The 144179-nt window shown below is 37.7% G+C and overlaps 7 protein-coding genes, 1 long non-coding RNA gene and 1 other non-coding gene across 17 annotated transcripts; 4 read left to right on the top strand and 5 right to left on the bottom strand.

Moving 5' to 3' along the window:
* The first annotated feature begins 32577 nt into the window (after positions 1 to 32577).
* LOC141622594 (3-ketoacyl-CoA thiolase 2, peroxisomal) lies at positions 32578 to 78098 on the top strand. 2 transcript variants are annotated; one of them, XM_074438619.1, is made up of 14 exons: positions 32578 to 32858; positions 73968 to 74044; positions 74136 to 74220; positions 74347 to 74473; positions 75042 to 75140; positions 75300 to 75367; positions 75496 to 75603; positions 75697 to 75774; positions 76109 to 76241; positions 76332 to 76428; positions 76894 to 77017; positions 77117 to 77225; positions 77431 to 77514; positions 77744 to 78098. In XM_074438619.1, exons 1-14 carry the CDS (start codon positions 32769 to 32771, stop codon positions 77851 to 77853), a joined length of 1389 nt encoding a protein of 462 aa, XP_074294720.1. In that variant the 5' UTR covers positions 32578 to 32768; the 3' UTR covers positions 77854 to 78098. The 2 variants fall into 2 exon arrangements, with proteins under 2 accessions (XP_074294720.1, XP_074294719.1); XM_074438618.1 differs by lacking the exon at positions 32578 to 32858 and adding an exon at positions 72472 to 72746.
* An 831-nt stretch (positions 78099 to 78929) lies between these two features.
* LOC141622592 (uncharacterized) lies at positions 78930 to 91655 on the top strand. Of its 6 annotated transcripts, none has more exons than XR_012533023.1 (11): positions 78930 to 79065; positions 79647 to 80802; positions 80921 to 81320; positions 81399 to 81473; positions 82240 to 82416; positions 83075 to 83166; positions 83852 to 83951; positions 84037 to 84132; positions 84240 to 84358; positions 91138 to 91183; positions 91315 to 91333. XR_012533023.1 is itself a non-coding variant. In XM_074438617.1 (11 exons), the coding sequence occupies exons 1-11, from the start codon at positions 79020 to 79022 to the stop codon at positions 91368 to 91370; spliced, it is 2163 nt and encodes a 720-aa protein (XP_074294718.1). In that variant the 5' UTR covers positions 78930 to 79019; the 3' UTR covers positions 91371 to 91655. The 6 variants fall into 6 exon arrangements, 3 of the variants coding, with proteins under 3 accessions (XP_074294718.1, XP_074294716.1, XP_074294717.1); XM_074438617.1 differs by lacking the exon at positions 84240 to 84358 and having other exon boundaries at positions 80921 to 80949; positions 81031 to 81320; positions 91315 to 91655; XR_012533022.1 differs by lacking the exon at positions 91315 to 91333 and having other exon boundaries at positions 91138 to 91221.
* A 1043-nt stretch (positions 91656 to 92698) lies between these two features.
* Positions 92699 to 95439, bottom strand: LOC141622591 (UPF0481 protein At3g47200-like). The gene is made up of 2 exons (XM_074438614.1): positions 95332 to 95439; positions 92699 to 94096 (listed from the first exon to the last, which is right to left on the bottom strand). The coding sequence occupies exon 2, from the start codon at positions 94081 to 94083 to the stop codon at positions 92839 to 92841; it is 1245 nt and encodes a 414-aa protein (XP_074294715.1). The 5' UTR covers positions 94084 to 94096; positions 95332 to 95439; the 3' UTR covers positions 92699 to 92838.
* Positions 95440 to 97657: 2218 nt separating this feature from the next.
* LOC141622583 (uncharacterized) lies at positions 97658 to 98724 on the top strand. Its single transcript, XR_012533018.1, has 2 exons — positions 97658 to 97931; positions 98026 to 98724. It is a non-coding gene; the product is annotated as an uncharacterized LOC141622583 (long non-coding RNA).
* Positions 98725 to 98765: 41 nt separating this feature from the next.
* Positions 98766 to 102084, bottom strand: LOC141622582 (nucleoside diphosphate kinase 2, chloroplastic-like). Its single transcript, XM_074438609.1, has 7 exons — positions 101616 to 102084; positions 101209 to 101265; positions 101008 to 101094; positions 99695 to 99775; positions 99495 to 99607; positions 99341 to 99390; positions 98766 to 99078 (listed from the first exon to the last, which is right to left on the bottom strand). The coding sequence occupies exons 1-7, from the start codon at positions 101835 to 101837 to the stop codon at positions 99011 to 99013; spliced, it is 678 nt and encodes a 225-aa protein (XP_074294710.1). The 5' UTR covers positions 101838 to 102084; the 3' UTR covers positions 98766 to 99010.
* A 576-nt stretch (positions 102085 to 102660) lies between these two features.
* On the top strand, positions 102661 to 108849 carry LOC141622589 (ruBisCO large subunit-binding protein subunit beta, chloroplastic-like). The gene is made up of 14 exons (XM_074438612.1): positions 102661 to 102941; positions 103033 to 103158; positions 103899 to 104036; positions 104170 to 104265; positions 104423 to 104665; positions 104765 to 104999; positions 105656 to 105825; positions 106029 to 106106; positions 106190 to 106261; positions 106513 to 106617; positions 107303 to 107395; positions 107488 to 107580; positions 107972 to 108104; positions 108379 to 108849. Exons 1-14 carry the CDS (start codon positions 102753 to 102755, stop codon positions 108402 to 108404), a joined length of 1797 nt encoding a protein of 598 aa, XP_074294713.1. The 5' UTR covers positions 102661 to 102752; the 3' UTR covers positions 108405 to 108849.
* On the bottom strand, positions 108847 to 112867 carry LOC141622590 (26S proteasome non-ATPase regulatory subunit 6 homolog). The gene is made up of 8 exons (XM_074438613.1): positions 112639 to 112867; positions 112213 to 112327; positions 110930 to 111020; positions 110689 to 110834; positions 110360 to 110579; positions 109997 to 110105; positions 109717 to 109885; positions 108847 to 109246 (listed from the first exon to the last, which is right to left on the bottom strand). The coding sequence occupies exons 1-8, from the start codon at positions 112772 to 112774 to the stop codon at positions 109072 to 109074; spliced, it is 1161 nt and encodes a 386-aa protein (XP_074294714.1). The 5' UTR covers positions 112775 to 112867; the 3' UTR covers positions 108847 to 109071.
* Positions 112868 to 120327: 7460 nt separating this feature from the next.
* On the bottom strand, positions 120328 to 125445 carry LOC141622568 (uncharacterized). 3 transcript variants are annotated; one of them, XM_074438598.1, is made up of 8 exons: positions 125404 to 125438; positions 125260 to 125320; positions 123797 to 123921; positions 122126 to 123338; positions 121927 to 122004; positions 121684 to 121812; positions 121316 to 121500; positions 120328 to 120811 (listed from the first exon to the last, which is right to left on the bottom strand). In XM_074438598.1, exons 3-8 carry the CDS (start codon positions 123917 to 123919, stop codon positions 120527 to 120529), a joined length of 2013 nt encoding a protein of 670 aa, XP_074294699.1. In that variant the 5' UTR covers positions 123920 to 123921; positions 125260 to 125320; positions 125404 to 125438; the 3' UTR covers positions 120328 to 120526. The 3 variants fall into 3 exon arrangements, with proteins under 3 accessions (XP_074294699.1, XP_074294698.1, XP_074294697.1); XM_074438597.1 differs by having other exon boundaries at positions 123797 to 123926; positions 125260 to 125445; XM_074438596.1 differs by having other exon boundaries at positions 125260 to 125445.
* A 15832-nt stretch (positions 125446 to 141277) lies between these two features.
* LOC141624996 (small nucleolar RNA R71) lies at positions 141278 to 141384 on the bottom strand. Its single transcript, XR_012534796.1, has one exon. It is a non-coding gene; the product is annotated as a small nucleolar RNA R71 (small nucleolar RNA).
* Positions 141385 to 144179: the final 2795 nt, after the last annotated feature.

Raw genomic sequence — 144179 nt, 5'->3', positions numbered from 1 at the left:
GGCTATATTTGTCCAACAGATTCACCCAACCCTGTGCATACATGGCCTCTTTGAAATATTTAAAAGCAGGAGAGGTGTCATACCAAGATTTCTTATAACGACGTCCACTGTGGAAGCAACAAAGCAGCATACCGTGGCATATCTTGAAGATCTCCTCCGGGAGATCAAGAGAATTGAGATGGTTGAGGATATCATTCTTGAATGATTCGGCATAAGGAGCAATAACAAGGTTCATGCATGTGTTGAGAGGCACCTTCTCCTCAATGATCTCATCCTCATTTATGCTCGGTAAATCCCGTTGATAACGAGCCCTTTTGGGTGCTTTTGATTTTGATCCGGATCCCCTTTTTCTTTGGGTAACCTTGGGTTTTGGAGGGGATGCCTCCGGGGTCACATCCTCGTCATCATCACCAAATATTTCAAGCATCTTTCTCTTGGACCGGGTTCGTGATGCGGGTTTTGAGAATAATGGGTCAAACCCATCATCAAACACCACTGTGGCATCATCACGATCTTCCACATCAACAACTTCATAATCGATTTTTTCAGTATTGGAACCGATTTCCCTTTCAACAGTGGAGGCCTCCGTTGCATCAATCTCACTCCTCTTATCCTTCTCTAAAGTGTCACTCACCAAATCCTTTAAGAGCACATCATCATCATTCTTTTCAACTACAACATCACTATCCTCCTTCCTTTCCTTTTCGTTTGACTCATCTAATTTTTCTTTACTTTCTTTTTCTTTGTTCCCTTCTAATTTTTCTTTGCTTTCTTTTGATTGCTCTCCATCTCTCTCTGATTCTTCCTCACTTTCTTTTGATTTCTCTGATTTTTTCTCAATTTCTTTTTCTTTGTTTCCCTCTGATTTTTCTTTACTTTCTTTTCCCTCTTTTGATTTCTCTCCTTCAAGTTACCCCTCTTTCATCTCACTTGAGTGATCTCCCTTTTCACTTGTTTCGACAACATCACTTGATTTTTGAATATCTTTATTCTTTGTGGTTCCCTTAGAACCGGAGTCTTCTTCATCGGTGTCAATGTCCACCTCAGCATCTAATTGAAGAGAAATAGGAGGATTCCTACTTCTTCCTCCTCTGCCACGACCACCGCCCCTTTTGGCGGTTGTCTTCTTTCGTGCAACGGTTGGTTTGGTAGTGGCAGAGATGTTTTCATTTGGTTTGGCAGCGGTATTGGGAGCCATCTTTTTGGCAATGTATTTTGGGTTAAATGTATCTCTGAGTTGAAGAACTTCTTTTGAAAACTTTGGAGGCATTTTTGAAGAGAGTGGAAGGGAAGAGGTTTTTGACGGTTTTGGGAATCCGAAAAAGGTGAGGGTTGGTTGTTTATTTAGTGGGTAATAGGAAGCATTAGAGGGAACATGGATATAAATGATGGGTTGGTATATTTAATCTAGGTGAAGGGACGGTTGAGTGTTGATAGAGTGAGGCTAGGGTGTAGGTTTTTAGGAGTGATGGGACATAAAGTAATTTTGGAAGCTCAATGCAAAAACAACTCAAGTGCACTCATACGGTTGTCAGTTATATTTGTTCGACATTTGCATGCATTCTACCATATTAACTAACATTTAATTACATGTAAATCCACCCTCTAATCAATCATTGGAAGACGCAATTTAATTTAGCGGTATGTCACCTAATAAACCAATTTCCGACCGAAGTCTTTCGAATTGTTCTCTTTCTAACGGTTTTGTAAGAATGTCCGCAATTTGATTTTCCGTTTTACAAAAGCTTAGACAAATATGACCTTTCTCAACTTGATCACGTAGAAAATGATGTCGTATGTCGATGTGTTTAGTTCGTGAGTGTTGTATAGGATTCTTTGATATGTTAATTGCACTAGTGTTGTCACAAAAAATAGGGGTAGTCTCGAAAGTAAGGCCATAATCATGCAATTGTTGACGTACCCAAAGAATTTGTGCACAACATAGAGCGGCACTCACATATTCGCTTTCGGTCGTGGACAATGCAACGGTGTTTTGCTTCTTCGAAGCCCATGAAATGAGACACGGTCCTAGGAAGGTAGCAATGCCCGAAGTGCTTTTCCTATCCAATGTGTCACCGGCATAGTCCGCATCCGAAAAACCTACAAGATCAAGTTCGTAGTGAGTTGGGTACCAAAGATATAGCCCTTGTGTTCCAATCAAATACCTAAAAATCCGTTTGACGGCTTTGAAATGAGATTCTTTAGGATTTGCTTGGAAACGGGCACAAGCACACACACTAAATTGTATGTCGGGTCGACTAGCGGTTAAGTAAAGTAAGGAACCGATCATACCTCGATATACCTTTTCACTAATGCTCTTACCATTTTCGTCTTTGTCAAGCTTGACCTTAGACACCATTGGTGTAGGCATAGGATTAGAATTAGTCAACCCAAACTTACTTAGCATTTCCTTTAAGTACTTTTGTTGGTGAATCATCGTTCCATTCTCACATTGTTTGATTTGAAGACCAAGAAAGAATCCAAGTTCTCCCATCATACTCATTTCAAATTCCGAAGTCATCAAATCAGAAAAGTACTTATAAAGAACATTGTTAGTTGCACCAAAAATAATGTCATCGACATATACTTGCACAAGCAACAGTTCATCTTCTTGTGACTTGATAAACAACGTTTTATCCACGGACCCACGTATGAAACCATTTTCCAATAGAAATTTTGAAAGCCTATCATACCAAGCCCTAGGAGCCTGTTTTAAACCATAGAGTGTTTTATCTAGTTTAAAAACGTGGTTGGGAAACTCGTTGTTTATAAAGCCCGGAGGTTGTTCAACGAACACTTCTTCATCAAGGTATCCATTTAAAAATGCGGTTTTGACATCCATTTGAAAAAGCTTTATACCTTGAAAAGACGCAAAAGCTACAAGCATTCGTATGGCTTCAAGCCTAGCTACCGGTGCAAAGGTTTCATCGTAATCAATTCCTTCTTGTTGGTTGAAACCTTGCACCACTAGTCTAGCTTTATTCCTTGCGATTTCTCCAACATCATCTAGCTTATTGCGAAAAACCCACCGTGTACCAATTACAGTACGTTGGGAGGGCCTATGGACAAGATGCCATACCTTGTTCCTTTCGAATTGCTCCAATTCCTCTTGCATTGCAATCATCCAAAGATTCATCGATCAAGGCTCTTTGTGACATGGTCCGTTCGATTTTTGAGATGAAGGCATTGTGTGCACAGAAATTTTGAAGCGATGATCTGGTTTTTATTCCAGAGGTTAGGTCACTGGTTAAGTTTGATAAAGGATGTGAGCTTTGGTGTTTCCATTTCTTGGGGATAAGTGAGTTAGAAGATTCGGTTTGTTAAATGCAACAGTGATGAGGGGACCACATACATGAGGATTGTTTGAAGGAGGTGATTGTGGTTCATTTATGATTAGGTTGGGTTGTTCTTCACAATCCTTGTTCCCCCTGGATGAGGTAGCATCGTCTTGTGTAGGAGGACGATTAGTTCCCCCTAAATTTTGCGCATCCTCCTCATGCAACAAGTGGCTCCAATCAAGGCTCGGCCTTCTTCTACCACTTGATCCATTTCATGTCGTATCATACCAATCTCAAAATCATCATCATATTCATCATCCTCATCATCAACCTGTGTGTTTGACACAAAAAGACTAGATTCGTCAAATATTACATGAACGCTTTCTTCCATTTTCATAGTCCTTTTGTTATACACTTTATAGGCTTTACTATGATCGGAATAACCAACAAAAACTCCTTCATCACTACGAGCATCAAATTTGCCAAGGTTATCTTTTCCATTGTTGTGCACAAAGCATTTACTACCAAAGCATTTTAAGTGTGAAAGATTAGGTTTTCTTCCTCGTAGTAGTTCATAGGGAGTTTTCTCAATGATTTTTCTGATCATGACACGGTTGTAAATATAACAAGATGTGTTTACGGCTTCGGCCCAAAAATTCTTAGGAACCTTAGAGCTAATGAGCATGGTCCTAGCCATATTTTCAAGGGTTCGATTCATTCGTTCCACAACCCCATTTTGTTGTGGGGTTCTTGCGGCCGAAAAGTTATGACTAACACCGTACTCATTACAATAAGACTCAAATGACGAGTTCTCAAATTCGGTTCCATGGTCGGATCTTAATGAGACAAGTTTATATCCAAATTTGTTTTGAACCTTTTTGACCCAAATCAAGAACTCATCAAATGTTTGATCCTTAGAACTTAAGAAGAGAAGCCAAACAAATCTTGTGAAGTCATCTACAATGACACAAATAAAGCGACTTCCACCTCTACTCACAACTCGCATGAGACCACACAAATCAATATGAAGGAGTTCAAGAGGTAAGGAAGTGCTAACAACCTTTTTGGATTTAAAAGAGCACTTAACTTGTTTTCCTTTAACACAATCATCGCAAAGTGATTTAAATTCAAATTTAATGTTAGGAATGCCGTCAACTAGATCAAGTTTCTTAAGAGTGTTAAGTGTCTTAGCATTTACATGACCAAGTCGTTTGTGCCAAAGCCAAGGGTCGTTCTTTTGAACACTCATGCATGATAGTGATTGACCCGACAATGCATACAAATTAGTCATGTAGACATCTTTGACACGTTTACCTTCAAGTATGAGTTCTCTAGTTTTTCCATTGATGATCCTACATTCACTAGCAAGAAATTCAACAATATTACCTCGATCACAAAGTTGTGAAATACTCAAGAGATTGTGTTTCAAACCTTTGACAAACAACACTTTGTCCACGCATAATGACTTTGACTTACCAACTTTTCCAATACCAATGATTTCACCTTTCTTGTTGTCGCCAAAAGTCACCATGCCACCATCGTAGGCTTCTAGCGAAAGGAATTGGTTTTCATCTCCCGTCATGTGACGAGAGCATCCACTGTCTAAGTACCAATTGCTGCTGCCCCTCACTAATGCCTATAAGAAATCAAACATTTAGTTTAGGAACCCAAACAAGTTTGGGCTCCTTCTTGACAACGACCTTTTTGACTTCCTCTTTCTTTATCCACACTTGTTTAGCATTCTTAGTGTTTCTTTCTAAGTCACGGACTCTTTTGTCACAACCATTAAACTCATGACTGTTTTTTTGCCACAATAGTTACAAATGATGTACTCGGAAGACCAAAGATACTTTCTTCTTCGAAGTCGGTTTGACTTGGATCCTGGTTTCGAGTGCAACAAAGTGTGCTGCTCTTTTGCATTTGAAACCAAGTCCAAAGATTCTTTGCAAATTTTTCATATTCTTGTGATTGTTTTAAGAGAAACTCCAAAACATTCTGACTTCCTTCCCATTTTAAGTAGAACATCTTAGCCTCATCTAGCTCTTTAGTTAATGTTTCGATTTTAGCAAGATGATTAAGATTCAATTTACCTAAATTGTCGAAAGCTTGTTTTGCAAGTCTTGCTTCATCACTAAGTAACATTCCAATTTGTTCCAATTGTTTATTATCCCTTTGACATAATTTGAGGTCAACTAGAAGAGTTTCACGTTCCTTAGTTAAAGAAGACACTAATTTCGAGAGTATCTACTTCCCTTTTTGAATCGGATGCCACAAGAGAGACCTCTGTGGCATGAGTCCTGTTCAGACTCTTTTTAACATCTCAATTTGAGCAAGAAGGTCATCATTTAATTTTTGAGCTCGTTCTAAGGAACTTTTGACATGACTAGACTCATCATTTAACATCTCAAAGAATCTTAACAAGATCATCTTTTTCGTTGTGACAAGTAGCTAAGTCAATCAAAAGTTGGTCACGTTCTTGTGTTAGTGATGACACATTTCCTTTAGAATGGATGCAACAAAGATGGGATCTGCATTGCCGGTTTCATCAACTTTGTTGACTAAAAACAAATTTTGTTTTCGAAGCTTTTTGATTTCTTTTTCAAGACCCAACATGGAACTAGGTTGATCATTTTCATTTAGACTTTCTTTAAGGACTACATTTTCCTCGGCTATGTCCTCAATTTCGATTTGCATAGCTTCCAACTTATTAGTTTGGACACGACATTTATCTATGAATTGATCTAGGAGGAGACAAACTTTGTCTTTAGAGAAAGATCGAACCTTTTTCTTGAGCTTAATTACCTCGTGGTCTGAATCGAGTCGAATCATGAGTGAGCCATAAGACACTTGATGTCTTCTTTCTTTGATGATTTGGAAGCATTTTTTGAAGAACTAGACGAGATGCTAAGTTTGGCGTCTAATTCATCCTCAAGGACATCGTCCTCTTGAGAATCAGACATGCCCCAAATAGCAGTCATTACTTTGTTTTTGTAATCACGTTTTGCAAAGTCACGTTTTCCTTAGATTTGATATCGTTCCACTTTGGGCATTCTTTGATTTGGTGACCTTTGTCACCACATTTAAAGCAACCAACAGTGGAGTTAGATCTTCTCTTAGGAAAACGGCGTTTACTAGAGTTGTTGCTATACCTTTGAGAGTTTCGACCATTGATCATGCCAACAATGTTTTTAGTGAACATTACAAACTCATCATCTTCATCCTCCTCATCACTTGAGAGAGCATTAAGAGCGAGTCCTTTCCCTTTAGAGCTTTCACTAGAGCGCTTCATGAGAGTTAACTCATGAGCCATAAGTGAGCCCATAAGTTCATCAAGGGTGAGCAATGAAAGGTCCTTAGCTTCCTCAATAGCCGTGACCTTCGGTTGCCACTTTTCAGTTAGGCTACGAAGGATTTTACGGACTAAATCCTCGGATTGAAAACTCCTTCCTAAACTCTTAAGGTCATTGACAATACTAGAAAAACGTGAAGACAAACTATTAATTGACTCATCTCGTTCCATATTGAACATCTCATATTGTTGCATGAGAAGATCAATACGATATTTTTTAACTTGTGACGTTCCCTCATAGGCAAGGTTTAGGGTGTCCCAAATCTCTTTGGCCGAAGCACATCCAGATATACGATTAATCTCTTGGTCACCGATCCCATATTGAAGAATGGACATGGCCTTAGAGTTTTTTTCGATTTTCTTATAGTCGGCCTCAACATACTTATCCTCACTTTTTAAGGAGCTAGTGCCATCAGCATTAGTCACTTCGATTTTGAGGGGACCCTTTTGAATGATTAACCAACATTCATAGTCCGCACTTTTGACATAGTGCTCCATGCGATGTTTCCACCAGGCATAGTTTTCTCCCTTGAAAATGGGATACTTAGTGTGTTTTGAATCGTCCATAACTATAGGATCAACTCTTTGGATTTAACCAATATCAAGAGCACAAGGCTCTGATACCAATTGAAGAGTTAAGAACGATTAACACCTAAGAGGGGGAGGGGGTGAATTAGGTGTACCTTTTAAAAATTTTATTCTTAACTTAGTTAATTAACTACTTTAAGCTAAGAATAAAGAAGTACAAGACTTGAGAAACTTAATTGAAGGTAAGTTCACAAGAAGATGCAAAGATTCTATGTCACGGTATAGGTGACTGTGACACAGAACTTGATTAGGTACATGCGAGAAATAGCAAAGTGGAAGAACGTAAAAGTAAATGAACAAACAAACGACATTTTAAAAATTGGTTCAGCCTCTACTCCGAGGCCTACGTCCAACCGTTATTTTATTGCTTGTTTAGAAATTTACTCAAACTTACTAAACCCCTTACAATGAAAATAACTCGCCAACCTACTCCGGTTGCACTCAAACTTAAAGCTACTCCGCTTCAAGAGTTTATGGGTTCTATCTCAAGGTGTTACAGAATCTTGAATCTCAAGAGTTCACTTAAATGAACATGGAGATTACAATGAAGATCTAACACGAGAATCATGGAACAAACTCATCATGTCACAAGATCTGTCTGAACGATACTTGGAGGTTTTACTGACTTTTTCGAAAACAATTTTGAAGACTTAAAATCGGAAAAACGTTTTGCAAATACTTGAAGAACAAAGCTTTCAATGCACAAATGATTTGCAAGGTTTTTACAATAAATGCTTTGGAAGTCTTAAGAAATAAATGTGACTAAGACACTCTATTTATAGTGGATTTAGTCTTAGGTAAGTACACTTTGAAGAATTAAATCCAATATATAAATAATAGCTTTGAGTGATGGTAAGTGTTAGACTTATAGGCTTGGGGCTTAAGAAATCAGAAAACTTAAGCTTCTACACTCAACATGTGACAATTTACCGAAATGGCAAAAAGCCTTTCTTACTTTAGAAGTTTGACAAGTCTTTTTTGCCATTTTGGTAAAAGGTGTTTGCACAAATCTAGAGGCTTAGTCAAGTGGGCTTGTGACTCCAAAATTTCAGATTGTTTTTAAGTTTCTGAAAATTCAAATGTTTAAGGTTTAAAGTTTGCAAAGTTTTGACACTTAAAAACATTTGGACGAAAACTCCTCCGTATGATAGTACCAGAAACCACGGTACAGCGTACCGTTGCATGGTTTTGCCATTACTTGACTTAAATGAGAATGTTACACTTACTCTTACATATATCGACTAAGGCTTTGGAAAGTATCATTGTCTTGACTTCCTTGAATGACTTGATCATCTTGAATCATTGTTGAAAGTCCATTTGATTGTTTCATTCACTAATTATTTCAACTAAGAACAAACAACCAAATAACAAGGGGACTTGGCATCATCAATCTAATGTGTTCTAACAGCATGGCTCCCCTAGCCCTTAGACTAAGAGATCTAGCTACTCATGTTAAGATGTAAATTGTAAACTATAAATAGAGAAATGATAAACATGATTGAGTGATTTATATGAACTAAATGTTTTAACATGTAAAAGAAATTAAACTAAACTGGTCTAAGCAAATTACTTTATTACAACTTACAAGCTATGTATAAACTGAAATAAGAATGTAGAAATGTAAACTATAAAGAGAAATACCTTAAAAGTAGAGAACTTGTATGAAAGAACAATATATAACCAAAAGCTTGAAATATAACAAGGACTTAAAAGTCTGAAGAACTACAAGTTTAACTAAATTGTAAACTAAAGAGAAAACTATTGAGAGAGATTATATTGCTTAAGGCTATGAAGAATAAAAGTGAGACGTAAAAGATTGGATCCTAAAGCCTTGGAATACCTCTCCTATTTATAGGAGAGAGGAGTGAAACGGAAATCACCAAGGGGCATGCAACCCCGATCGGGGCCACCAATCCCGATCGGGGTCGTGTGTTTCTCGGTTAATTCCCTTAATTCTCCTCTTAATTGCAAGGGGTATCCAATGTTGGTGATTAATTATGCGATTAATCACCCGGTTAATGCTAGCATTAGGCATCTTAGGAACTTTAGAATCCCATGCTTTCCCATTGACTTGGACTTTGAAGTTGGGCTTGATTTTGGTTGTTGACAACATTTGAATTATACATATTGATCCACCAATTTCTTCATGCAAAATCCATTCCAATGCTCCATGCTTAGTCCAACAATTAGTCTTGTTTAGCTTAGTGAACTTAGTGTATAAAATGATAGGAAAAAGCCTCTAAATGCTTAGATTCCTACAAAAACATGTTAAGACAAGCAAATACACTAGAACAACAAATATTAGCCTATGACACTATGATAAGTGCTAAATAACAAATAAAATGGAGCTAATATAGGTGATGAAAGTATATAAAATATGCACTTATCAAGTGGTATCAGAGCTTCGACTCTTGATTTCCTCAAATCTAGACCGCAACTTTCGTATCATAAGTGGTATCAGAGCTTCGGCTCTTGATTTCCTCAAATCTAGACGGTCCTAGGCGTGTCAAAACCAAGTTGTTAGTTGAATTTCTGATTGCGATTGGAGATCAAGGGTTAAACTCGTACAAGTAGTTCGAGGGTTAATCGATTTTGCATCTCAGGAACAAGTTTCTAGTAACTTGTTATTCAAGGCATGACGGTTACCAAAAAAAAAAATGGAAAAAAAGGGGCAAAAAAAAGAAGACATGTCGGGAGTATTCTCAAGTCAAAGCACCTACGAGGATAATGTTAAGTTTGATCCGACATCACCTCTTCTCTTTGATGAATATGATCATGAGGAGGCGTGGTACTTTATTGCGATTAAGGACTTGTTGAATTTTAGTATGGTTTATTTTCAAATAGAGGAGCATGATAGAAGTGTTGAGAAGTTGTTCTTTCAAGTTGAATTTGTTATCAAAACGATTCATAACAATCAGGCTGATAGAGAATTTTCAAGACTTGTGCATGGAGGGAGGAGGGGTGGTAGGAACATGCAGTTATGGCACAAGAGGATGCTGAAATTAAGAGGAATGAACCAGATGAGGCTTGGCATCGAAGGTTTGTTCGTTTTTTATCCTAGCGGTTTTAAGTTACATGAATTGAGGAAAATTCATTTCGAAGAGGGAGGGGATGATCCAAAAATTGAAGTGTTTAAAAAATCATTAGTTTATTTCCTAGTTTAGTTATCTCCGTATCTCAGTTTCTAGGAAAGTTACCAAGTTTCTGATTCTGGTTTAGTTAATTATTATATTATTGTTATTTCTTTAGTTAATTACCTAAAGTCATAAGGATTACAATAAGGCAATAGAGCCATTAGGAAAGTCGAACTATAGAGGAATTGTGTTTCCTTATTTCTACCTAAGGAGTTGTTTTAGTTAGTATAAATAGAAGTCATTGTATTCTTATTTTGAGCAAGATATATTGATTAATAAAAATTGAAGCAGAAGCTTTTTCGTGTTTGCAAGTTCTGTAAACATAGGATCGACGCGTTTTCGTTCCGAACTGTTATTGTTTGACGCGTTTCAAACTCTAACCCGATTGATAGCAATAGGTCGTGCGATTCAATCACCATTGTTCGATCTATAGGTCTAGATCGCGCAAATATTTCATTGTTTCAAGATCTTACCAGATTTTGAAGCAAATATCCTTATTTCATTATTGTTCCTTATTCTATTAAACCGCTTCCGCGCAATTTTCGTATCAGAGGCAACAAAGGATATTTGATAATTTTAATATGCGATAAATCGGCCTTATGCGAAAATCGAATAATAGTGAAAAATGCATTAATACTAGTTATTTGAGGCTGAAATCAAATAGGTGAACGAAGTCCTGTAGAGACTCTAGACACTTTATTGAAAAACCGGAAGAAAAAGAAACGTGAGCTAGTACGACCTCCCGAACGGCTCAAATTGAAATATATATAATACACGTTTTTCGGGATTCCGGAGTCACAAAATAAAAATGGACAAAAATTGCACGGAGCCTTTCTCGGGTCAGATAAAACAGCTACACAAATTATGAGCAGCAACAAAAGACATTTGATGGTTTCGGTATACGATAAACGAGCCTTAGGAGAAAATCGGATAATAGTGAAAAAAGCATTAATACTAGTTATTTGCGGGTGAAATCACATAGGGAATATGAAGGATTATAAAAAACAAATAGGAGTAATTGAATTGAAAATGGTAGACAAAAAGCAACCAGATAATTCAATATCTCTTTCTTTTCAATCCTACTTATTAAAGTAACAACCACAGTGTTGAGGTGTTAGCCTGTGTTGAAAGTCAATGAGTCAAAAAATTTTAGACTTTCCTAAATAATAAGACCCACGTTTAAGCAAAAGAATTTAATTAGATTAGTGATTGTTCACTTTCAATTATAAAAATAAACACACATATGATTGGATGTACCAGGCCAAATTTACTGCTCCGTATATTTGTATGTATGGTTGAATCCATTTAGATAAATACTAAATTACCATGTACAGTTTTCCTTTATGAATCTGTCGAAAACAATGGAAAAAATGTAAATATTAAACTAATGTAAATAAAAAATAATTATTTATATGAAAAATCAAAAATATATGAGCAAAGAAATGTGGTAAAATAAATATATTCATATAATATAAATTCTAAAAAATACATGGACAAAACATCAAATAAGCCCAAAGTAACTAAAAAGAAGTGCAATTTAAAAACGAAAAAAAATACAAGGGAAAAAAATTAAGAGTTAAACTTATGGAAAAATAATCGCTACAAAATGAAATCCGATTTATAAGTAAAAGAGTTGAAAATATTACGATTACACAAAAAAATTAAATTTATGAAATGCATACAATAAATCTAATGACTCGTTCGTATAAATTTTTTTAAAAAAGAAAACAGAATTGAAGATTTTCTATGCTGATTTACAAAATGGTATAAAGAAATCAAAAATTGACACAATAAATTTGATAGTATCGTCAAACCTTAAACTTCCCACATAAAAAATTTTTGTATGAAGGATAGACTGGAATAATCATTTAAGTTGAACTTAAATTGGGCTAAAGGAGTAGGGGAAAAGGTTGGGTTGTAAAATGTCAAGGGGTAGATGGACAGAAGGAGAATCAACGGAAGACTGAGGGTCGAAGAATGAGGTTGAGACGTTGAGTGCTAAACAAATGAGGAAATGTGAATATAGTAGAGTTTTTAAGTTAGGTCATGTATCTAACCTAAATGGGTTAATGAGAATAATGATTCATATTCAATCCAATTTTAATGTGATCTCTGGTATATGTGTCTAACAAATTCTAATAGACATGTCTTATTTGTTATTTTTATAACTAGTTTAATTACCCGTGAAATTAACGGGGCGTGTTGGTGGTGTTATATAAACCCGGATTTGCGATCGCAGTGGGCATCAAGGGAAAAAGGGTTCGTAAATAAAAAACAATTTTTTAATCAATACGTATACTGTCATAATATATCATCAAAGTATATATTTTTTGTTATATATATGACCACAATTTACTAAACTTTTGTCACGGTTTATTAGTATTTTGTCACGAATATTGCTATATATGTTAGTATTTTGCAACGATTATTGGTATTATTGTTTCATATTAGAATGTGTGATTTTTTCCTTTATCTTATTCTAACGATAAACGTAGAAATTTAAAATTTAGTATGTATCTTAATTTTTGATTGTTGTTTAATTTATTTTAAAAGTAAATAAGTCAAAGTTTAATATTTATTATGCTATTTATTTGTATTCAATGTTTACAAATTCATTTTTCTTTTCATTTTTCTTTTTAAAATAAGAAATGATGATGTGGCTTGATAAATTGCTCTTAAATAGTTGAATGGTGAAAAATGATGCTTTGGATTCTCTTTTTATTATATTTATAAATTTAGATCTTTATTGCATAAATTAAAATTTTAAAGTATACTCTATCTCTATATAATTTTTTTTTATTAATTTACTATTTTTTTAGATAACAGTGGACCCGCAACCGCTATATTCGGTGCGCACTGGGTGAACCCCGAGTATATGTGGCAGCCTGCAAACCACGTATATCAGGTATGCCACGCGAGATGACGTGCTCGAAGTCTAAAAGGCATAGACTCAGATCATAAATACTTCACAAAATCAATCGTGCACGGGTCCAATAGTTTAATTATAACATGATGTACTTATTTTAATCACCTTACCCCATAACAATACCCCACAATACTTTATCTTATTTTAATCACCTAACCCCACAACAATACTTATTTTAATTATCTTACCCCACAATAATACCTTCCCTCTCTCCACTTACCTTACACCACCACAATACTTTACAATACAATAATCCTCTCCTTAATTTGCGTGCCCTTTTGAAAGGGAGAGTTAAAATGAATAAGAGAGAGTATTTATTATAGCGATAAACGTGTATGTAATGGACCAAATAAGGTAAACACAAAGAAATTTCCCAAATATTGTAGAACAATGTGCTAATATTTTATTTTATTTTATTTTTGGTTTGGAGGAACATAATTTGGATGCAAAATGTGTAGTTAAAATCACAATATCTTTATTATGCCTATAATGTACAATCTCTTTATTGCTACAATAATTAATTTACAATTCAAAGTTAAAATCGTAAATATAATTTGACAAAATTATACTCCCTCCCATTCACAATAAACCTCCCATTTCATTTTGGCACAAATATTAAGGAAACACACTACCCCACCATATAATTAAATTTCAACCACACAAATACACTACCCCACCATACAATTAAATTTGGACCACACAAACACTTACCAAAAAAGGAAATAGGGAGGTTATTGTGAATAGACGGAAAAGCAAAATAGGGAAGTTTATTTTGACTGGGAGGGAATATAATATTTTAACCATTTTTTGTATACTATTTGTCAATAACAACATTCAAAATAGCATTCCTGTGCAATTTGCACGGGTTTAAGATTAGTTTCTGCTAAACCGCTACCCTACTCTTCCCGACCTCATGTGAATCTGACACGCTCAATTGCTGTTTTCTTAAGCTACACCGGTGGAGACTCTGTTATGGAGTATGCCAAGGCTTATGGTTATATGCTAATTATCTTCATTATTATTTATTTCCCCAGATGACGATGATGATACCTTCGGATCTTTAGGTAGCATTTCGGCTGTCGTTGTGCCAAACAACTATGGTGGTTTACTCCAAGACGTTTTAAATGTTGTATTCCCGGAATGGTCTTTGCTTTGAATTCGCATCCTTCTATGATATTCCAAGGTTGTATGAAGAGTGGCAAGCTTTTATCTTGCACTTTAACTTGGACCGCTTTTTACACATTGGCTTGGATACCCCAGACAACCTTCCTCCTTTTCTTCAGCAAGCCCATTACCAGTCCACGGTCATGATAGACAACTTCTGGTCCCGAGCGATTACCACTTTTGGCAGCATACAACGCCGCCCCGGGGATCTTGCTCCAACCTTTTATCCATTCAATCATTCTCACCATGATTTTGCAAGTGTTCGAGAAATGATAAATGCAATAGTTGTACTATGTTTCTATTAGTCGACTGGTTGACCTACTATTAGCGTTCATCTCATGGTGCTACATGTAGTATTATTTTTTTTGTAGAGGTTATAACCTGTAAATGACTCGAGGAGATGAGCAGTTTATATTAAGCCCAAAAGTACTTTGATTACTTCCCAACTTGTCCATTCTCTTCCCAAATAATGAAATGAATATGAACAATACAAAACACACAATAAATTTGAATCACACAAAATCAACAATAAAAAATAAAATAAAATAAAAGTAAAAGAAGTGTCGTACTTGACGCCATGCTAGAATCGAGAGACATGTTTCAGAGCGAAGTGTAGCAGACTGCACAGCCGAGCGATGCCGATAGATTATTTTAGGGTTTCACTTATCGATTTAAACTAGTTTTCTTTTTTGTTAAATAAATATAAACTAGTTTTCAACCCGTGCAAAATTGCACGGATATATTTATAATAACATTGTCGTAAATATTTAATATTTAAAATATATTAACCAAAATAGATGAATATTTTATACTCTATTTCTCTTATAATGATAATAGATTAAAACACTGCAAAAATGTAGTGTTAAAACATGGTATGAAGTATATTAAATGCAATGTATATAAAACAATATGCATATCATACAGAAAAATTATATATGACTGAATATATTTATGAGATAATAGGTTCTCTTTTTATTTGTTAAAAAGAAATTTCTAGTATGTTGTTTCTTTAATTTCTTACTCTATTTACGGTTAATTTAAATTTAAATTTAGTATTTAGTATTTTTGTAACAATATTAATTGTTATCAGTTGATGTATTATTGTAATTTATCATTGTAGTAAAAATTTGGACTTAATTTTTAACGATTGGTGTAACTTATTAGTAAAACTTTAGGCTGGATTATTTACGTTTTAAATTATTTATTTTACTTTATTATTCACTAATACTTACGTGTAGAAAATATAAACGTAAACATTACGTCTAAATCTTAAACACAATAGTTTTTCAGCAATTAATTCAAGATATTTTTCTGTGGGTCCCACATTTACTTACAAAAATAAAAATAAAAATATGTATGTGATGATGTGGCTTAAAGAGAATGCTTGAAACGTTTTTGGTTTTATATAGATAAGATTCTTTTAATACGGAGTGGAGTAATATTGGTTAAATGAATATTCAACGGTATATCTATTTCCCTTAGACAAGTTTACCAAAATTACCAAAACAAAAAAGATCAACTAGTGTAAGACCCGCGAAAATTCACGCGGTTCTTTTATTTTTATTTTTAAATTGATTTATTTGCTAAATTTGTTAATAAATGTATCAATTTATAACGTATGGTATATAATTATAACACAAAAGTTTTAGAGAAACGATCTCTCAGTAAGTTATTGAGAGACCGCTTTTGTCGTATCTCTTTGTCTATTTTTTCCGTACCCCTTTTATTTTTACATGTGAGTTGTGAGTCCTCTAACTCAAAATGTGTCTTTTATTCTGTACATGTTCTCACAATAATAATCGTATCTATTTTATTATATATTGTAACCATTTTTATTTGTTCCTCATTTTATACTATATTTTGTACCATTTTTCCATCAGTCTGTAATTCATTTTTCAATAAGTTTATTTGAGAGATTATCGCTCAGAACACCTTATAATTATAATGATTAGATACTACTAGTCTACTACTACTTTCACTACTCCTACAATCTTATCTATATAAATACCAAAATATTTCCTGCAATTCTGTGAAGCCACGTCACCAAATCCAATTTTTATTTTTATTTTCCAATTAATAATCGTGGGCCCCATCCATTACTTTACATCTGAATTAATTTTTTTTGTGGTTTATGTTGTTTATTTTTTTTGCTTAGCTCAGCTTTTATAAACAAAAGATTATACGTAAATAATATGATTATGAAATTATGCAATACAAAATAATAAACAGTAAGAAGTCTAATTAAAATAATTGACAAAAGTAAATATAACTACAACAAATTAGTAAATAATATTACAACAATTGATGAAAATCACATTTTTTAATAAACATTATTAAATATGAAATACAAATATAACTATCAATTTACTAATAAATAAAAGTATTAAAGATAAACAATTCAGTTCAACAAAAATATATCAAAATTGTACGTATCACTAATTATTTAATTCTAAAAATAGGGGCAAGAAATTTTTGCACGGGTTTAAAATTACTATCATTATATTATAAAATAAATAGCGTATAAAGTATTCATGTGTATTATCAATATTTCTTTTCATATTAACATTATATCGATGTTCCTAAAAACATACTCGTGCAATTTTGCACGGGTTAAAACTAGTTATTATGATTTCACTATCATCATTGGTAGTAATCTTGCTTTTACTACTTATTATTATGAGTACTAATATTGATTTCGTTCCCTTTAAAAAAAATAATTTTACTACTTGAGTTGTTTACACGGTTACCTTTGCTATGTTGGATGATATTATTATTACTTTTTTTAATTGCATTGCTGATTATTAGCTACATGCCTACGTAGAACTTGGGAGAGACGGTATCCACTTCTTCATTGCTTTGTATTTTGTTTTAACTAATTTAATTTGTCTTCCATCAATTTGATAAAGATTAAGCATTTCAGAAGAATTTTATAATGAAGAAATACACACCGACATTTGCCCTCCTCCATCGATCTGGCCGACCGGTGACGTCGTCGTTCATGTCGGTCGTTAATGTTGTCGGTGTTGCCGTGGGGTCGAGGGTTCAGTTGTTGAGGAGGTTATGTGTGGTGGTAAATGCGGTGTTGGTGGTGCCGGTATGCGATCAACAAGCCTAGGCGAAAAATCAAATAATAGTGAAAAATGTATTAATACTTGTTATTTGTGGCTGAAATCGAATCGGTGAAGTCCTGCGGCGGCTTTGGGCCCTTGGTTGAAAAACGGAAGAAAAAGAAACGCGAGCTCGTACGACCTCCTGAACGGCTCAAATTGAAATGTATAATACACGAATTTCAGGATTCAAGGGTCCCGAAGCGAAAATGGCCAGAAATGGGACGGAGCCTTTATTGGGTCGGATAAAGCAGTTACACAAATTTTGAGGAGCAACAAATGACATTTGATGGTTCCGGTATGCGTATGCGATAAAGAATCCTTAGAATTAGTTATTTGAGTCTGAAATCGAATAGTGCAAGTACTGAAGTAACTCTAGACACTTGGTTGAAAACCAAAAGAAAAAAACGTGACTAGGTACGACCTCCCGAGCGGCTCAAATTAAAGTGTATAATATACGGTTTTCGAGATTCCGTGGTCCCGAAGCCAAAATGGCCAGAAATGGCACCGAAGCTTTCTGGGTCAGATAAAGCAGCTACACAAATTTTAAAGACCAACAAAGGACATTTGATGGTACCGGTATGCAATAGACAAGCCTTAAGCAAAAATCGAATAATAGTGAAAAATGCATTAATACTAGATATTTGGGCTGAAATCGAATGGGCGAAGTCTTGTAACGACTCTGAACACTTAGTTGAAAAACCGGAAGAAAAAGAAACGTTAACCGGTACGACCTTCCGAACGGCTCAAATTGAAGCAAAAATAGCCAGAAATTGCACGGAGGCTTTCTTCGATTAGATAATGAGATAAAGCATCTAACCCTAGTCAATAATGGATGTTTATTATTATTGGATTCATTTCCTCCTTGAATTCCCAAATTAAGCCTTTTAAACTCAGAATTCATACCAGAAACACCCCTACCACGACCTTCATCATTATTAGGGCTTCCATTCCTCTTAGCATCGACCATACCAATAACGCCAACACAACAACTTCTCTTCATCTATTAAATTCTATTTCTATTTTTATTTATTTGTGATAGGATCCTACAATTTGTGCCTTTTAGACACTTTTCGGTCTCAGCCGGTTTAATCGTCTTGATTTTTAAAAAGTCCGTTCCAATTAAATGCAACTTTAAAATAAATAGGAACTAATTTCAGTCTCACAAAAATTTTCTAGTGTAGTTAACAACAACAAATAAATAAATAAATAAATAAATAAATAAACAAAAAAATAATAATAACTGAAAAAAAAATAAAAAAGGGGGGGGGGGGGGGGGGGTGGGTAAAGGAAAGAAAAAAATAGTCCTAGGCATCCGAAGTTGAAGAAGTGATGATGAAGATCGCTAAATTTGTCAAACCTAGATTTGGGATTAGGATCATCAATAATCATAACGCTCCATCCAACCCTAGTCAATAATGGATGTTTATTATTATAGGATTCACTTCCTCCTTCAATTACCAAATTAAGCCTTTTAAGCTCGGAATTCATACCAGAAACACCACCACCACAACCATCATCATTACTAGGGCTTCCCTTCCTCTTAGCATCGACCATACCAATAACGCCAACACAACAACTTCTCTTCATCTATCAATTTATATTTCTATTTTTATTTTTATTTATTTGTTACGATCCTACAATTTGGCCTTTTGGACCCTCTTTCGGTCTCAGACCGTTTAATCATCTTGATTTTTAAAAAGTTCATTCCAATTAAATGCAACTTTAGAATAAATAGGAACTAATTTCCGTTTCACAAAAAAATTCTACTGTAGTTAACAACAATAAATCAATAAATAAATAAATAAATAAACAAAAGAATAATACTCCCTCCCAGTCACTATATTGTTCCCATTTGATATGGGCACAATACTTAAGGAAATGTATTAAAATAGGAGTAAAAGAGTTGTGTGGGGTTGGTGATAGGAGAGAGAGATGAATTATTAGGAGTTAAATAAAGAATTGTGGGGCCAAAACATAAAGGAAAGTAATAAAATAGGAGTAAAAGAGTTGTGTGGGTTTGATGATAGGAGAGATAAATGAATAAAATAAGAGTAAAAATTTCTAAAAATAGAAAGGGGAACATTAGTTGAATAATCCTTTTTGGGAAAGAGTGAACATTATAGTGACCGGGAAGGAGTAATAATTAAGAAACAAATTAAAAAAGGGTAAAAGAAAGAAAGAAATAGATCTAGGCATCCGAAGTTAAGGAAGAGATGATGAAGATCATTGAATTTGTCAAACTTAGATTTGGGATTAGGATCATCAATAATCATAACGCTCCATCCAACCCTAGTCAATAATGAATGTTTATTATTATTGGATTCACTTTCTCCTTTAATTCCCAAATTAAGCCTTATAAACTCAGAATTCATATCAGAAACACCCCCGCCACGACCTTCATCATTACTAGGGCTTCCATTTCTCTTAGCATCGACCATACCAATAACGGCAACACAACAACTTCTCTTCATCTATCAATTTCTATTTCTATTTTTATTTTTATTTATTTGTGATAAGATCCTACAATTTGCTCCTTTTGGACCCTCTTTCGGTCTCAGGCCAAATTAAGCCTTATAAACTCAGAATTCATATCATAAACACCCCCACCACGACCTTCATCATTAATGGGGCTTCCATTCCTCTTAGCATTGACCATACCAATAACGCCAACATAACAACTTCTCTTCATCTATCTATTTCTATTTCTATTTTTATTTATTTGTGATACGATCCTACAATTTGGTCCTTTTGGACCCTCTTTCGGTCTTAGGCCGTTTAATCGTCATAATTTTTAAAAAGTCCGTTCCAATTAAATGCAACTTTAGAATAAATAGGAACTAACTTCCGTCTCACAAAAAATTTCTACTGTAGGTAACAACAACAAATAAATAAATAAACAAAGAATAATAATAATTGAAAAAAAACTTAAAAAAAAAGGGGTAAAAGAAAGAAATAAATAGTCCTAGGCATACGAAGTTGAGGAAGTGATGATGAAGATCGTTGAGTTTGTCAAACCTATACCACTCCGGATCCTATAGAAGAGAACTCTGACAACTTCAGGACGGGGAAGAAAGAACTGAACATCCGCGAGGAAAGGCAGGATATTAAAAAAGTCGAAGACGAGGCAGCAGTTAATACGCGCACGAACATCAACGAAACTATGGTGGGTGTAGACGAGGCAACAATTAATAAGCTTGCAAGAAGAGTGGAGAACAAGACGCTTGCACAAAGCGCTAGAGTAAAGGCAAGTCTATCATCCATTTCTTTCATATAAGTTTAACGCTTTTTATTCGTTTAGCTTGGCTGGAGCCTCTCTATGCATGTCTTGCAGGATGAAGAACCAATTGCCGAGGGTGTAGATGATGAGGAAGAACGGGAAGCAATAAGAGCACGACTTGCTAAAATGAGATCATAAAATTGCTGTCATGCACATTATCCTGTACTTCTAATCGACTTTGAATCAATTACAGAGATTTGGAGGCTGATTTTGTATCGCGTGATCTGAATCATGTAACGCTATTTAAAATTGGTTGTACTCAAATCGTCTCTACTTGCTAACATAGTGACGCATATTGTCTCATATGTACTTCAGATTAGCGCTCATTTATTAGTGTTGCCGGGTTATGTTGTATATAGTAAATAACCAGAATCTGGATATGAACCAAGTTTCGCGTCTTTTTTCTGCAAAAATCTCAACTCCTTTTGCTCTTTCTCGACCAGCGGTAATTTTTATGCAGAAGATTTTGGTTTTTGTTTCACGGGTGTGAAATTCAATTGTAAGAAGTTTTATTTTTACATTATAGTTTTATCTCATCTCTTGAGTTTTGACTGCATATTTGCTCTCATGAACTCAAAATCAAGACCCAAATTATCGCGTGATTGATAGTTAATATAACATTCCAAGAAATGAGTGCGGATTCTTGGTTCTTGTTTCATGTTAATGTTCCACTATCTCTTCTTTTGACACATCACCCTTAAAATCATAAAAAAATAGAGCAAGATTACATAGAGTGGATGATATGTCAAAAGGTAAAGTAATGGGGCATAAGACGGAACACAAAAATAGGATAGAAGATCCGAACTCTCAAGAAATGTCAAACTGAAATAGAAGTACAAGTATTGATAATCGATTAGCATGCTAAATTGCTAAGGGCTGCTATTTGATGAAGTAAAAAGACCAAAATTCAGTAGAATACTGATACTGAGTAAAACATTTCTATTTCTATAAAATAGAGGAGAATGGCAAAAGCTGATAATGCAAGTTACATTTTTATAAACTAATGCCAAAACCCTAGTACAATACAATTATAAATAAAAAATACATATATAAAAAAACAACGAAAAGAAGCTCATTATTAAAGCTTTATTGTCTATAAAATGATCTAAAGACACAGTGATCCTCGAACTAAAAGCCGAGGATCGATTTTATGAAAAGAACGGCTACTATAAGAGTACATAAGTACTCAGTAGCAACAACAAGGTCAGTAGCAAGCTTTATTGTCTAAAAAATGATGATCTAAAGAGACAGTGATCCTCAGACTAAATGCTGAGGATCGATTTATGAGGAGCAGTAACTATAAGTATATATCAGTACTCAGTAGCAACAGCAAGGTTAGCAGCCTTCAAAGTTCTGATTTTGAAATGGGACTTCCCTTAGTATAAGGGACAGTGTCCCAAGAGATCAGTAGATGTGACCTGTCACAAAGAAACACAGGGTTATTCAGAGAACTAAACTTTCTTTTCCTGATTGGTAATCTTATTCAGGCCATAAGCCGAAAGGCTGTTGAAACGACTCCTCGTGTGAAGGAAATAAATATGGACGGAAATTTTGCCATGGAAAGATATGTTGTAACCAAGATACAGATACACCTGCATTACAGGAAGATAATCTACAGTTGCTAAGGAGATAATTACGTACTTCAATAATGCTCAAGTTCGAATTATGTGGTTAAATTATTTATTTTAAAATTATACACCATTGATCATGGATGAGATATGCATTAGTGAACAATTAGGTGACCGGTGGTTACCTCTATCCTATTATGAGAATGTTTTTAACACTAACAAACATTTAAGGACTATTTTTGTGCCGCAAAAGTGCATCAATTAACTGAGTACACCTACTAGTATAATATGGACTATGGAGTTATTAATTTCGACCACCTCTACAAAATTACTACTTTAGGACGCATTCAGATGATTTTCAATTGCTTCTGACATAGTGCCTTGAGAAGAAGTCTCTAACGTGTATTGTAACCTTCACCTTTGGTCATCGGAGACCATCTAGAGCGATTTAATTGGAATGAGCTCAGGTTGCCAGCACAAACTCATTGACATTCCAAGACTACTTTCGTGCCACATGGTTGTTCGAGTTAGCTTTTAGCAGTATATCGCTACACCTTGCCCCTAGGGATGACAATGGATCCCGGATCCTGTCCAGATCCTGAGATCTGGATCCAAAGGGTTGGATCTGGATCTCAATATTTTGGATCCAGTGGATATGAATATGGATCGGATCCATATGCATAAAAACGGATCTGGATATGAATCCATATGGTTGAGATCCAGATCCTACCCTGGATCCATTTTTATTCAATTTTAAAATGAAATTTAACAAAAGAGTTAAAGAAATAGTAAAATTATATATTCATTTCTTAAAGTTTTTTCATATAATAAGTTATGATTTCTTTCTCTTTAACATTTTTCAATTGCAAAAATTATTTGTTATCGCTACTGTATTTTATATTTATGAAACCTTATTTCGGTATCTTTCACTTTATTTTTAGCTTTTGTACTCTAATATAAAAAAAGTAGTATGTTAAGTTGTAGTATAACCTAAAAAAATAACACTTTTAATATTTAAAAAATAACTTTTTTACCATAAAATGGATATGGGATAGATCCAGATCCAGTCCATATCCTAAGGATCTGGATATGGATCTGAGAATTGCAGACCCTGTGGATATGGATCCACCATATGACATAAGGATATGGATCTGGATCTTATATATAGGATCCTATCCAGATCCTATCCATTGTCATCCCTACTTTTCCCAATACAGAAGCTCACTTAGATGACGCAACACATACCAATAATGTTTGATATTACATCAATTGTATTTTTAGTTTTGCAAATTAGGATCTTCACCGACTGGGTTAAGACTAATATAGGCTGCGATAATTGAATAGACTAACGTAATGGTGTGACCACATGTTATGGATAGATATAAAGGGCATATTAGAATCGACTGGTCATATGACCTTAAATAGCAAAATTTGATGTGTTAATTAGTTAAATCATACCCCTCGGATAATTATTACCCAGTGAACTTGATTCCTAAACTCGTTTAATATTATTGATTACATCCTTTATTTACATTACAATTAGTTCATAGAAATCAAAGAACATTTGATGATGCCTTAGGCGAAAATCGGATAATAGTGAAAAATGCATTTACTATTTTTTGTCTTTGAAATCGAATAGGGCAAGTCCTGAAGCGACTCTGGACACTTTGTTGAAAAACCAGAAGAAAAAGAAACGTGAGTCGGTACGACCTTTCGAACGACTCAAATTGAAATGTATAATAAACGGTTGTTTGGATTCCAGGGTCCCAAAACAAAAATGACCAGAAATGGCACGGAAGCTTTCTCGGGTCAGATAAAGCAGCTATAAATATTTTGAGGAGCAACAAAAGACATTTGATGGTGCCGATATGCGATAAACAAGCCTTAGGTGTAAATCAGATAATAGTGAAAAATGCATTAATACTAGTTATTTTGGGCTGAAATAGAATAGAGCAAGTCCTGAAGCGACTCTAGACATTTGGTTGAAAAACCGGAATAAAAAGAAACGTGACTCATTACGACCTCCCGAGCGGCTCAATTTAAAGTGTATAATACACGCTTTTCGGGATTTCGGGATCCCGAATAAAAAATGGCCAGAAAATTGCACGGAAGCTTTTTTGGTTCAGATAAAGCAGCTACACAAATTTTGAGGAACAACAAAGGATATTTGATAATTTTAATATGCGATAAATCGGCCTTATGCGAAAATCGAATAATAGTGAAAAATGCATTACTACTAGTTATTTGTGGCTGAAATCAAATAGGTGATCGAAGTCCTGTAGAGACTCTAGACACTTTATTGAAAAACCGGAAGAAAAAGAAACGTGAGCTAGTACGACCTCCCGAACGGCTCAAATTGAAGTATATAATACACGTTTTTCGGGATTCCGGAGTCACAAAATAAAAATGGACAAAAATTGCACGAAGCCTTTCTCGGGTCAGATAAAGCAGCTACACAAATTATGAGCAGCAACATAGGACATTTGATGATTTTGGTATACGATAAACGAGCCTTAGGAGAAAATCGGATAATAGTGAAAAAAAGCATTAATACTAGTTATTTGCGGGTGAAATCGCATAGGGTATGTCCTGTAGTGACTTTGGACACTTGGTTGAAAAACTAGATGGAAAAGAAACACGAGCCGGAAAGACCTCCCGACTGGCTCAAATTGAATCAATGCACGTTTTTTGGGATTTCGGGACCCCGTAACAATAATGGATAGAAATTGCACAGAGTCTTTCTCGGCTTAGATAAAGCAGGTACACAAATATCGAGGAGAAATAAAGGACATTTGATGGTTTCTATGCGATAAACCAGCCTAATGCGAAAATCGAGTAATAAAAACGCATTAATTTGTGTCTAGAGCCGGCGCAGCCATGGCACCGACACATTATCTCCGACGACTTCAGCGACGTCGGCCGAGACTCCGGCGACCACATCTCTGACCTTAAGTTTATTTAGAGTGAAACTAATTCTCCTTAAGAAAATATTTAGACTACATCTCTGACCTTATGTTATTTTTTTTTGTTATTTTTTTAAATTGGGGTTGATAGGGTGAGGGGTAAGTTAGGAATGTCATTACAAAATGTCGATTATATTTAGTAATTTGTCGACGATGTCTAGTAGATTGGATAATTTACTGACAAGCGGGTCCGATTTAATCCAAAGTTGCATTTAATTGGAACGGACTTTATAAAGGTCAAGACGATTAAACGGCCCGAGACAGAAAAAGGGTCCAAAAGGCCCAAATTGTAGGATGGTATCACAAATATATGAAAAAAAAAGGGTTATTCTACGTAGTAACCCTGTGTTTTTCTGAATTCTAGCTGGTAACCCTTCGTTTTTCAACTACCCACATGGTAACCCTGAACTTATGAAAAAAGGTTCTCCATGACCTTCAACTTTTATTCCGTTAAAAAACTGCGTTAGTTTGAATGTTTATCCAGACTTGGGCTTGTCTTTTACACTTCAAATGCTTAAATGACCAAGTAACTATGGTTTTCTCAACTCAATTAAAATAGATAAACCACGAATTTTGCTAACAAATAATTATATTATAGGTGTGTTAAGAGTATAATTCATAACATTTTTATTATCATTCTTATTATTATCATCATTTTTATTGCTTAACAAAGAATATTAAAGTAGTAAATATATTGAAACACATCTTACTTTTGTTTTTGTTATAAATTATATTAGATTATAATTGATATTATATTATTATTATTTTTATAAAAAAAAAACAAAGGTCAGATGTGGATCGGTATTTTTACTACTTTAATATTCTTTGTTAAACAATAAAAATGATGATAATAATAATAATGATAATAAAAAGATTATGAATTATACGCTTAAGTCTTACCACACCTAGAATATAATTATTTGTTAGGAAAATTTGGGGTATATTTATTTAATTGAGTTGAGAAGACCATAGTTAGTTGGCCATTTAAGCATTTGAACTCTAAAAAACAAGCCCAAGTCCCAATAAACATGCAAATTAACTAGTTTTTAACTAAATAAAAGTTGGGGTCACGGAGAACTTTTTTGATAAGTTCGTGGTTACCATGTGGGTGGTTGAAAAATGAAGGGTTACCACTAGAATTCAAAAACACAGGGGTTACCAGCGTAGAATAACCCAAAAAAAAATAGAAATTGATAGATAGATGATTCTGGAACGGTAGTTGCGAAGAGAGCGAGAGAGAGAGAGAGAGAGAGAGAGAGAGAGAGAGAGAGAGAGAGAGAGAGAGGTGGGTCGTTCGAGAAGCGGATGCGAGAGAAGTTGTGTTGGCGTTACTGGTATGGATCCTAAGAGGAAGGGAAGCCCTAGTAATGATGATGGTGATAGTGTTTCTGGTATGAATGCTGAGGTTAGAAGGCTTAATTTGGGAAATGAAGCCAATAATAATAATAAACATCCATTATTGACTAGGGTTGGATGGAGCGTTTTTATTATTGATGATCCTAATCCCAAATTCGAGGATCTTCGTCATCTCTTCCTCAAATCCGGATGCCTAGGTCTATTTCTTTCTTTCTTTTACCCCTTTTTTTTTATTTGTTTCTCAATTATTATTATTATTATTCTTTTGTTTATTTATTTATTTTTTTGTTGTTGTTAACTACAGTAGAAATTTTCATCATCCTATTATTCGTTTGATTAGTTTTGGGGAATTGTTGATTTTTCTGTGTCATTTTGAATTCCTTGAGCGTCTGTTGATTTGACAAAGTTTTAACTTTTAATGTTCTATATAACTTCTCGTACCTGTAGCCGTTGTCGCGACTTTGGATGATTTTGTTAAATGATAATTCGTTCCAAGGAATCAAGTCCATGGATTAGTACTACACTGTGATTTTCCCTTTCGAAACATGAATATGACCCTGTCCATAAATTTAGGTTCAATTTTCTAATAAATCCTAACAAAATCCAAGTATTTATTCTCTACGGGTTTATTGCATTGCAATTTGTTTGTTTTAAGTTATACGTATATGATATTTGATTTATTTAAACTAAGAATGTTTGCTACCGGGTATTTCATTTAATAATAATACTTGACTACTTACCAATGTCATTATGAAATCATCGAAATTTCTTCCTCGCATTTTTTTTAGGATCGGTCATATTGGTCTCCTTGTTTGATTATGACTTGATAATTTGCTTCACTTTTACCTTATTATTCACTTGTATGCTTTGTTGCTAATTTTGTCTACTACTTACTTATTTGTGGTTTTATTATTGTAGTACACTCATGTAGTGTACCCAGTGCGGCCTTGAGCTTGCTGAAACAAGAAAACAAGTATATCGATTTTGTCATTTGCAACATACACATGAAGGCCATGGATAAAGCTACGCTGTTTCAACTTGTCGGACTCAAGGATGTGCTTGTTATTAGTAAGCTCTCAAAACTGTTGATTCTTCTTGTCAGTTGGTATCTACTTGATTTTGGAGGATGAATACTAGAGGAGTATGTATGTAGCTACTTACTTGATTTTGTTTTGTTTATTTTTGGTGCAGTGATGTCGAGCTATATGGATATGAGGCTAGTGACACATGGGGATGGATCTTGGAGCGTCTTCGTTTATACTTAGACCTCAAACTTTTGACGATATAGATAATATTTCGTCCTTTGTTCTTAAGAGGAAAAAATATACTTCTAGGTTTCCATGGAAATTGTATCCCCTGTCTGATCAAGTCGTCTCTCAGCTCGGGGGTCTTGATGGTATGTATCTATCTATGTATGTATTCTATGTATGTTTTCCACTTTGGATGGATTCTGCTATATAACTTAATATTTACTTGCAGAGGCGGTACCCGAGAAGATACTGGAATTGATGAATGCTGAAAACATAATACCTATAGAATTAATTCAACATCATCTTAAGGCAATGATTCTTTATTCTTTCGCGCTCCTGGAATTTGTCATAAGTATGTTGTTAATTGCAGTTTTGCTTAATTGACGACAGACGACTCAATATTGTTCTGTTTGGGTTTTCAGCAAGGCGTGACGGTTACCAAAAACAAAAACAAAAAGAAGTTACTATTCACGCGTGGTACTGTTCATCCTCGAAAAAAAAAACTGAAAAAAAAAGGGGTAAAAAAAAGAAGACATGTCGGGAGTATTCTCAAGTCAAAGCACCTACGAGGAGAATGTTAAGTTTGATCCGACATCACCTCCTCTCTTTGATGAATGATCATGAGGAGGCATGGTACTTTATTGAGATTAAGGACTTGGTTAATTTTAGTATGGCTGATTTTCAAATAGAGGAGCATGATAGAAGTGTTGAGAAGTTGTTCTTTCAAGTTGAATCTGTTATCAAAACGATTCATAACAATCAGGCTGATAGAGAATTTTCAAGACTTGTGCATGGAGGGAGGAGGGGTGGTAGGCACATGCAGTTATGGCACAAGAGGATGCTGAAATTAAGAGGAATGAACGAGATGAGGCTTGGCATCAAAGGTGTGTTCATTTTTTATCCTGGCGGTTTTAAGTTACATGAATTGAGGACAATTCCTTTCAAAGGGGGAGGGGATGATCCGAAAATGGTTAGCTCGATTTAGGAGAAATACTAAAATTTTTATTGCTGATATTTTAATTAGGAGTTTAATAAAGGTTTCATAAAAACCATAGAACTAGTTTATTTCCTAATTAGATTATTACTAGTTTATTTATTTCCTAGTTTCAGAATAATAGAATACGGTAATTGTATAAGTCGAGTTTTAGGAAAATATTAACTTGTGAAGCAAGGCAGCACTAGGTCGTTTATTTTCTAGTATAAATAGCTAGAGGTCGTTGTATGTTATTTTCATATCAATTGAGTTATTGGATAAAAACAGTGAGTTTTTCGTTTATGGTTGTAAACATCGGTTCGACGCGTTCGTTCCAAAATTTTTATTGTTTGACGCGTTTTCAAACTTTAACCCGAGTTATAATCAATAGGTCTTGATTATAGTTCACCATTGTTCGAATTATAGGTCTAATTCGAGCAAATATCCCATTGTTTCGATTTCTTGGCAGATTTCGAAGCAAATATCCCTTTTTCATTATTGTTCATTATTCTATTAAACCGCTTCTGCGCAACTTTCGTATCATGTTTGAAGAAGATTATGCTGTCAATTGAAGTAAGCACAACAAGCGTTTATGTTTAGTTCCTTCACTATGTTTGGTCTCGAGTGTTTACTTTCCTTTTCCTAATACAATTTCGACCTCCATTAAAACCCGGTTCTTTTGGGCTTAATTTCAGAGTTAATAAGTTCAGTTCAGTTCAGTTCAGTTCAACTCTCCATTAAGTATAGTTTAGTTTAGTTCAGTTTAGTTCAGGTCCATTAAGTTCAATTCAATTCAGTTCAGTTTAAATTAGTTTATTTCAACATTAATATTACTATTCTTATTTTATATTCTTATTATTATCAATTATCATTACTATTATATAAATTTATTTACTATTATTATTATTATTATATTATTATTTTATATTTATTATATTACTATTATATTTATTATTAATTAATTCGTATTGTTTATATTATTATATTTATATTTAATATACTTACTTATTATCACATCATTATGATTAATGAGAATATTAGTAGTATAGATACTTCCTCCATTCAACTCCACTCTACCGCTTTCTTTTATCACGTTTGTCAACGCGTATTTTACGCGGTAAATATCGTAAGCTACGTATAAAAGTTAGATATTTTTAATGTACTCGTAAAGACGAATTAAACTAGATCCCACATAAATATATTTTCACTTATGTATTGAGAGAAAATGGAAATTAAAGTTGATTTGTGAATAGTGTAGAAAATTGAAAGTGGTAGGGTGGAGTTGAATGGAGGTAGTATTTATTATTATTATTATTATTATTATTATTATTATTATTATTATTATTATTATTATTATTATTATTATTATTATTATTATTATTATTATTATTATTATTATTATTATTATTATTATTATTATTATTATTATTATTATTATTATTATTATTATATTTATTATTAAATTACTGTTTTATTTTTTATATATCTTATTAGATTATTATTATATTATATTAATATATTAATATTATTATTATTATTATTATTATTATTATTAATGAATAATATTATTATAATATTTATTATTATTATTGGTATTATTGTTATTATAATATTTATTATTATTATTATTATTATTATTATTATTATTACTAATACCACTATATTTATTATATTATATTACTATTTTATTTTTTATATATCTTATTAGATTATTATTATTATTATTATTATTATTATTATTATTATTATTATTATTATTATTAATTATATTATTATAATATTTATTCTTATTATTATTATTATTATTGTTATTATACTATTTATTATTATTACTATTATTATTATTATTATTATTATTATTCAGTTCAGTTCAGATAAGTTCAGATAAGTTCAGTTCAACTTCAGTTTAGTTCAGACAATTTTCGGTAAAAATACTCGTGGTCTACACCCAAACTAAATACGGAGTATTAATTTCAACTCTTTCAATTTTCAAATTTTTTCCTAAAAAAAGTTGTACGATAACTTATGATTCGTATTAGCTTAATTTGATGATTTTTATTTATTTATGGAGTATATGACATCGTTTTCATGAAATGAGGTGTATATATAGAGAGAGAGAGAATATGTTGTAGTTTTTTTGGTTGATGCAGAATTATTGTAGAATATAGGTCTCGCGTTTGAATCGCCTTTTTTAATCGGATTGCTCTATATATGTTTTCCCATTTGACACCAAAGCATTAAGGGCTCGTTTGGTTGCCCTTTGTAAATCATGAAAGTTAAAAAATCTCATGAATTACAAAATAAGGACATTTTTGACTCCCCATTTTTTTGGCAAAGTGTAAGAATTCAATATTTCAAGGAGTTTTACCTAACCCCCTAGGTAATTGTAAACTTATGCGGAGTTGAATTCCTATATAGGCAACCAAACGGATTTGCTAAAATCCCATGAATTTCATGTGAGAACATAATTCCCATGAATTTGATATTCTTGTGGAGTTGTAATCCAACGGGCAACCAAACGAGCCCTAATATTAGAAGTGTCTAAATTATTAAGTAAAAACTTAATTTTATCTATTACAAACAATATTACCTCTCAAGTCCAGCATATTTCTTACGGATTATATTCAACGAAGTTGAGGTATTTGATTTTTAAATTAAGTAGATATTGGTCAAATGAGTATTTTCGTATGTTTTTTCTAGCATTTTGTTTGTTTTATCAAGCTAACGTTTGCTTTGCTAGTATGGTCAGTGGCGGAGTGTGGATTTTAAGTTAGAGGAGACGGAAATTTTCAGTGGAGACGAAAGGATAATATTATAAGGGAACCTCAAAAAATTCGAAATTTTCAAATACCAGAGGGGGCAAGCGCTACTGCTACGTGCTACACCCCCCTTCTCGCTCCACCACTAAGTGTGGTGATAGTCGAGTGGCGGTTAGGGAAAGGAGTAACGCAAGTTCGGTTGCCATCTCACACTAGCGTGGTGCGTGTGGTCTCCGTGGGATATGGTTTTGTGGTAATTTTGGAAAACGCTCTTATATGTAATTCTCAACCCAAATTTTTTTAGCAGTTGCAAATTTAAAATATATTTCTTCCCATCCAAATCAAGATAACATTTATTTTTTGGCACTACTCATGGTTGTATGAAATCTTTGATATTATTCTTAATTTATAAGAGAAAATATAGTCACGTGAGATCTTGTTTGATTTGGCGTCATGAATGCTTTAAGAATATCAAATTTTTATAATTTTTAATAATGTATAACTAAAGATATTTACGTTACAAAACGTGCATGGTCAAATATAATAAAACAACAGTTACCTTTGATTTAAATGAGTGAGAGTATCATTTCAATTTAAATTACAAATTGAATCAAATCCACAATAATTCTCAACCTAGAAAAAGGATTATGCATTTAGGTAGTACCTCAGACTTTCTAGTTTTTGAACATATGCGCATTTTTTCCGAGCATATTACCATTTATAAATATAGTTTTTGAGCAATATTATAATTTTTAAGTGTAATGTTATAGTAAATGTGTTCAAAAAACTTTATACTAAAGCAGAACTCCAATTTTTTAAAATAAAACTAAAAAAAAAAAAAAAAAATGTCGTGTATATCTGTATCAGTGTAATCGATAGGTCAGTTGACTAGTTGTACATTATTGTTACGTTCATATTACGTATCCGTCTTTTACATCGAAATGCTACATACATACTCACTATAAAAATCCCATATACCATCGTATCATCTCATCCTCATCCATTAATTTTCCTCACCTCTATAATCAAATTATTAATTTATTTGAGCAAATTCTTAAGCAATTTCAGAAATTATGGAAAGAGCAATTAACAGGCAAAAAGTTTTGTTAGATCATCTTCGTCCACCATCTTCATCTGATCACAGTTACGAAGTTTTCCTCTCTGTATGTCAATCTTCAAACCTTTTAAAATTTATGAATTATTTATTATTTTTATTATTATGTGTGTTAAAGTTGTGATCTTTATTGATTTTGATTGTTGGGTGTGTTCTATTTTGGTTAAATCATTGGATTATGATGGAAAGATTGGATTTTTATGTGTTTTTAGTAGTATGTTGAAGGAATTGAGATTTGAGGTTTTGGGTTTTCTTTGATTTGAATTGTTTGCATTTTGGGAGTTTGGATTTGGATTCTTGTTAATCTAATCGAAATTTCGTAGTTTTAGGTGATTGATTGTACTCCCTCTATCCTGGTCAATTTTTGTCCTTTGATTGATTGCATTTTGTAATGATCCATATTCAATCCAATTTTAATGTGATCTCTGGTATATGTGTCTAACAAATTCTAATAGACATGTCTTATTTGTTATTTTTATAACTAGTTTAATTACCCGTGAAATTAACGGGGCGTGTTGGTGGTGTTATATAAACCCGGATTTGCGATCGCAGTGGGCATCAAGGGAAAAAGGGTTCGTAAATAAAAAACAATTTTTTAATCAATACGTATACTGTCATAATATATCCTCAAAGTATATATTTTTTGTTATATATATGACCACAATTTACTAAACTTTTGTCACGGTTTATTAGTATTTTGTCACGAATATTGCTATATATGTTAGTATTTTACAACGATTATTAGTATTATTGTTTCATATTAGAATGTGTGATTTTTTTCCTTTATCTTATTCTAACGATAAACGTACAAATTTAAAATTTAGTATGTATCTTAATTTTTGATTGTTGTTTAATTTATTTTAAAAGTAAATAAGTCAAAGTTTAATATTTATTATGCTATTTATTTGTATTCAATGTTTACAAATTTATTTTTCTTTTCATTTTTCTTTTTAAAATAAGAAATGATGATGTGGCTTGATAAATTGCTCTTAAATAGTTGAATGGTGAAAAATGATGCTTTGGATTCTCTTTTTATTATATTTATAAATTTAGATCTTTATTGCATAAATTAAAATTTTAAAAGTATACTCTATCTCTATATAATTTTTTTTTTATTATTTCACTATTTTTTAGATAACAGTGGACCCGCAACCGCTATATTCGGTGCACACTGGGTGAACCCCGAGTATATGTGGCAGCCTGCAAACCACGTATATCAGGTATGCCACGCGAGATGACGTGCTCGAAGTCTAAAAGGCATAGACTCAGATCATAAATACTTCACAAAATCAATCGTGCACGGGTCCAATAGTTTAATTATAACATGATGTACTTATTTTAATCACCTTACCCCATAACAATACCCCACAATACTTTATCTTATTTTAATCACCTAACCCCATAACAATACTTATTTTAATTATCTTACCCCACAATAATACCTTCCCTCTCTTCACTTACCTTACACCATCACAATACTTTACAATAAAATAATCCTCTCCTTAATTTGCGTGCCCTTTTGAAAGGGAGAGTTAAAATGAATAAGAGGGAGTATTTATTATAGTGATAAACGTGTATGTAATGGACCAAATAAGGTAAACACAAAGAAATTTCCCAAATATTGTAGAACAATGTGCTAATATTTTATTTTATTTTATTTTTGGTTTGGAGGAACATAATTTGGATGCGAAATGTGTAGTTAAAATCACAATATCTTTATTATGCCTATAATGTACAATCTCTTTATTGCTACAATAATTAATTTACAATTCAAAGTTAAAATCGTAAATATGATTTGACAAAATTATATAATATTTTAACCATTTTTTGTATACTATTTGTCAATAACAACATTCAAAATAGCATTCCTGTGCAATTTGCACGGGTTTAAGATTAGTTTCTGCTAAACCGCTACCCTACTCTTCCCGACCTCATGTGAATCTGACACACTCAATTGCTGTTTTCTTAAGCTACACCGGTGGAGACTCTGTTATGGAGTATGCCAAGGCTTATGGTTATATGCTAATTATCTTCATTATTATTTATTTCCCCAGATGACGATGATGATACCTTCGGATCTTTAGGTAGCATTCCGGCTGTCGTTGTGCCAAACAACTATGGTGGTTTACTCCAAGACGTTTTAAATGTTGTATTCTCGGAATGGTCTTTGCTTTGAATTCGCATCCTTCTATGATATTCCAAGGTTGTATGAAGAGTGGCAAGCTTTTATCTTGCACTTTAACTTGGACCGCTTTTTACACATTGGCTTGGATACCCCAGACAACCTTCCTTCTTTTCTTCAGCAAGCCCGTTACCAGTCCACGGTCATGATAGACAACTTCTGGTCCCGAGCGATTACCACTTTTGGCGGCATACTGAGCGCCGCCCTGGGATCTTGCTCCAACCTTTTATCCATTCAATCATTCTCACCATGATTTTGCAAGTGTTCGAGAAATGATAAATGCAATAGTTGTACTATGTTTCTATTAGTCGACCGGTTGACCTACTATTAGCGTTCATCTCATGGTGCTTGCATGTAGTATTATTTTTTTGTAGAGGTTATAACCCGTAAATGACTCGAGGAGATGAGCAGTTTATATTAAGCCCAAAAGTACTTTGATTACTTCCCAACTTGTCCATTCTCTTCCCAAATAATGAAATGAATATGGACAATACAAAACACACAATAAATTTGAATCACACAAAATCAACAATAAAAAATAAAATAAAATAAAAGTAAAAGAAGTGTCGTACTTGACGCCATGCTAGAATCGAGAGACATGTTTCAGAGCGAAGTGTAGCAGACTGCACAGCCGAGCGATGCCGATAGATTATTTTAGGGTTTCACTTATCTATTTAAACTAGTTTTCTTTTTTGTTAAATAAATATAAACTAGTTTTCAACCCGTGCAAAATTGCACGGATATATTTATAATAACATTGTCGTAAATATTTAATATTTAAAATATATTAACCAAAATAGATGAATATTTTATACTCTATTTCTCTTATAATGATAATAGATTAAAACACTGCAAAAATGTAGTGTTAAAACATGGTATGAAGTATATTAAATGCAATGTATATAAAACAATATGCATATCATACAGAAAAATTATATATGACTGAATATATTTATGAGATAATAGGTTCTCTTTTTATTTGTTAAAAAGAAATTTCTAGTATGTTGTTTCTTTAATTTCTTACTCTATTTACGGTTAATTTAAATTTAAATTTAGTATTTAGTATTTTTGTAACAATATTAATTGTTATCAGTTGATGTATTATTGTAATTTATCATTGTAGTAAAAATTTGGACTTAATTTTTAACAGTTGGTGTAACTTATTAGTAAAACTTTAGGCTGGATTATTTACGTTTTAAATTATTTATTTTACTTTATTATTCACTAATACTTACGTGTAGAAAATATAAACGTAAACATTACGTCTAAATCTTAAACACAATAGTTTTTCAGCAATTAATTCAAGATATTTTTCTGTGGGTCCCACATTTACTTACAAAAATAAAAATAAAAATATGTATGTGATGATGTGGCTTAAAGAGAATGCTTGAAACGTTTTTGGTTTTATATAGATAAGATTCTTTTAATACGGAGTGGAGTAATATTGGTTAAATGAATATTCAACGGTATATCTATTTCCCTTAGACAAGTTTACCAAAATTACCAAAACAAAAAAGATCAACTAGTGTAAGACCCGCGAAAATTCACGCGGTTCTTTTATTTTTATTTTTAAATTGATTTATTTGCTAAATTTGTTAATAAATGTATCAATTTATAACGTATGGTATATAATTATAACACAAAAGTTTTAGAGAAACGATCTCTCAGTAAGTTATTGAGAGACCGCTTTTGTCGTATCTCTTTGTCTATTTTTTCCGTACCCCTTTTATTTTTACATGTGAGTTGTGAGTCCTCTAACTCAAAATGTGTCTTTTATTCTGTACATGTTCTCACAATAATAATCGTATCTATTTTATTATATATTGTAACCATTTTTATTTGTTCCTCATTTTATACTATATTTTGTACCATTTTTCCATCAGTCTGTAATTCATTTTTCAATAAGTTTATTTGAGAGATTATCGCTCAGAACACCTTATAATTATAATGATTAGATACTACTAGTCTACTACTACTTTCACTACTCCTACAATCTTATCTATATAAATACAAAAATATTTCCTGCAATTCTGTGAAGCCACGTCACCAAATCCAATTTTTATTTTTATTTTACAATTAATAATCGTGGGCCCCATCCATTACTTTACATCTGAATTAATTTTTTTTGTGGTTTATGTTGTTTATTTTTTTGCTTAGCTCAGCTTTTATAAACAAAATATTATACGTAAATAATATGATTATGAAATTATGCAATACAAAATAATATACAGTAAGAAGTCTAATTAAAATAATTGACAAAAGTAAATATAATTACAACAAATTAGTAAATAATATTACAACAATTGATGAAAATCACATTTTTTAATAAACATTATTAAATATGAAATACAAATATAACTATCAATTTACTAATAAATAAAAGTATTAAAGATAAATAATTCAGTTCAACAAAAATATATCAAAATTGTACGTATCACTAATTATTTAATTCTAAAAATAGAGGCAAGAAATTTTTGCACGGGTTTAAAATTACTATCATTATATTATAAAATAAATAGCGTATAAAGTATTCATGTGTATTATCAATATTTCTTTTCATATTAACATTATATCGATGTTCCTAAAAACATACTCGTGCAATTTTGCACGGGTTAAAACTAGTTATTATGATTTCACTACCATCATTGGTAGTAATCTTGCTTTTACTACTTATTATTATGAGTACTAATATTGATTTCGTTCCCTTTAAAAAAATAATTTTACTACTTGAGTTGTTTACACGGTTACCTTTGCTATGTTGGATGATATTATTATTACTTTTTTTAATTGCATTGCTGATTATTAGCTACATGCCTACGTAGAACTTGGGAGAGACGGTATCCACTTCTTCATTGCTTTGTATTTTGTTTGAACTAATTTAATTTGTCTTCCATCAATTTGATAAAGATTAAGCATTTCAGAAGAATTTTATAATGAAGAAATACACACCGACATTTGCCCTCCTCCATCGATCTGGCCGACCGGTGACGTCGTCGTTCATGTCGGTCGTTAATGTTGTCGGTGTTGCGGTGGGGTCGAGGGTTCAGTTGTTGAGGAGGTTATGTGTGGTGGTAAATGCGGTGTTGGTGGTGCCGGTATGCGATCAACAAGCTTAGGCGAAAAATCAAATAATAGTGAAAAATGTATTAATACTTGTTATTTGTGGCTGAAATCGAATCGGTGAAGTCCTGCGGCGGCTTTGGGCCCTTGGTTGAAAAACGGAAGAAAAAGAAACGCGAGCTCGTACGACCTCCTGAATGGCTCAAATTGAAATGTATAATACACGGATTTCAGGATTCAAGGGTCCCGAAGCGAAAATGGCCAGAAATGGGACGGAGCCTTTCTTGGGTTGGATAAAGCAGTTACACAAATTTTGAGGAGCAACAAATGACATTTGATGGTGCCGGTATGCGTATGCGATAAAGAATCCTTAGAATTAGTTATTTGAGTTTGAAATCGAATAGAGCAAGTACTGAAGTAACTCTAGACACTTGGTTGAAAACCAAAAGAAAAAAACGTGACTAGGTACGACCTCCCGAGCGGCTCAAATTAAAGTGTATAATACACGGTTTTCGAGATTCCGTGGTCCCGAAGCCAAAATGGCCAGAAATGGCACCGAAGCTTTCTGGGTCAGATAAAGCAGCTACACAAATTTTAAAGACCAACAAAGGACATTTGATGGTACCGGTATGCGATAGACAAGCCTTAAGCAAAAATCGAATAATAGTGAAAAATGCATTAATCCTAGATATTTGGGCTGAAATCGAATGGGCGAAGTCTTGTAACGACTCTGAACACTTAGTTGAAAAACCGGAAGAAAAAGAAACGTTAACCGGTACGACCTTCCGAACGGCTCAAATTGAAGCAAAAATAGCCAGAAATTGCACGGAGGCTTTCTTCGATTAGATAATGAGATAAAGCATCTAACCCTAGTCAATAATGGATGTTTATTATTATTGGATTCATTTCCTCCTTGAATTCCCAAATTAAGCCTTTAAAACTCAGAATTCATACCAGAAACACCCCTACCACGACCTTCATCATTATTAGGGCTTCCATTCCTCTTAGCATCGACCATACCAATAACGCCAACACAACAACTTCTCTTCATCTATTAAATTCTATTTCTATTTTTATTTATTTGTGATACGATCCTACAATTTGTGCCTTTTAGACACTTTTCGGTCTCAGCCGGTTTAATCGTCTTGATTTTTAAAAAGTCCGTTCCAATTAAATGCAACTTTAGAATAAATAGGAACTAATTCCGTCACAGAAAAATTTTCTAGTGTAGTTAACAACAACAAATAAATAAATAAATAAACAAAAAAATAATAATAACTGAAAATAAAATAAAAAAGGGGGGGGTAAAGGAAAGAAAGAAATAGTCCTAGGCATCCGAAGTTGAAGAAGTGATGATGAAGATCGCTAAATTTGTCAAACCTAGATTTGGGATTAGGATCATCAATAATCATAACGCTCCATCCAACCCTAGTCAATAATGGATGTTTATTATTATAGGATTCACTTCCTCCTTCAATTACCAAATTAAGCCTTTTAAGCTCGGAATTCATACCAGAAACACCACCACCACAACCATCATCATTACTAGGGCTTCCCTTCCTCTTAGCATCGACCATACTAATAACGCCAACACAACAACTTCTCTTCATCTATCAATTTATATTTCTATTTTTATTTTTATTTATTTGTTACGATCCTACAATTTGGCCTTTTGGACCCTCTTTCGGTCTCAGACCGTTTAATCATCTTGATTTTTAAAAAGTTCATTCCAATTAAATGCAACTTTATAATAAATAGGAACTAATTTCCGTTTCACAAAAATTTTCTACTGTAGTTAACAACAATAAATAAATAAATAAATAAATAAACAAAAGAATAATACTCCCTCCCAGTCACTATATTGTTCCCATTTGATATGGGCACAATACTTAAGGAAAAGTATTAAAATAGGAGTAAAAGAGTTGTGTGGGGTTGGTGATAGGAGAGAGAGATGAATTATTAGGAGTTAAATAAAGAATTGTGGAGCCAAAACATAAAGGAAAGTAATAAAATAGGAGTAAAAGAGTTGTGTGGGGTTTGGTGATAGGAGAGATAAATGAATAAAATAAGAGTAAAAATTTCTAAAAATAGAAAGGGGAACATTAGTTGAATAATCCTTTTTGGGAAAGAGTGAACATTATAGTGACTGGAAAGGAGTAATAATTAAGAAACAAATTAAAAAAAGGGTAAAAGAAAGAAAGAAATAGACCTAGGCATCCGAAGTTAAGGAAGAGATGATGAAGATCATTGAATTTGTCAAACTTAGATTTGGGATTAGGATCATCAATAATCATAACGCTCCATCCAACCCTAGTCAATAATGAATGTTTATTATTATTGGATTCACTTTCTCCTTTAATTCCCAAATTAAGCCTTATAAACTCAGAATTCATATCAGAAACACCCCCGCCACGACCTTCACCATTACTAGGGCTTACATTTCTCTTAGCATCGACCATACCAATAACGGCAACACAACAACTTCTTTTCATCTATCAATTTCTATTTCTATTTTTATTTTTATTTATTTGTGATAAGATCCTACAATTTGCTCCTTTTGGACCCTCTTTCGGTCTCAGGCCAAATTAAGCCTTATAAACTCAGAATTCATATCATAAACACCCCCACCACGACCTTCATCATTACTAGGGCTTCCATTCCTCTTAGCATTGACCATACCAATAACGCCAACATAACAACTTCTCTTCATCTATCTATTTCTATTTCTATTTCTATTTTTATTTATTTGTGATACGATCCTACAATTTGGTCCTTTTGGACCCTCTTTCGGTCTTAGGCCGTTTAATCGTCATAATTTTTAAAAAGTCCGTTCCAATTAAATGCAACTTTAGAATAAATAGGAACTAACTTCCGTCTCACAAAAAATTTCTACTGTAGGTAACAACAACAAATAAATAAATAAACAAAGAATAATAATAATTGAGAAAAAACTTTAAAAAAAAGGGGTAAAAGAAAGAAATAAATAGTCCTAGGCATACGAAATTGAGGAAGTGATGATGAAGATCGTTGAATTTGTCAAACCTATACCACTCCGAATCCTATAGAAGAGAACTCTGACAATTTCAGGACGGGGAAGAAAGAACTGAACATCCGCGAGGAAAGGCAGGATATTAAAAAAGTCGAAGACGAGGCAGCAGTTAATACGCGCACGAACATCAACGAAACTATGGTGGGTGTAGACGAGGCAACAATTAATAAGCTTGCAAGAAGAGTGAAGAACAAGGCGCTTGCACAAAGCGCTAGTGTAAAGGCAAGTCTATCATCCATTTCTTTCATATAAGTTTAACGCTTTTTATTCGTTTAGCTTGGCTGGAGCCTCTCTATGCATGTCTTGCAGGATGAAGAACCAATTGCCGAGGGTGTAGATGATGAGGAAGAACGGGAAGCAATAAGAGCACGACTTGCTAAAATGAGATTATAAAATTGCTGTCATGCACATTATCCTGTACTTCTAATCGACTTTGAATCAATTACAGAGATTTGGAGGCTGATTTTGTATCGCGTGATCTGAATCATGTAACGCTATTTAAAATTGGTTGTACTCAAATCGTCTCTACTTGCTAACATAGTGACGCATATTGTCTCATATGTACTTCAGATTAGCGCTCATTTATTAGTGTTGACGGGTTATGTTGTATATAGTAAATAACCAGAATCTGGATATGAACCAAGTTTCGCGTCTTTTTTCTGCAAAAATCTCAACTCCTTTTGCTCTTTCTCGACCAGCGGTAATTTTTATGCAGAAGATTTTGGTTTTTGTTTCACGGGTGTGAAATTCAATTGTAAGAAGTTTTATTTTTACATTATAGTTTTATCTCATCTCTTGAGTTTTGACTGCATATTTGCTCTCATGAACTCAAAATCAAGACCCAAATTATCGCGTGATTGATAGTTAATATAACATTCCAAGAAATGAGTGCGGATTCTTGGTTCTTGTTTCATGTTAATGTTCCACTATCTCTTCTTTTGACACATCACCCTTAAAATCATAAAAAAATAGAGCAAGATTACATAGAGTGGATGATATGTCAAAAGGTAAAGTAATGGGGCATAAGATGGAACACAAAAATAGGATAGAAGATCCGAACTCTCAAGAAATGTCAAACTGAAATAGAAGTACAAGTATTGATAATCGATTAGCATGCTAAATTGCTAAGGGCTGCTATTTGATGAAGTAAAAAGACCAAAATTCAGTAGAATACTGATACTGAGTAAAACATTTCTATTTCTATAAAATAGAGGAGAATGGCAAAAGCTGTAGACACCTCGTTTCTGCACCTCCCGCAAACCACCCGGTGATGATTGGGCCGCATGTTTGATTCGCGGAACGATTTGTGACAGTTTGTAAGATTATCGTCAAGTGTTTGCTCAAATATTAATGTCAACCTCTTAGTTGTCATCTACGTCCGGATACGGTCGTTTTGGCAGTAATTAGAGTACATTCGGAGTCCGGGTCAAAAACCGTCTCCATTTTCTGATAACTGTTAAATCCCGAGTCGAAATGTTCTCGAATGTTCCTTATATTTCTATTCCATATTTCACAAATTTTATCTTTTGGCAAATAATATCCCGTAATATTCACAAGATAATCGAATTATTTCCGTCCTACCATAACTCAAACGCGAAATCTTTCTTGAGAGGAGGAAACCTCCTGGGAATAGACGCAGACAGTCTTTGCGCCTCTTCCAAGGGACGCAGTGGCTGCTGCGCCTCTTCCCAGGCCCTTCTTTGCATGATTTACGTATCTTTTTTATATCTTTCCGAGATTCACTTCCAAAGAGTCTCCGAAACCCTATTCCTTCACGTGATTAGTATAAAATAGGAGCCTTGGCTCCTCATATTTCTCACGCGAGTGTCCGCCCTTCTCTTCTCCCTTTGCATTCTAGACTTTGTTCTTACTAATTGGCGCCTACGTGCTTGGACTTCCGACCACGTAAGCTCGGATCTTTCCGGGTACCAGCCTCTCCGTTGCATGACCGACCAATTTGACCAACTACACAATAATCAATCTAATCAATTTAATTAATCAATCGTTTTCCTCTTACGAGGGCACTCTCTTTGCATTCGCGTCGAGCATTCACTAGTCGATACTTAGTTCATCTCGTTCCGTCAACATGTAAGTCTGAGGGTGTATAATCCTATTTATTTATTGTATTTTATTTTATCGTATCATTAATGTAAGGTTTATGTCGAAAACACCGTTAAAACCGATTTCTAAAACCCTTCTTTAAAACCTGTTTTTGCGGATTTCCAGTAGACAGACGTCGAGAAAAGACGCAGCAACTGCTGCGCCTCTTCGAAGGAGCGTAGTTCCTGCTGCGCCTCTTCGTGAGGCTGCCGCAGTTCCTGCTTCTTTTCTTCTTCTTCGTCCTCTGTAATTCGTTTCTTGTTTTATTTATTTTGTTTGTTCGACTGATTCTTCGTTCACAGTAGTTTAATATTCACATGTATATTGTATGTACATAATTCATCATTCATTCACATATCTAATCATCATAAATCCGACTTAAATCTCAAGTAATCAATATTTGCGGGTTTTCGTCATTAATATTCAATCTGGGTTTTAGAGATTCAATTTCATCAATATTGAGTTTCTGGAATTTACCTTTGATATATTTGCATCCATATTCATTGTTAATTCGTCACTAATTCGTCATATTTAGTCTAAATAATTTGTTTAGTTAGTTTAATTCATTTATCGATCATTAATCATGTAATTAATTCGTTTGCTTCCGTATCATTCGTGTTCATCGCTTTTATGACCATCATTCGCATGTAACTAACATATTAATCACTTCCATCCGAGTAATATCATCAATCGATCCATTAAAATTAACAATTAACATTAACGATCTGCGAGTTAAAACGCCACGGCCCAACTCACCCTTGAAACAGACAGCAAGAATTGCTCGCCTCTTCCAAAGGGCGCGATCTCTTCTGTTCTCCAGTTGAGCTCGTCTGTCTACGAATTCCGTTTCTGCTTCGACGTAGTTTGTTTAGACTACGTAATTAATTAACTAATATTCGTATTATCACGCTAATTCCTGTTCGTTAATTTATTTATTTATTTCTTTTATTTCTTTTATTCTTTTTCTCAAATCATCCGTTTTAAAGGTATTTTCGACATAAATCGCCTATTCCCATGTAATTAATGTAATTTTCATTATTGTAATTTATAATTATTGTATTTCTTCTATTGTTTGTATGTTTTCACATGTAAATCAATATTAAATCCTACTTCGACCCAATTGTTTGCTAATTACGTGTCAACCGACTTAGTTAATTCTCACATGTTAGGATTAATCTATGGATGTTGCATTGCATGCATATAACCGACGATATATCGAGTATAGACAACTTCCCTAATCATTAGTAGAGGCCGCTATCGAGGCGGGCGGGATTAGGTGTTCGATCAAAAGAGCTTCCTAATACGTACCCTCACCCCTTACTCCAGATCTCCGTGAGCACCCGTGTTCATTGGCATCCACGAGAGTCATTCTAGACATAGAATGCTAAGGGTAACGATTGCTTAGTGTTCATGTCACTACTTTGTGTCTTGACATGACACGAGGTATTCGAACGGTTCCAATTTCCCATAAAAATTGGTGGCGAACTGGCGACTCCATACAAAATGCAAACGCTTGTTTCGCTTCTCACCAAGCGCCCCCGTGGGCGGCCCGCTGTCCACAGTTTGGCGACTCCGCTGGGGATAATACACTTACGTGTAGCTAGGGTGAAACTTGAACAAGGTTAGGGAATAAGTTTGTACAAGACAATTGTCGGTTTTCATAACTCGGTCTTCCTAGACCGTTTATTCGGCCTTCCTAGGCCCAACCCAACCCATTCGACCAATTGTCCCGTCTAAACGGTCCTAATTCTTATTTGGGCCTAAGGATGGATAGCGATTGACGTCATCCATACCATGATGCTTACTCTTGTTTGTATCAAGGGCCTTCACTACTTGAGGAAATGGACTAGGAATCGGCCTTACTCTTGTTTGGCACGAGCCTCTCCACAGACTTCGGGTTTGATGGTTCGGTATGGCAACCCACCCTCTTAAACCAAAACCCTTTTAAATGCACTCAGCATCCCGTTATAATGCTTGTATAAATGTGTAAACCTTACGTGATCACCACTTCTAAACAAAACCATGACGAGCTTTCAAAAAAAATCAAAATCCTCATTTTCAAACAAGATTTTCGAAAAAGTAGGCCTTTAATTAGCGCAAAATCCGGTCAAAACTCTGTCCGTTTGTCAAGTCAAAATTCGGGCCACAAGCCCATTTCAAAACCTCACTTCGAGTCCACTCCTACAACTACACTACGGTTTACTAGGACACACATTTTCAAAGACCTTGTCTTTCTTCAAAACTCACTCAACACAAGTGGCACGCACCCACTTCACGAGTCAAAACTTTTCTTCTTTTAGCAAGTGTGATAGAATGGTCGATCGTGTTTTGATTCGTCGCCGATCTCTTATCCAGTTTCCAAGATGCCTGGGTCAAGTGATGAAACAAACCTCCAGCAAATTCAAGAAAGTAATGATCGAATCCTAGCCGCGATAACCCAAATGCAAATCACTCAAGAACAAACCTATGACCGCCTTGAACTTATCTAAGGCCGTATCTTTGATGTAGAGGGAAGGTTGCCTCCCCTTAAAGGTGAAATACTACAATTTTCCGATGACGAGTCTAAAGATGAGAATCCTGCCCTAGGGACAACCGCGGCTGAGAAAAGACTCCAATACCTAGAGGAACGATTGATGTACCTTAAGGGGGATGACATCTATAGGGAAAACAATCGCAAATATGAAGCCATCAATTCCAAATTGCCCACTAACTTTAGCATGACGGATATCCCTAAGTTTAAAGGACATGAGAACCCTTTGAACCACATCCGCGCCTTCAAGGACTACATGTCTATCAAAGGCATCAAACCCGAGATGTTCTTAAGGATCTTTCCTTCATCTCTTGACACCATTCCGAAGCAATGGTTCTACACTTTGGATCACAAAAAGGTCGCTACTTGGGAAGACGCCGCGATCGAATTCTCGAAACAATACACGGATAATGCCGAGATCCAAGTCAACATGCGTACCCTAGAGGTTCTTACCCAAAATGACAAAGAAGGGTTCACCGACTTCCTAAGTAGGTGGAGGAAGACTAGTACTCAACTAGTTGAACGCCCGGATGAGGCCACTCTTGTGGAAAAGTTCGTGGATAATCTCAAGCCCATATATGCCAGTCACTTGAGATATCAAAACATCAAGACTTTCAAGGACTTAACCGTACTAGGGACACGAATTGAAGATGACATCCGTAAAGGACTCTTGTCCAAAACGGTAGGTCGAGGATATCAAGGGTCCACAAGTCGTTCATACGGCTCTACTAGCAAGACCGACGAAGTTAACCTTCTCGAGCCATCCAAGAAAACTAGCCCACCAAGGAAGTTCACAAACCTTGGGGATACATACTCCAACGCTCTAAAAAGGCTAATGAAGCAAGGTAAACTCCAACCCATTGGACCTACTCCCGAACCCGAAAAGAAGTCCAAATTCTGGGATGAAAACTCCTACTGTGAATACCATAGGGGCAAAGGGCACGACACAGAAAAATGCTACAAGTTGAAACACATGCTTCAAGATATGATTGAAGATGGTCGACTTCCGATTCCACCAGGAGGTAAGCCCAACAACACTCAGAATCCTCTTGGAGTTCTAGTGATTACAAGTGACGAATCTACCTTAGATTGCTCACATCTCATTTCTCCCACCGAAAACGAAGTTCATGCAATTGAGAAAGAAAGGCTCTACTCTACTATCTCCTCTACCATTTCCGACTTCATCGCATGGGCAAGGAGTGTAGATAGACAAGTGTGGGAATTAGAAAACATGGTAACGACCTTACGCAATCCCAATGCAATGCCTAAAGAACGTGAACCATTGATCTTCTCTCAAAATGCCACTATGCAAGAAGTAGTCGCCGTGGTCGATAGACTAGTCGATCAAATCATACGACTAGAAAGTGATATCATGAGAATGAAAGAACTAACTACAGTCAATGGGGTTTGGGCCGATGACGATGAAGAAGAATACCTCATTGAAAACTCCTTAGTCAAGGAAATAGTCCAAAATGGTGAAGACCAAGATGTGGATCACCTAACTCGTTCGGGTCGTCCATATCAAAGCGCTACTCAAAACGGTCCAACCAACGTCATCACACCAAATGACAACGAAGACGACCCAACTGATCATTTGCTCAAGCAATTACAGAAAACCAAGGCTGATCTTTCAGTCTGGCAACTAGTGGCAAGCTCATTTCCGCATCGCCAAGCTTTACTGCAAGCTTTGGCCAAATTGAATGTAGCACATAACTCCACTCCTGAAGATGTAGTCAACTTGGTCTTCCAAGAACCACCGAGGCTAAGTAATCCTATTACTTTCTCAGATGAAGACTTGCCACCTTTTGGCGCTAGTCACAACCTTGCTCTATACATCACTGTCATCTGTCTAAAGAAGAACGTGCCAATGACTTTGGTAGACCATGGCTCCGCGGTCAACGTCATACCCCTCAAAACGGCATACAAACTAGGCATGAAGGAGTCGGATTGGACTCCCACCAATCAAGGTGTACGTGCATATGACGGTACACGACGAAAAGTGGTTGGACTTGCTAGCCTAACCATAGCCACGGGACCAATCGAGCGAAAAGCTAATTTCCAAATAGTGGACATCGAAGCTTCATTCAACATACTTCTGGGAAGGCCTTGGATTCACGCTTCCAAAGCGGTAACATCCACCCTCCATCAAAAGATCAAGATCCCACTAAATGGCAAAGTTGTGACGATCACTTCGTCACCCATCAAGGCGATAATTGAGAAGCAATCAAACAATCAAGTCCTTGCGGATCCCATATACGAACTTGGGGGCTTCCAAAGTGTGAACGTCATAGAAAGTGAGTTGGCACCCTTATACTATAATCCCTACTCCAACTTGGTGGTCAACCACATACTCAAATCCCAGGGATACTTCCTTGGAATGCCTTTGAACCCAATTCGGAAGAACACCTTCGCACCATACAAGAAAGGCAACTCGACAAGGATACCACTTGGATTAGGATACAAACCCACAACTGAAGAAGTTCTCGAAATGCTCGCTCAAGTCCAAAATCGCAAGCACGTGGGAGTCCAAATGAGACCATATCTCCCCACTCTAAATGGGTACTTCGTTCAAGAAGGAAGTTCAGAACTCTTCCATGGATTTCCCGAACCTTGGCATTATCTTGAGAGGAAGTTAGCCGGAATCGAGATCTTTCACGATTGCTACTTCATTCCTCCCGAAACGGTTCCTACCGTCAAAACCCGTCAAGCACCTTGCTTCGACGAACAAGCTGTTAGCCTCTTGTTTGGAGAGGACCGATTCATTAGGGCCGCGCAGGATGAGATCATTACTATGATACTTCAGGACGATCGCTTCAACCCCACCGCGTTGATCACGAAATCGACATCAAAGCAGCAGAAAGGATGGAGAAAATCTATCAAATGGACCAACAACCAAGGAAGACTCTTCAAGCTCACTACTGGAGAAGGAGAGATGTTCAAAGGAGAACCAGAAGACGACGAGTTCGAGTCGGAGTCGGAGTCGGAGTCAGAGTCGGAGTCTAGAGAAGTCATTAGAGAGTCTACTCCTGTTGTCATCCCCACTCCCTTCGTTTCTCCTAGCTTAGCCTCGAGTAGTCACAGTAGTTCGGGAAATGCCCCACCATCGTTCCTTTGCCACCACTGACCATGGATCAGTTGGCTTCTTTGTTTCAACTTTACTCAAATCTTAATATGAATAAATCAGGTTCCGCTTTACTCTCTGTGTTCTTTCGAGTGCAATTCTGTTTATGATGATACTGAGGATGACCAAGACCCAGACTTGACCGAAATACCTCCCTACGTAGCCAAAGAAATATTACAGGAAGGGGAAGGGGGACCAGTAATAGAGGACACCAAACCCATCAACGTAGGAACCGAATCAGAACCCAAAGAACTTAGGATAGGGACTACCTTGAGCTCTACCGAAAGGGCCGATTTCATAGACCTCCTAAATGAATTCAAAGACGTTTTCGCTTGGTCCTACAAAGACATGCCAGGGATCGACAGGGATATCGCCGAACATAGAATTCCTATTAAGCCGGGTTTCAAACCTGTGAAACAGAAGCTTCGACGAATGAGAACAGAATGGGCTCTAAAGATTAAAGAAGAAGTGGATAAACAATTCAAAGCCGGGTTCATCAAAGTTTCCGAGTACTCTGACTGGGTAGCCAACATAGTACCTGTGCCCAAAAAGGATGGGAGAATCCGTGTTTGTGTTGACTTTAGGGACTTAAACAAAGCAAGTCCAAAAGATGACTTCCCTCTACCTCACATTGACATATTGGTGGACAATCTGCACCACGCATTACTATCCTTCATGGATGGATATGCGGGATATAACCAAATCAAGATGGCTATGGAAGATATGCACAAGACCGCTTTCGTCACCCAATGGGGAACATATTGCTATACAGTAATGCCATTCGGATTGATCAACGCCGGAGCTACATACCAACGCACCGCAACTACACTCCTACATGACATGATGCACAAAGAAGTTGAGGTATATGTAGATGACATGATCGTCAAATCCAAAGAAAGAGAAGGACATATCGCAAACCTTCGCAAGTTCTTCGCAAGGCTACGAAAGTACAACATGAGACTCAACCCCCAGAAATGCACATTTGGGGTAACATCCGGAAAGCTCCTGGGATATGTCGTCAGCCAATGCGGTGTAGAAATAGATCCCTCGAAAATCAAAGCTCTGATCGAAATGCCGCAACCTCAAACAGAAAAAGAAGTCAGAGGATTCCTGGGAAAGGTACAATATATAAGTCGATTCATATCGAAACTTACCATGATTTGCGAGCCTATCTTCAAGAAACTCAAGAAAACAGACCACACCATGTGGGATGATGATTGTCAAAAGGCGTTTGGCCGAATCAAGGAGATATTGGCTAAACCACCAGTGCTCATGCCGCCACAACGAGATCAACCTCTTGGTTTATATCTCACAGTAACTGAAACTGCCATGGGTGCTATGCTGGCTCAAACTGTAGGAAGTGAAGAAAGAGCTATTTACTATCTAAGTAAGAAGTTCTTGGAATATGAGTGCAAATACTCGCAACTCGAAAAGACATGCCTCGCTCTTGTGTGGGCAACGAAGAAGCTACGTCACTACATGCTTAGCTACTCCGTCAAGATATATTCCAAAATGGATCCAGTCAAATACCTCTTCGAGAAACCCGTCCTCAACGGACGTCTTGCAAGGTGGACTCTGATGCTCTCAGAATTCGACCTCAAATATGTCCCACTGAAAGTCATAAAAGGTCGCGCCGTCGCCGAATTCTTCGCAGAGAATCCTATCAACGACACACAAACCATAGATACTTGGTCACTTCCCGACGAGGACATACTTCAAACAGACGTGGACTCTTGGGATCTATACTTTGATGGAGCATCAAATTTAAGAGGATTCGGAATAGGAGTGTTGCTCATTTCTCCTGAAGGGGAGCATACACCGATTGCTGTCAAACTCGACTTCGAGGTGACAAACAACGCTGCAGAGTATGAAGCTTGTCTCATCGGATTACAAGCGGCAGTAAGCTTAGGCATAAAAAACCTCCGAGTACATGGGGATTCATCACTGATCATCAATCAAGTTACAGGATCTTGGAAAATCCGAAGCGAAAGCCTCGCACCCTATCAGGCTAGGATAGACCAAGTGGCTCAATTCTTCGATCACGTAACCTACTTACACCTACCTCGAGAGGAAAATCAGTTTGCAGACGCTCTTGCGAAACTCGCATCTTTGATAAATATGCCCGATCACATGGTGGAAATGCCTTTGTGTATCGAACGACGGTCAGAACCAGCTTATGTCCACCAAATCACCGATGAAGAAGAAATCGCACAGGAACCCTGGTTCCAAGCAATCTTGAACTTTAAGCTTAACGGTACCTATCCACCGGATATGGACAAAAGGGGACAACGTGCTATACGCCTATTAGCTTCCCAATACATTCTGATGCAAGGAGAGTTATACAAAAGAACACCTCTTGGTGTAGTCCTACGTTGCCTTGATCATTCACAGGCACAAAAGGTGATGGAAGAAGTCCACGACGGCGAATGTGGTCCCCACATGAGTGGGCCTATGATGGCAAAGAAAATCACACGTTTAGGGTATTATTGGACCACCATGGAATCTGATTGCATCAAATACGTGAGACATTGCCATAATTGCCAAATCTTCGGAAATGTACAACATGTCCCTCCTTCGTTGCTATACACGATGACATCTCCTTGGCCATTTTCCGCATGGGGAATTGATATAATCGGGAAGATAACCCCAAATAGGAACAGGAGGTCACTGTTTCATTCTAGTAGCAATTGACTATTTCACCAAGTGGGTAGAAGCGGCTTCCTACACTCGCTCTTACGGCTACAAAAATGTGGCAAAGTTCATACAAAACAACATCATTTGTCGATATGGTTGCCCACATGAGATCATCAGTGATAATGGGTCACACTTCCAAGCCGAAACCGAGCAATTGCTAGCCAAATATAAGATTAAGCATCATCACTCTTCGCCCTACAGACCACAGACTAACGGCGCGGTAGAGGCGGCAAACAAAAACGTTGTCACAATTCTCAAGAAAATGACCGACAACTACAGAGATTGGCCAAGCAAGATACCCTTTGCTTTATGGAGATACCGTACATCAGTTAGGACACCCACTGGAGCTACTCCTTTCTATTTGACCTACGGCATGGAGGCCGTACAACCAGTCGAGCTAGAAATACCATCCTTGCGTATTCTACTCGAAAGCCAAATCCCTGAAGCCGATTGGAAGAGGGATAGATATGAAGAACTCATCCTCCTGGATGAACGTAGGCTACGCGCCTTACATAATGTCCAAACATACCAAGCACGTATCAAACGAGCTTTCAACAAAAGAGTTAGGCCAAGAAACATCAAAGAAGGAGACTTAGTACTCAAATCGGTTAGAGCTCTTTTACCTGTCGACCCAAGGGGAAAATTCAAACCTAATTGGGCCGGACCATATCTAGTCAAATCCATACTCCCAGGGGGTGCGGTTAGAATCACAGACCTAGACGGGAATGAGTTTTCAAACCCCACAAACCTTGACCAACTGAAACGATATTATGCCTAGAATAGGACAAAAACGCGCCTCGCGTAAACCCATGTGTCGCTCTTGTGGCACTAAATAAACGGCCCTGGCCAAGCTGAAATAAGCTAAGTGTCACTATGCTCTTGCATTTTGACAAGATTGTCATCCTCATATCATCAAATAAACTAAATTCGCACCTTGAGAACAAGCAAAAGCTCATGCTTATTTTCTATGTTCATTACAAGCTCTTGCTTCGAACAATTATTCTTTTACATTTACTCGAACTACACGCAAGGGTTTGATTTCGCTTTTTTAAGTGAATACGTAGGCAATCCTTCACGGGATTCAACCCATTATACCTAAAATGTAAATAGAAGGACATTTGCATTGCATTTGAAATTCGACAAGAATAATAAAAGAAAATCACAACGGTTTCATAACCATTTAATCTTTTTTATTCCATTCGCTTTCTAATAATAATAATACGATACATAATAAAAATAGAATAGGCTAGGATTCTAAAAATCCCTCCTTTTTATTACAACAATAATAATAATAATCAAATAATAAATAAGGACTCGGGCTATTCCTCCATCTTCCCCTTGCCCTTGTCATTCTTGTCATATTTCTTGTCACGACCTCGAGCCGGACGCTCTTGCACCACTTCAGACCTAATCACCAACGGTCTTTCTCGAGGCCTGACTCTCCCATTCTTGCCAACCATCATTTCCGCAACAGGAGTAGTCTTTGATTTCTTCGAAGGATGAATGACCAAAATCCAGACTTCTTCTTCTCCTTCTGTCAGATGCTTCTCCTTCTCTTTCTCTCCCTCGCGCACCTTGTAGTCAACAGGCTCGCGTTTCCTCAGTCTCTCGCGTTCTTCCGAAGTTGCAGCCTTTCTCCACCTCAGGTAGGAATCCGACACCCACAAAGCATTGGCGGAGAAGCTCAAGAACCACATGTTCCTTTGGGCCCATTTGATAGCCCACTCTCTTCGACTCTCGGTGGTAAGCGCTACGAAAAGATCTGCGGAACAGTATCAAGCCTCGGGATAGTCTGCTTCAGCCCGACTTGCCTCATCAATCTTTCCGGAAAGATGCATACCATGAACTCCAATCCCGGAATACGCACGGACCTAGTAGGATCCAAAGAAGACACCCCAGTAACAGACTTGAGGTGCCACCATGGTACAATCCACCTAATCAGCGGGCCATCATCATTCTTCAGCTTGTTCTTCCAATAGTCACAAACCCGAGTGAAGTCCACCATGTACAACCGCGTCCTCATCGCAATCATACGGGAATGATAGGAAAGTGCATGAACTGGGGGCTCGAGCAGTCGGAGCCGTTCCATAAGCCAAACCTACCAAAAGCAGGTATTAGACACCCAAAAAAAAAAAAAAAAAAAAAAAAAAAAAAAAAAAGAAAGGTGTCTTTTACCCGTAAGATGACGGGACTCCCCGAAATGGCGGATCGCGGTTGGATTTCCTATTATCCAAACCCAAGATAATCTCCCTAAGCATAAACAAGCCGGCTCTGCGCACTCCATTTGTTCGATAAGACCCAAAAGACGGGGATCACCTCGCAAATCTTCATCAACGTGTCCATGGAAGACATACACATGCAGCAAACAAAAGCCAAATGCTCTCCTCCTAGCGACATAAGAGACAAGGTGGGGTCACCATTGATGAATCGATCTACAAAGTCCAAAGATTCTCACGCCTTTCGGGGTAACTAAGCGATCCACCTCAAGTCTAGTCGGTCCCAAGCGGTCTCTGAATTTGCTCTTATACCCTTGTGAAGTGGAAGGAATGGCGGGTAAATGCTCGGGGTCCCACCCACCAATAGCAGCAACTTCCTCCGGAAAAGGACGAATATCACCACCTGGGAACGCGAAAACATGACAATTTGGGTCCCAGTAGTCAAGGCAAGCATCCAAGAACGGTTTTACCACCTTAATGAGTTTCAAACTCAATAGAGACCCAAGGTTATGAGCACCCATGTCGTGCTTCTCAATATTCGAGAATTCATTAGTCCATTCCTTCAAGCGGATCTCCAAAGTATTCATAATGACAATTTTCTCTTGAGAATTTATTTTGGGAGTTTTTATGTGGATTAACGGAAAAGAGACGGAAGAATTGTATGATTTAAAGCTTCGTCGACGTTTCTATTTATACTAATTGTTGTTTCCAAAAAACCGCCAGAATAGACCGGCTTGGGAACAGGCGCAGCTCCTGCTGCGCCTATTCAAAGGGACGCAGCTCATGCTGCGCCTTTTCTCCAGTCCCACTTCTGCGATTTCCGCGTTTGGATCTTTCCTAATTCTATTACGAATAATTTCCTATTCCTACGGGATTTTATTTTGGTAAATACGAGCAGTTTACCATGTTTCAAGTTTCCTAAAGTCACGGGCACGCATTTCGAGGCGACGTCGACACCCTCGCCATTTTTATCGCACTTTTTATTTATTTTATTACCTTAATTCATTTATTTATTCTTAGGAAATAAACTTCATTTTAATTTCATTTTTAGGAAATAATTTTCTTTTGTTTTCATTTTTTTAACAAATTTCAACATTTCACCTCTACACTTACAGTTTTTTTCTTTTTTCTTTTTTTAGGGGGTAACCCTCCCTACCGTCCGGTCATTTCCGACAATTTTTTTGCATTTTTGTCCTTTTGGGTCAATTTTTTTTGCGCTAATTAAGACCATATGTGCATAAAATGTATGTTTCGCGTGATTTCTATGTGAATTTCGGCAGCATGACGGCGTAAACCGTTGTCTACCAAACCTGTTCAAGAGCTAACCTGCAGGTACAAGCAACACAACCCAGCAGCAAAGGCACTGAGGCCATCATATATACAAATGTACAAGCAAACTGGGGGCTTGCGCCCCAAACCAAGTCCAAAGTCCAAGCAAACTGGGGGCTTACGCCCCAAACAAGTCCAAAAACATTCAAAATCAGATGTACAAGTCTACAGAACTACGCGGAACTACTGCTGGGTACCCTCCAACTCAGCAACCCTCGCCATAAGAGCAGCAATCTCGGCATCCCGAAACTCGAGCTCCCTCGACAAGCGAGCCGTCTCCTCCCGAGACTGGGCCAACTCTCGCTCCAGCTCGCGGTCACCCTAAACAAGAAATTGGCTCATGTCAATCAACTCAAACGAAACTGAAAATCAAAAATCAAAAGAAAGCAAACGAGGTTCGTACCTGACGACCCCGACCACCGACGAGTGCCTCGATGGCGGTAGCTCGTAGCCGGTTGGCCACCCTCCAAAGTGCCACGAACCGAGATGGCGCGACCTGCATTTCAAAAGAAATTCTCGATAAAAAGTGAACAAAGTTCAATCAAATGTGTTCTTACACGAAAGGTATATAAGCCGGAGGCTCACCCTCCGAATCGATCTTGCCATCGTCTAGGCCAAAGATCCGTCACGGCCACGTCAAAGTCACGCAACTCGGAGAGCGTCGTCCTCCCAGTTGCGTCAGTGTACTCAAGGGTCTCGGGGTACACTGGGGGCTCGATGCCCGCCGCCTCAACCTCCTGCAAAGACAAATAGCTCTCATTAATCGATGATCTTTCATCGTAATTCCCGAAATCAAAATCAAGAAAATGAAGGATCCTCACCACTACTGGCCAGTACGCCAACCTCCCGTAAAGGAACGCCGAGTAGTCCTTGCCAGGCAGAAGAAGGTCGTTGCCACTGGCACCAGCCAAGTCCGCCTCCCTCTCAGCCTCGGAAGGCTCCCTGAACATCGTCCTCGGAGGGTCAATAGGAACCGTCAACGCGCCCGAGAGCACCGACGAGCCAAACGCTCGCCCGGATACCACACAGACCCATCGACGTCCACAACAAAGAACGACTCGAGCTCCTAGGTCGAAGGACCTCAGCGACAAAAGGAGGCGCTCCAGCGTACTCCGCCCAAGGTCTGGGCACCCACTGCAATAAGTTAAGGCAAAAATCATTCCTATGATCAAGTGGAAGCAAAGGATAATAAATATAAATACGAGTGGGATACTCACGCTGCTCAGCTGAAGGGCGTTCACATCCCGCCGGTACACATTGTGAGAAGAGCGCTTGCTCTTCGTCCGGCACATCACCCAATCCCTCACCACGGGATAGGCCTTCTCCAGCGGCTCTGTCCTCTTGGGCGCGAGACTCGGGAAGTAAGAGTACACCCATGCCTATAAAACAAAATAATCAATGACGATCTTTCGTGATTCAACAAAGAAAAGAATTTACTTTGGGCTAAAGGAAGGTTCATACCTCCAACAAGAGTCCAGTCCGACGGCGCCAGGAGAAGTCCCCTTCTCCATCAACTCCGGACGAACCATGGCCCTCGTGAAGCGGATGAGGACCGCAAACTAGCAAAGACCCGTCCCAACGCCCTAGGGAACTCAGGTCAGAAAGAAAGGGAAGAAGCTTCGTCGATAGCCTCTCGCCCTTGTCTCCGAGGTAAATCGAAGACAAGAACCACCAAAGCCACAGACGAGCTCTCTGCTCAGCTGTACAAGGAGGAGGAGCAGTCTCCCTCCCATCGATCGTCACCAGGGCCGTCTTCCCCGCAAAGTAGTCTCGGACGTAGGTACTGCGGGTACCAAGCCCCTAAGATCGCAACAGCCTTCGGCGGGCAAGCTCCGGCCGATCAACCTCCTCGCCTCGGCCGAATCCGCTCTCATAGCGCTCTCGCCACACCATCTCCTCGGTCCCCACACGGGACTGAAAATCATGTCGTAATCCTCCAGAGTAACTCCCACCTCACCGAAAGGCAGGTGAAACGTGGAAGTCGTATCCCAGAATCGATCCAAGAAAGCACGGACCAGGCTAAGGTTGGCCCGCAACTTCCTCTTCACGATATCCCTCCAGACCTGAACCAGAGGACCAAACGCTCCACGCTCGATCATGGCCCTCTCCTCCGCCGACAGCCGCTCGTAGTGCTCCATCGCTGTCGTGTAACCCGAGAACGACCTCATGTTCCCGGCCTCCTATTATGATTTGAAACAAAGCCATCTTTAGTTTTGAATGGAAATTTGCAAGAAGTTTGGACAAAAAGAACGAAAGAGAATAGGTAATGAGTAGTGAATTCTTATTTACCAAGCTCTTCACCGTCCTGTAGGACAGGTGACCCTCTGCAGCCCACACAAGGTGCCTACTCTCCCGTGTCTCGGCCACGTGGGAGCTCCCCTCGGTGACGACCTCCTCGCCTGACGTTGGCCCGTCTCGGGGCCTCCTCCTCCTCCTCGACGGCCTCCTCCTCGTGAGCCTCGTCTCCAATAGCCATCACCGCAGCGGTGAGGGCCTGCTCTAAAGCCTCCTCAACCGTAACAACGTCTATCTCCATGGGAGTCCTCCCAGAAGTAGAAGCCTCATCACCTGCACATTAAAGTAAATTTAGGCCGCGTCACATGACGACAAGCCTTTGATTAAGGAGTTTTCGAGCCTTCAGAGCCCTGAAAACTGCCCTTTCTGGCCATCTTTGGCCACATTTCCGCCAATCCAATCGCTCATGTGATAAATTGGGTCAAAGTCAAGTCCAAGTCAAAGCCTGGTTCCGGGTTCAAGTCGAAAATTCGGCAGCATTTCGCTATAACGGCGGTTATGCCCTAGAAAGGTGTCCTGAAAAGCTGTCACAAACTAAAATTTCGAGATGGCAGAAAGTTTACCCATCATCCAAGGGTCCCAAATATCAAATTTCATCGCCAATGGACAATCCTAAGGCTATTTTCGAAGCAATTTACGGTTCAGCTGTAAAACCGTCTCAAAATTCGCTCAAGGGCTCAAAACTCGATGAAAATTCAAAGCAAATACATGGTTATGTTCCTAACATTGCCTACTATCCATTTCTAGCATCAATTTGGCAAAGCAAATCCACTTGGGGGAAAAGCCCCAAATTTTCGATCAAAAGGGTCGAAAACCCTAAATCTCGCGGCTCAAAATTCGACCAATGTAGATGATTAATGCAAGATTAAGACACATACCTCGATTAGTCATATTTCAAGCAAGCTTTTGAATCAAACCTCGACGGAAATGGTGAAGATTTGAGAGAGAAATTGAAGAAAATGTGTTTCGAAATAATGAATAAAACCCTTCTGATTTCGCGTTTTTACGCGGAAATAGCCAAATTGGGGAAAGGACGCGGAAAGGCCGCGCTCTTCCAAGAGACGCAGCTCTTGCTGTGCCTCTTCCTCGCGTTCCCTCCATACGAATTTTCAAAAATTCGTTATGAGTTCGTTATTTGTGGGCCCATCTTTGGTGCGCCTCTTCTTCAACGCTATTATATTCTTTTGGCCCGTTTCGATGATTTTCTTTCGTTCCGGTCCGCATTTTATCCGCGCAGCAGTATTTTGCAGTATTGCTCAAATTATTTTACCCGGCGCAGTAGTATTTTGCAGTACTGCTCACTCAGGATTTCTGTCACGACGATCAAGATGTTCCTAGTCGTCAATATATTCCCCAACAAGAGTTCGCTTGAGACCGACGCAAGCAGATTCAACCTCAAGTTTTACAAGAGTTCGCTTGAGACCGACGCAAGCAGATTCAACCTCAAGTTTTGCCAGAGTTCGCTTGAGACCGACGCAAGCGGGTTCCCCAGCAGTTTCTACCGACGTCCTGCTGCTTTCACTATATTTTGTGTTTCCCCGCGGAGTTCGACAGGGTGTCGTTCCCCGGAAGTTTCTATATCCAAACCTTAGCCACCCTTAAGTTGATCTTATTGTTAGGCCTCCTTCCCGTCAATGCTTTCCTTTAGGGCCCCATACCCTAGCATAATCCTTATATACCCTTTAGGTCTTACCCTTAGCTCCCACGCTCAACCTTAGCTCCTACGCATTTCCGAAAGCATCTCGAGAAGAAGTCTCAGGTATGGTCTCTTCTTATGGTCAAGCTTCCTTACGTAGTCTAATGGACTTTAAACGACCCTCCCGATAGTCGACGACTCTAAAATGTTCCCGACGACAGTCCTTGGTTCGACCCCTTGAACCGCCTCGCGTCGCCATAGTCGTCAGGTTGTAATCTTCGATTGACCTGATGGCTATACTTTGACTTTCGCCTTGTCCAAGCCTCAGTCAAAGTGGGGGCTCTGTAGACACCTCGTTTCTGCACCTCCCGCAAACCACCCGGTGATGATTGGGCCGCATGTTTGATTCGCGGAACGATTTGTGACAGTTCGTAAGATTATCGTCAAGTGTTTGTTCAAATATTAATGTCAACCTCTTAGTTGTCATCTACGTCCGGATACGGTCGTTTTGGCATAATTAGAGTACATTCGAGTCCGGTCAAAAACCGTCTCCATTTTCTCGATAATCGTTAAATCCCGAGTCAGAATGTTCTGGAATGTTCCGGATATTTCTATTCCATATTTCACAAATTTTATCTTTTGGCAAATAATATCCCGTAATATTCACAAGATAATCGAATTATTTCCGTCCTACCATAACTCAAACGCGGAAATCTTTCTTCAAAGAGGAAACCTCCTCGGGAATAGACGCAGCAGTCTTTGCGCCTCTTCCAAGGGACGCAGATGGGCTTTGCGCCTCTTCCCAGGCCCTTCTTTGCATGATTTACGTATCTTTTTTATATCTTTCCGAGATTCACTTCCAAAGAGTCTCTGAAACCCTATTCCTTCACGTGATTAGTATAAATAGGAGCCTTGGCTCCTCATATTTCTCACGCGAGGGTCCGCCCTTCTCTTCTCCCTTTGCATTCTAGACTTTGTTCTTACTAATTGGCGCCTACGTGCTTGGACTTCCGACCACGTAAGCTCGGATCTTTCCGGGTACCAGCCTCTCCGTTGCATGACCGACCAATTTGACCAACTACACAATAATCAATCTAATCAATTTAATTAATCAATCGTTTTCCTCTTACGAGGGCACTCTCTTTGCATTCGCGTCGAGCATTCACTAGTCGATACTTAGTTCATCTCGTTCCGTCAACATGTAAGTCTAAGGGTGTATAATCCTATTTATTTATTGTATTTTATTTTATCGTATCATTAATGTAAGGTTTATGTCGAAAACACCGTTAAAACCGATTTCTAAAACCCTTCTTTAAAACCTGTTTTTGCGGATTTCCAGTAGACAGACGTCGAGAAAGACGCAAGAATCGCTGCGCCTCTTGAAGGAGCGCAGTTCTGCTGCGCCTCTTCGTGAGGGGCCGCAGATTCTGCTTCTTTTCTTCTTCTTAAATCCTCGTAATTCGTTTCTTGTTTTATTTATTTTGTTTGTTCGACTGATTCTTCGTTCACAGTAGTTTAATATTCACATGTATATTGTATGTACATAATTCATCATTCATTCACATATCTAATCATCATAAATCCGACTTAAATCTCAAGTAATCAATATTTGCGGGTTTTCGTCATTAATATTCAATCTGGGTTTTAGAGATTCAATTTCATCAATATTGAGTTTCTGGAATTTACCTTTGATATATTTGCATCCATATTCATTGTTAATTCGTCACTAATTTGTCATATTTAGTCTAAATAATTTGTTTAGTTAGTTTAATTCATTTATCGATCATTAATCATGTAATTAATTCGTTTGCTTTCGTATCATTCGTGTTCATCGCTTTTATGACCATCATTCGCATGTAATTAACATATTAATCACTTCCATCCGAGTAATATCATCAATCGATCCATTAAAATTAACAATTAACATTAACGATCTGCTTCCGCTACAAATCACGGCCACTCACCCTTGAAACAGAAAAGAATTGCTGCGCCTCTTCCAAAGGGCGCGATCTCTTCTTTGTTCCCAGTTGAGCTCTGTCTCTGAATTCCGTTTCTGCTTCGACCTAGTTTGTTTAGACTACGTAATTAATTAACTAATATTCGTATTATCACGCTAATTCCTGTTCGTTAATTTATTTATTTATTTCTTTTATTTCTTTTATTCTTTTTCTCAAATCATCCGTTTTAAAGGTATTTTCGACATAAATCGCCTATTCCCATGTAATTAATGTAATTTTCATTATTGTAATTTATAATTATTGTATTTCTTCTATTGTTTGTATGTTTTCACATGTAAATCAATATTAAATCCTACTTCGACCCAATTGTTTGCTAATTACGTGTCAACCGACTTAGTTAATTCTCACATGTTAGGATTAATCTATGGATGTTGCATTGCATGCATATAACCGACGATATATCGAGTATAGACAACTTCCCTAATCATTAGTAGAGGCCGCTATCGAGGCGGGCGGGATTAGGTGTTCGATCAAAAGAGCTTCCTAATACGTACCCTCACCCCTTACTCCAGATCTCCGTGAGCACCCGTGTTCATTGGCATCCACGAGAGTCATTCTAGACATAGAATGCTAAGGGTAACGATTGCTTAGTGTTCATGTCACTACTTTGTGTCTTGACATGACACGAGGTATTCGAACGGTTCCAATTTCCCATAAAAATTGGTGGCGACTCCATACAAAATGCAAACGCTTGTTTCGCTTCTCACCAAGCGCCCCCGTGGGCGGCCCGCTGTCCACAAAAGCTGATAATGCAAGTTACATTTTTATAAAATAATGCCAAAACCCTAGTACAATACAATTATAAATAAAAAATACATATATAAAAAAACAACGAAAAGAAGCTCATTATTAAAGCTTTATTGTCTATAAAATGATCTAAAGACACAGTGATCCTCGAACTAAAAGCCGAGGATCGGTTTTATGAAAAGAACGGCTACTATAAGAGTACATAAGTACTCAGTAGCAACAACAAGGTCAGTAGCAAGCTTTATTGTCTAGAAAATGATGATCTAAAGAGACAGTGATCCTCAGACTAAATGCTGAGGATCGATTTATGAGGAGCAGTAACTATAAGTATATATCAGTACTCAGTAGCAACAGCAAGGTTAGCAGCCTTCAAAGTTCTGATTTTGAAATGGGACTTCCCTTAGTATAAGGGACAGTGTCCCAAGAGATCAGTAGATGTGACCTGTCACAAAGAAACACAGGGTTATTCAGAGAACTAAACTTTCTTTTCCTGATTGGTAATCTTATTCATGCCATAAGCCGAAAGGCTGTTGAAACGACTCCTCGTGTGAAGGAAATAAATATGGACGGAAATTTTGCCATGGAAAGATATGTTGTAACCAAGATACAGATACACCTGCATTACAGGAAGATAATCTACAGTTGCTAAGGAGATAATTACGTACTTCAATAATGCTCAAGTTCGAATTATGTGGTTAAATTATTTATTTTAAAATTACACACCATTGATCATGGATGAGATATGCATTAGTGAACAATTAGGTGACCGGTGGTTACCCCTATCCTATTATGAGAATGTTTTTAACACTAACAGACATTTAAGGACTATTTTTGTGCCGCAAAAGTGCATCAATTAACTGAGTACACCTACTAGTATAATATGGACTATGGAGTCATTAATTGCGACCACCTCTACAAAATTACTACTTTAGGACGCATTCAGACGATTTTCAATTGCTTCTGACATAGTGCCTTGAGAAGAAGTCTCTAACGTGTATTGTAACCTTCACCTTTGGTCATCGGAGACCATCTAGAGCGATTTAATTGGAATGAGCTCAGGTTGCCAGCACAAACTCATTGACATTCCAAGACTACTTTCGTGCCACATGGTTGTTCGAGTTAGCTTTTAGCAGTATATCGCTACACCTTGCCCCTAGGGATGACAATGGATCCGGATCCTGTCCGCATCCTGAGATCTGGATCCAAAGGGTTGGATCTGGATCTCAATATTTTGGATCCAGTGGATATGAATATGGATCGGATCCATATGCATAAAAACGGATCTGGATATGAATCCATATGGTTGAGATCCAGATCCTACCCTGGATCCATTTTTATTCAATTTTAAAATGAAATTTAACAAAAGAGTTAAAGAAATAGTAAAATTATATATTCATTTCTTAAAGTTTTTTCATATAATAAGTTATGATTTCTTTCTCTTTAACATTTTTCAATTGCAAAAATTATTTGTTATCGCTACTGTATTTTATATTTATGAAACCTTATTTCGGTATCTTTAACTTTATTTTTAGCTTTTGTACTCTAATATAAAAAAGTAGTATGTTAAGTTGTAGTATAACCTAAAAAAATAACACTTTTAATATTTAAAAAATAATTTTTTTACCATAAAATGGATATGGGATAGATCCAGATCCAGTCCATATCCTAAGGATCTGGATATGGATCTGAGAATTGCAGACCCTGTGGATATGGATTGGATTTGGATCCACCATATGACATAAGGATATGGATCTGGATCTTATATATAGGATCCTATCCAGATCCTATCCATTGTCATCCCTACTTTCCCCAATACAGAAGCTCACTTAGATGACGCAACACATACCAATAATGTTTGATATTACATCAATTGTATTTTTAGTTTTGCAAATTAGGATCTTCACCGACTGGGTTAAGACTAATATAGGCTGCGATAATTGAATAGACTAACGTAATGGTGTGACCACATGTTATGGATAGATCTAAAGGGCATATTAGAATCGACTGGTCATATGACCTTAAATAGCAAAATTTGATGTGTTAATTAGTTAAATCATACCCCTCGGATAATTATTACCCAGTGAACTTGATTCCTAAACTCGTTTAATATTATTGATTACATCATTTATTTACATTACAATTAGTTCATAGAAATCAAAGAACATTTGATGATGCCTTAGGCGAAAATCGGATAATAGTGAAAAATGCATTTACTATTTTTTTGTACTGAAATCGAATAGGGCAAGTCCTGAAGCGACTCTGGACACTTTGTTGAAAAACTAGAAGAAAAAGAAACGTGAGTCGGTACGACCTTTCGAACGACTCAAATTGAAATGTATAATAAACGGTTGTTTGGATTCCAGGGTCCCAAAACAAAAATGACCAGAAATGGCACGGAAGCTTTCTCGGGTCAGATAAAGCAGCTATAAATATTTTGAGGAGCAACAAAAGACATTTGATGGTGTCGATATGCGATAAACAAGCCTTAGGTGTAAATCAGATAATAGTGAAAAATGCATTAATACTAGTTATTTTGGGCTGAAATAGAATAGAGCAAGTCCTGAAGCGACTCTAGACATTTGGTTGAAAAACCGGAATAAAAAGAAACGTGACTCATTACGACCTCCCGAGCGGCTCAATTTAAAGTGTATAATACACGCTTTTCGGGATTTCGGGATCCCGAATAAAAAATGACCAGAAAATTGCACGGAAGCTTTTTTGGTTCAGATAAAGCAGCTACACAAATTTTGAGGAACAACAAAGGATATTTGACAATTTTAATATGCGATAAATCGGCCTTATGCGAAAATCGAATAATAGTGAAAAATGCATTAATACTAGTTATTTGTGGCTGAAATCAAATAGGTGATCGAAGTCCTGTAGAGACTCTAGACACTTTATTGAAAAACCGGAAGAAAAAGAAACGTGAGCTAGTACGACCTCCCGAACGGCTCAAATTGAAGTATATAATACACGTTTTTCGGGATTCCGGAGTCACAAAATAAAAATGGACAAAAATTGCACGGAGCCTTTCTCGGGTCAGATAAAGCAGCTACACAAATTATGAGCAGCAACATAGGACATTTGATGATTTTGGTATACGATAAACGAGCCTTAGGAGAAAATCGGATAATAGTGAAAAAAAGCATTAATACTAGTTATCTGCGGGTGAAATCGCATAGGGTATGTCCTGTAGTGATTTTGGACACTTGGTTGAAAAACTAGATGGAAAAGAAACACGAGCCGGAAAGACCTCCCGACTGGCTCAAATTGAATCAATACACGTTTTTTGGGATTTCGGGACCCCGTAACAAAAATGGATAGAAATTGCACAGAGTCTTTCTCGGCTTAGATAAAGCAGGTACACAAATATCGAGGAGAAATAAAGGACATTTGATGGTTTCTATGCGATAAACCAGCCTAATGCGAAAATCGAGTAACAAAAACGCATTAATTTGTGTCTAGAGCCGGCGCAGCCATGGCACCGACACATTATCTCCGACGACTTCAGCGACGTCGGCCGAGACTCCGGCGACCACATCTCCGACCTTAAGTTTATTTAGAGTGAAACTAATTCTCCTTAAGAAAATATTTAGACTACATCTCTGACCTTATGTTATTTTTTTTTGTTATTTTTTTAAATTGGGGTTGATAGGGTGAGGGGTAAGTTAGGAATGTCATTACAAAATGTCGATTATATTTAGTAATTTGTCGACGATGTCTAGTAGATTGGATAATTTACTGACAAGCGGGTCCGATTTAATCCAAAGTTGCATTTAATTGGAACGGACTTTATAAAGGTCAAGACGATTAAACGGCCCGAGACAGAAAAAGGGTCCAAAAGGCCCAAATTGTAGGATGGTATCACAAATATATGAAAAAAAGGGTTATTCTACGTAGTAAACTTTGTGTTTTTCAAATTCTAGCTAGTAACCCTTCGTTTTCAACTACCCACATGGTAACCCCCGAACTTATGAAAAAAGGTTCTCCATGACCTTCAACTTTTATTCCGTTAAAAAACTGCGTTAGTTTGAATGTTTATCCAGACTTGGGCTTGTCTTTTACACTTCAAATGCTTAAATGACCAAGTAACTATGGTTTTCTCAACTCAATTAAAATAAATAAACCACGAATTTTGCTAACAAATAATTATATTATAGGTGTGTTAAGAGTATAATTCATAACATTTTTATTATCATTCTTATTATTATCATCATTTTTATTGCTTAACAAAGAATATTAAAGTAGTAAATATATTGAAACACATCTTACTTTTGTTTTTGTTATAAATTATATTAGATTATAATTGATATTATATTATTATTATTTTTATAAAAAAAAACAAAGGTAAGATGTGGATCGGTATTTTTACTACTTTAATATTCTTTGTTAAACAATAAAAATGATGATAATAATAATAATGATAATAAAAAGATTATGAATTATACGCTTAAGTCTTACCACACCTAGAATATAATTATTTGTTAGGAAAATTTGGGGTATATTTATTTAATTGAGTTGAGAAGACCATAGTTAGTTGGCCATTTAAGCATTTGAACTCTAAAAAACAAGCCCAAGTCCCAATAAACATGCAAATTAACGGAGTTTTTTAACGGAATAAAAGTTGGGGGTCACGGAGAACTTTTTTTGATAAGTTCAGGGTTACCATGTGGGTGGTTGAAAAATGAAGGGTTACCAGCTAGAATTCAAAAAAACACAGGGTTACCGCGTAGAATAACCCAAAAAAAAATAGAAATTGATAGATAGATGATTCTGGAACGGTAGTTGCGAAGAGAGCGAGAGAGAGAGAGAGAGAGAGAGAGAGAGAGAGAGAGAGAGAGAGAGAGAGAGAGAGAGAGAGGGGTGGGTCGTTCGAGAAAGCAGATGCAGAGAAGTTGTGTTGGCGTTACTGGTATGGATCCTAAGAGGAAGGGAAGCCCTAGTAATGATGATGGTGATAGTGTTTCTGGTATGAATGCTGAGGTTAGAAGGCTTAATTTGGGAAATGAAGCCAATAATAATAATAAACATCCATTATTGACTAGGGTTGGATGGAGCGTTTTTATTATTGATGATCCTAATCCCAAATTCGAGGATCTTCGTCATCTCTTCCTCAAATCCGGATGCCTAGGTCTATTTCTTTCTTTCTTTTACCCCTTTTTTTTTATTTGTTTCTCAATTATTATTATTATTATTCTTTTGTTTATTTATTTATTTTTTTGTTGTTGTTAGTAGAAATTTTCATCATCCTATTATTCGTTTGATTAGTTTTGGGGAATTGTTGATTTTTCTGTGTCATTTTGAATTCCTTGAGCGTCTGTTGATTTGACAAAGTTTTAACTTTTAATGTTCTATATAACTTCTCGTACCTGTAGCCGTTGTCGCGACTTTGGATGATTTTGTTAAATGATAATTCGTTCCAAGGAATCAAGTCCATGGATTAGTACTACACTGTGATTTTCCCTTTCGAAACATGAATATGACCCTGTCCATAAATTTAGGTTCAATTTTCTAATAAATCCTAACAAAATCCAAGTATTTATTCTCTACGGGTTTATTGCATTGCAATTTGTTTGTTTTAAGTTATACGTATATGATATTTGATTTATTTAAACTAAGAATGTTTGCTACCGGGTATTTCATTTAATAATAATACTTGACTACTTACCAATGTCATTATGAAATCATCGAAATTTCTTCCTCGCATTTTTTTTAGGATCGGTCATATTGGTCTCCTTGTTTGATTATGACTTGATAATTTGCTTCACTTTTACCTTATTATTCACTTGTATGCTTTGTTGCTAATTTTGTCTACTACTTACTTATTTGTGGTTTTATTATTGTAGTACACTCATGTAGTGTACCCGGTCGACTTGAGCTTGTTTGAAACAAGAAAACAAGTATATCGATTTTGTCATTTGCAACATACACATGAAGGCCATGGATAAAGCTACGCTGTTTCAACTTGTCGGACTCAAGGATGTGCTTGTTATTAGTAAGCTCTCAAAACTGTTGATTCTTCTTGTCAGTTGGTATCTACTTGATTTTGGAGGATGAATACTAGAGGAGTATGTATGTAGCTACTTACTTGATTTTGTTTTGTTTATTTTTGGTGCAGTGATGTCGAGCTATATGGATATGAGGCTAGTGACACATGGGGATGGATCTTGGAGCGTCTTCGTTTATACTTAGACCTCAAACTTTTGACGATATAGATAATATTTCGTCCTTTGTTCTTAAGAGGAAAAAATATACTTCTAGGTTTCCATGGAAATTGTATCCCTGTCTGATCAAGTCGTCTCTCAGCTCGGGGGTCTTGATGGTATGTATCTATCTATGTATGTATTCTATGTATGTTTTCCACTTTGGATGGATTCTGCTATATAACTTAATATTTACTTGCAGAGGCGGTACCCGAGAAGATACTGGAATTGATGAATGCTGAAAACATAATACCTATAGAATTAATTCAACATCATCTTAAGGCAATGATTCTTTATTCTTTCGCGCTCCTGGAATTTGTCATAAGTATGTTGTTAATTGCGTTTTGCTTAATTGACGACAGACGACTCAATATTGTTCATTTGGGTTTTCAAAAAGGCGTGACGGTTACCAAAAACAAAAACAAAAAGAAGTTACTATTCACGCGTGGTACTGTTCATCCTCGAAAAAAAAAACTGAAAAAAAAGGGGTAAAAAAAAGAAGACATGTCGGGAGTATTCTCAAGTCAAAGCACCTACGAGGAGAATGTTAAGTTTGATCCGACATCACCTCCTCTCTTTGATGAATGATCATGAGGAGGCATGGTACTTTATTGAGATTAAGGACTTGGTTAATTTTAGTATGGTTGATTTTCAAATAGAGGAGCATGATAGAAGTGTTGAGAAGTTGTTCTTTCAAGTTGAATCTGTTATCAAAACGATTCATAACAATCAGGCTGATAGAGAATTTTCAAGACTTGTGCATGGAGGGAGGAGGGGTGGTAGGCACATGCAGTTATGGCACAAGAGGATGCTGAAATTAAGAGGAATGAACGAGATGAGGCTTGGCATCAAAGGTGTGTTCATTTTTTATCCTGACGATTTTAAGTTACATGAATTGAGGACAATTCCTTTCAAAGGGGGTTTAATGGTTAGCTCGATTTAGGAGAAATACTATAATTTTTATTGCTGATATTTTAATTAGGAGTTTAATAAAGGTTTCCTAAAAACCATAGAACTAGTTTATTTCCTAATTAGATTATTACTAGTTTATTTATTTCCTAGTTTCAGAATAATAGAATACGGTAATTGTATAAGTCGGGTTTTAGGAAAATATTAACTTGTGAAGTAAGGCAGCACTAGGTCGTTTATTTTCTAGTATAAATAGCTAGAGGTCGTTGTATGTTATTTTCATATCAATTGAGTTATTGGATAAAAACAGTGAGTTTTTCGTTTATAGTTGTAAACATCGGTTCGACGCGTTCGTTCCAAAATTTTTATTGTTTGACGCGTTTTCAAACTTTAACCCGAGTTATAATCAATAGGTCTTGATTATAGTTCACCATTGTTCGAATTATAGGTCTAATTCGAGCAAATATGCCATTGTTTCGATTTCTTGGCAGATTTCGAAGCAAATATCCCTTTTTCATTATTGTTCATTATTCTATTAAACCGCTTCCGCGCAACTTTCGTATCATGTTTTAAGAATATTATGTTGTCAATTGAAGTAAGCACAACAAGCGTTTATGTTTAGTTCCTTCACTATGTTTGGTCTCGAGTGTTTACTTTCCTTTTCCTAATACAATTTCGACCTCCATTAAAATCCGGTTCTTTTGGGCTTAATTTTAGAGTTAATAAGTTCAGTTCAGTTCAGTTCAACTCTTCATTAAGTATAGTTTAGTTTAGTTCAGTTCAGTTCAGTCCAGGTCCATTAAGTTCAATTCAATTCAGTTTAGTTCAAATTAGTTTATTTCAACATTAATATTACTATTCTTATTTTATATTCTTATTATTATCAATTATCATTACTATTATATAAATTTATTTACTATTGTTATTATTATTATTATATTATTTTATATTTATTATATTACTATTATATTTATTATTAATTAATTCGTATTGTTTATATTATTATATTTATATTTAATATATTTACTTATTATTACATCATTATGATTAATGAGAATATTAGTAGTATAGATACTTCTTCCATTCAACTCCAATCTACCGCTTTCTTTTATCACGTTTGTCAACGCGTATTTTACGCGGTAAATATCGTAAGCTACGTATTTTCAAAAATTATAAAAGTTAGATATTTTTAATGTACTCGTAAAGACGAATTAAACAAGATCCCACATAAATATATTTTCACTTATGTATTGAGATAAAATGGAAATTAAAGTTGATTTGTGAATAGTGTAGAAAATTGAAAGTGGTAGGGTGGAGTTGAATGGAAGAAATATTTATTATTATTATTATTATTGTTATATTATTATTATATTTATTATTAAATTACTGTTTTATTTTTTATATATCTTATTAGATTATTATATTATATTAATATATTATTATTATTAATGAATAATATTATTATAATATTTATTGTTATTATTATTATTGTTATTATTATTACTAATACCACTATATTTATTATATTATATTACTATTTTATTTTTTATATATCTTATTAGATTATTATTATTATTAATGAATTATATTATTATAATATTTATTATTATTATTGTTATTATACTATTTATTATTATTATTATTATTGGTATTGTTATTATTATTATTATTATTATTATTATTATTATTATTATTATTATTATTATTATCTTTTTATTATTATTTCGGTTCAGTTCAGTTTAGATAAGTTCAATTCAGACAATTTTCGGTAAGAATATTCGTGGTCTACACCTAACCTAAATACAGAGTATTAATTTCAACTATTTCAATTTTCAAATTTTTTCCTAAAAAAAGTTGTAGGATAACTTATGATTCGTATTAGCTTAATTTGAAGATTTTTATTTATATATGGAGTATATGACACCGTTTTCATGAAATTAGGTGTATATATATATATAAAGAGAGAATATGTTGTAGTTTTTTTGGTTGATGCGGAATTACGGTAGAATATAGGACTCGCGTTTGAATCACCGTTTTTAATCGGATTGCTCTATGTTTTCCCATTTGACACCAAAGTATTAAGGGCTCGTTTGGTTGCCCTTTGTAAATCATGAAAGTTAAAAAATCTCATGAATTACAATATTTCAAGGAGTTTTACCTAACCCCCTAGGTAATTATAAACTTATGCGGAGTTGAATTTCTATATAGGCAACCAAACGGATTTGCTAAAATTCCATGAATTTCATGTGAGAACATAATTCCCATGAATTTGATATTCTTGTGGAGTTGTAATCCAATGGGAAACCAAACGAGCCTTAATATTAGAGGTGTCTAAATTATTAAGTAAAAACTTAATTTTATCTATTACAAACAATATTACCTCTCAACTCCAGCATATTTCTTACGGATTATATTCAACGAAGTTGAGGTATTTGATTTTTAAATTAAGTAGTTATTGGTCAAATGAGTATTTTCGTATGTTTTTTTTAGCATTTTGTTTGTTTTATCAAGCTAACGTTTGCTTTGCTAGTATGGTCAGTGGCGGAGTGTGGATTTTAAGTTAGAGGAGGCGGAAATTTTCAGTGGAGACTAAATGATAATATTATAAGGGAACCTCAAAAAATTCGAAATTTTCAAATGCCAGAAGGGGTAAGCGCCACTGCTACACCCTTCTCGCTCCACCACTAAGTGCGGTGATAGTCAAGTGGCGGTTAGGGAAAGGAGTAACGCAAGTCCGGTTGCCATCTCACACTAACGTGGTGCGGGTGGTCTCCGTGGGATATGGTTTTGTGGTAATTTTGGAAAACGCTCTTATATGTAATTCTCAACCCAAATTTTTTTAGCAGTCGAAAATTTAAAATATATTTCCTCCCATCCAAATCAAGATAACACTTATTTATTGGCACTACTCATGGTTGTATGAAATCTTTGATATTAGTCTTAATTTATAAGAAAAAATATAGTCATGTGAGTCTGGTTTGATTTGTCGTCATAAATACTATAAAAGAATATCAAATTTTTATAATTTTTAATAATGTATAACTATAGATATTTACGTTACAAAACGTGCATGGACAAATGTAATAAAACAAGAGTTACTTTTGATTTAAATGAGTGAGAGTATCATTTCAATTTAAATTACAAATTGAATCAAATCCACAATAATTCTCAACCGAGAAAAAAAGATTACGCATCTGAAGTAGTACCTCAGATCTTGTAGTTTGTGAGCATATACACATTTTTTCTGAGCATATTACCATTTATAAATATAGTTTTTGAGCAATATTATATTTTTTAAGTGTAATGTTTTAGTAGATGTGCTCAAAAACTTTATGCTAAAGCAGAACTCAAAAACTTTAAAATAAAACTCAGAAAATAAATAATAAGAAGTAGTATCTCAGATGTATAGTCTCTGAACTGTTCTCAACCACGGTCATAAAATTTCGGAAAAAAGGAACACGGATTAGGTACCAACAAAAATTAGTAGTCGTTTTTCTTACCTTACATAAACAAAAAAAAAAAATAAAAAAAATTAGTCGTGTATATTGTATCAGTGTAATCGATAGGTCAGTTGACTAGTTGTACATTATTGTTACGTTCAGATTACGTATCCGTCTTTTACATCGAAATGCTACATACATACTCACTATAAAAATCCCATATACCATCGTCATCCTCTCATCCTCATCCATTAATTTTCCTCACCTCTATAATCAATTTAATTTCTTTGATCAAATTCTTAAGCAATTTCAGAAATTATGGAAAGAGCAATTAATAGGCAAAAAGTTTTGTTAGATCATCTTCGTCCACCATCTTCATCTGATCACAGTTTCGAAGCTTTCCTCTCTGTATGTCAATCTTCAAACCCTTTTAAAATTTATGAATTATTTATTATTGTTATTATTATGTGTGTTAAAGTTGTGATCTTTATTGATTTTGATTGTTGGGTGTGTTTTATTTGGGTTAAATCATTGGATTATGATGGAAAGATTGGATTTTTATGTGTTGATGTGATTTGTTTTTAGTAATATGTTGAAGGAATTGAGATTTGAGGTTTTGGGTTTTGTTTGATTTGAAGTGTTTGTATTTTTGGGAGTTGGGATTTGGATTTTAGCTAATCTAATCGAAATTTCGTAGTTTTAGGTGATTGATTGTATATTATTTGATTCAGGGAAACTTGGAAATTGCTTTCTTAGTACATATACGTTGGAGAATTTGTGATTTATTCGGGTCTTAAAAAACGAGTGTCTTTCCGAAATTGCGTCTCGTTTAGACTGCGTACATCTGGACCCTCTAAATTCCCTTTTTCTTGGTGAGATTACAAGGAAATATTGTGAGGTGTAGCAGAATATGAGTGAACTTGGTAGAAACTAGGAACTTTAGTTATGGAACTACCCAATTATTTTGTTTACTATACTACTATGGAATACTCCCTTCATCCTGATCATTTGTTTACCCTTGATTAAAATACCCCTCGCAATCAATTTAAAAGGTAAACAAATGATTGAGACGGAGAGAGTATATTTTATCATTGGAGCATAAATAGAAACTCACTAGGGCAGAGTGTGTATGTTGATGATGTTTCAATTCTTTGGGAAATGTGATTGGTTCCGAAAGAAAGCAAACTACTCCGTATGTCACAAGGGCTTGAGGAACCGATCTTTGTATTCCTCATATAGATCTTACTCTTCTTCTGGAAGTACTATCACCTTATCAACTGATTCACTGTGAGGACGCACTTGATAAATAATTAGTGTACTGCCCGCTAGTGTTTTGCCTGAATTACATCGAGTTTTCCTCCAGTTAATATTAGCCTTGAAATCTCTTATATTTCCTAGTTATCAGAAGTCGATAACTATGCTCTACTATTCTTTTCTCATTTCCTCCGATTTCCCTTGACATAATCTTATCTTTTTTAGTTCCCGTCTTCCTGAAATAACGTTCTGGTCATTAAGTAGAATAGGCCCTATCTAATTCATCTTCTGACTAGTGCTATTCTCCTTGTTTACTATATTGTTTGTTTGATTAACTGTTTTTTTAAACTGTTGGTGTTGCCATGGTTGTTACAGGCGTCTAATTGTGCTGCTGGAGATTCTGCTTCTTATCATAGGACTAGTGCTTTTGGGGATGATGTTGTCATCGTAGCGTAAGTTTTTGTCATGATTTATCTAATAAATGCTTTGAATTCTCATATTACACAAGAATTATTTATAATGCTGCATTCTGGTACCCTGCAGAGCATACCGCAGTCCGCTTTGTAAGGCGAAACGAGGTGCTTTCAAAGACACGTATCCTGATGATATTCTTGCACCAGTTTTGAAGGTAACGAATTATAGTCCCTCCATGCAATATATTGCCAGCATTGAGTTTAAATATCAGCCAATATTAACTATTTAAACATGAACTGAATGACTATCATATACTTATTGACCTTTAAACTCATTGTAGGCATTGATAGAGAAAACTAATGTGAACCCAGCTGAAGTTGGAGACATTGTTGTGGGAACTGTTCTTGCCCCAGGATCTCAGAGAGCTAGTGAATGTAGGATGGCAGCATTCTATGCTGGTTTTCCGGGTATGTATTGTCCTTTTCTTCAACATTTTGTTCTCGGGTTGTGATTAGGAAACTTTGTTTAAACTTCATTTGAATTATTTTGAACCTGAAGATATATACATTCTCACATTTGGCATGAACCTAATTTAAAAATACGACTTTGGAATTAAGATTAAGTAATATCTTATGATATATGGCTATTTTAATTTTGTCGTTCAAAGTGTTGTAGAACTTGTAGTGAATATGAATAATTAGGAGTTCCAATGTTGCATGTTTTGGTATTCAATTTGGTTTGGTAAACACAAACAGTACCTCATTACAACAACATAACAACAATAAACATTACCCCGATGCCTTGAGGGAGGGATCCTGGTCTTCCACAAATGGAATGGTAGGGGGCGGTTGTAACAGCACAAAGAGGCTGTTTCTAAATGAGCCAAAATGTACTCTCATTGAGAATTGCATTAAATAATAAGCATTTAGCTCCATTTGCAACCTAGTTTGAAACAGTTGATGTTTCCTAAATCTGTAAATAGGACACGTGTCTTATCTCTCACCTTTACTTATTTTTGCTACCTGTAATTGACAGAGACTGTTGCTGTAAGAACTGTGAATAGGCAGTGTTCTTCAGGCCTCCAGGCAGTTGCTGATGTAGCTGCAGCCATCAAAGCTGGATTCTATGACATTGGTGAGCACTCCTAATTGGTGAAAGTATTAAATCGCTATCACACACCTTTCCCTGTGGCCTGCAGCTTGTTGAGCTTAAAGGAAAATATAAAATGTGAATTATGTGATAATGTTTCCTAAATCTTTATAGCAATTTTCTTATCGGATGTTTGGTTTGCAGGTATTGGTGCAGGTTTAGAGTCAATGACGACAAACCCCATGGCATGGGAAGGATCCGTAAATCCTAAAGTAAGATCTCCATCCTCATGCCTATATAATGCTAATGAGATGACTTGTTGCTTATTTTCACCCTTTAGACAGATGTTTTATGTGTGAATGTGGGACTTATGGTTATGATTCTTCTATGGTATTGGTAGGTTAAAGAATTTGTTCAGGCGCAAGATTGTCTTCTTCCTATGGGCGTGACTTCGGAAAATGTTGCACAACGATTTGGCGTTACAAGGGAAGAGCAGGACCAGGCAGCGGTGAGTTCGAGATCTTATGTTTCTGTAGTGATGTACATCGGGTATTTTCGTACTTTAGTAATGTTGACATTTCCTTTGAGCTCGACATATTAGGTGGATTCTCACCGCAAAGCTGCTGCTGCCACTGCTGCTGGTAAATTTAAAGATGAAATTGTACCAATAAAAACCAAGGTAATTCCCATTTTTGTCTGTTTCGTTTGGCAAATAATGTTTCTTAGAAAGCGTCTGTGCTTACTTGGCCCTTCATCCTCCTTTCTCTTCAAATAGCAACTTATTTTTTCGTTGAAGATATTGAATGACAATTTTCTTCTCCTCTCTGACCCTTCTTACTTTCTCTTCATTGTGTTTAACTGAACCAATGAATAATTATGGAACTTTATTGTCCACTTCAAACATTTTCCAGAAATTAGTATTATCCTCAAAATTTTTCATCTAGAACATATAGAACCTTGATTAGTTTTGGTTTTCCTTCCCCTAAGTATCTCTGACCTTACTTCTCTTGTAGCTTGTGGACCCTAAATCTGGAGATGAAAAGCCTATCACTGTTGCTATGGATGATGGTATTCGGCCAAGCACAACCGTGGCTGACCTAGCAAAATTGAAGCCTGTATTCAAGAAAAATGGGACGACAACTGCTGGTATAGGCTTTTGAAAAGTTGATTGCATGTGGCCTTTTCTCTTCGATCAGCTATATATTTGATGTTCTTTTTTCATATTTGTCTGTGTAGGGAACTCTAGCCAGGTGACTGATGGTGCTGGAGCCGTGCTACTTATGAAAAGAAGTGTTGCTATGCGCAAAGGGTTACCTATTCTCGGTGTATTTAGGTATAAAATAGATTTAAAATATAGTGCAAAAAATTATAAAAGAGTTGCAGTAGCTTAATGTTTCAACACATGTTTTTGGACTCGAAAATTCTATGAAAATAGTACACTTGGTGGTGCATGTGTTGTAACTCTTGCCACCAATAACAACGGTCTAGGATTGGATTTTTTTTTCTTTTGTTTTTGAAAACTGTAATATTTTGAACTCTTGAAATCATATGAAGGTTTTTAAAGTTGATAAAATTACAATTGTTCGGTAAGTGCGTGTCATTTATGGTAACATTAGTTTTGGATAATGGAAAGAGTGTAAATGATACACACCAATCACTTATACAATTAATCAACAAGGGTCATTTGGGTGCCATGTTATTCCTTTAAATTTCAAGAATAATGTGGTCTTATTTCTCTACGTCCGTTATTCATAGTGGTTGGGATGTTTTGAAATCAAGAGTGCATTGTTTGGTACAGGACTTTCGCTGCCGTTGGAGTTGACCCTGCTATCATGGGAATTGGGCCAGCTGTTGCAATCCCGGCTGCTGTCAAGGCTGCTGGCTTAGAACTCGATGATATTGATCTTTTTGAAATAAATGAGGTGATAATTGAGTAACGACGTTTTTCAAATATAATTCTACGCCATTGTTACACTTGCATGTCCATTGTGTATCTTCTAACCTCAATTTTGGTTGTTCAGGCATTTGCATCTCAGTTTGTGTATTGTCAGAAGAAGTTGGGTCTTGATCCCGCAAAGATCAATGTAAATGGAGGGGCAATGGCAATAGGGCATCCTTTAGGTGCAACAGGTATGGACGTAATTTTTTTTATCTGTGTATCAGCCTTCCTCTTGGCCTTCCCCTCTGTCAGTGACTCCGCCACCTTGTGCTTAGCAGGTGGTCTTGGGTATCACGTCTCAAGGACTATACCATCTAAGCTAATAGACTGTCAACGTAACAATAGTTCTCTGTATAATTAATTAGCTCTTTATTGGCTTATTGCCCTATGTTTTAGGTGCTCGTTGTGTTGCTACCTTATTGCATGAGATGAAGCGTCGCGGAAAAGATTGCCGGTTTGGAGTTATATCAATGTGTATAGGTATATCATCCCTTCCACCCATATTCTATATAATTTCATTAGGCAATTTGATAATTGATATTTCATATAATTTTGACGAGCATATTTATTTTGACAGTTCGTCAACTTAACTATGCCTGTCACTAATATAAAGTTAACGGACCAGTTTCATGCTTTAAGACCGTCCACAACAACTTGTAAACAAAACTTCTAGTCGTATGTAAAAACTAAGCATGGGTTGCAATTACAGGGACTGGAATGGGAGCAGCTGCAGTTTTCGAGAGAGGGGACGCTGCTGACGAGCTAGTCAATGCTCGTACAGTTAGCGCAAATGGGCTACTCTCCAAAGATGCTAGATGATATATTCGAGCTCCTGGAAATAATTGTAAACTCGACTGATAAACAAGGTTGCGTTTGATGGTGGTTTGAAATTATATAGCATCCATAAGACTATTTGGTGCCAGTTTAGTTTATCAGTCACCAAAGAATATCGATATACTCGCTAGGGCCGGAACAGTATCTGTTGTTTACTTGTTCAGGTGGCGAAGGTATCATTGTAGGTTTTTCTTTGAACATTCATAATTCATATGCTTTCTGAATAAAAAGGTGATGCTAGTCGGTTCGCTACAGTGCGCCATAGTGCACTGCTACTATCATGGTATTGAAACTTGGCTATCAGCCTATGCTTTAGTCAGACAGCTTAATAATAGATGTATTGTAGGATATTGCGTTCATATATCGCAAATTTGCAATCAGACAGCTTAATAGGTTAGTTTGAGCATGTAAAGGAATACAAAAATATTGAACCGAATCCACAAACCACCTCGGAACCACAATCATGTCAACGCCACCACCGATGACCGCCCACTGGTGCTCCGCCTTTGCCCACCTTGTCGACTCCACCTCCATATTCCATCGAAATTTAGTGCCCAACCTCTAACCGCCAACCCAAACCCCAAAAAAGCCCTCTCCTACCATATCGTTATTGGTACATGACCGGCCATAATAACAGACACGTGGTTAAAAAAAACCCGTGAAGAAAGGATACGTGTAGAAATGTCTTTTTTGTCCCAGACGAAAAAAGACGGCTTGTTAATTTGTCTTCAATTTAGTTATATGATTATTACTCGTATTATTTTCGTGTCAATTGAACCAAATCGAGTACAATATAATGAGTGGGAAGAATTAAAACGTGAAACCTTATATTCAGAGTAACGTCGTCTTAACCATGAGGGGAGGACATTTACGATAAGTCTTCCGTGACACCGTCTCACATTAAGGTAATGTAGCATGTAATATAAAATCCAGTACAATAAAAACAAACGAAAAGTAAAAGAGGGGAAAAAAAGGAATTCAAAGTTTATGATTAGATCGTCTCATATAAAATTTAGTTTTAGTTCAATACTTATTGAAAACCGTCTCTCATAGGGCCTGGTGGCACAATTTGTTGCATTTAAAACAAGGTCATACAAAAACACAGTCACTTCACTTCCTCCATTAACAGTTGAACACTCAGTTTCCAAGACATGGATGATCATGGACGTCGCAAAAATCCTGGACAATCGACTTCTCGTATGAAACCCTAACTTTTCTCTTTCCCCAATTATTCATCCTTTCCTTCTAATTTTCTTTTTTCATCCTTCATTCCGCGATTATTGGAGTACTAATTTAGTAATTTAAATTCAAAATTTGAAATATCTCTGTTAATTTTTTTTGTTTTTTCAATTTTTTTCACGATTTTAGGTTTTTTTTTCTTGAATTCTATGATCTCTAATGCGTGAATTGACACTAATATGCATAATTTTGAAGCTTTGATTTTCTTTTCAAGTGTTGTAATGTGCTGCATGATTCTGAAAATGATTTTACAGAATGCGAAAACCATGTCGTTTTGTAAAGAAGAGTTCTTGAATTATCATCCACGAGATTACGCAGTAGCTACATTCGGGTTTTGTTCTCATGATTTTACTGGTGTAGACTGTAGAACCCTTTTACACAAGACTTACTCATTGTTTGTTCACATTTGATTAGAATATTCTTCACAAAGAATAAAAAAAGGTCAACAAATGATTGGAACGTAGGAAATGTACGTTATTGTTTCGTTGTGATTATCCGATCTTATGATACGGGTTTATTGCCTGTTGTTTTCTTCTTAGGGGCTAATGGAGATAAGAATCCCATAGAGGTCGATAAGATCATAGTTATTCCAGATACTCCTGTTAGGTTATGTAAAAAACAGAATATTTGCCGGGACGCCATTTTCTCTCCACATTCTAATTCACAAGCTTCCAGGGTGACAAATAGTGATACTTTTGATGGAAGAGTTCAGTTTCTTGGTAATAATACGCACACTTCAAAAGTTGATCCTCATTACAGAGGTGATTTTGGTGATATTAACGGGAGTTGCTGCGTAAATAGTCCGGCTGCTCTATCTTCCTTTAGGAATGCTCTTAGTTTGAGCACAGTTGCAGAGAGGAATATAGAAGTTAAAAAAATATTATCACACGACAGTTTTCCTGAAATGTCATATCGCCGCTACAATAGAGATGTTGTCCCGATGTTTGACCATGGTGGTATTAAGAAGGCTTCGAAAGACGTTGCTTCTCTACATATCCCTTCTACGTCTTTTAAGTCTACCAGAAATGAAGATAAGGGGAAAGGGAAGACTGGCAATGATATTCCTGTTTATTGTGATGCCTATCCTGTGAAAAGGAATGATGAAGTTTCCTGTGTTGTTTTAGAGCATAATACTGAGGAGGGGATTCCTATGCCATATAGCTCTGTGCGAGGACCTAACACTATAAAAAGGAAAAGTGTGGTTCACCATGGGCATCTATCTCCACATACTATACAAAAGGCCACAATATCTGTAGAGAGTTCTCGTGTCAGTTCTTATGCCAAGTGTAACAGCGTATCTGGTCAAGATAAATGCAATGTGGATATTGGCAATGATAATCTTGTTCATTGTGATGCCTATCCTATGACAAGGAATGATGAAGTTTCCCATGTTGCCTTAGAGCATAATACTGGAAAGGGGGTTTCTGCATTTTTGAGCTCTATCCAAGCACCGCATACAATAAAAAGTAAAAGGTTGGTTCACAATGGGTGTATCTCTTCACATAATATAGTAAAGGCCAAAATGCCTTCAGAGGGCTCTTCTGTCGGTTCTTATGCAAAGTTTAATGGCATAGCTGGTGGTTCTCGTAATGTAATTGATCTGGAAAAAATCATAGCTAATGAAAACACCACAAATCAATCGAAAGGAAAAGGGGTGTTGATATATCCCTCTTCTACAAAAGGCCATGACGACAGGTAAAATATCCACCTTCAAAAAGTACAATGAGTGATTAACTTTTGTCTAGCCTGTCTTTTTGTATATGCACAGCTCCCCTCGGTGTTGTATTGAACTGAATAAAGAATCTGCTTGTAGGAGATCCGATCCAAAGCCTAATGACTCGAGTAAGATTGTTCTTGGTAAAAACACCTCTTCATCTACCCTGTCAACTTTGAAACTGATGCCTGTGTTGAATGACGGTGAAGCGTGTACACCTAGATCATGCGAAAGACAGAAAAGGCTTGGTTCTAGTTCAAATACTCGAGAAAAGAAAACAGAGAGAATATATTGTTCAGGAGGTGAATCGTCAGTTGCGAATTCAATGATGGACTCTCCAATAGTTGCTGGCGATGTTTCTCTAGAAGTGAGAGAAGGCGGTCCTCAAATTCAGGATGACAATGAAATGAAGGTCATACAACTCCAAGTGGATGAGATGATGGCTCGAGACCTACAGGAACAATTATATAATGAAATGCTAGAAGCAGCAAGTAGCGAGGTTCGTTTCCTCGAAGACTTGATTTTTGTTCCTTGATAATTATGGGCGCTATATTCATCTTCTGAATTTTTGCCACAGAGAATTTCACAGTTAGCGCGTCAAGAAAGCATGGGTGCTGCTTATTTTAGAGGAAGGCAACATACACATGTTAATGTAAGTTTTGTGACCCCTAAAGAGTTTTCCATGCTACGCAGTCGTGCTTTGTAGCTGTGTGGATAATGGTCACTACTGATTTTTTTCAAAAGCAAGATCAGCTCTCCACTTCCTGCTTTTTGACCTGATATTCACTCTCATAAACTTCTTTTGCCGGCAATTGGTGATGATGCTAGAGTCTATTTAATTTTTTTTCAGGTAGTCAATTTTTGTGTTGACGCACCGGTTAAGGTGTTGCTGTGTGACTAAGAGGTTACAGGTTCAAGTCGTCCTTGGAGCGGCCTCTTGCCAGAAAAATGGCAAGGGAAGGCTTGTGCCTATTACACTCTTGTACTGGGACCCTTCTCTGGACCCTCGCCTTGCGGGGACGCCATTGTGCACCGGGCTGCCCTTTTATTCAATTTTTGTGTTCATTTTCTGTTACAAGAAGCCACTTTTATGTTTTATTTCTTCAAGCATTACTAGTCAGAGTTGCCCTTTCCACGCGATGATTTTGTCCAATTGACCTCATAGTAGCTTAATGCATGTTTCTTAGAAAGGTGAAAACATTAGCTTTGAAAAAAACATTGAAGTGCTCATGGTTGAGAATGTAATTTGCATCTGTATGATGTGTGCTTGATTTAGGTATAATTCATTAGCTTTTCACCCCGTAACAACCTTGTACCTCCTTTCTGCCATTCGAGAATTTTTGAAGGTGTGTTTTTAAATTTTAAGAACTATGTTTTTTGCGTGTTGTATTAAGTCGTTCTACCTTGAGATTTTGTAGGTAGGCGCCCGTCCATCACATACACGAAGAAATTTCCATAATCCTTCTTCACACAATCGTTTGATACGTCCACGTATTCCTTCATCACATGTTGCGAGGTCAAGGGCTCATAGTAATCCTTCTACAGTTGCTTCTGGAAGGAGTGGTAGATTTCTGCTGAACATGTATATAGATACGGTATTGCTTGATAATACCTATCTTCATTTTCCAATCATCTATTTGCATGTCTATTTCATTGATTTGCAGCATAACTTTGATTTTCGTTTTCCGTTAAGGAAAGTTGTGGTGCACAAAAATTAATTGGTTGTCCTACGACCCAATGATGATCATACATTCATACGGATCTCTAGTTTCTTCAGTTGACTTATTCTGCTTGGTATATAAAGTATGATGTGTACTTAGTTCTTAGCTTATCTTTCTCTTTTTTACTTTTCAGTTTTTATCTTATATTCATCAGTACATTATATACTCCTATAACTATTCTGTTTCTGAATTAATTCATGATCACATCTCGTGCTGCAAAGTAGTCTTCTTTGATAGTGCTTGGTATTAAAAATTTGCCGTCCATTGAAAGCTAGTTATGTGATAGTGTTTCGGACTTTGTTAGTTGTTCTCCTTTTTCATCCTTGACTGTCTGAATTCCACCTGTAATTAGTTAACAACTTTTTTAAATTTGATTTCTGAAGCCTGAGTGAGCTTGCCTTATCTATCTTCAGAAGCATATATAGGGCTTCTGGCCTATTGTGTGACTTTTACTGACTTATACCATTGTGCTGTACATTAAGGCCATTTTCTGTGAATTGGCCTTTGACAACAGCTTATGTATGTTATGTAGAGAATGGAATTATTAGAAGCATTGGAAGGTGTGGCCAATGTTGATATTAGGATGATTAATCAACTTCTTCATTCAGATCAGGAATTTGGCGAGTAAGTTCTCATATACTCATATCTTTCAATGATTGCTATTTTTGGTCTCTTTTGACTCCTTTGGTTTTTCTTTCAAATGACCATTATATAAAAATCATATTCTAACTTGAGTATAAATTTAGAGGGTGGCCAATCGTTTTGGGAATGACAAATGAGTCAAAATGGAAATGTGGCCATTCTTGTTAGGATCACTTTCTGGCCACAAAAGTCAAGTTTCCAACTTTGACCAGTGAAGGCCGGTGCTTTCTTTTCTTTAATGGAAATTTGGTTAATATTATGCTTTAAAGGACATTTTGTATGAAATACTATTTTTTTTAAGATAGTCTGCATTGTGTGTCGAGATAGCTATCAGAAAGAGACTTTGAGTTTTACCCTTGTTTTTATTTTTGACAAAATAAAGAGAGAGAATGAAAGGGGAATCCAAATAAGGCGAAATGAAACAAGTCTTGCATGTATGTCCGGTGGTCAACACAGTAAAAAACTAAAAATGACCTTTATTGCCCGGAAAGTGAACTGGATGAGTTTAGACATGTGTATAGTTCTGTTTCAAAAATTGTGCAATATCGGATAGGGTATTTAAAAGGTGGTGTTTAACAGTGATCCTCCTTTTTATTAATGTGGAGTTATCTTTTATTGCTTGTTCTTTAGCTAATGTCTTGACTTTGATCATCATGTATGCGTACAGAAATGATTACGAAATGTTATTGGCTCTCGACGAGAACAACCATGAACATCTTGGTGCATCAGCTGCTCAGATAGATAACCTGCCTGAATCTACAGTGCATGTGAGTATTTGAGCGTGCATGTTGCATGAGGATATTTGAACTGTCATAGGAAATCTAACACTAAATGGTGTTTACTTTTATACAGAGTGCAATTACTGAAGTCTGTTCTATCTGCCTCGAAATCCCAACAATTGGGGACACCATTCGTCATCTTCCTTGTTTGCACAAATTTCACAAAGATGTGAGTCTTGTTTAGCCTAATTTCTTCTGCTGCTTTTTTATTTGTCGACGAGTTTGTGACTCAAGTGAGTCAGTTTAAATCTCTCTCTTTCGCCATTCCCTTGGCAGTGTATCGATCCATGGCTTAGAAGAAAGAAATCATGTCCAGTTTGCAAATCAGACATTTGATTTGCTGTGGATGGTGTTGTTTGTATAGCTGTCAAAGCTTTCTCATTTTCGGCATGAAGGTAAAGTTTAGGGTTGCTTAAAGGTACGTGTGAATTAGTTTAGGGTTGCTTAAAGCTTTCTCATTTTCCCTTTGTTTTCTGTATGTCGGACTGTTTTTATTTAGGGTTGCTTAAAGGTACGTGTGAATTAGTCTGAAAGTCCTGTGATATCCTCAGTCTATCTTTCTTCTTTTCAGTTGGTACTCTTGAAACAACTCATTAAACTCTATGCTTCTTGACTTCTTGTACTGTGAAGTAACGGAGTGTCTTTGCATTTTACTCGTAATTTTAATTATGGTACACAGACATTGATGTTAACGTTGCCATTCTTAAACTATATAGGAAATGAATGTACCAAAAAAAAAAAAACTATGTAGGAAATGACATGTTAAGACAATATCAGATTCTTAAACCATGAAGGCTAATATTATCAAAAATACATCTTAATTGTTATTGTCCAAACCGAGGCCATCATTTCCCGTGACAAGATCAAATTGACTGATTTCATTCATTTCAATGACTTGGTCCTATGACATTGCTGTCATTATCATAGTGACTCCGACACCACTAAAACTTTCATCTCACAATCATCATTTATTACCCTTATCCTCCATCTTTGCCATCTCACTTCCAAAGCTTAACCATCAAGGGGTTAGTTCTGAGAGAGAAGACACAAGTTAGAAGCGGGGGATGCACGAAATTTTGTCGAGTTGTTGCAAATAGCAAGCTAAATTTCGCTTTTCTATATTCATTTTTTTTACCTTTTGTGTTGACTTTAGTCCGTCAGTTTTTCAAAAAGATACTTCGAAAGAGAGTATGTAGAGAGTATGTAGAGAGTATGTAGTCTGTCAGTATCTCACTACCCTCATAGTAAAAATAATGACTTGAACTAATTTTATTTTGTCTTGAACTAATCTTGAGAAACTTATTGCATTTCTTGATTTGAAGTTGATAAATTTCTCACTTTTTTGAAACAAAGTTCCCATCAAAATTAATCTAAACTAATCAAGCCCTTAAGGCTATGAAGTTCGAAGAATGCTTCCTTGCTTAAAATACATAAGTGCTATCGAGGACATTTCATCATCTTAAGTCTTAACACACATACGTTACGTTCTGCAAGAATATCCATCTACAACAAATGAGTAGCGATTTCAACAAATATTCCCAAAGATTACTAGTTGAGTAAAAAGAGTAGACGGGGATGTAGCTAGTGACATAAGTTATTGCAAAATTCAACCCCAAGATCACCTCTGAAACATTTATAGGGATTGAATCCAATGCAACAGTAGCAAAAATCAACCCCTGGACATTTCATTTTCCTGCATAAGCTTATATATATTAGTCTTCTGCTCTGCTTCATTATTTCCTCTCCATTTCCCACCTGATCTGGTGTTGCCATAAGTTGCTCTATCTTCATGGATTCAGTATTGTCATCACTGTATATTTCATTTTTACCTGCATGTTGTCGAGGTGCAAGAAAAATTAATGTATGGTTAATAACATGAACTTTTAGTTAAACCAATCATAATCAGTGGCGTAGTTAGGAGAGTTGGAGTTTGAACGTTGATGGTGCTCGGAGTCTGCATTTTAGGCAGCCTTAGGGTTAAAGAATAATTGTTTAAGTCATAAGGACCGGTAAATGAGTATAGAGAGGGTTCTGAAACCATAACCACAACCCAAGCAAATGAAACGTTCCTTTTACGCCACTGTACCACAATCGTTATATAATGGACTTAGATGAATATTATTAGTAATTATTACAGTAGCGACGTCGCGAGGACCCTGCTAGGCCCTATCTCTACTGAGTGTGGGGTTTTAGGGGACGAGTACATCGTCCTACCATCGTGGAAGTGAAACTTTCTGATAATAAAAATTCAAATTTACGAGAAGAATAGAGACAGGGAAAACTTACATTGTACAAAGGTTATTAGGAGGGACAATATGATAAGTAGAGGAAAAATGTTGCATCTAGTTATAGTACTCACCATTGCAGTATTTTGTGAGTCTTTTGTTATTTGTTGAGTAAATAAATTTGGAGTTATGTTAAATTACTTTTCCAACATTGATTTTATACTAGTTGGAATTGAAGTTCATATAGGAATATAGTATTAGAAACTATATTATTGGTAGATAATTTGTTATATTATAGAAATAAATATTTATATTTTTGTGCAGAGAATATTTGACTTTCAATAATAATATACAGTATTATCTAATATATTTTCTAATATTATTGGTAGATAATCTGTCATATTATAGAAACCAAGGGTATGTTTGGCCTCGCTTTAGGAAAACTGTTTTTGCTTTTAGAAATGAGTTTTTTAATAAGCTACTTCTTGATAAAACTTGGTGTTTGGCCTGACATTTTACAGAAAAAGACTTCTCAACAAGACTTTTTACATAAGCGGATGAAAAATGAAAATTTTTGTTGAAAAGTATATCAAGATGGGTCTCGATTTGTAGAGAATGAAAAAATATGAATTAATAAGTATTAATTTTATTTTATTTTTGACATGTACAACATACAATTTGTCATTTATGCATTAAAAATCTTTAAAATAAAAGTCTGCTTCTGGCTCTCAAAATTGGCTTTTGGGCTTAAAAGAAGTTGTTTTAACTTCTTCAAAATTGATTTTTGGTCTTGCTTGTGTAAAATAGTTTTTACTTTTTAAAATGAGTTTATTCACAAGTTACTTTTTGAAAAAAATTTAGTTGTTTGGCCATACTTTTGTAAAAGCGGTTTCTTATAAAATTCATTTGTTTGGCCTAACCACTTCATCCAACTCTTTTTTGTTGCTTTTTTGGCTTTTTATTTGAAAAGTAGAAGTAGAAAATACCTACTTCTACTTTTTGGGGTGAATAATGAGTTTTTGACTTTTTAAAAGTAGTTTTAAAACTCCCTAATTTAATGTGTTTGGCCAAGCTACTACTTTTTCAGTTACAAAAACACTTTTAAAGCTTGGTCAAACACCATCATTTAGCCTAGCTTGTGCTTATTCAGTGGAAAAGCATTTCTAAAAGCCGGGCCAAACAACATCTGGGAAAATAAGGGAATGTACCAAATACTGTCAATTTAGGAAAATAAATGATCCTCTCCCATATTTGCTGATTTCATTCATGCAGTTGAGCTGTGCAATATCACAGACTCACAGTATGTCATTGAATGACAATGAGAATGAGAAGTACATCACCCTTTTTTTGGGGATTTATATCTGTCGAATTGGGTGAATATATTTTTTTTTTTCAAAACGTCTTACTTGTGACGGACAAATCCGTCATAAACTAAAGACGGATAGTGTCTCTCTCACAATAAGGCAAGTGAGGGGGAAATGAAGCACCCTATGGATAGTACCACTTGCATATTGTGAGAGGGGCACTATCCGTCTTTAGCTTGTGACGGATAGTGCCAGTCTTCAATGAGAATTTGTGATTTTTTTGTACTATGATTGATATCACATAAAATGTTACACACATGACACATCTCTTTTTCTAACTTTTTATATCACAAAGAATGGATAATTCATATGTGGTTTGATTATATATCACAACGAGATAAATTGAACATGACATGAGAGTTGAGACGTAGATCTCCGTAGCGGGCTTATAGAATTAGGTGTAAGAGACCGACTCACAAGTAATTGAGTTTCCATCCCAAAACCAATTGGTGATAGGAAATTAGGAATAGTAGCCCACTTACTTACACTATTTTTCTACCAACCTGGAATATTACCTCTCACACACATATGGGAAGATATCTTAACAACAAAATCCTTACGGCTACTATTCGAAGTCTTTTCGGTCACGGAGCCGGCCGGTAATGGACCTACTTACCTTGCTTGTGGACCAGCTGTACAACTAAGCCTTGTTCTATTAGTTTGGTTGTTGTTACCAAGAGGCGTTTTTTATACCCTATATTATGAAAGGACCTCGAGATGCTAATCCACGAAAAACCAAAAGTATGTATTTATTAAGGTATAAGGGACCTAATAGTTTGTTCTCATACCTTAAATAAACACATATAGAGAGTACTTTTGAGGCATCATTAACAGAAGTTGGGCATTGCCGCTGTCGTACATAGGAATCACTGTCTTTTCTGGCTTGAAACTACAGTCATCCATGACATGAAGCCAAAAAATATATTGTAACTAAGAAGACGGTCTCTTGTTGCAATGTGCATTTCTTCTTGATTTGAAAAGCCGATAAATTCCTCACTTAGAGAGAACTTATTTTGAGTACATTTATTTCATCTTACCAGTTACCACATGCATACATATATTCTGTAGCTACTAGCTAGTGACACAAATTATTGCAAAAGTCAATCCCAAGGTAACCCTTGTAACATTTAACGGTTATCTTCGCATAGCAGCAGTAGCAAAAATCCTCCCCCACACATTTATCCTTCTTGCATATGTTTATTGTTATTAATTTTCTGCTCTGCTTCGTTATTTCCTCCTGATTTTGTATTGCCTTAACTTGCTCTATCTTCATGGGTTCATAATTAGTGTCATGATTGTATATTTTACCTGCATGTTGTTTGAGGTACAAGCAACAAAATATATACGGTTACGCGTTTATTCCTAATTCCATAAACTTACAATAGTTATAGTATAAAACCGTCTTATAGTGTGTTGTGAGACGGTCATAACAAAATATGTGAGACGTGGAAAACTTACATTGTGCATGGGCAATTAGGAGGAACAAAATGATAAATACAGGCAAAATGTTCCATCTAGTACTAGTAGTCACCATTGGAGTTATTTTTTTGTAAGTCTTCTGTTTTTTATGGAGTCAAATAAAAGAAATTTTGAATCAAGAAATGTTTGTTCAACATTGAATTTATACTACGATAATTATCTAGAAAATCAAATCAGACTTATTTGGAACAATATAAACATTTACTGTAACTTTGCAAAAATAATCTGTGAAAATAAGGAAGTGTACCTAATATCTGTTAAGTTTAACAGAAATTGTTGTGTGAGACCACTTTATCTATAAGACTAGCCCAATAACTAAAAGCCCAAATAAATTAGTTAATAAACTTGTAGAAAATTATTTTATTTTGAGAACCTAAAATTTTATATTGATAAATTGTATATTTAGATATGTTAGTTTTTATCATAAAATGTCGGGTCGTTGAAATAAAATTAAAATATAAATAAATTTAATTGTTTTGTTTGGGCTTTTCTCCTTTTGGGTCAGTCTTGTGCTATAGGACGGTCCTATAGAAGAGTTGTTGGTTAACCAATTCATCAACAACTTGACAATTATGATTGTAATTCGCACATCTGTATAATTTCTCCGTTTTATCAACATGTTATTAATACCGTCTTTAAATTGATTTAATTAATGTTTAAAAAAAGGGTTTTCTTGTAACAATTAGGGTTTGAAGGGATGGATTAATTTGGTTGATTCAATTGAAACGGACGATTTTTTTGACAAATGAACAATGCAAATTGTAAGGCTGCAAATATTGAACTCATTTGATTGATTTAATTGATGACGGATCAACCGAAAAAGCATTTTTCAGAGATTTGGTTGCTAGCTGCAAATATTTATCGCCGTCGACCCCATCGCCGGAGTACGATGTCTCTATTGCCGCAAAGTTCGTCTGTTCGGCTGGTGTACGTGGTTCTCGGCGTTGGGAGGGGTGGCCGGAATATGTTGGTGGCGGGGGGAGGGTGGCCGCCGGTGCAGGGAGGTTGTGGGGGAGGGGGATCATCGATTGATTGGGAGGGGACGAAGGGTGAGTGATGTTTATTTTTTGGGATTTTTCTTTTTTTTTCTTGTGGTCGGTGTGAGAAATGAGAGGGGTACATTCGGAATAAGGGGAGGAATTTTGCGGGATTTATTAAAATGGTGTGCCGGATTTAGCATGTCCCTTTTTAATTACGTTCATGCACTTAGTAGACTTGTAGTTGTAGATCGTAATCAGTACTTACGTTGTACAATATCTCAGTATGTCTGAAATGAAGATTAGAAGTACAATAGCAGCGACTAGAGAAATCCTTGACCAAGGATTACTGAAGTTATTTTGTCGCAAAATCGCCTTCTACCTGTTCCAAGGGGTCCTACAGTACTCATCTCCATGACTAGATACATCAGCAAAATAGAATCTCCTCAAGAGTATGTCGTCCCTTTGGAGGTGTCGCTAAACAGGCGATACGCATCCTCGCTTCTACCAGGGGAGCTCAGAATGATGCCATTGTTGATCAAAACTTCCACGTCCTTTCGAAAATAAATCCAACTGTCCAAAAAGTGAACATAATCGATCACAAAAGATTCCTAAAGATGTTATTTTTTTCATTTTTACTGATTTGTCATGCTACATACATCCGAAGCTCCTTATGTTATCATAGGCGGAAAACTTTGAGACAAAGGGTAATGTTTGGTTGGTACGCTCTTCAGTCTTCACTGGTTGCAATTTGCTAGCCTAACAATCAGACATATGTAATTATCCCATCAACCTCGTTGGATAGTGTGGATCTCGGATCCCGATGATGCCTGTTAATCTCTGTTGGTTGTTTTTATCTGTTTGATGATTTTCTATAATGAAAATGCATAGATAAGCTTTACCTCATCCTTAGTCTTCTTGTGTTTTTGATTAAGACTTTGTGTAGTACTCCCAACGTCTTGATCAATAGTTATCTATTTCTTTTATTTGAGGAGGATTTCTTTTATTTAGTACAACCGATGAGCAGGCATGAGTAAAGCTAACGGTTATAGTTCCTGGTTTTTTCTGCAAAAACTGAAGCATAGAGTTTAACATGTTCTCAATAAACTACTTTCTATATTCATTGCAGGATAGGATATTAGCATATTGCTCGCAGTTGATTCTACGATTCCAAGGTCTACAGTCTACTTCAGTAGTCCAGTGACGTTTCAAGATTTTTGTTCATTGATGTTTAAGATTGCGCTTTATGTGCACATCTCTTTTGCACAAGCACCATATGTAAAGCTTGGTTTCCTCTACATTGCAGACTCAGGGAATCTGACCGATTATTTGCATCGGCAACTGTTCAACACATACTTTTGAGTTTTGAGGCATCAATAACAGAAGATGGGCTTTGTCACTGTCCCAATCTTAAACATCAATGCACCAAATGAGGAATTGCACTCTTTTCTGGCTTAAAACTACAATCATCCATGACAGGAAGCCGAAAAAAGTAGACGGTAACTAAGAAGACGGTCTTTTGTTGCAATGTTTAGTAAATGCGACTCTTTGCTAGCCCGAAAGTTGGATTAATTTCATTTCGAAGTACATTTAAAATTGTATAAAAACTGTTTACGGTTCTTTAACTAGTGACACTTGCTTCTGCAATATTCAATCCCAAGAACACCATTGTAACAGTCAGGAGGTATGACCGAAAAACAGCAGTAGCAAAGCTTAACCCCCACACATTCGGACTGCTTGCATGTGTTTATCGATATCAATTTTCTGCTCGGCTTCATAATTTCCTCTCCATTTCCCACCTGTTTTATTATTGCCTTAATTTGCTCTATCTTCTTCGATTCCTTATTGTCATCATTGTGTATTTTACCTGCATGTTGTTGAGGTGCAACGAAAAATTAAATGTATGGTTATTACGATAAACTTCTATCGTCAAACCTATTATGATCAATGGTGTAGATAGAACTGTGGAGTGGAAATTGCCGGAGTTTGTATCTTAGTCTAATTAAAGAGGCCGGAAAATGAGTACATAGTAGATTTAGACCCCTCTCTCCGGGATTATGTGATAAATTGACAAGTATACTCGACTGCTCGTCCTATCGTTGTCGAAGACTCGAAGTTAAACTAATTAAAAGTGATCAAAATTTATGAGGAGAATAAAGACTAATGAAAACTTGCATTGTGCAAGGGTTATTAGAAGGGACAAAATGATAAATACAAGCAGACTGTTACATCTAGTACTAGAAGTCACCATTGCAGACTTTGCAGTACTTCCTTTGTGAGTCTTTTGCTATTTGTTGAGTAAATAAATTGTTAATAAGTTCAAATAAATTGATTTGGAACTTCAGGCATTTATTGTAAATTGCAAAAATAATCTGCCAAAATACAATAATTATTGTGTAAGACCATCTTACAGTGTTAGGCGATCCGTTATGGTTAAACTCGTAGTTATAAACGAGTGTTTAACCAATAAAAGTATTGTCTCACAGTGTAAAATAGTCTTATTCAATCATCGGGTTTTTTTTTTTAACGTGTGCCCTTAGGACACACAAGGGAAAAAGATTCACAATATTATTTCATTAATTATGGTAAGAATAATTCCACACCTCAATTTTCATGAAAAAATCTTGAGAAGCCTTCCCAAGGTCCTTAATGTGTACCCTAAAAGCACATGTTAGAAAAACCGCTCTATATTTTGCGAGGCAAATAAGGTAGTGTACCAAATATCTGTCAATTTACAAAAATAAATGATCCTCTTCCATAATTGCTGATTTCATTGTTGTCCTTTTAAGCAAAGTAATATCTGGGAAAATAGGGTAGATTCATACAGTAATTAGTACTTGAGCTGTACAATATCACAGTATGTCTGAATGACAGTGAGAATGAGGAGTACAACAGCAGCCACTGTAGAAATCATTGACCAAGGATTACTGAAGTAATCTTGTCGCAAAATCGCCTTCCACCTGTTCCACGGGGTCCCACAGTACTCATTTAGACGCCTACAAACATCCGCATAGTAGAAGCTTCCTCGAGAGTATGTCGTCCCCTTGGAGATGTCGCTAAACAGTCGGTACACATCCTCGCTGCTACCAGGTGAGTTCAGAATGATGCCATTGTTGATCAAAACTTCCACGTCCTTTCGATCATAAATCAAACTGTCCAAGAAAAGAACGTAATCGATTACAAAAGATTCCCGAGGATAATGGCATTGCTCAAATGCAACCAGATTCCTGAGTTGAGATTCCGTGTAATTTTCCAGCATTAGTTCTGGAATTGAGAGTACTCCATTCTCAAATCCGATGTCAAGGAATTTATCACTTTTGTCAACCTTTAATGTGACACCAGACTCATACAATTCTGAGATTCCGTCAGGGAATCCCCATTCCTGATTCGCAGAGTAGAATTCTTTACTGTCTGGAGGTAAATAGTAAGTTCTCAGGAAATCAGTCAGATGCAAGACCTTTGTCTTCTGGAAATGCTGAGGAACCTTGCCAAGTCCGATCATACACTCACAAGTCAGGTTCATAATACTTGGGACCTTCTCGGAGTCTTCAAAAGCAATGTTATACAAAATCTCAAGAACGAAAAAAGGAATTTGGTTCTCAAGCAGTTTCAGATCTCGCATAATAGCTTGGCTCAGAGCTGGTCGGTAGAAAACACGATCATCCACGTCATAATTCGCTCCCTGCCAAGTCAGCAAGTACTCAATAATGAAACATCCATCAATAACTAGCATTTCCGTGAACTCTATGCTGGACATATTGATTGTTTCCACGTAACAATCCCGTGCTTCCTTCTCCCATTTCATTGATGCACTTAAGTAATCCTCCAGCGTCTTGTTCTCATTTCGTTGTATGAATCTTTGAAGGTATCTCAGCTTTTGCTCTTCCATTGCTTGAACTCTTGGAGAGCCACGATGAAATGGGCCGATGGAAACGAGGTTAGGAGTGAAGGATTTTTCATTTATTTTCCGAAGGTTTCTGGGTACTCTGTAAATGCAACATTTTGAGGATAAAGGAGGAAGTGTTTCATACTTCTGCTTGATTATAGTCGCCAAATCATCAATAGAATCCCCCATTAATGCCCGATTCCTACAATTTAATAGCAGATGGTCACTAAGACAGTATTATTACTAGGATGAACAAAGGATCTATCTTCAGCTCTTGCAACATAATTAACTATTCCCTCCGTCCCGGTCAATTGTTGTCCTTTGGTTTTGGCACAAAGACCAAGGAAAGAGAAGGGGGCCAATTACTAGATGACAAGTGGAACAAATGAAGTGTGAATGATCAAATTGCTCATTTAGTTCATTCTTAAAATAGAAAGGACAACAAATGATTGAGACACCCCAAAATGGAAAAGGACAACAAATGACCGGGACAGAGGGAGTGGCTTGTAAAACATGCAAACAATTAGGAGACCGCAACAATTACCTTAGACAAATGCATCAAGGACCAAACAAGCAAATATAAAAGTTCAGAATCTGATTACTAGAATGCACCAACAAGTTCAGATCCAACAAATGATACACATTATCGGGGCACAATTGGGATGGACAAACTCATTTACGGCCTGCCTGTTTGTGAATTGCACATAAAACAGGTCTAGACCTTGTTCCATCCTAAAAAGCATTGGCGATAGTGGTAGCTCCCGCGTATATAAAGTGATCAACATCCTGCTGACAAACTTATCATCGTAATAGACTAATAGCACAATGTTGCCTCATAAAACCCGACAAAAACAAAACCACTTACATTGCAGCTCATCACAATTATCTGGCATAATACTCAAACCCAGTAAACTACCTTCTCAAATCCCTACACAAATCTTCGAATCAAGTTATCAATCGAAGCTCGTCGTGTCACATTTTAACCAATCATTTTCAAGCCAACTCCATATGTCCATAGAAGCAACATAAATCTATCAATTCTACTCTATATGCCGAAATACTCGAAACTTTTAGCCAAATTCTTAACAATTTAATCAAAGGAACAATACCAAAATAACACAAAACAAATCTTACATTTGTTAACAAAATTACCAAATCAAAACAATACCAATATACGCGTATTTTGAAAAACGTAAACAATCAAATGGAACAGCGGGAAGTACGCATATTAAATAATTGGATCACAACTTTCATACTAGCTCAAAAATCCAGATGCTAATGTTATTAACTCCAATCGATATTCAGAAAAATGAATCAAATCACGTGATCAAGCTAATAAAATGATCAGATCAACAAATTCATCAAGAACAGATAATTAAAGTAAGAGTAATTAAGATTACAATACATAAACCCTAAAAAAAAGAGAGAAAAATGCACCTGAGTTGGTCAAAGGGCGATGATGAGTCCGACCATAGTCAACGAATATGTAAGTAATAAGTATACGAGCTGAGTGGGATTTGTGTTCATGGAGGGGCACACCTTTCCTTTCTATTTTTGTTTTTATTTCATGATTGTAATCTTATTTGTCGAAATGGGGTCCATTTATGATCGTCGTTTGTTGTTTGGTAGTTAGGGTAAGAAGCATCCGCTATTACTACTTGTGACGAAAAAGTGCTTCTGATATCTCAAAATTACCTTCTTTTTTAACAATGTTTGAGACGTTATAAATGAGAATTTGTGATGAAATATGCACTTTATTTTGTGTGAGGTTTGATTTTTTCTTTAGCGTGTGTACCATATGGTCTAGTTTAGAGTTGAACTATGTAGGATTATAAAAGTGATAAAACTTTCCCACATGAGTTTAAGCATTGGTGCATTATTAGGGCTTGACCGGAGAGTAGGCAACTAGGCATAGACTATTGTTAGTTAACTTTAGCACCGTACCAACTAATCTAAAGTACTCATCGCGTCATGGGTTAATGTGCGGCGTGTTTGATGGCAAAATAGAAGGATTGGTTTTTGCTTATTAAATGATGTTAGTCTTTTGATCTTTTCATCTTAGTTATTTGTCGATCTACATTATTGAATATTTTGGTCTATCTTAGTTAAAGATCTCTGTTAGACTGTTACAATGAAGGGGGCTGGAATGAAGATTTGATTAACTTAGAACGTGATGAAGAAAGCGCTGATAGGATATAGGCTATGCCTCTAAAAACCCATCAAAGGAAGGATGAAGTGATTTGGCCTTTTTCGAAAAGTGGAGTGTACACGGTTAAAAGTAGATATGGGGTTGTGTTTAGTGAATTCTTTAAAAGGAAGGGATCGAGAAAGGACAAGGAACGACTAAATCAAGGGAGGAAATTATTCTGTAAGATACGGTTATGGAGGTTACCTGGGCCGCAATCATGGAAAGTTCTGGTGTGGAAGATCATCACAAACCCCCTTCCAGTAGGGAGTGAATTTGACAAAAGAAATATGGGATGTGAACCTTATTTCCCCATGTGCTACAAGGGAGAATGTTAAGACCCTGAACCACTTGTTCAGAGACTGTACGATAACCTCTAGAATATAGGCTGACTCTTCACTTGGTATAAATACTAGCCAGGCTACGAATACTAGGGTAGGAGACTGGATCAATAACTGGATTCACTATATGGGCACTCTTGAGGATAGTGAATCTCGCATTCTTCAGTTTCTCGCGATCCTCTCCGGTATTTGGACAATGCGAAATAACTGTAGTTTCAGGGTGGATGATTTTATTCCAAAAATTTTCTTTAAGCAATGTTCTCATATGGTAGGGATGGCAAATCAGAGATCTAGAGAGAACCATGGCCCTATAGGGAAAGCACATAATGACACACAAGGGAGTCAAGAAAATGAAAATGAGGTAGTTATGTTGCGGGAGGGGGGACTCTTCTATGTGATTCGGGGCTTTGGTTCATGCCAAACCGTGAGAATTAACGCCGATGCAAGCTGGGGGAATTCGTATGAGGCTACTTTTGGGTGGGCGGCCTTTGACTGTAGGGGAAGTTTGGTTTGAAGAGAGCCTTAAAAGCCGTGCGGAGTCTCCTTTGCAAGCTGAGGCACTGGGGATAAAAACGGTTCTGGAATAGGCCTACAGACAGGCATCTTACATCTGGAAGTCTCGTCGGACTGTCTCCAGTTGCTGATACAGTGGGCAGGGAAGGAATGCAAACATCATCAAATAAGAGGAATTCTAGAAGATATATCTATTTTATGGGCATCGTTTCATTGTTTATGTTTTAGTTATGTATGTAGGAACCTCCATGGAAGAGCTTATGGCCTTGAGATCGCATTAGGAACCTTTCTCTTTGGCTGCCAAAAAAAAAAAAAAAAACCTCAAACTAAAATAATCAGATCTGATACTCCCTCCGTACCAGACCAATGGTAACACTTACTTAATACAGCCGTACCACTCCAATGGTAACATTCCTTATTTGGCCTACAACATTACCAAATTATCCTTTTATCCATTTGATATTTACATAAAATGCCACTACATACCTAATCTACCAACTCACAATTAAACCCACTATTACATACCCTACCTATTTTCTTCCCTCTTTACCCCTTCTTTTACCCTCTTTTCTTAAAAACCTCATTTGTTACCATGTTACTATTTGTATGGTACGGAGGGAGTATGAAATTATCAAACTCAAAATAACCCGATTCGCACCTACCCAATTGACCGATTTACCAATGTACCATCATGAGTCATGGCCATAAATCATTCTCAAATCTGGTAGCACTGGTAGTTTCAACCATCCCGCTCAAATCCACATAAGATTCACAATTCCCGCTCTCGTTTCAAATATTTTTCCACTAAAACTCCTCTCTTTTCCCCTCTTTTCATAAACTGTCGACACAATTAGTGAAAATAAATTATTCAACGAGGAGAAATATGTTCGGAAGGATAAGACCGTCGCCGTCATCGTCGTCACCGTCAATGGTGGAATGGTTTGAACAAGAAAGGCCTCCTTCTAAGCTTCTTAAAGATGATTCTCTCTCCATTTTCGGTATTTTCTTCTTTTTAATGGATTTAATTGATCAATTTCATTTGTGTTATTTCAAAACCCTAATTGATAAAATTGATTGTGAATTGGTATGCAGAGGCAACATTGATGAAGCTTAAGCAAGGATCTAGACTTTGTTTGAGCTCCGAGCATGATTCAAGTGCTGTATCTCATGATTCGATTGATTCGATGAATATTGAATCGAGTACGAATGCGTCTCAAGATTTTTCTGCAAATTCAGGAGTAACTGTAAATGGTGATAGTTCCTGTGTCAGTATGAACTCGGAATCTAATCGAGTACAGGAGAAAGGCGTTGGTGTTTCGATACAGTTCCTGTTTTCCAGGTACAGTAATTCGCAGAAAAAGCAAGGGTCGAGCTCTTGCGATAGTAATCCCCTGTCGAATGTTTCTGGTTGTTCGAGTGATTCTGAATCGACAGGCTGCTCGAAAATTCTGAGTTAGATGGTGAATAACGCGCTGTTTGCTGTCTGCAAGAAATTTCTGTTGGTGTTCTGATGTTTCTGGTTGTTCGAGTGATTCTGAATCGACAGCCTGCTCGAAAATTCTGAGTTAGAAAGTGAATGACGCTTTGTTTGCTGTCTGCGATAAATTTCCTGTATGTTCAGATGTTTATTTTATCATGAAATTATGCAATTAAGTTGTAAGCTTGTATCAGTTTGATTATTTGATGAACTCATATTGCCGAAGCAATTTGTACGTTGTCGCTCTGCATTTAGATTTGCGTTCATAAGCGATTGCTTTCTGTTTATATCAATTGCTGGGCCAGTTTATTTATACATCGCGGACCAATTTCTTCCAACTCAGATACGCAAGAGCTTTTCTTCCGAGAATGAATCTCTATTTTTATCATGTTATGAATGACGAGAAATCAAGAATACCACACACAGTAGCAGTAGGTAGTCATTACAAAATTATTAACAAAACATGAACAAAAATTGCATTTTAATTCAACAAATGGATTGTCATGCAGTCATGCCGGTATGCGAAAAGCATCTCTCATAAAAGATGCTCACTCAATATTGTGAAACATCCGCCGTCACAGTCGCAAAATTGGTAAAAAGTCACTCCCTTAGCCATGGTGCTTGAGCAGGAGTCCACTGACATATTTCATCTTCTTTGAACCACAGACCTAAAAGGAGAAAAGCAAATCCGAATGTGTTATTTACCGACTTTCCTAGAAAGAAAACCCTAACAACTCGAGTATCTTTGGAAGCCAGGATCTCCATTCCCGAGAGTTAGACCAAATGTAACACCATGGGAAAAAGGTATATTTAAAAAACACATCACTTATGTTTGACTACTTAAATTTGCCCAATTTTAACTTTTAACCATTACCCATTTACTGGCTTACTGCAACCAATTCATCAAAGAAAGGCATAGAAGTAACTTACCAATTTCGCGCTTGCCATTGTCAGGGCTATCACTTCCATGAATCACATTTCTGCAAGTACAGTCTCAAGTTAACATTCACAAAAAAGAGAATAGCAGACAGTTCTTAGCTCGTAAATTATGTAAACATTGCTGTGCTCACAACAACAGACTAACCTTCCAGTTTGGACAGCGAGATCCCCTCTGATAGTTCCAGGTTCAGCTTGAAGAGGATCAGTAGCTCCTATTAGTTTGCGTGACGATGCAACAACGCCAACGCCTTCCCAAGCCTAGCAAAAATTCAATTCCACTGTTAATATGCACTAATCGGCTTCAGCATTTCGCCAAGGAAACCAATTTTAAGAGAGAAATTTTACCATACAAACAACAGGACCAGATGTTATATAGTCGATCAGCTTCTGATAGAATGACTTGGCCTTGAGATCTTTGTAGTGCTCCTGTAAAAGTTTATCTCTGTAAGAGCTCATAAGTCATATACATTATTCGTCATTTCTAACCACCAAAAGACCCATACATTGTGAAAGTTGTTGGCTTTTCGAGCAATAGAGAAAGCATTTGATTAAAAACAGAAGATTTATTGATTTTCGCCTTCCTCCCCCCTTCACTGCACACTAAGCTGAACTCCATAGTCGTAGAACCAAAGTCTTGAATCTTATGTAGCAATCTTAGGTTAAAAATGAAGTATTTTATCAACAAAAAGATAGTTTATCTAATTCGACAACATAAGATTCATGTATGAAGCCATAATAACTTTTGACAACAGTTGACAGTGGTGTAGGCACGCCCAAGGTCATGGGGTCTCAAGACTCCACATGATCTTAGACGATCGATGTTCTACCGCGCAAATTTTAACTAAATTTGAAATTTTACACTAGCATCTTTAGGATCCAACAATAAAATGAACAATTGATAGCAAAACTCAAATGACCCCATACAACGGAATCTCTGGCTCCGCCCTAGCAGTTGTATACTTGTATTAGCAAAAATCACAGTAGCTTTTGAAACTCATGATATGCTATGGATAGTATGAAACAGTATCGTGCTAGAATAATCGACTAAACAGAAAATACCTACACATGCCAAACTAATCTAGTACCCCCTCTGTCTCGGTCATTTCTTGTCCTATTCCATTTTGGGGTGTCTTAGTCAATTGTTGTCCTTTCTATTTTAAGAATGAACTTGATGGGCAATTTGATCCTTCACACTCAATTTGGTCCACTTGTCATTTAGTAATTGGCCCCCTCCTCTTTCCTTGGTCTTTGTGCCAAAACCAAAGGACAACAATTGACCGGGACGGAGAGAGTATGTCTTTTGAAGCTCATGATATAGCTTTGTATGGATAAGACGGACTCGTGCTAGAACAATCGACTAAGCAGAAAATACCTACACATGCCAAGCTAATCTAGTACTCCGTATGTCTTTTGAAGCTCATGATATAGCTTTGGATGGTATGAATAAGACAGTGTTGTGCTAGAATAATCGACTAAGCGAAAAATACATAAACATGCCAAGCTAATCTAGTATGTCTATCTTTAACACAAACAACCTATAATCCTCATGAATGATATCTCCAAAATTCATACCTCATCAAGTGAACAATACTAAATGAGATACAAAAGAACATAAAAATCAAAACTTTTGAGCCGAAAAAACAGACAAAAATCCGAACCTCGGCCAATTGTTGAGGGCACTGATACATCTTTAACCCAATCAATTTAAAACCCTTCTTCTCAAACCTTGAAATTATCTCCCCTACCTGATCAAAATTCCATCAACAACCTTTTCAATTCTTTGCGACGGGTACTTTAATCAAAGGTAAACAAATGATTAATAAGACGGAATATTCAAGTTCATCAATGAAATTACATACAAGACCACGCTGAACTCCATCTGGTTTAACCATAATGTAAGTCTCTTCAACATTTTCCTGCAAACCCACAAAAGATTAGGTAAAAAGATGAAAACATTTACAAGAAAAGGGTAAAAAAAAAAGTAAATTTTGAACATTTTACTGCAATTCCACAGCAAATTGAAGTGCAAAGATGAAAACTTTCAACATTTTACTGAAAACCCACAAAAAATTTTAAGTAGAAAGATGATAAATTCAACATTTTCCAGCAAACCCCAAAAAAATTCAGGTAAAAAGATGAAGACTTTGAAACAAAGAGGGGAAAATAAGAAGTAAATTATTCAACATTTTACTGAAAAGCCATAAAAAATTGAAGTAAAAAGATGAAAACTTTGAAAGAAAGAGGTGAAAATAAGGAGTAAACATACCATGGAAGCAACTAAATGAGGAAGAAAGATGCGGGTTTTGATGGGTTTTGCAGATAAACGAGGACATTTTGGGGAATAAGAGAAAAAATGGGAGTTTGAGGAGCGAAATGCGGCTAAGTTACGGTGGTTTTGGTGGTGGTTGTAGCGGTGGAGGGAGAGGTGGCGGTTGGTGGAACATTGGATAGAATTGCTCAATGCACTCAATGTAGTCAATGCTTCCATTTTGCTGTGTTTGTGTTTCTAGCTCTACTTGGTTTATGTTTTAAGTTTAGGTGGTTCACCTGAGGTGATATGGGTGTTTTAGAGGTGGATTTAACCCATATTTGGGTTGGATATGGGTCAGACGTGAGCTAAATTTTGTCCGTAGATAAGTGAGTTAGCGGATTTAAGATGGATAGTGCGTCGAGTCTTTGCAAAATTTCTTAAAATGTCTTGGGTATGTACCTACTTATTTTGTGGATTGGATAAATAGATTTTAATGGATGAGATGACCTTTAACAACTCTAGTGGTTACTTGATTGGTGGTGGTACATGGGTTGGGTACTTGGGTTTGGCGCAATGTTTATTTTGATATGACAATTCTAATTTTTTTTTTTTCTTTTTTAACGTAACAAAATTAGGTTGATCCCCCTTTCGGGTGGATCAACGTATCTCATCCTTTCGAATGAGTGAGGTATGTTGAAGCCACCGGCTTTTAAACCGCCTCGAAAGAGTTGGACATGAATGTCCAATAGAAGCCATAAAGTCAACAACTTTGTTGGCTTAACGAAAACAATGTTTAATCATCACTTAATCGAAGAAATGAAAGTCTAATTTCACATCTTTGATAATACTAAAGATTTCCCTAACAATTCTCTAAGTTAGACGACTGTGAAAGCAAACGAAACTTGTTAGAGTTGGACATTTGGAGCATAAACCGACTTTTACACCTAATTAAAGTAGAGATGAAGACTAAAGGAGATTATTTGAGATTTTATGATAAGACAATCTTAAGCAAGACGAACCGAGTTGGACGTTGAGAGCATAAGCCACATATTATTGAACCGTTGATAGGCCACTGGCGCGCACATCTCTTATCCATTTCAATCACTAAGAACAACTCCTACACTTACACCAGCACAATTTCATATCAATTCAATGTCTTGCATACCAAATCCACTTTCTTTTATATCTCAAATGTCATCTTCCAAATTTTATACATTCAAACACATTTCATCGTTGTCGTCGTCATCATCATCATCATCTAAAATGAACACCATTACAAAATCCATGGCCAAAAAAGAAATTTACTTCAACCATGATGGTTCTGTCACTAGAAAACTTCAGGTTTGTATTCTCTCACTTTTATCATTTCTTCGGGTACAAATTATAGTGTAAGACGGTTTTACACTAAATTAGTGAGTGGGATGTTTTTCAGGCAGGAGTGGACTTGGTGGGAGATTTGATAGGAGTGACATTGGGTCCAAAGGGAAGGAATGTAGTGTTGCAAAACAAGTATGGACCTCCCAAAATTGTCAATGATGGTGAAACTGTTCTCAAACAGGTATTTATATATATCATTTGATCTCTCTTGTGACGGAGTAAATGTAACCATTTTATGATAAAACATAACCGTCCACAAATTCTTACTCCCTCCCTTCCTTATTCAACATTGGCACACAATTTAAGGGTTTGATTAAAATAAGCATAAATTATTGCTGTGGGGTGAGTTGATTAGATAGAGAAGGTATTGTGGGGTGAGGTGATTAAAATAAGCATAAAACTTACCAAAAAAGGAAATAGAAAAGGTATTGTGAATAGATGAAAAAGGAAATAGGGAAGATATTTTATGAAAAATGTTCACAAATGAGAATTTGTGTTAATATATTTACCTTACTAAAATTTACTATACAAATTTTTTATACTCCCTTCATACCAGACCAATAGTAACACGGTAAAAAATAGGGTTTTTAAGAAAAGAGGGTAAAAGCAGGGGTAAAGAGAGAAAAAAATAGGTGGGGTATGTAATTGTGAGTTGATAGGTGGGGTATGTAATGACATTTTGTGTAAATATCAAAAGGGTATAAGGATAACTTGGTAATGTTGTGGGCCAAATAAGGAATGTTACCATTGGTGTGGTACGACCGTATTAGGTAAGTGTTACCATTGGTCTGGTATGGAGGGAGTACTCGCGATTGCCCCAATGCCTCAATGACTCCTACCACGCGAGGATGAATACTTAAAACGACCCATAATGAAAGTATTGTTTATTTGATTGTAAACTGACTTATTCATGCTTTTTAGATTGAGTTGGAAGATCCATTGGAAAATGTAGGAGTGAAGCTGGTAAGGCAAGCAGGTGCTAAAACTAATGATCTCGCTGGTGACGGTTCTACGACATCAATAGTTCTAGCCCGTGGTCTTATTGATGAGGGTGTGAAGGTAATTTAAGCTTTCTAGGAAAAAAAATGAATCAGTAAATTAGCATTAGAGTGAGACCATTATGCTGAATGTGCTGTGTTTTCTACTGTTTTCTAGCATCTCAATAACTGTACTGAAGATGCAATTGCTTAAGGTCATTGCAGCGGGTAGGAATCCCATTCAGATATCTCGTGGAATCGAAAAGACTGCAAAAGCCCTTGTTTCTCATCTTAAATTAATGTCTAGACAGGTGATAATATATTTCCTTTCTCTTATATCATGCCTGGTTTGTATCAGTCGAAGAAAAAAACGAAATTTACTTGAAACTGATATTCGGGAATAATCAAACCAGTGTCTGTAGTTTGGTTCTCCTGGTTGATAAAGTGATATTATTGCTGAAACTGCAGATTGAAGATCATGAAATTCGGGATGTAGCTGCAGTTAGTGCAGGAAATGATTATGCAGTAGGAAATATGATAGCCGAGGCAATGAAAAAGGTGGGGAGGAAGGGTGTAGTTAGAATAGACAAGGGAACAAGTACAGAAAACAAGCTGCAGATTGTAGAAGGAATGCAATTTGACAGAGGGTACCTGTCCCCTTACTTTGTCACTGATCGTCGAAGAATGATTGTGGAGTATGACAACTGCAAGGTATCGTATTTTTGTCCCGATTCCCAAACTTGGTTTTGACTCTTTCTTCATACAAGCCACCTTAAGGATATGTATTTGTTGTTTTTGTCCCAACTGCAGCTGCTTTTGGTTGACAAAAAGATCATGCATCCAAAGGAGGTATTTAAAATGTTAGAGAAGGCGGTCAAAGATGACTTTCCGATTCTGATAATTGCTGAAGGCATAGAGAAGGAGGCTATGGCTCCAATTATTAGGAATAAGCTCAAGGGTTCTTTAAAGGCGGTTGCTATCAAGGCTCCGGCTTTTAATGAACGTAAAAGTCATTGCTTGGATGACATCGCTATTTTAACTAAAGGTAGTCATCTATAGTTGATTTAAGAGTTGCTTTCTTCCATTCTTTGACAGCACAAAACAATGCAGCAAATTTTCGGACACGACACAAGTACATGTTAGGATATTTGACTCCGCTATTTTCCCTTAAAAGGCCCTGTTCTTTTGGGCAGGAATCCCATTCAGATATCTCGTGGATAGTTAAGTTCATATCCTATAAGTTCAGTTCAGTTAAGTTCAGATCCTATAAGTTCAGTTAAGTTCAGATCCTATAATTTCAGTTAAGTTCAGATCCTATAAGTTCAGTTCAGTTCAGATCCTATAAGTTCAGTAAATTTAAGTTCACTTCAGATCCAAGTTCAATTCAGATCCTATAAGTTCAGTTCAGATCAGATCAGTTTCAATCCAAAAGACAGGGCCTAAAAGGTTAGTATATTGGACAACCGATCAGTGTGGCAGTATGACACATGTACTTCAGGAAAAATGAAGTGTCCGAGCATTCTTAAGTTTGATAAATCAGTATATGATGTTTCTTTCCGAATGAATGCTTAATATCTCAATTGTTGCATGTGAGACTCAAATTGGAAATTATTTGAAGAAAGAATAAGCAGTCTTCTATTCACTTTAACCATAGTCGCTGTATTCTGTAAACCTAAGCTGACGTGCTCATGCACTGTGTAGGAACTGTAATAAAGGATGATATGGGACTAAGTCTAGAAAAGGTTGGCGTAGATGTTCTCGGAAATGCTACCAAAGTCGTCATAACAAAGACTTCTACTCTGATTGTTACTGATGGAAGCACTAGGGCAGCTGTCGAGAAGAGAGTTTCAGAAATCAAAGCATATGCTGAGGTAGGATTTTGAATGTAATACTATAGTAAACTTGTCGTGTAACGCAATGTGCTGACTGCTGAATGCATTTCCGTGTTTATATTTCTGATGTTATCGACATATATTTCTGATATAATCCATTGTCGTCCAAACTCACATATAAAATTCATTTGGTTTGTTTGCTTGCGGTTGAAATCTTCTTAAAGCTCTTCCTCTTGCTACAGAATGTTGAAGAAAACTTTCAGAAGAAAATTCTGTATGAGAGAGTCGCAAGATTATCTGGTGGAATTGCTATTATTGAGGTAACTTAATTGAACCACCGTGATTAACTGTCCAAATATTTGAAGCATCTCGGCATTTTATCTAATGATCTTAATCCATATAGGTGGGAGCGCAAACACAAATTGAGCTGAAAGATAAACAGCTAAGGATGGAAGATGCTTTGAATGCAACTAAGGTATTCTGTATGCTGTATAACATTGATGTAACTGCTTTAGAGTCTTTCTAGCTAATGAAAAGACGTATTACGCGTGACAAGAAACATATGTCAGCTGCTTTTCCGTTTACTAACCTTTGTTTGTGTGAACGAAAAGATAGGACTGGCTCACATTATCACCTTTGCATTTTCCTTCCATTTATTATTTTATTAGTCTTACTGTATTATAGTTGTGTTTGAGCTGCTGAGGATCTCAGGATCATTTATTGCAGGCTGCCATCGAAGAAGGCGTCGTAGTTGGTGGTGGATGTTGCCTTTTAAGGCTATCACTGAAGGTTGATGAAATCAAAGAGCAGCTAGAAAATGAGGAACAAAAGGTAATTCACTTCTTGTGTAGTAATAAACTAGTATAGATCCCGCGCGGTTTTTTTTAGATAGGAATATTAAATAAAATACAAAGTAACAATTATAAAACCTACTCCCTCCTATTCACTATATTCTTCCCCTTTCCTTTTTGCAGAAGGAATAAGAAAACGATTTTGGACCACACAAAACACACTACCCCACATGTAATTTAATTTGGACCACACAAATCAACCCAAAAAAGGAAATAAGGAAGAAAACCCGAATAATCCAAATAAGGAAATAGGGAAGAAAATGGTAAATAGGAGGGAGTAATATTTAACTCAATTTGATATTTAATTGTAAAATTTATTATTATTAATGTTTTGTATTAATCGGTGGAAAAGGGAAAGTTCATATAATCCAGTTGTAGATATAATATAATGAAAGCCCAATTACAGATATGATATAATAAAAGCCCAATTACAGATATGATATAAAGAAAGCCCAATTATAGCCAAATTCATTTAGGCGGGAAAATTTGGAGATTTCTTATTCTTTTAGTATAAAAATAAAAGGGGGAAGGGGGATTCCTATTTTGGATACATTGTTTATAAACCGCGAAAAATCAACTTTTGTAGCAGTACTGAAGATTATTTTGCACTTCAGCCTTGAATAAGGATTCTGTGTTTTGTACTGAGTATAAATGTGCTTGCACAGATTGGAGCTGAGATCTTCCGACATGCACTGTCGTACCCTATAAGGAAGATAGCAGAAAATGCAGGGGCCAACGGCAGTTTGGTTGTAGAGAAGGTCCCTTTGTTAGCATTCTGTATCTTTGATGCAATCTATTGTGTTTCTACTGTAAACTCTTTCTTCTAAATTTGAGGATACCAATTCTGCAGGTCCTTGGCAATGACGATTTCAGATACGGGTACAATGCTGCAACTGGCAGTTATGAGGATCTCATGGAATCTGGGATTATGGACCCGACAAAGGTACATTGGCACAGTGCAAATATGACTTCCGGTTGTTGGTCACTTAGCTTCCCTTTGAGCCTGACCATATTTCACCTCCGGAAATAACTAAAGGAGTACTGAAATGGCACATAATCTAACATTGGAACTATCGAGTATTCTGAAAATATGTTCGTAATTGCTATAACTTGAAGGCACCATGCAAAAAGAACTCTTGAGAATAATGCATTGCATTGAGGGCTTTCCTGAGTTTGCTTAATGTGAGCTTAGGCTAAAACGTCGAAAGATAAATCATTCAAACAATACGAGTGATACTGCAATTAACTTCGCGTTTCACAGTTCAATTCTTACCTTTTAATGCTGTCTTAATATTCAGACGTAGTTTTCGCATTTCCATTGGAAACTTGAGCAGGTGGTTAGATGTTGCTTGGAGCATGCATCCTCGGTTGCCAAGACATTTCTTACTTCTGATGCCGTTGCTGTCGACATAGAAGAAACAGGCCCACTTCCACGAAGAAGACCTGTGCCTAAAATGCCAATGTCAGGCAAGTCCACATATACTACCTTCATCCTATTTATATTGTTGCGATGTTGCTCTTCGTCTTTAATAGTAAACTTTCACACAGTTGTTTCAGAATACACAATTTTGCCATTTTGTACCTTTACCCCGTGTTTAAAGAGATTAATGGTCAAAGTTAACTATCAAAGTAAAAAAAAAAAAAAAAAAAAAAAAAAAAAAAAAAAAAGTCGGTACAAATAGATTAATACTAAACCTATCAGAAGGTGCTAACAAATCCAACTGCACTTTACTGAATTCAGGCGTTGGACCTATTGGATTCAGTTGATTCAAACTATGCCAGATGCGTCTCGACAAATAGCTACAGAACTCAGCTTTTAAAATTTGGAGGTGACAGACAATGAACCAAAATAATGGCGCAGTCTAGAGCTTATTTATTTTCCGTGACTAATAAACATGGTCACCTTCGTCCTCCCGGAGCAGTGCCTGCTGTCCAACCTGCTGATAAATTCATCCCGTGATAGAAATCAAGCCGGTTTTTGACGTATAATGTACTGTATCAATTAGTGACACGAACTTGCATCACAGTTCGATCATCTTTTGGATGGTTATCAACTAGACTGTAATTTCCAATTCCAATGGAATGTTTTTACCTTTGAGATATAATGATGGTATGTGTGTAGATTAGAACCTTAATTTTCAATCAGATGAGATGTAATGTAATGTATCTTTCCTTGAATTTGAAAATTTAAAGCACGGCAATTTCCGAATAACCCAAAATAAAAATTTATGTTGCTGATTTGACCAACTTTTGTTTCACAATACTCCTCTAAAAGTCGAGGCCAGGTTCTACAGAATATCACTTTGCTTTTCATAATCAACAATCCATGTTCCGTTTTTGACGGACTGGCGACTACAATGGGTTCACTTGAACAAATTTTGTTTCCACTTGTACAAATCAAAAAAAAAAAAAAAAAAAAAAAACCTACAAAACTCTACAAATCAATAACACGCGACAATTTCTGAATCCTGTTCAGTAAGAAATCCCCTTGCTTGATCGTAGCTTGATAAAGAGCGTTCTTGGCATCTGGACGATTTGTCTCCAAAACCCCAGCAACTTTGTCAATTTTGCAGTGCAGTTTCCCAGCTGCAATAAAGCGAGACAACTCCCTGGCATGGCAAAACAAATCGCTTACATTGGGAAAATGGTAATATAATAACATAGGAGCGAGAGAGGGTACAGAAATCACTGAAAAACATCTTGGTGCCAAATGATTTTTCTAGGTACAATCCAAAATATATATTCCCTTGCAACGGTTTGCTTGGATCAAATAGTCGCAAGGGCCAAACTACAATCATGGCAGAAACATTCTGAAATTTTTGTTGAGGAGAATTAGCTAACACATCAATATCTGAATCTTTTAGGAACATTATTAAGAGCGGTCCATTAATTCTTCATTTAATCAGACTTAATCATTGGTCTCAAAAGCAACACCGACTTACATAGGCTTTTGTGCATTTTCAGATGTAAGCATTAATGGAGCAGAATTAAATTAGGTCAAGAAACGTTTAACTAGAACTCTAGAAGCCTAAAGATGAGAAGATGATAATCATTTCCAAATGTGACAAGGTGTACTCACAGGTCAATGAACTCGACAGTAACTCCAAATGCCTTTGCCATAGCCTCAATGGTGACACTCTTGTAAGATTCCAGGAACTGAGAATAAACAACAGTTCTGACCTCCCTCATGTAATACCGGAAGTGTCGATGTAAATAGCGGTTGAACTTTATCTGTTCTGACAGCCCAGCTGGAAAACAAACAAGTTGTGAAAACACAAACAGTAACAGCCACAACTTGAATCAGATAAAAAGTTCCACCACAGGCAGGCAAGTTAAAAAGTTAATGGTGAAAAACTCACCAAATGCTAAGAAGAACGACTTGTACTGACAATCGTAAAGAGAATTCATGAACTCAGATAGGTACGGAATTTTTCCAATCACGGTTAATATTTCAGGAGCATCAACTACCTGCAGCATGTCCGTACAAAGCCTTAAGTTTTTGTCAATCAGAAAAGCAGTTAAGAACCCCAAGTCTCAAAAAGAGTTGGTCTTCCAAAAATACTTTTGTGAGATACATTTATAAAATTCATTTACTCTTTGGTTTTAATTAATGGGTAAATGGGTTTGTCTCACACCTTTAGACGGGTGACACCGTCTCATAGGAAACTAACTAAGAAAGAAGTTCAAAAGCTAGAAGCAGAAACCACTGCCTAATTAATTACCTTTTGTTTCAACGTCACTCTATCAAGAGATATAATACTGGTAAGAACTGTGTAGAATATAAACGTGTCATAAGTAAACAGCTCATAGGTTGTGAATGTCGAAATTGAATCCAAGAATAAGCTAGCGGCTTTCTTGAAGTCCCGGGTAGACATGCAGTACAAGCCTTCATACACCTTCAAACGGTTCTTTCTTTCCCAATCACCGCCTTCCTCAAACAAGCTGGTTTCAATCGAAGGAACAGTAACAGAGTTACCAAAACACTAATCAAGAGGTAAAAATGCATTCATTAATTTGACGCTGAAAAAAACCTTCTTCCAGTGTAATTTACCTTTTAGCTCTGTCAATGCTTTTTGAGATGAGATCAAAGTCCATGTCAAACAATCCAACTTGGAGAGTGTAGAACACCAAATCCATTTTCTGCCCAACAGCAACAGTTTTTGTTTCTGTTACCTTGAGCTGCTCTAACGCTTTATCCTGTGTTCAATACGAGAGGAAAATTGATAAAACGGAGATAAAACAAAACTTATTGAAACGTTTATATAGGAATGGTTTGCTAAAACGGTTCTCACTTTATCACCAATTCTTATGTAAAATAGAGATTTTTCTAAATGAGCTTCCCGAACTTCACTTTCACCTAAATTTTCTTCAGCGTCAGCAATCCTGCCCAACAAAGTAGCAGGTTGTCAATGATTAAGTGAAAGCCACCACTAAATATAGCATTTAGTGCTTACAACAATGTGCAAAATCCAGGCTGATCAAGCGTGATAGTTACTGTTAATCCAACCCACCCTTTCCCTTTATTAATAATGAAACATCATCAGCAACCAATAGGTATAACAAATCTAATGGACAGCATTATCCTTGGTTCAGTGTCGTGGTAACAAAAAAAAAAAAAATTGGCCGTCTCAGTTTTCTCCTAACCGAATTGTTTGTACACACCAGTGTTCGTTCGCAAAATAAGTTGCTAAATTTGTTGCTATTAGAACACGGCATATGAACTCGAATCGACCATATTCCCTGAACGAAATACAGCCACAAGCCATGCAACACTTGGCTCAATCGTCTATTTTCTGTTCATTTCATCCTCAATTTATTGTTTAAGACAGCTAGAAACTTCTGAATTGAGAATGTTTCTACAGAAAATGGTACAACACTCATTACATCCTCCAAAGCACTTGAACAACATGAAATTCATGTGATTATCAAAACCATCACACAACGGTAAGTGAAACATCGCTGATGCCATCAAAAAGCATACAGGAACCACAAGACTTTCTACAAAAAAGGTAAATTTTTTACGGATCCTCAGATGTCTCTTCATTTCAACTCATAAAGCTTTATCAGCCTGATAAAGCCCGATTTCAGGAATTGGAACGACATCTAAAACGAATCATACATCATTGGATCAATTTACTCTTAAAAATTTGAGAATTTTAAATTTTCAAAGCATTAGAAAATTGTTTGGAAAATTACGAATATTACAAAGCAAATCTGTTAGTTATGAAATCAGCAGGAATAAGTGGAAGTAAAAATAAGATCTTCACTACAATCACCAAATACTGCAATAGATCCAAAGTCTCCGACTTTTTGAGCACTAGTAGCCAACAAACTAGGTTCGGATTCACTAACAGCAACCTAGGCTATACTGCAACATAATGCAAGCCCCCAATCATCTAAATTTACTCGTGTAAGATACCCACGGCACCCTAACAGTAAAACAAAAATACACCATGGTCTATAACAACAACCTAGGCACGATACTGCACCGTAATGCAAGCTTCTGAAGCCACTAAATATACATTCCCTGTTAATTTAGGTTTATAATACAATTCGAAATTCAATAAGGGCTTACTTTTCATCAAGCTTCTTAAGCTCGTCCTCAATACTCTGTCGCATCGAGTCGAGCACAGACTGATCCAAATTAATGACGCCTTTTGCAGCTAAAGACTCGTACAGCGACGCCATAACTGCGAACAAATCAAACGCAAAAACACAGCATACTTAAAAACGCATAAAAACCGCTTTAACTGCAAACAAATCAACAACAAATCAAGCGCAAAAACGCAACAAACTTCTGAAGATATTTAAAAACGAATAAAACCCGCATCAACTGCGAACAAATCAACAACAACAACAACAGCAGCAGCAGCAGCAGCAAATCAGGCGCAAAAACACGATAAACTTATGAAATACTTGCAAATAACAGTAGAAAAAAGTGAAGATTCTAAGATTAACAATCAAAGAAATTGAGAAATTAGGGTTTAGAACAAAAACTTACAATCGGATTGAATAGAGGAAATGACTTCATCAGTGAGACGAACTTTCTCGATGTCCTGTACATCAGGATGAGAGAGAAGGAAGAGATTGTTAGCAAGTATGAGGTGTGCATTTTGAGCTTCTTCTTTTCCTTCCATGGCTTCCTTTCTAGTTTTCTCTCTCTAACTTTTTTTTTGGCTTAATGTGTTTTTGCTTGGGGGAGAGGAAAGTGGCGGAGAGACGGAGACTCAAAAGTCGTCTTTACTCTTTTGTATGACCCGAATGAAACCGGGTACTTGGGTATGGAGCGAGGTACCGGATGAGTATGGATAACGGGATAAGTAAATATTTACGTAATTGCTAAATCCTACACACGATTTTGCTATATCCTACATATTTTTCCATTATTACCCTTTATCTTAAAAACAATACAAATTATTAAAAAAAAATAAAAAAATAATTAAAAATACCCAATGCCACCCCACCCCACCCCGACACCCCTGCCCACCCTCCTCTCCCCCTTGCTCCGGCCAACCTTCCCCCAGCCTTGACCCCCTCACCCAGCCGACCACCGTATCCACTTCGTCGAACCTAGCCTGGCGAGCGACACATGAACACCGTCGTTGAACTAAACCCCTTCTCTCGTCTCCATCGCCGTCCATACTCAGAATAATACGTCGTTGTCGACCTTCATCGTTCACCGTCGCCGATCAGTTGGTGGGACGGTTGGTGGGGAGGCTGTTGGGTGGAAACATTTGGGGGTGAGGGATGATGGTGGTCCATCGGGGTAGTTTCTTATTTCCTAGGGTTTTTGTTTTGTGTCTCTCTTGGTGGGGGGTGGGAAATGAAAGAGGCAGACTCGAAACTATACGTAAAAATGTGCGAGATTTAGTAAAATTGTGTGCGGGATTTAGTAAGTCCCAATATTTATCCGGTCTTATTTTTTCGGATCAAAACTTTCTGAATTGAGACTCTTTATTTAAACCGAATTGAAATGAAATTTATTAAACTTGAAGTAAACTAAAATAAATTCCAAGAGAATTTAATTTTACATGGCTCGTAGACCTTCGATCCACAAATACTATTATACAACTGGTTGTACAAGAGCATTGTACAACCATACTCAATCTTGCTGAGCTTATGTGTATTTTTTTTCGAGGTCTTATATTTTTTTTTAAAAAATTTTTTGATGTCAAAATTTAAAATTTAATTGAGCTCCTATATATTATTTTGGAGTTTCATTATCATTTTGTAAGTTCAAAATTTTTATAATGGAGCTCGGATTCTTTAAACAAAGCTCATAATCTATAGGTTTAAGCTCAACTAAATAATTCTAAAGCTCGGGTTCTTTTCTATGCAACCAATACAACTGGTTGTATAGTCTATTTACTGCCTTCGATCGTAGTTATATACCTTTCTTTCTTTTGTGGGGTATTTCGAACAGACTCACAGAGGTAGTAATGTAGTATGATAAGATTATTAACCATATCAAAACAAATCAAAAAGATCTCACCAATATTGCCAGCCAAGTCAAGTATCAATCATCCCGTCAATCTCCTCCTCAAATCAAGGGAAAATAATCTTGTTCATACTACAAATATAGGAACTTTATATTTGTATAGTATTGTAATTATAGCAATGATTGTAGCTGTCCCTAGCCTTGTATCACTATAAATATGTACCTCTTTTCATCAGATCAGTAATTATCATCCAAAATATTCCTGTATATCTTCTTATATGGTATCCAAGAGCTATCAACGATCCACACCAAACACCCTTCGACCAAAACGCTTCACCTTCAAGCGCACAACACCACCCCTGTCTCCATTCTCTTCCACCATGACTAACACCAATCAAGAAACTCTCATTCCCAATCCACATGAGACGGCAAAACCACTAACTGCTCTCAATCTCAGTCATGTTATCAAGTTGACCCCGCTCAACTACATATCATGGCATTTTCAACTGACAAATATTTTGTTTGGCTTTAGCCTCCTCGGTTTTTTGGATGGCACCGAGTCACCACCACCCAAAACTGTGGTTGACAATGACAAAAATGAAAAACCAAACCCGGCTTACCTGACTTGGCTCAAGTAAGACGGGTTGATACTCGGTGCGCTTATGGGCACCATCACCTCTGCCCTACAATCACTCATAGTACATGCTAAAACGGCAAAAGAGGCATGGGATATCTTTACCAACACCTACGCCAACCCCTCTAGAACACACATTATGCAAGTCAAAGATAAACTCGATTTCATTGTGAAAACAACGGATCAAACCGTCTCCGATTACATGAATTCAATAAAGGTTTGTGTAGATCAATTAGCCCTTATGGGCAAACTTATTGATCCTGATGATGTCATAGCCAAAGTCTTAAAAGGCCTTGACTATGAATTATACAAACCCGTCATTCACGCAATTAGAGCTCGTGACACCCCAATAATCTTTGAAGCTTTACATGAAAAATTGCTTCAACATGAACTAATTGCAAAACACCAAATCACCAGCAACCAATTCCAACCATCCGCCAACCCCGCCTATCGCCAGAATAATCACCATTACCACCGTGGTTATTCTCGCAATCACTCCAACCCCACTTACCAACAACCCAACAACCAAAATCAACCCACAACTAACCCTAATCCCCGACCCTTCAAAGGGTGATGTCAGTGGTGTCGTCAAACAGGCCATGTGATTGCCGATTGCCCGCTATTCCGAAAGCTTTTTCCGACAATCGTGTTCTCAACACCACCCTCCAACCGCCAGAACCAGAAACCACCACAGGCAGACTCCACCACCTATGGTGCACCATCTCCAAACCCCAACTTCCTACTGGATATTGGTGCTACCAATCATATTACCCATGATCTGGACACCTTGGCTTTTCATTCCCCTTACACTGGCCTGGACGAACTCATAATCGGCGATGGATCTGCTCTCCCCATTGCCAACATAGGTTCATTCACTCTCCGATCTCTTAAATTTAATAATGTATTGCATGTTCCAACAATCTCTCGTAATATTCTGTCAATTTCTCAATTGTGTAAAGATAATAATGCGTTTTATCATTTACTCACCTGATTCTTTCTTTTTAAAGGCGATGCCAATGGGGAGAATTATGCTCCAGGGCCGTGTTAACCAAGGAATTTATGAGTGGTGTCCCCAACCAACTGTTCACGCCGCTGTCAAAGGAACCGCTCCACTATCCTGGCATCATAAGTTAGGACACCCATCTTATGATGTAATTAAGATTATCAATAAAAGTTTATCTTCATAAATATTGGACTATGGAAACTGTAATTCTTGGTGTGTTGCTAAGAGCAAAAAGCTCCCTTTTTCTATTTCTTCCCTAAAGTCCAACGCACCACTTGATTTATTATTCTCAGACCTATGGACCAGTCTGGTCCTATCCCGAGACCATTACAAATACTACGTTGTATTTGTAGACCACTTTAGCAAATACGTTTGGTTGTATCCATTAAAAGATTTAAAACGCAAATCCGACACCACCCAAATATTTATTCAATTCAAGGCACTAGTGGAAAAATATTTCCACAAACCAATTCGACATTTTTTCTCCGATAATGGAGGTGAATACATTAAGTTAAATAAAACGCTCCTTGACAATGGCATCTCCCACTCTACCTCACCTCCTCACACTCCGGAACACAATGGATATGCCGAAAGGCGACACCGTCACATTGTAGAAACGGGTCTAGCCCTACTAAATCATGCCAACCTTCCAACTACTTATTGGCCATTCTCATTTAGTACGGCCACTTATCTCATAAATCGTCTCCCTACCAAAACCTTAAATGGTAACTCTCATATTTTGTACTATATAACAAACAACCCGATTACACAAAGTTTCATACTTTTGGATGTTTGTGCTATCCTTGGTTAAGACCTTACACTAAGCACAAATTAGAAGACCGTTCTATTCCGTGTATTTTCGTTGGCTACTCAACCACTCAAAGCGCATACCATTGTCTTGACCCGAGAACACATCGTATCTATACTTCAAGACATGTAAAGTTTGTTGATGACGAGTATCCATTTCGTCAAAATACAGTGCCATCACCATGCTCTTCGACACATACTGACCCAAATGATTGGTGCACCATCTCCATACCTATCCTACCCCCCGCTACCACTGTCGAGCCACCACCCTCGACCCCATCAGTCACTATACCACCTCGTCCCAAACAACCCATCACCATTGTCTACTCCCGTCGAAACCCTTCTCAAACACTACAACCCTCCACCTCTCTATCTCCCTCTCAACCCTCGGATCCGACTCCCTTAGACCCCACTATTCATCTGACCACTCCATCCACCTCTTCCACCACCTCAACTAACACCACTCCTACCCCAAACCAGCCACCCCCGTCGTCTCCTCCACCCCGGACTCGACCCCACTCCGTTGCTCAACTACCTAAAAAAACAGTCACAACCACGACTCAACAACAACATTCGAAAACCCAACCCCAAATACGCTAATCTAGCTAACGTTAACCCGTCTCCTGACAACCTATCCAACACCATCAAACAGGCCCTAATACTTCCTCACTGGCACAATGCAATGCAAGATGAGTACGACGCTCTTGAGCGAAATCATACATGGTCTCTCGTTCCTCATTCATAATCTCAAAATGTCATTGGTTGTAAATGGGTATTTCGAAACAAATATAACCCGGATGGAACCCTCAAACAACACAAGGCTCGCCTTGTGGCCAAAGGCTTCCATCAACGCCCGGGTATTGACTATACCGAAACCTTTAGTCCCGTTATAAAACCAACTACTCTTCGTCTAATTTTATCTCTAGCCGTAACAAAATCGTGGTCTCTCCGTCAATTGGATGTTAACAATGCCTTTCTCCAAGGCCACTTAATTGATAATGTCTTTATGACTCAACCACCCGGCTTTGTTGATCAAACAAAACCCGACCATGTTTGTAAACACAATAAAGCGATATATGGACTAAAACAAACACCTCGAGCTTGGTGCACCGAATTAAAAAACCATCTAATAACTCAAAATTTTAAACAATCTATCTCGGATTCATCATTATTTATTTTACAAACCAAAACCACTTGTATTTATATGCTAATTTACGTTGATGATATTATCATCATCGGACCAGATCCATCACACCTACAAGAATTCATTACGACACTATCTAAACGATTTTCCCTAAAAGATCTTGGACCACTCTCGTGCTTTCTGGGCATAGAAGTTACACCAAATGAACTCGGTCTACATTTAAACCAATCTAAATATATTCACGACCTACTCACCGAATACAACATGATAGACGCCAAGCCAAATACTACTCCTATGGCTGCCTCTCCACCACTCAAGTGTGACGATCATCGACCCGTTCATGATCAATCGAGTTATCGTGCCATAGTTGGAAGCTTACAATATCTATCTCACCTTTATGTCTTCATGTATTCTGTGACGCTCACCACCCACTTGATTTATTATTCTCAGACCTATGGACCAGTCCGGTCCTATCCCGAGACCATTACAAATACTACGTTGTATTTGTAGACCACTTACGTGTGGTTGTATCCGTTAAAACGCAAATCCGACACCTCCCAAATATTTATTCAATTCAAGGCACTAGTGGAAAAATATTTCCATAAACCAATTCGACAATTTTTCTCCACCACTCAAGCGTGACGATCATCAACTCGTTATGATCAATCGAGTTATCGTGCCATAGTTGGAAGCTTACAATATCTATCTCTAACTAGGCCCGACATTGCCTTTGCTATAAACCGTCTAGCTCAATTTCTTCATCATCCTACCACTACTCACTGGACTGCTTTAAAACGTCTCCTTCGCTACTTGCAAGGAACTCAAACCTTTGGCATACAATTGTATCGCCACTCACCTCTATGTCTTCATGCATTCTGTGACGCTGACCACCCAGGTGACAAAGACAACTACATCTGGACAACCGGCTACATCATTTACCTAGGTCACAATCCTATCTCCCGGTCCTCCAAAAAACAACGAGGTCTAGCACTATCCACCACCGAAGCAGAATTTCGTGGCATTGCCTCCGTCACCACTGAAACAATTTGGCTCCGCAATCTTCTTACCGAGCTCTGCATCACGGTCACAAAATCACCAGCCATTTACTGTGACAACATTTCAGCCACACTCTACGCCAAGAACCCAGTTTTTCATTCCCGAATGAAACACATGGCTCTCTCCTTCCACTTCGTCAAAGAACAGCTTCAACTCGGCCAAATTCGCATTCAACACGTCGCCAGCAAGGATCAACTAGCTGACATACTAACCAAGCCGCTGCACAAAACTTCATACCATGACCTACGAACCAAGATTGGTCTCCCCCATCGGACGTCCATCTTGCGGGGACGTATTAACCATATCAAAACAAATCAAAAAGATCTCACCATTATTGCCAGCCAAGTCAAGTATCAATCATCCCGTCAATCTCCTCCTCAAATCAAGGGAAAATAATCTTGTTCATACTGCAAATATAGGAACTTTATATTTGTATAGTATTGTAATTATAGCAATGATTGTAGCTGTCCCTAGCACTATAAATATGTACCTCTTTTCATGAGTAATTATCATCCAAAATATTCCTGTATCTCTTCTTATAAAGATTGTGATCAACTTGTGAACACTAAGGGTCCGTTTGGATTGAAGGAATTGGAGAGAAGGGGAGGGGAGGGAAAGGGAGAGATTTAATTTCCTTTGTTTGGATAAAAAATATGGGAGAAAGGAAATGGAAGGGGAGAGAAATGAGAGGACTTATTTTCCTTCGTATAAAACAAACTATAATCTTTCCAAGGGTGGCAAGATTTGGAAAGAAAACATTATTTGGACTCTAATTATACCACTAGCATCCTTCAATCCCCCATCCATTTTTCATCTCCCTCCTTCCTCCCCTTCCATTTCCCTTCATAATTTTTGTTATCCAAACACCCACATCCCATTTGCCCTCCCCTTCTCTCCCCTCTCTTCACCTCCCCTCACTCCCCCTCCCCTCCCCTTCCCTCCTAAAATTGTATCCAAACGGACCCTAAATGACTGAATTGTGATACTCTCTGTCTTGCTCAATTAGTGGGAGTCGAGTCGAGACCAACAAACTGTGTCCGAGGGTATGGCTTTGATTTGGTTGATTCGGGTTTGTAAACGTATTCAAGGTTCCATTCGGTTCTATGTGGAACATCATGTCAACTTCTTACTTTCTTAGGGTTGGGTTGATTTTGCTAATAAACTTTGCCAAAGTATGAACTTGACACATTCAAACCATTGTAAATTTGTGATCAATGCTGGTATACACTCATGTTTCACTTTGCAGCACCATATACTCTGATTTCTCTGACCAGACGATTCCGTTCCATCTACAAAAATGTTAAAATGTATCGGTGTCCATCTCAGTTGGTTAACCTGCTAGAATTAGGTTGATCAATATGGCAGGTCACCTTCAGGAAGGACAAGGACCCAATCATTTTATTCGACTCACAGACCGACTTCTAATTCGGGATTTTTACATTATCTTGCTCCCTATCTCGTTTCATGTCGGTAATAAAGGACTAATCATGTACTCCGTATTAATCCGTCCAAAATCTTTTGGCACGTCTCACCATTTCACACACAGAATTCCTACAGATATAACTATATAAGTCATACGACTTAATAAGATGCTCAGGACATGAACGATAACACAAATGTCTTGAAATTTCTTAGATAACTTAAATTTAAAGATGATAGTATACTACAGCGCGTCTTCACTAAGTTTCATCTAATTACATTCTACGAATAATTAGCAATAAGATAATTCGCCTACATCAAGATACCAAGTTCTGAAAGTCACTGGTAGAACAAGGTTTACAGAAGTTAATTTAAGTGCCTAGGTTAATCAAGGCATAAGAGGCATCCAATCGTGGCTAAGATAGTCAATCTGAACATTGCATGTGTTTTCCAATCTGTCTTCGAGAGTGAAACTACATTGATTGCCAGGTCCAATGTAGTTAGCTTTCATAAATGATTTCCACCCGCTTGCCAGAACCTGCAACCCATATGGGCGGTGGTACATAACAGGCCAAAGTCGCTTATGAGGATCCCGAAGAAACACTAGCTGCTGATTAAACTTCGTAGTTGATTTAGTTGTCACTAAAGCCGCAGGTAATGGCTCAGGCAGCTCCTGCATTTAGCATATCAGAAAAGAGAACAAATTAAAGATTTTGTATAGAACAGGTGGGGGAAAAAATGGTTTTTGTAGGGAACTTGTTGAAATGTTCCCGTGAAGGTGAGATAATTTAAGTATACTGGACATATAAGTAACAAGGTATACGGCACAATGGATAATGTCATTTCAAATGTTTCAGAATAGTACAACAACACTACACTATTCTCTTGAAGGCTCTTACTGACAGTACACCACGGCGTGGCAAGTGGAATGTACGCCATCTTACTTTGCTGTTGAAAACACACAAAAAAAGACTTTCTGGCTAATATAGTATGGAGATTGCACCGGGAATTGTATGGCCGATGCTATCTCTTATTGTAAGAACTGCAGAAATGGTAGTGTTTTGGCTCCGATCGGAAATGAAATAAAAAATTTATGGTGCAATGACAAGTTGGCAAAAATTATAACAGAATCAGAATCATAATAATGGCAATAGGGGTTGTCGGGAAAAAAACATACGAGGTAATCTTGGCTGTCTGAGCATATAACTTTGACAGCAGTTGCAGATGCACGACATTCTACTGGTTCTAACTTGACAATTTTGTTCACATTCTCTTCAATTTTCACTGTGTTCTTGGTCGCATGCCCACAAAGGTCTTGTTTGAACTCGATGGATTCTTGCTTGATGTGTTTCATACTTTTGCCTAATCATAATAGAACATAATCAGCCTACGATATTTGAAACAATTTTGTTATTATTTTCCTGGCTTATTTGCTTTGATTTGCTAGTAAGCTACCCATCATTGGCACATAAGAATTACATAAGTTTTTGTTTTCTTGTCTCATCTAAGTCGCGCAAAGACAATAGGAAAAAAACAAGTAGCTACCTTCAAGATCTCCGTAATTCTGCTCACGGACATAAGAACTAGCACCAAGAAAACTTTGATCCTTTGCATGACCACAGACTTTTTGTTGGTACGACCTAGTTTTCCGATTGTTTAGCATCAAATTCTGACCTGCACCAGATAACTAATTCAACATATAGCAACTTGCATAAATGGAAGCTACTTAGAAACTACTTCAAGACCAATAGTACAATTAAAAGATACAGAAAAGTGGATTACAAGAACCTGAAACAGCTGACAATTCAGCGGTTTCCGGAAGTATAAAGTTCAAAGGCATGATTGTGTCAGCAGACAAGTCGACATCTGAGAGAGACAGCAAGAAGGAAGATAAACAACAGTCGAAAGTTACAAAATGACAGGAATATGCAAATCTTCTTGAGAATACTTATTAGAATAAGTGTATAAATAAAGTTCATGAACTAACCTGACGCTTCTATTTTGGTTTTTCTTTCTGTGACTTGGCAGCGCGGAAAATTGATCAAAGTAGCTTCACTCTCAGCATTCTGATAGTGGTCAGGCTCTTGACACTGTAGATTTTCATGAAGTTGACATTTATTACTTGCATTTGCATATTCATTTTCAGGCATCTCAAAGGTAGACTTATTAACTATATAGTCTTTCACGTCGTCTCTGGTAATGGTTGTCTTTTTGTCTGCAATCTCAGTGACAGTATTCTCAGATGTGCCTGATCCTAGCAGGAGGGGTTCAGCGCTTCTACCAGCACCAGCTTCATTTTCAGGTAAGTCATAAACGGGAAAATCTAGTTGATAGTTTGTTTCATCTTCCTTGTCAATTGTTGATAACTTGCCAGACATCTCGAAGACTGACAGATCAAATAGACACTTCCGATCATCTTCTGCGGTAAAATTTTCGTCTCGGGTAGTCATGAAGCAAGGCTCCACGAGACTCTCATCTAGCTGGACCACATTGGGCCTACTTTTGTCTCGGTTAGTCATGGTACATGGGTCCACTAGAGCTTCGGGGACTGGAACCATTGTAGGCCTCTTTTTTTCTCCGTTAACCATAGAACATGACTCGATATGAGTCTCAGCCACTGAGATCCCATTGAGCATATTCTTGTCTCTGTTAGTCCTGAAGTTCGACTCCATTACAGGTTCAGGGACGCTTGACTCCATTACAGGTTCAGGGAAGCTCGACTCCCCCATAGGTTCAGAGATCGGAAACACTGCGGGCCTGTCTTTCACAACATGAACATTTTTGGGCCTTGGGGTGACATCCATGTTTGGTCCAGGAAAAGCATAAGAGCTCTTATGCCTTTTTGGAGCTGATTCTTCATGGAAGGATTGTTCATCGAAGGATTGGGAAGGGCGTTTCTTAGAAAGAGAAGTTTTAGTAGCTTCAGTTCTATTGTTGTTCATCCCAGTGACCTTCTTTTGACACCCACTTTTACCATAAATTTCAACAAGAAAACGTGAGTTACCGACATGACAAAACACCAGCAAATCACCCCTCTCAATGTTGTGATCTAAGGCAAAGTTACGCCAGCCTTTTTGAAAGGCAAGAGCGCCTTCCACATCAGACATTAGGACATCCCAAGTTCGCCTGTTAGAATCCTCAAGGGTCATCTTTCTTCCTTCCAATGACTTGAGTTTTTTTGCGAATATAGGAGGCAAAACCTGAAATCAGATATACGAGTATTTAATCTAATACTATGAATTTACTGTTGCAATATATACATGATGCAGTAAAAGTATGAACATGAATTTGTACAGCCTGGTGCTACAAAAATATGTGCCGGCATACTATTAACATATACGCCCTCCGTCTCAAGCACTTGTTACAATTGATTGGGACCAAGGGAGTATTTATTACATTAATAAAATATAAAGGGCTGAGAAATTAACATAATACATCACGGTAATAGATAGTATTGTGGTACTGAAACAAACCCAGTGGGTCTGATTCATAAGTATATACTCTGTATGAAAGTGTATATTGTCTAAATGTAGCCAATAGTATCCTAAATGACCGTATAATGACAAAGTTCATGCATCCTTCGAACCAGATAATAACTAAAGAAAGCTGAGTAATATTAGTACTAAAAGGGGAAAAACTAGGCTTTAAACGATCATACCAGGAGTTTATCGAACGTCTCAGCAAACATGATTTTGAAAAATGAACAAATATCGTGTTTATTCCTATGCATTAGGAAACAGTTTCGGCAGCAAGTAGAACAAGCATCCCCCTTGGAGTACATCTCTGCCCTTGTAAGAAGTTAGTTTACATCAGCAAGGGAATCAAGCTTGCTAAAATATTACAGACAGGGTTAGGTCACAGATACAACTATACAAGATACTCCCTTTTCTCAATCATCTATTTGCGTTTGAGTAATTATCCCTCGCAGAGAATAAAAAAGTTAAACAAATAAACGATTAGGATGTGAATGGAGTACTATATGGCAGCTATACCAACATATAGTCATATACAGTACCAGGTAGCAGAAAGCTCAAAGCTTGTCTACATTCTGCATGCTTTAGGACTTCCAAACACGATACAAACAGATAATGTATCAGAATCCCCGTCAAATTGTTGGAAAATTATACGAGTATTGTGTCAAATTGAAGTATCAAGTCCTATTAATTTAACATATACTACTACAAAATGATCATTTGTATAAGATTACATGGAACATTGTCAAAAACTCAGTACAACACAGTATAATCATACAACAGTCATGAGAATGACAGAATGAAATACTGAAATAGGTTGGTTTTCGCCTCAAATCGACTTTCACCACTCGTAATCAAAACAAGAAAAACCCGTCATGGATCTGTCCATTCTCAAGGTCAAAATGTAAAACTTTCTTAACCCTATGAATTCAACATCAAGTTACAATCAACTAAAAAAATTCCCTTCCACCAAAAAGAAGAAACGAATTTCCCCCCAAAAAAGGCATAAATTACCATTGATTTGTTCTAAGAAAAACCCTATTTACCACAATTACCAACAGTTATAACTTACAAGTTCTTCAGTATAATTCAAGTTACACGTCCTTAATTTAAAGGTGACCTTTGATTTTAATTACTCCCTCCTATTCCCGATAACCTTCTCTATTCATTGGTGGCACGAGAATTAAGGGTGTTTGAATTAAATAAGTTAAAGTATTGTGGTGGGGTGAGATAATTGGAAAGAGAGAAGGTATTGTGGGGTATTATTGTGGGGTGAGGTGATTAAAATAAGTATTGTTGTGGGGTAAGATGATTAAAATAAGATAAAGTATGTGTATTGTGGGGTATTGTTGTGAGGTAAAGTGATTAAAATAAGTATAAAACTTTACTAAATAAGGAAAGAGGGAAGGTATTGTGAATAGATGGAAAAGGAAAGAGGGAAGATTATGTAGAATAGGAGGGAGTAGAAGATACCATACTTTTCAACAACATGAACCAACAAAAAAAATCAAACAAAGTAGCTGTAAAAAGTGCATAATTCACACACATTGAAGCACAGGACAAACATGATTATTGTAAAACCATAAGAACATACTATTAAAAAAAAAAAAAAAAAAAAAAAATAAAAAGAGAGAAGAGAGAAATTTACCTTACAAGGTAAAAAATGAACAGTGAAGTAAGAAAGTGATGTTCGGAAATCGGAACAAATGCTGAAATGCAGATGAAAAGAATTTTGTTTCTATTATTGGAAATTTTTCAACTAAACTAGTACCATGCGTTTAAGTTACTGTACCTGTGTTTCATTTTTCAGGCATGACTTGTTTGCTGGAGTAAATAAGCCATAAATTTACCGGCTAGCCTCTTTTAAGACCGAGATATCCGTTGGGTATCCAAAACCCGATTTGTAAATATCGTCGACGTTTTAGTAAATATCGTCGACGTTTTCATTCCAAAAGACGATAATACCCTTTGCATAATTACACTATTTTCTCTTTCTAAACAATTTTCTCTCAAATTCTACTAAAAACCAACTACATTTCGATCTCTCATTGCATTAAACCAATTAAAAGATGTTAGAAATTAACGCACATCGACTAGAAAACTTAAATAAATTCAAAAATTCGGCAAATAAACGTATTAAACACGGTTTTTTTTTAAAAAAAATGAACCAGTTCATGGACTAAATGTTGAGATTCAACAATCGACCATGGACCAAACGTTGAAAACCAACGTTTGCCATGGTCCGAACGTGGAAAACCAACGTTGGTCGTGGTCCAAACGTGGGAAATCAACGTTGGCCGTGGTCCAAACGTGGGAAACCAACATTGGCCGTGGTCCAAACATTGGAATCCCAAGTTTGGCCACGGATAATTTTTTTTTTTTTTTTTTATCCAACGTTTGGACCATGGCAAACGTGGAAATCCATGGTTTGGTCCATGGCAAACGTTGATTTCCACCGTTTGGACCATGGTCTGAACGTTGGTTTCCAACTTTTGGCCATGGTTCATCTTTCGAGGGACAATTTTCAGAATTACGCAAATAATTCAAAAATTCGCTACTACTAAGTTAATACGTCAAGTAATTCAACTATCGAATAGATTGAACGATGTGCAAAAAAAAAATTGAAAATTAAGCAAATATTGAATTGATTAAGTTGTTTACGTACCGTTGAATCGAGATCCGACATATTGTTAATTGTTGTTGTTGTTTTTTGTTTTTAATTTAGTTGAGTTTGAGAGAAATTTTTTTAGAGAGAGAAAGTCAAAAGGGCAGTCATCGTCTTTTTTATGAAAAACGTCGTCGATATAAATCAGCCCTCAAATAGAAGAGAGAATAAATGAATGAATAAGGAGGAGTATTTTTATGCAAATCTCCCTTACTACTAAGAGAATAAAAACTTTTAGTAGTTTTCCCGCCAATGCTACAAACTTGAAAATGGACCACATCTTTCGATGACAAACTAGGTAATTATTGGGCTATAAAAATTTATTGTGCTCAAATCTCTTAAATCTCTTCTATTCTATCTATTCTATTCTAACTCATATTCGAGTAATGAGTTATAATAATGAATGAGAGGGACCCCACTGTTAAATTCAGAGCGGATTCTCTATCCCATTTTATATACTATTTTGTGCCCCATTATTTCTCCTAATGATACATTAGCATTTTAAGATATAATATTACCATTTTTTTATTATTTCAAGGGTGATGGGTCAAAATCTTAAGGGGATGAAGTCATGAAACACAAGATGAGACATAAAAGTGGGACAGATGATCTCGGCGATCTCTACTCCCAAAGGAGTTAATTGGCTAAAATATATATTTTTTATTCTAACTAATATTCTTACTAATTAATGAAAGTGGATCCACTGTTAATTGGTTCCATTAATTTACTAACACTAATTGGCAAGTATATACCGTATATACATTATACTCAAATAATTTACACAATATTCATCATCCCTACCGAAATTATCTCATAGATAACTTACACTCTTAATAATATAACTCCAAATTGTTAATTAGTATAATATTTTATAAAATATTTATACAAATAATTTTATTGAGAGTCTCTTTAGAAACCAAACCTAAAAATTACCGTGCTGTATCACGGGAGGTACACTAGTTGAATAATATTAGACTTGTTTTAATCCTAGGTCGGATATAACGGTCTCGATCTCTTGTAACAAATATCGGTTTTAAGTAAAATTCCCTTCTTAATTTGAACAGAAGAGATAAACTTTATACTACTCCGAAAAGAGTATACATTTATCCTGTCTATTTTATTATAACATGTTTTAAGTTTACAAAAAAAAAAAAATTGTTTAAGAAAGAGATTTTCATTTCACATTTAAATACCAACAACAAGTATCAATGTAATAACAAAAAAATCGTCCCTAATACTCCACTCAGCCCTTCTATTTTGGACATGAAATAAGGAAGTGAATTTGGACACAAAAAACACACGGTCTCACATACAATTGAATTTAGACCACACAAAACACACAATTCCACATGCAATAAATGAAATACGGAAAAAAATCCGACCTACCCAAAAAGGAAAAGGGAAGAAATGAGCGAATAGGAGGGGTACAAGCTTACTTGTAATTAAAAAGCCACCCTCTCCCTCTTCTCTCTGAAAAAATCCTAGCCGCCATCCATCAAATTCGGGGCTTCCATCGATAATTAGTCGATGGTAAGCCCCAAAACTGTTTCCTCCTTCAATTAATAGTATGCGTTTTTGTCATCTAATCAATAAAAGTCTCTCTTTTGGGAGAATTGTTTTTCAGTTTTTTCCGTCCTTTATTTCGAGGGTCTTCCAGTTAATCCTGAATTTAGTTTCAATCAAAATATAGACAAGAGTAATTCGTTGATGGTTCGTCGCACATTACTTCAATGGATACAAGTTATTTGTCAAGCATCTATGGAATTAGTAAGAGGTATTTTTTCTTTTACAATTTATCATAGATCCCCTCATCAAAAGCTGCATGAAGATAGTTATACGAGGCCGAGCCGAATTGCCAGATCATGGTTTGAGATCCCTAATTTACAAGAAATTTATTTTTCTTTTGTTTCTAATAAATTCGTTTTCGATTTACTCATTCTTTGTAAGTGTCGTATGCATGGGCGGATCTAGGGAGGGGCCCGGGTGGGCACGTGCCCACCATGAATTTTTCGGGATAAATTTTTTTTAAGTAACATAAATGATCAATGGGTTTATGTGGTTCAGTTGGTAATCTCTTTAGTTAACCCTTGAAAGGTCATAGGTTCGATTCTTGGTGCCCTAGATTTTTATTAAATAATTTTTTGTTAAACTGTGTAATGATCTCAAGGCCCATCTCGTTAGTAAGCTACAATTTATATGTAAAAAATAATCCTCCCAGGGTTTGAACCCTTGACCTCAAGGTTACATTCCACCTTCTCTACCATTGAACCACTTATGTTTAGTGTTTATTTAAATATTAGAATATAATATATCTTATCATTGGAGATATTATTTATTTTTATTTACAAAGTACATTTATTTCAAATTTAAATATTTCAGAAGAAAGTTCAAAATAAAATACTAATTTTTAAACTAAAAAAATTATTAAAATTAGTTATTTTTCTATTTTTTGGGAGGAAAAAAAATCCGTAATAAAAAATGCGGTTTAAAATAAAAAATAATGTATCGGAAAAAATTTTGTGCCCCTCTTTCGATAAATTCCTGCGTCCGCCCCTGGTCGTATGACGTTCTATTAATGAAATTGTTCTTCTATTTCAAAAAAAAAAAAATCAATTAGACTCTCTTAAAACGGATATATCGTTTTAGGATTAAAACAAGTTAAATAACATCACACTCAGATCTCTATACATTTTACTTTTGTCTCATTTATACAAGTTTTTAAAATAAAAGGTCTGAAATCTACTGTAACAAGTCAGCATCATAAGATTATAAGAGTACATAGTTGTTTTCCAGTATCCTACCTTCTTTTACACTGTTGTGCTTAGCAAGTACGAGTAGAGTGTTTTAGAAAATGAGACTTTTGTCTGTAAGTAGGTCTGTAGGTGTACCGTGTACTATACTGCAGTATTAGGTAGTAGACTACTATGCTCGGCTTGACCAACAATATAAATCCATTTGGTTAGACTAAGGATAAGAAGATTGACAGTTTTGAGATAAGATTTTGTTAAGTTTTAAGACAAGATTCACTTAAGACTACTACTCCCTCTTATTTTCTACTCCCTCCGTTCAACTCCACGTCGCATGTTTACTTTTTGCACGGGTATTAAGGAGCGGATTAAAAAAATTATAAAAAGTACATAGAGAAAGAGAATAATTGGGTTAAAAATGTTAAAAAAATATAAAGGTGGGGTTTTATGGTGATTAGTGTGGGGTATGGATGACATTTTTTGTAAATATGGAGTGTGAATAAGGATAGAATGGTCATTTTCTTGGCCTAAAAAGGAAACATGTAAAGTGGAGCTGAATGGACGAAAAAGGAATACATGTAAAGTGGAGTTGAATGGAGGGAGTATCTTCTTTCACATTGCTTTTAGACAAATATTTAGTGAAATGATAGTATGTGGAGGAAAATGAAAGTAAGAGAGAAAACGTGGGGTTACATGTAATATTAACCACAAATTGATAGACAAATAAGGAAAGCGGAAGATCATTGTGACTTACCGGTTAAGGAAATATGGAAGATGTTAGTGAATAAGAGGGATCAATAATCTACCGTAATCTTGATAAAGTCTCAAGTTGAGTCTTGGAAATTCAAGGCTCTACTTAAGAATTTGGGTGAGTCTCGATCCCACCTTAAAAGAAAATTAATCAATGAGTAAAGTGGAAAAATAGAGTCTGACTGATAATATATAAAGTCTGAGGTGGGTATGAACAATAAAGAAATAATAAAAGTTAATAAAAAACTGACGTGCCAGAGTCTTAAGACTTTGGAGAGTCTTACTGATAATCTCACTCTAATCTAGCTCAATCCGCATATTATGCCTCATCTCCGTTTTTAAAATATCCTAATCATAAAACTAGGTTTATACTTTATAGGTTAGGCTAAGTAGGCCTAGGTATTGAATAAAGACGAAAAATAATTAAAAATAAAAATAAATCAAATTAGAAATCTAGCCCAAATTGAGTGGATAGCGTTCCACCCGTTCCAAAATGGAACGCCTAGACCTCAAAGTGGAACTACTAAGAAAAATCACGTGCTAAGCTTACATGAGCAAAAAAAAAAAATTAACACATGGCAATCTTTAATTGGCAGACAAGATTTTCTTAAACTTAGGAAAGTTTGTTTGATTTGAAAATGATTATTAACTTAATTTTACCTATTTACAAAATTTAAAAAATATTACTCCCTCCTATTCATTCATTTTGTCCCTCTTTCCTTATCGAAGCTAGTCAGATTTTTGTCCCTCTTTCCTTTTTTGGTAACTTTTGTGTGGTCCAAATTTAATTACATGTGGGGTAGAGTGGAATAAAGTGTTTTGTATGGTCCAAAATCATTTTCTTAATTCTTGTGCAAAATAGAAGGGGGACAAAATGAATGAATAGGAGGGAGTACATTATTCAGGATTTTTTTTTCCTCCACTAAAAATAGAGATCATATTTAGTAAATTTTGGAGGTAATTTTAATTCTATGATTTCCTTTTAATTTTTTCTATGCATATAGAAGTGGGCAAGTGATGTATATTTGTCCCGTTTTACTCGTAAATATATTTATAACTGTTCCGGGCGTAATTCCAGAGCAAGTATCGTTACCACCCGTGGCTCGTAGAATAATGTCTTGAGTTGAACCCTTCTTGCCTTTATCGTTCCTCTCGGCCTCTCCTGCAACAATGAACGAACTGAGGGCTTGGCTGTGTGCCAAGCGTACTCACTCCGACGCTCAAGTCAGTAAACTTAAAGGATTAAGTCGTGTTACTTGGTTGGGTATGTATTGTAGAGAGATAAGGAAGATATTACCATATGAATAATGTATTTAGGTTAAGTTGTGAGATCCTTTCCTCAATGAAGGTTGAGGAGTATTTATAGGCTTTCACCTTTTGTCACGTAGTGGCCAAGTGACTAGCAGGTGGAAAGACTGATCTACCCCTCGGCCGAGGGACCTATGGTAGGCCGGCGGCCCATGTTGACTCACCGCCGAGGGGTCTTGGATATGAGTACGCGGGTATGTGTCCCGGCTGGCAGGTTGTCACGCCGAGACCCAGGCTAACAGGCCGATGGGCTGCATCGGCCAGGCTGTCTAAGTCATTGACTTGCTGTGGATATCTTTGACCTTGTTCAATATGTTGACTTGGTCAGCGGTGCAGAATATGCCCCATCAATTTGCCCCAGCGTAGTCTATGCCGTGGTATGGGCTCCGATGTACGTTTGAGCGTATATTCTGCGCAAGTAATTCCTAAAAAATGTTCTGCATCGGCTCCTTCTGCGGCGGCTTCTTTTACCTCCGCCGGTCTTTCTTGGGCCGTACCATATCCCCCCTCCACATGGATGTGTATTGGGCATCCGATGTGGAAAAAGAAAGGGACGCTGGCCGAGACCGGGGTTGGGAGTGCCGGTAGTTTTTGATTGCCCCCGGTCGGCGCTGTCTAGCTTGGTTGATCGAGTGGCCGGCGGAGAACAGATGCTTGGGAATTTGTTGAGGAAGGTGAATAGGCGGAGAGGTATGAATGGGCGTGTTGAAGACGCTTGGTCACTGTTGCATTGATTGACGTCTAACTGTTGCAACGATTGACATCCCGTGGTTGCATGTCCGACACGTGTTTGCCCGTTGATTGGATGACGCTTCATGGGCTGTTCGCTGATTGGTCCTTCTTTATGGGCTTTTCCCCTATAAATAGGGCAGTTATTCCGTGATTTTGGCCACCAATTTAATTTTCTCAAATTTTCTCCAAAATCTTCGTCTTTCTACACTTTCAAGAGCTTCCTTTTCTTCCAGTCTTCAGAGTCTTTGATCCGGCGAGTGTTTCTCTTCGAGGTAAACAGATAAATTTTTCTTTTATCTTGCTAGTAATTTGTTGTGAACATGTCTTCTGCTGATGCTGGACCTAGTAAACCTGCGTCGGGGGGCCCTAGGTCTCCTTCTCCTGAAGTTGATCCTCAAATTCTGGAGGAATGGGAGGATGATGATTCTTATGGTGATTTTGGTGATGATTTCGGTGATGATGCGGAGAGGCCTCGTCCTAGTGAGGGAGACAAGATGCGTCATGGATCACGGCGACGCCTGTAAGGTTCGCCTCGACCGTGCTTGGTCCCATAAGCTTGCCAGTTGTTCAGGCGAGAAATTTTTCGAGGGCCATTTTTTCTTTGGCAAGGGATACAATATTGTCATCCCTGAGGAGGGTCAGGCCGTCTGTTGCCCTCCACCGGGCCATACCGGTGTATATATGCGACACTTGGAGTACGGGCTCCGGTTTCCGCTGAACGAGTACGTCATGGCTATCATCAAAGCTATGAACGTCGCTGTGGCCCAATTGCATCCGTTGGCCATGAGGACGATAGTCGGCTTTGTGTGGCTTTGTCTCTTCAAGGGAGAGGCTCCAACGGTGAATTTATTCCGCCGGCTTCACCATCTCAAGCCATCAATCTCTGGCCGCGTCGGATGGTACAGTGTGCAAATGGAGCAGGGTTATGTCTCTGTTGACAAACTTTCTTCCTGCAAGGACTGGCAAGGTCGGTGGGTGTACGTTAAGGTGCCGGATGACTATCCGCTGCCCATTGCCAAAGACCGAGTTAACTTGCGGTGTGAGAGGCGAGGCGGAGCGCGACGGATGGGTCTCTCGAAAAAACTCAAGATGGATGCCGCAGGTCTCTCTTAAGGAGGATGAGAGGCTGGCGATGAGGCTCTTTGAGACGGACAAGAGTGGGGTGCCGAAAAGATGGATTCCCCCAACGCAGATCATTCTTCAGGATGAGCCGCTCTGCCATGTCGGCCTCATACCGGCCTTAGCACAGGGCGAGTGGGGTCGGTGTGAGGCCCATCACCGATGTCGCTGTTCCTGTTCTTCGAACTCCGATTTAATTCTATTTAATTCTTGCTTTGTTTCCTCTGCAGACCACTTTGGACCGGACCTGTCTGAGAACATCCTCCAGAGAATGGGGCTGCACAAAGACAAGACCGTTGCTAATCTGCATCCCAAAGCTTTAGCCCATGATCGCCGGACGTCGCCGAATGACCTCATGGATCGGCAACTGAAAAACCTGAATGCGGTGGAGGCCCAGGCGAAGGTTGTTAGTAACGTGCCGCGTCATACGCGAAAGACAAAGCCTTCGACGGTGGTGGCGTCGACATCTGCTCCACCTTCCATCCCCCCTGTTCAGAAGGAGACGGTGGAGATCGTTTACATCTCTAATGGGGATGATTCTAACGAGGAGGAGGGGTCTCCCCTTGTCCGTAAGAGAAAGCGACGGCTTTACCGGCTGCGTTGCTTCGCTGGCGATGAGGAAGTGCGCCCTTCGGCCAAGAAGGCTAAGCACTTGATCGATCTATCTGGTGGCTCGGTTTAGCTTGGTTCATCGCGCTGCGATGGCGAGCTCATCGGCACGTCTATGTAGATACCGATGCTTTTCTTTTTTTTTAGATCGGCCGCCACGATCCGCCGTTCTTCCGAAAGCGACGTGGAGGAAAAACCAGCGAGTTGATGGTCATGACGTCGCCGTTAGCTCTTCATCCCGAAGGTTTCCCCTCTCCCTGAAGGTTGGCGATCACAACGTCGCCATTAACTCTTCATCCCAGAAGGTTTCCCCCTCCCGGCTGAAGGTTGGCGATCACAACGTCGCCATTAACTCTTCATCCCGTAAGGTTTCCCTCCCGGTGAAGGTCGATCACAACGTCGCCATTAACTCTTCATCCCAGAAGGTTTCCCCCTCCCGGCTCGTAGCGGAAGGTGCGAGGTTGGTCGAGGACCTGGCGAGGTGGAACGAGCTGACCGGCGCTCGCATTATAGAGCAGGAGAAGGCCGCGGCTCAGTCCGCTCTTGAGCTTGATGTCACTAAGAAGGTGGCCGCGAAGGCGAGACTGGATCTCCTCAATGAGCAGAAGCTTAGGGGAGACGCTGAGAAAGCGCTCTTGGCTGAGAGAAAACTTAGGGAGGACGCTGACAAGGAGGTCCTTGCTGAGAGAGCCAAGGCCGAGGCTGCTGCGGCCGAAGTCGCAAAGTTGCTGGAGAAGTGTGACCTTGTTCAGAGGCACGCCGACCTTTATCTCCAGCAGAGGAACGAATTTAGGGGTAAATTTCAGATCCAGGGGAAGGTGATCCGGAGCAAGGAGGCCATCATCAGGCAAAAGGAGGATGACATTGAGATGCTCCAAACCAAAATGCTCCCTGACATGTGTTCCGAATTCCGGGATCTGGCCGAGGCAGCTGCCAGGGAAGCAATTGAGGAGCTCTTTCCTCTTGAAGGTTCCTTTCCGTGGGGCAAATATGACGAGCTGTTTGACGATAAGCTCGAAGCTAAGGAGAAAGCCGTGGAGGAGAGGGTCAAGGAGGCGGTGAGGGTGAAGATAGAGCAGGAGGCGGCCGAGGAGGCAGCAGCCCTTGCTGAGAGGGCAAAGGCGGCCAATGAGGAGGCCAAGAGAATGAGGGAAGCTGAGGCTGCCGAGGCAAAGGCTGAGGCTGCCAGGAAAGCCGCTGGGTTGCCCACCGAAGGAGACGCTGCTACCGCTGCTGATGGCGAGCAGTAACAGACATAGGGAAATGATGTCTGTACCTTTTTGCCTTTGGCTGACCCTTATGTGGACGGCCGTCGTTTGTATTTCTTGTAATTTGTTGAACATATTTAATAAGAGCTCGTTTCTTCTGCCTCTGGCTTGGCCGAGGTCTTTTCTCATCCTTGTCTGTTTTTTTTTTTATTATTATTGGGCGTCTCCTCTGTTTCCGCCTTGGCTTGGTCGAGGCGGTTTTAGAGTGCGTTTTGATCGCTTTGCGAGTATCGACTGCGCTGGTCGTGACCGTCGAGGTATTTATTTCCTGAGGGTGATTGCCATTCTTGCCAGTGTGACGGTGTCAGCCGGCGAGTGCTCCTTGTTACTGACTGCCGCTCTTGTCGGTGTGACGATGTGGTAGCGTCTATTTCTTGATAGCGTCGACGTGGCGTCTACCACTTGGAGTGATCTGCGACGGCGTCTACCTCTTGGGGTGACTAGCCGTGGCGTCTACTACTGGGGTGATCTGCGACGGCGCCTATTTCTTGGAGGACCGCCGCTCTTGTCGGTGTGACAGTGTGTGGTGCGTCTATTTCTTGATAGCGTCGGCGTGGCGTCTACCACTTGGAGTAGACTGCGACGCGTCTACCTCTTGGGGTGACTGCCGTGGCGTCTACTACTTGGGTGGTGAGCTAACGACGCGCCTATTGCTGGAGGAGATCGCCGCTCTTGTCGGTGACGATGTGGTGAGCGTCTATTTCTTGATAGCGTCTGACGTGGCGTCTACCATTTGGAGTGACTGCGACGGCGTCTACCTCTTGGGGTGACTGCCGTGGCGTCTACTACTTGGGGTGACTGCGACGGCGCCTATTTCTTGGAGGAGACTGCCGCTCTTGTCGGTGTGACAGTGTGAGCTGGCGTCTATTTCTTGATGGAGACTGCCGCTATTGTCGGTATGACAGTGCGAGCCGGCGTCTGCTGCTTCCTAGTGACTATGGGGAAAATGAACGTTCTGATGGAAGATTTGAACGATTTTTCATTTAGATAAAAACATGCGTCGGGGTGCCCACAACTGTTTTGGACACCTCCGCCGTTACACAGAGTTTTCCCGAGATTACCAGTCGAAGGCACACCTTCTCGGTCAGCCGCTAGCTACATCCATGAGGTCGCCCTCTTGTTGCAAGGATAGACTTTTCCCTTTCTCTGATTTCTTTGCTTCTTTGAGGGATTGCATGTTGCATCCTCTGGCAGCTATCTGGACGTTGACTACTTTGTTATTTTCGTCTTTGGAGACGAGCTTATGCGCTTCCCCCCGGTCCGAGACATACATCAGTGTTAGGGCCCGAATGGACATCACTGCGTCAGCCTCGCTCAGGGTGATTCGGCCTATGAGAACGTTGTAGGCGGACGAGCCGTCGATGACCACGAACTCAGCTAGGACATTTTTAGCCGCATTCTTTTCGCCGAACGTTACGGAGTCCGATTGATCCTAGTGGTACCGGCCGGCCCCGGAGAAGTCCGTATAGTGGGTTGGTGCGGGGGCTCAAGTCCTTGACTTTCGGCCGAGGGCGAGGAAGCACTCCACGAACATGATGTTCGTGTCACGCTGTGTCGATCGAGGCACCTTTTGACCAGGTGGTTGGATATGTCCAAATTGACTACAAGTGGGTCGCTGTGAGGAGCGATGACTCCTTCGTAGTCCTTCATTCCAATGGTTATATCGGGGATGTTGGAAGCGGGGATCGCTGTGTTGGGCACAAAGTTGATGGCCTGATATAGCTCGTTCAGGTGCCGTTTGTGCCCATGAGCGGACCCTCCGTTCTCGTTGCCCCCGATGACGACGTGAATCACTCCTATCCGTTCGAAGACGGATTTCTTACTAACTGTCTGCGTCGGTCTTTTGGCTTTTGGCAACGTACTTGCGAGGCTCCCCTTCCGGATCAGCTCTTCAATGACATTCTTCAGATGCCGGCAGTCGTTGGTTAGATGGCCGGTGTGGCCGTGGTACTCACAGTACTGGCCAGGTGGTTGGATATGTCCAAATTGACTACAAGTGGGTCGCTGTGAGGAGCGATGACTCCTTCGTAGTCCTTCATTCCAATGGTGGAATCGGGGATGTTGGAAGCGGGGATCGCTGTGTTGGGCACAAAGTTGATGGCCTGATATAGCTCGTTCAGGTGCCGTTTGTGCCCATGAGCGGACCCTCCGTTCTCGTTGCCCCCGATGACGACGTGAATCACTCCTATCCGTTCGAAGACGGATTTCTTACCTGAACTGTCTGCGTCAGTCTTTTGGCTTTTGGCAACGTACTTGCCGAGGCTCCCCTTCCGGATCAGCTCTTCAATGACATTCTTGATCTGGGCGATCGTTGGTTAGATGGCCGGTGTGGCCGTGGTACTCACAGTACTGGCTCGTGTCACCGTCACTTTTTGGCTTGGGGGGTCTCTCCCACTTCTGGCCCTCGTTTTTGCTCAGGGCGAAGACCTCGGCGGCTGATACGACGAGAGGGGTTTTGTCACTATACCGCCTCTGGTGGTACGTTCCTGAACTCCACCCGGCGCCCGCCGAGTCCTGTTTCCTGGCGGATCTGTCCGACCGTGACCTATTATTCTCACGGCGCCTTTCATCGGACCGTGACCCATTATTGCCACGGCGTCTTTCATCCGGGTTGTCCTCCCGGCGGCTCTTCTTTTCTGAGTGCTCGGCCTCACTGGGGCCTACCCAGGTCTTGTGATAGTCTTCTACCTTGATGGCTTGGTCAGCCAATTTCCTGGCGGCTTCCAAACCTAGGCCTCCGCACTTGATGAGCTCATTTTTTAAATCTCCCCTTGGGAGGCCCTTCATCAGCGCGAAGGCCGCCAGTTCGGGATTAATTTCTCGAATCTGCTGGACTTTTCCGTCGAACCTCTTCACATAGCTTCGTAGAGTCTCGCCTCCCTCCTGTTTGATGGTTAGGAGGTCCGATGTCTCCACGGCCCTTCTCTTGTTGCAAAAGTACTGAGCTAGAAAGGCGTCCCTTAGGTCGGCGTAATAGTATACCGAGCCGTCGGGAAGCCCCTTGTACCAACTTTGAGCCATTCCATGCAGAGTTGTTGGGAAAACTCGGCACCAGACCTCATCGGGCTGCTCCCATACCGACATGTAAGACTCGAAAGCCTCAGCGTGGTCGGCTGGATCGTTATCTCCCTTGTATGACAGAGGTGGCAACTTGAGCTTAGTTGGCACCTGGACTTCTAGGACGTGGCGCCCGAGTGGTCGTCGACCACGTCTTGAACGACACGCGGCGATCGGCTCCTCGCATTCCTAATCCGGCTCCTTTCCTCGTAGCGGGAAGGACTCCTTCTTCGACTCGGACTTCTCCTCCAACTCTGCTGAGTCGGACTCCTCTGGCTCCTCTGGGGTAAGCCTCGTTCGTGCGGCGGGGACGCTGTCCTCCCACGAGTGCGGGAAGGACTTAGGTCTACCGCGCCCACTTTGGGCTCCCCCGGCGTCTTGACTGGGTCGACTTCTCCTAGTGCTCCGTTCAAATTTCTCGGAGTCACGTTTTGGGCCCTGGTCTCCTGGACGGTTTCCGCCGCTCTTGTCGGCGTGACAGTGTGAGCAGGCGTACTACTGATTAGGTCCAGGAGCAATTTCAGTTTTGCTATGTCAACCACATGTCCCATGATGGTGACCTGGTTGGCTGGCAACGGCGTGTCGGGTATTATTGGCATCCCGAACTCTGGTTGGATTACTCCGCCGGTGGAGGGCTGCATGACTCCAGAGTTGTTGAAAGTATCATCCTGGTAGAGTGCGGTTTCGTCGGTCACGACTGCGTCTTGTTGTTTCGACATCTTCTTAGCTTTTTGGGTGGGTTTTTGTTGTTTGTTTTTTTTTTTGTTTGGGAATGTGACTAGCTTCTAGTGTCTCTTCCCACAGACGGCGCCAATTGTTCCGGGCGTAATTCCAGAGCAAGTATCGTTACCACCCGTGGCTCGTAGAATAATGTCTTGAGTTGAACCCTTCTTGCCTTTATCGTTCCTCTCGGCCTCTCCTGCAACAATGAACGAACTGAGGGCTTGGCTGTGTGCCAATGATATATGAATTATTTGCACCTTATTTCCCTCTTTCTTTCACGCATTCCGGCTCATAACGAGTCGGTTTCGTGTGCCTTTCCTTGCATTTGTGCCCGATCCCCGTACTTGTCATTTTGTGTGTCCTTTTGTAGGAACCGAGTCGAGTATGGAGGAATTGGGGCAAGAAAAGGCATCCTAATGCCTTTACATGAAGAAATGGGAGATGAAGGATTTTGAAGAAGAAATCCTCTGCCGGCAGGCCGGCAGCCGGCCCACCGGCAGAGGATTAGCTATATGGAGAAAAAGAGGAAACCAGCTAAGAGAGTGTTCTCTGTGCCGGGCACTGCCCACCGGCGGGGGACACAATCCCCATACTTAGTCAAATTTTGAAGAAGTTTTTGGCCAAAGTTCAAGCAATGCGCTAAGCACAGAGTAGCCGACGGCGCCCGCCGCGAAGGCACGACATGAAGAATGAGAGAAAATCCCAAGAAGAGAAATTCTCTCGTCGGCGGCCGGCAGCCGCCCACCGGCGGGGATTACCCAACCTTCATTTTTCTCGGTTTTTGAAAGAACGCGCTGCTGCCGGGAGAGAGGAGGCCGAGGGGCCCAAGCCCGCCAAGACAGAACACTTTACACGCAAATGGGCTTTTCCACTCTTTCCTCCCTTAATCCAATGATAGCCTATAAATACCCCCTCCTTAAACCCTTTTGCACATAACCCTAGATCTGAAAAACATTCCATATTTATTGTAATACCTCCTTAATCAAGCACTAATCTTTCAATAATTATTATTAATATTTAGCAAGAATTAGTTAGTTCTAGTAATAGTCAATTGTTTACACTTGTTTGTTGAAGTTTGTATTGGGGATTTTGAAGGATTTTCCTTCCTATTAATCAATCAAGCTTCCATCTTTTCTTTTGTTGGTATAATTTCTCTCCTTTCTTTTACTTGTTTATCATTTGTTTACATTTTCCTTGTCTTTTGATTTTGTTACAACCTTCATTATGTCTCCTCCTTGTGTTGTTTGCTTTTCTTCTCTATTTAGCATAATTTCCCTTAACATGAGTGAGTAGATCCCTTCTAGGGTTTAGGGTGACTCTTTATGGGATTTATGGGCATGATTCTTTGAATATTTTGGTCTTTGGTGAAATTGTTTAACTTTCCTATTCATTGCACTCAAGGTGTTTGTTGATTTGCTCAAGTGAAAGCTTTTGCCTTTCTTCATTTTTTGCTTAATTCTCCCTTAGAATGAAAGTTTTTGGGAGTCTTGATGTATGTTAGGAGAGGAGGGATACTTAATGAAAATTAGTAGCCACCCTTAAGATACCCAAGACATTGGTTCTTCATCTTATGTTAATCTCTCACCATTGACCCTTTTTGATCTTCATGTTTGCCCCTAGACCATATTGACGACCCCGAAAGCCCTAGCTTTTAATTAACCGTATTCATTATCATCATCTTGTTTGTCTTTTGCTCTAGTGATTATAACCAAAACCTTTACTTTTAATTTTGATTAAACTTGACTCTTAATCGAACTTTGTAGCAACCCCCGCCGTCCTTGAGTTCGACCCCGACTAAATACTACGCTTTTTCGGGTTTTACAAATAGTTTTGGTATAGGAAGTAGACGACAAATTTCCTACTATCAAATGGCGCCGTTGCCGGGGATGGCGTTAGGTTATGCTTAGTTTTATTTAGAGTCTTTGCTTTAATCTTGTGTCAATTGTTAGTTTGCTTTAAGTAGTTGATTGTTGTTTGTAGAGTGTGTGTGATTTTTGCCTTTCCCTAGTGTGTAAAAACACTAGGAGACTTACGATTTGTCAAGTGTATGCCTAGAAGGAATCACCAAGCTCTTCTATTTAACTCCGACCCCGAAAGGCTCTTTAGAACCTTGAGGACTAGGACTCTTGAAAGAGTGAGGAATAATTCCACCCAAGCAAACATTGATCAACCAAACTCACACATCCCACAAAATTTTGATACAACAACTACGATTCAACCAAATACCACAATTGAGACTTTAGTAGAGAACCCCTTTCATAACTTCCTTAATTACAATAGTCCACCTCAAACACCACCACATCAAGAACCAAACCACCCACCACAAATGGCTCTTAGAGATCACAACCGGCCTAACCATAATGATTCATGTAATCCCATCAACTTTGGCACTTTGGCCCCAAACAATTTTGAAATGCACCCCGCCCAAGTCGGGTTAGTTGAGAAGGACTTGTTTGGAGGTCATCTTGAGGAGGATGCCCATGCTCATCTCCGGAAGTTTAAGAGGAAAGTATCAATGATGAAGAAGAATGGGGTGTCAAAGACACCTTGAGAATGATGTTGTTTCCGTTTTCATTGACGGGCAAAGCGGACCGGTGGTTGAACATTCACCCACCGGATACTTTCACTACTTGGGATGACTTAGCCCAAGCATTTATAACCAAGTACTACCCTTCCTCAAAGACCGCGATGCTCCATAACGAGATCCATACGTTCCAACAAGAGGATGGGGAGTCCTTAGGTGAGGCTTGGGACCGTTATCAAGATTTGATAGCAAGTTGCCCCCACCATGGAATACCGGAATGGTACATTACTCAAACTTTCTTCCAAACTTTACTACCAAGAACCAAGGAGATGGTAAATGCCTCCGCGGGGGGAGGTTTTGACCACTTGAGTGATGAAGAGGGGATGACGTTAATCAAGAGAATGGTGGATTCGGAAGCAAATTATGGCTCTAGAGGAAACATGTTAAGGAGGAATGGGAAGTTTCCAAAAGAAAACTCCTCCAACTCCGAGACAAATGCCAAGCTCGACTTGCTCACAAAGCAATTTGAGAAGTTTTCGAAGAATCAAGTGAACCAAGCCGCGACCTCATATGGGCCGCCCATGGAAGAAGTTGCTCAAGTCGCGAGTTGTGAACTTTGTGGAGGAAGTGGCCATACATATGACTTGTGTGGGAACAATTACAATGGTGCCTATGAAGAGAATACTCAAGAGGTGAACGCTTTTCAAAGCTACAACAACAATCCTAGGCCACCAAGGCCTCCTTACAACAACCCAAACACCTACAATCCAAATACCAATTTCTACCACCCCGGGTTAAGAAACCACCCCAACTTTAGTTACAAAAGCACCAATGTTCAAAACCCCCAACATCTCCAACCACAAACCCAAACCAATCCACCCGGTTTTGCTCAACCAAGGGGAATTCTCCCAAACCCAAGAAATAATTTTGGAAATCAAAACCAATGGTCAAGCAACAATCCACCCCAAAACTATGGCAACCAACAACAAGGGCACCAAGAGTTTGGAGGAAACCAAAGCAACCAAGGGTTTTACCAAGGGAATCAAGTAAATCAAGCAAATCAAGGATTTGGGCAAGGGTATGTTCAAGGGTCTCAAGAACAAGGTCAAGGATCGAATTTCAACAACTATGGTCCGAGAGGTAACCTCCAAGTGGGGCAAAACAACAACCAAGGTCCCAATGCTAGATATGACTATGGGTTCCCTTTACCCATAGCCAACCAACCTCATCAAGAACCCCAAGGTGAGCTCTCTCAAGTGGAGCTTTTGAAGATGATTAAGAATATGCAACTTCAACATAGCCAAGAGATAGCTAACTTTGCAAAAGCTACTCAACAAGAACAAGCAAACTTGAGAGCTACATTTCTTAAGGACATGAGGGAAATGGAATCTAGGATGGCTTCTCATGCTATGGCTAACCCTCAAAGGCCACCCGGTGGTTTGTTGGCTCAAGGACAAAGCTCCAAAGATGCCTCAAATAGCCACCATGCTCATGCGGTAGTGCTAAGGAGTGGTTTAGAGCTTGAGGACCCTTACAAAGACCTTGAGTTGGAAGTTGATGAAGATCCCAAGGGGAATGAGGTAGAAATGGATGATGAAGAAGAAAGCTCACCCATTGAGGCTTCGGGTAAAGCTAATGAAGACACCAAAGGAAAGAAAGCTTGTGAAGATTTGACTAGAAAAGGAATTCAAGTGGACAAGGATGTTGATGGATATGTGGAAGACCTCCCTTATGAGGAGGAAGCTATTGAAGAAATACCTTTGCAACATTCTAAAAAGGTAACAAAAAGTTCGGCTCCTCCAAAGGTATCTTCCAATTCCCAACTTGTTTCTAAAATTCCTTACCCTTCAAGAGCCATAAAGAGTAGGGAAAACCTCAAGTATGCCAAATTTTGTGATATGCTTGAGAAACTTGAGGCTACCCTACCCTTTACGGAGGTGATAATGAACATGCCAACCTACTCAAAATTTTTAAAAGACATTTTGACAAGGAAAAGAGTCTTGGGTGACCAAGAAATAGTGGCTATGGAAGAAGCATGTAGTGCTCATATCCTTAACAAATTGCCCACTAAACTTGGTGACCCGGGAAGCTTCTCCATTCCTTGTGTAGTTGGCGGTGTTCCCATCTCTAGAGCTCTTTGTGACTTGGGGGCAAGTGTTAGTGTTATTCCTTTGAAAGTTGCAAAAAGGATTGGCATTCAAAACTTGGCTCCCACTACCATGACTCTCCAATTGGCGGATAGGTCCGTCAAGCGCCCTATGGGGGTACTTGAGGACGTGCCCGTCAAGGTTGGAAAGTTTTTGATTCCCACCGATTTTGTTGTCCTTGATATTCCGGAGGATAGCCACACTCCCATCATCCTAGGTAGGCCATTTTTGGCTACCGGAGGAGTACTCATTGATGTGAAGAATGGGCGGCTAACCTTCCAAATTGAGGGCAACAAAATTGAATTTAACTTGCCAAATTTGATGAAAGGTCCAAGTATAGAAAGATTGAGCACAATCGAGGTAATTGATGAAGTAGTGCACGAAGTAGCCCGTGAAGAGGCGGAGATGGAAGAGGTTTTTCAAATCTCTTTGCATGATGAGGCAATGAAAGAGGATCACGAAGTTGATGAGGAGCTATTAAGAAAGGTGGAGGGCTTTCTCCCTCCAAAGGTACAACTCAAACCCTTGCCTCCCTCACTCAAATATGCTTTCCTTGGTGAGGGAGAGGCCTATCCGGTGATCGTTAATGCTAACCTAAGTGAGTCCCAAGAAACGAAGCTTTTGGAAATCTTGAAAACTCATAGAGGAGCACTTGGGTATAGCATTGATGACATCAAAGGTTTAAGTCCGAGTTTGTGCATGCATAGAATAGTTTTGGAAGAGGGAGTCAACCCAGGTTGACGGTCTTAGGAGGATTAACCCAAAGATGGCCGAGGTGGTGAAAAATGAAGTGTTGAAACTCCTAGAGGCCGGTATTATATACCAAATTACCGATAGCAAATGGGTTAGTCCGGTCCACGTGGTACCCAAAAAGGGGGGGGGGGGGGTACAAATGGTTGAACAAGAGGATGGCACCACC

This window comes from Silene latifolia, chromosome X (genome assembly GCF_048544455.1).
Source record: "Silene latifolia isolate original U9 population chromosome X, ASM4854445v1, whole genome shotgun sequence".
Classification (NCBI taxonomy): Eukaryota; Viridiplantae; Streptophyta; class Magnoliopsida; order Caryophyllales; family Caryophyllaceae; genus Silene; species Silene latifolia.
Note: the sequence above shows the minus strand (reverse complement) of the source record. Positions and strands in the feature narration are given on the sequence as shown.

Bases quoted from the DNA above. Each gene is read 5' to 3' on its own strand.
- LOC141622589 (XM_074438612.1), top strand. From the start codon at position 102,753: ATGTCTTGCATACCAAATCCACTTTCTTTTATATCTCAAATGTCATCT. The intron at 106,262-106,512 runs GTATTCTGTATG...CATTTATTGCAG, and splicing joins ATGCTTTGAATGCAACTAAG to GCTGCCATCGAAGAAGGCGT. The intron at 107,581-107,971 runs GTACATTGGCAC...AAACTTGAGCAG, and splicing joins GGATTATGGACCCGACAAAG to GTGGTTAGATGTTGCTTGGA.
- LOC141622582 (XM_074438609.1), bottom strand. From the start codon at position 101,837: ATGGAAGCATTGACTACATTGAGTGCATTGAGCAATTCTATCCAATGT. The intron at 101,095-101,208 runs GTATGTAATTTC...AATTTTGATCAG, and splicing joins ATGGAGTTCAGCGTGGTCTT to GTAGGGGAGATAATTTCAAG. The intron at 99,079-99,340 runs GTAAGTTACTTC...TTCTCCTTTTAG, and splicing joins CAATGGCAAGCGCGAAATTG to GTCTGTGGTTCAAAGAAGAT.
- LOC141622568 (XM_074438597.1), bottom strand. From the start codon at position 123,919: ATGTACTCCAAGGGGGATGCTTGTTCTACTTGCTGCCGAAACTGTTTC. The intron at 122,005-122,125 runs GTTAGTTCATGA...TGTCTCTCTCAG, and splicing joins AACCAAAATAGAAGCGTCAG to ATGTCGACTTGTCTGCTGAC. The intron at 120,812-121,315 runs GTATGTTTTTTT...TGCTAAATGCAG, and splicing joins CAGACAGCCAAGATTACCTC to GAGCTGCCTGAGCCATTACC.
- LOC141622592 (XM_074438615.1), top strand. From the start codon at position 79,020: ATGGATGATCATGGACGTCGCAAAAATCCTGGACAATCGACTTCTC. The intron at 79,066-79,646 runs GTATGAAACCCT...TTTTCTTCTTAG, and splicing joins TCCTGGACAATCGACTTCTC to GGGCTAATGGAGATAAGAAT. The intron at 83,167-83,851 runs GTAAGTTCTCAT...GTATGCGTACAG, and splicing joins TCAGATCAGGAATTTGGCGA to AAATGATTACGAAATGTTAT.
- LOC141622590 (XM_074438613.1), bottom strand. From the start codon at position 112,774: ATGGAAGGAAAAGAAGAAGCTCAAAATGCACACCTCATACTTGCTAAC. The intron at 111,021-112,212 runs GTAAGCCCTTAT...TTTGTTGGGCAG, and splicing joins CTTAAGAAGCTTGATGAAAA to GATTGCTGACGCTGAAGAAA. The intron at 110,835-110,929 runs GTGAGAACCGTT...TATTGAACACAG, and splicing joins ACATAAGAATTGGTGATAAA to GATAAAGCGTTAGAGCAGCT.
- LOC141622591 (XM_074438614.1), bottom strand. From the start codon at position 94,083: ATGGGGGATTCTATTGATGATTTGGCGACTATAATCAAGCAGAAGTAT.
- LOC141622594 (XM_074438619.1), top strand. From the start codon at position 32,769: ATGGAAAGAGCAATTAACAGGCAAAAAGTTTTGTTAGATCATCTTCGT. The intron at 32,859-73,967 runs GTATGTCAATCT...TGGTTGTTACAG, and splicing joins GTTACGAAGTTTTCCTCTCT to GCGTCTAATTGTGCTGCTGG. The intron at 77,515-77,743 runs GTATATCATCCC...TTGCAATTACAG, and splicing joins AGTTATATCAATGTGTATAG to GGACTGGAATGGGAGCAGCT.